Here is a 144,179-nt window from a genome sequence, read left to right on the forward strand (position 1 = left end):
GATTTTTATAAAATAAGTTAACTCCAAAAGATGTGTTCATTTTAGTTAAGTAAATTTATGTAACAAATGTAAAAGTTCATGTTGAAGGAGAATGATAAACCAAATGGCTTTAAATTTTTATTCAAAATATAATTTCCGGTAACATGAATGAACCTTCAGTGCAAATAGAATAAATTATTTTTAGACCATGGTCCGGGTGAATCCTCGATTCTGATTGGCTGCTGGGTGTGCAGTAACCCTAGTGCTATCTTAGGTACTTTAACATTGGGAGTTGGGTCATCTAGACCCACTAGACAGTGCTCTTAACCTTTTTTCTTCAATGATTTGTGATCTTCACTGGTGTCCATGGATTACATGAAATCTTTTCACCTTTATCCACCTTTGTCATTGTAGGAATAACACGTCAAAGTGAGGGTGGGGTCATCTAAGATAGCACAAAGTGATGACCGCACGGTGAAAAAAGAAGTTCCGGTCACCTAACTTAAATGTTTTTTATCTCTGCTTCTTTAAAACAGCCTTTTGCTTCATCATTTGGACAAAAACAAGCGGTTTGAGGTGAACTTTCTCTCTGAACTGATGCTTTATTCAACCCATCGAAAAAAGATCAGCATATATATATTATAAATTATTTTGCCGAGTCTTGACCACGTAACAAATAGTCCGCTTTTTGCGAGAAAAGCGGTCTACATTGGAAAAAAAACAAGAATAAAGGACCAAAAACGGGTTACTATTTATTTATTTTGTAAGTGACCATGGTATAAACGGGTTAATGGCCTTCGTAGTATGCATTATCACTTTTTAACGCACTTATACTAATTATACTAATAACCAAGGTTTAAAAAAAGAGTCTGTGTGAAAGTACAGGATATGACACATTTTTGTACAGAAAGTCTAAACTTTAGTAATAAATGACATCATATCCTTCTTTTTCCCAGCTGCCTGATTAGAATGATGTGTGTTGTAGGGTTGGGCCGGCCGGGCTGGACGCAGAAGACTCTGCTCCTCAACCACATCAGGACTGAACACTGTGAGGTTTTGTTTGTTCCCTGCCTTACTGGCTCTCCTTCTGTCTCCCCTACCTTTCTTCTCAGACGTGTCAGTCCATCAATGATTGATGTCTCCCTGTAGGACTTGACTCACTTTCACCTGCAGCCTGCGTCACAGCTGTTCGGTGAGCTCGGCATCAGGCCCAAATGTTCTTCACCCCATGATCTCAGTTTTTTGGAAAGTGTTATGCATCAAACAGCTCTGTCTCTACATGATTCATTCTGACTGCAATCCCCCCAGGATTTTTCTTCTATTCTTATGTCTTTTTTTTGTTTTATTTTACAGAATTATGAGAATGGTAGATCAGTCCAGATGCACTTTGTTTTTTTTTCTTTTAGCTATTTCGTGTGAGAATTTTTGCTTTTATTCACTCTGTTCCTTTCCCAAAAGCACAGGAATAATAAAACAAAACAAAACAAAACACTTTTTTAGCTGCAGAGGCTGTAATTTCATGTTGTCAGATCCCTTTGTATTCCAAAGGCTGCATCTGTTGTTTTTTGCATTGTCTTTAAAGACATGGGAGCGGCCTCAATGGGCACAATTATGCAGCCTCACAAACTGAAAAAAACTGCATCTCCCTGCCTCTGGATCAGTGGTTTTTCATGAAGCCAAAGGTGGGGGGAAAAAATCTGCACACATGTGTTTATCTTCCATGGCCACAGACATTTGAGATTTATGCTTACACGTTGTTCCTTAAAGCCTATAAAGCCACATATTCATGACAGGAACCACAGCTTTGACCTAGCAGCAGTATTTTGTGGCTTTTTTATTTGTTGGCAAATCATGAATTAAAAAAACTGAAATCCTTCCTTTGAACATTATGCTTGTTTGGCAGGGGGTGTTTTTAAGGTCTCCTGACAAAACTTCTCCAAATGAGTCTCTGGAGTAGCAAAAAGGAGTGTAGATTCTGAGATCTGACGGAAGATATACGTCTTCTGACAATCGTGACTGGTCGTTACTGCAATAGTGACTGGTCACTGGGCTGTGTGTATGCTAATGTTTACTGCACACTTCAGTTGTTGTGTGTCATCTGCACTGCGATGACCCAAACAGTTTCCAGTCAGTACCCTACATACAGGGTTTCTACAAAAATGATTGTAAAGCTACGTTTACACCGCCCTCAGCATACTCACATTTATGTGTTGCCATCTCAGTTTCTAAGACCTTTTTTGAACTTTAAGCGTTCAATGGCCGCAATAATACTCTTTCATATCTCAGAATAGAACTAAATGCGCGTTCAAGACCCTGTGTTTAATGTCATATGCCTGGTAAGCCAGAAGCGGCAAACCTGACAGGCAAACTGATCCATGACATCACAGACTCTAACACCAAATTATTTTACGTCTACAGTCACATCTACTGGAAACTCAAAATGTATAAGAAATGTAATTACAATTTAGTCTTATTTTGTGGTTGTGTGCTTAATTGAAACTTTTTTGTGCCGTCTCTCCAATGTCTTTCTCTTTCTGATCATGTGACTCAGCAGACACAATTACCCAGAATTCTTATAAATGTATTCCTATTTAGATGTTTGAAGTCCCATCATCCACCCAGGAATGTGGATTTAGTTCTCCTGACCCATACCCTGGTGGAGCAGTTAGCTGAAGTCTGAAGCTGAAGTTAGCTGAAGCTTTGATTTAACCCCCAATTCAACCCTTAATGCCTGTCAAACAGCCAATATTTTGAGTCTTTGAAATACCCAAACATTTTGATTTGAACCAACTATCTCTCAGTCTAAGGGCAGACACTCCACCACTGGAGTCCCACACAGAACTGGTGTTTATTTTAATTGAATATCAAAGCCAAATGAAATACTCTCCACCCTATAAACTGTGATTTATTACTTGAAAAGCTGCCCTGCTGTTGTTCACACATGAAAAGACATGAAGTGAAAATAAAGTCGCAGGCTGACAGTGACATTGTCTCATACAGTGTTTCATCACAGTCTTGTCACACGTGTCAGGTATCTCTGCAGCATCAAACGATTACGTCTTCTGTCTTCCACCAAACAGCACCTTTCTCCTCTATTGCCGCTGTGTGAAAACCTCTGATGGCGCCACAGTGACAAGACCAAATAATGAATGGGATTTTTTTTTTACCTAATAGCCAGTGAAACACAGTCACTCTGAAGAGGGAGCAAAGGCTGCATTGAAGTGATCGAAGCAAATGATATGGGTTGGACCTGTTCAGAGAGTTCTGCCCTCGTCTATCACTGTCATCATTAACTTGCATCCAAATTTGACCAGCTTTGGGGCTCGTTTTTGGCCTAGCATTTGTCTTGTTAGTCTTTGGCTTCACAGTGTCCCTTATATGTTTTAAACATTGACTGTATATGAAAACTGGACTGGGTTTATCTTCCCCCTTGTGTTTTTTAAACAGGAAGTACTCACTGGCTCCAGAAAGCCAAAATCACACAGACTACGGAGAAATAAACGATTATTTAGTCATTATATTTGTCAGAATAACCATTCTTGCTCTGCTACCTGCTTGCTAATTCTAATTTTTTTAGCTATGTAGTTATAGCTATTTATTTAAGTTATAAACTAACAATCAGGTGCCTCAATGAAAGTATGTGGTAGGTGATAGATTCTCCTGAGATGGCTTTCAAGTGGTAGGGGTTTGGACTTCCAACAAACTCACACCTGACTAATGAGAGTGGTTTCCATTGAAATTTGACTCAGACCAACTTGAACAAATCACTGCTTACTGACGTTGTCTGGCTACAACATGGCGACATCTTTATCGCTGGGTGACGACTGAAAATGGAGACAGAATTGAGTCAATGGTTTCATCTTCACACATGTTGGCAGTAAATTTATTGCAATTATGGACTCGAATTGTTAGCTCTTTTTGTAGCCTTTTCAAACCAATTCTCCTGCCATGTTTGTTTTTCAGAAACAGCGACTATCTTCCTGGGTCGATTTGACCCAGCACACATTTATTTAAATGTCAAAAACCAAAATATCCCAGAAAACATTGTTTATTTCTCATCATTAACTCCTTTGCTAACCATTTCACACAATTTGTAGTCTAATTATGTTCTTTACTGTTCCCAGATCATGATTCAATGAGGATAATTATGCATTTCTTCAGTTACAATAGCTTTACATGGAATTTTATTTTTTTTACAATTGTATGCTATTTTTAAATTTAATCTTTTTTGGAGGGGTCTTAATAAATAAGACACCCTCTCCACCTCTTTGTATAATTCTGGATAATTTAAATTACACAGAAAAACACTGTTTAACTTGCCTGATTGTTGCAAGAGATTGTTATTGTATGTTGTAGAAGTGACATGACAGTATGCTGCCAAATATAATAATTCACCACAACTAGGTATCAGCATTTCAGAAGGAAAAATTCAAGTGATTTGTGTGTCTGACACCTGATGCATACAGTTATTCATGATTTCTGCGCAGGCTGACATGAAACAGAACAGCAATAATCAGGCTGTTTATTTCAGCTCCCCAAGCAAAGCCCTCTAGTTCTGTTTGAACCAAATCAGAGCTTCAAAGACCTGAAAATGATCACAATTATGAAAGAATTTCCTTTGCAACATCTTGAAACTAGCAGTCTGATCAGACGTTCTTGACTGGAACCAGACAAACAAACATTCACAGAGCTGTGGAAGCTGCATTACTGCACTGAAGGGCTGATCATAAATGAATGGTTTCCCTGAAAAATGACACAATCCTCTGGGCCCAGCTGGGAGGAAATGTACTACGACGTCTGTGCCTGGCTCTAAGTGCCAAAAACAGAAAGAAAACAAATTATTTCATGACTCTTTCACAATTCGTGTAATTGAAATGGCTGTGAGATTTCTTGTATGACCTTTAACTTCATAGGGTGGATTTTTTAACACATGTGACTCAGAGGAAGGTCAGGGGTGTTTTGGCAGAAATCTCTTTTGTTCTCTTTTAGCCAGTTTGAATGTGTAATTTTAAATCCCTCTCACTTAAAAGTGAGTAAACCTCACAAGCAGCCATGAGAGAAGGAAAGAACTGTAGATGAACTGACAAACAAAACTCAAGGGCTAACCATTTAAGGCAATCAGGGTGATGAAAACTTGTTTTAAGAGCTGCATTTTGACCAGATTATGGAGTTATTATGGTGGCCTTCCAGCAGTCCTGCAGGTGAAAAAAAGTATTCTAGATGGGAATATCTCCTCCAACTCTAAAGCCATTGTCTTCAGTGGTGCACTGCCTCAAACAGAAGGGTTAGTTTAGGTAAAACATTGATTAATGCTGCCTGCACTGTTTTTTTTTCAAAGCTACTCACCATGGAGCTCCGGGTGGGTCCCAATAATGATCCAAAAATTATTTTCTTTGAAACTTGCTTTTTGCACCACCTAAAGGATAAGACGAAGTGGTCAGCTATGCAGGCTTTGAGCATCCCTTTGCATCAAACGAGGCAGTTGATGTGGTTTAGGCATCTGGTCACAGTGGAAGCTTTTCCCACTGGGAAGAGACCTGGGGGCAAATCCAGGACTGGCTGGAGTGATTATTTTTCTCAGCTGGCTGCTGATCTGACATGCCAGTCAAACAGTACAATGACAGATTTAAGTTTGTCAGAAATATAAGATTTGTTTCCATGATAACTGCATTGTTCTCTTGCTTAAAAACCCACTCCAATGAAAATTGTTGTTTTGGTGTCTTCAACATTTATATACTGATAAAGGATACAATGGGTATGATGGAGGAAATAAAGAAAAAACAGTTTTAAATTGCATTTCTTAGAATTTCTTTGTTCAAATCGTCGTGAATCAGGACCAGACAGTAAAACATTGTTTGGAAAAGCTTGTAAGTGTGACGTAGAACCTAGAACGACCGGTCCTTTCGGATGCATCTATTTGCAGACAAATAGATTCATGTACAGTATATTTTCTATTTCCTAATCCGAGATGCCGTATGCCTCAAAACTGTACGGCTGGGTTGCTCTGATATTGATCCCCATTTTTGTTGCACTGGTAATGTTAGGTTGGGATTGTGAGTGGCTGCAGGCTATCGAGAGAGCGTGTAAACAGATGGATGTCAGGATGATGGGATGTGGGTGCAGAGTAAGTCTGCACCACAACTCAAAGGCAAATTTCTTATAAACTACAGCTGTCCTGCAGAAACTATGTCTTAGAAAACGACACAGGTATTTTGATTTTTTTCAAAAAATGGTATGATTAAAATTAAAAGAGCACTTTTAAAAGATGATCGGAGTGGGTTTTTTAAGTCAAGACCTTTCTTTGTATTTGGAGGGGGAAAATAAATCCTAATTTTAATTTTAAAAAAATCAGTTAATCTGGGATTCACACATTTAAAAACTTTTTTTTATTACATAGAAACAGAGACTTTATGACATTGTCCTTAGTTGTGTATCTGGGATTGTTATAGAGACATCATTACAGCTTTTTACCAAACCAGCTGAATGTTTGTTACTCTTCAAACCACAAATTACATTTCGATAACTTCCAACCTCCTTGCAATTTTTTAAGATAATGTTGGTGATTATAAATTAGAAGAAAAACATCACTTGTGTGTAAATCTGATGCAAACAATCAGTATTTTTCTTTTATGAAGATGCAACTATATAAACTTTCAAGCCAGGTCAGGATTCTTCATTATTTTTCAACCCTTTTTTGCACTATAAACCCCCAATTCTTATTCCAAACTCAGATATGAAACTGTGTCACAGAGTCCTCTGTCGATCACATGAAGATTGTTTAAAAATGCACATCCAGTCAAAAGAAGAAAGTGCAGCCAAGATCTGTTCTAATTTAGCTGGAAGGCAGGTCAGATGGGCAACATCACAGGACCCCATCCATCGCATTAATAAGCCCCCTGCCACATCTGAAAGAGCACCCCCCTCCACTTCCATGCTGCTGTTTGAGGCTCCAGAGGCAGCATATGTGTGTTTCATTTCTGGACCAGCCTTTATTCAAAAGGCCATTGGGGAGCGTCAGGGACATCCGCCTCAAGCTCAACTTGATGTCACATTCCTAACAATAAGACGGTAATTGACGGGTCTTCCCCGACGCTGCTGTGAACGGCCATGTGCCGATGTTTGACAGCTTCGAAGAACTTCAATAGACTCTACTTTTAACCGTCATTTGCCATTTGCACATGAGTCTGACAGATTATACGCAGAGCTGGAACAATGTAGCTTTCATGGAACGTTTACAGATGAGCGGAAGATATACTGTGTATTTCCCCACTCATCCATGGTCTTAAGAGAAGAACAAGGAACAGGAAGTCTATTAAGGGGAATTTTAGGTTTTACAGAAAAATCAGAACCAATGAACTCTTTGATTGACTTCCTCAGTCCATCTCCCCCATGACCCGTGTTCAGTGCTTCACATCTACTATTTTATTTGTGAGCACCAAAGGAGGAGCTTTCATTGGCTTTCACCCCCAATTCCTTTATGTCCCTTCCACACCATCAGTCTTACGGATGACAAGCAGCTGAGTGGATTTATTGGTTAGCTAGCTAGTTTTTCCGCTGGCTGCTGGTCTGTGACAGCGTTTGTTTGATTGCCACTAATAAGTAATGGTAAAAAAAGAAAAATCTTTTGTTGACCTTTTACCAAGGTGACCAACTGGCTGCTGAGCTGGCTGAGTCCTTCCAGCTGCTTCGAGTGCTGACTTTACCAGCTGAGTCACTCAATTGGGCTTTGGGGATTTTATCTTCTGCATGTGTCATGAAAAGTACAATATAAGCACCTGCTTACTTAATGCAGACTTTATCAGCATTAAAGAGTTTTTACATCTGCCTGAATACACACACTTTTACATTTAGCCATGAAACTTTGCTGCACTAGGACAAAAGTTAAGTCCTGCTCGCATAAGAAGATTAAAATACCCAGAAAGGGACACATCGTCTTTTTCTAACAAAGCTTCCTTCTCAGTCCTGTTTGCATGTGTGACTGAATAATAGTTTTACTTCGTTAGTTGGTTGATTTGTGGCTTTACTTGCTGTTTGGAATCAGAGTAAAGGCTGCCTATCTGAAAACTCATCATTTGTCTCTTTTTTCCATTGCTGGTTCTTTGAACAGGTTTGAGTGGTGCTTCAGAGCAAAGAGACATTCTGTGTCTTACTTTTTTCCCTTTCTGTTGCACACCATCTCTCATTTTAAAATGGACTAGTTTGAAAGCAAAAACATGCTATTTATGAAGAATGTGTCTCCCTCTCAAGTCTAAATCCTCCAGTAACGTGCTACAATGACCCCTCCATTGATGAGGCTTGTGTATGTCTCGAAAGGCTGAGTGTGTGTGATCAACTTCAGGTTGCACCTGCCTTTCTTTGTTTCCACAAACTCTAAAGACTCTTGAGCAGAGTCCAGGGGGCTGAGAGATCTTGTTAGGAGCAGAACGGTTTGTTCGCACAAGGGAAGGTCGGACAGACTCGCAGAGCAAACGCTCCTTCAAGACAAAACCAGGCAATTAAAGCTGATGAGCCTCAGTGGAGGATACAAAGTGATAACCATTCTCCTGACACTTCATTAAATTCTGGGAACCTGAACATGAGAAAGGCTCTGTTCTCTTTTTGTGAAGCTGATGCTAAGGTGGGTTTGAACATGAAGCTGGAACCATCAGAAACTGGCCTCCATTTATCAACCTCACTTTTCTCATCTTGGAATTATTCCTGGAGAGGTGATTCACCAATCATAGACTTCACAAGCAACAGGCGCTGTTCTGTAGAGCACCGTGCCAATGTGGCATTATGGTTTCCCCGGTGAATGCCGCCAGCAGAAATCTAAAACCAAAAGCGCAGGACTCTCCGACACAGGAAACCGAGACTGTGCTTTTAAAGAAAAAGACAACCTTTATTTGAAATTGTTAAAATTCCTATTCTAAAAGATACCCAAAAGAGTCACAAAACCAGCCCACAAGTCAGCTGCACCCAGCTGTGCGCTCTGTTGCAGTGCACCCGGCTCAATGCCACACCCCTTGCATCCAGTGGCCGTAGCCGACGCCAGTCCTAGGTGGTGGGACACTGGGCCTGGTGGTGCCTGGGGCGATGGAAGGCCAGAAGGGGGGACTCGCTCCAATAGCTGTTAATCCTGCTGTGTCACACCGCTCGCCAGTGCGTGGATGGACAGCAGTCACTGACACTCTGTATGGAGCACACACGATCCCCAAAAATGCCGGCCGTGGCACCGCTCTTGGACCACAGTGCACCAGGTTGGGCAGAGCAGGGATGAAACAAACAATGGAAACCAAAACAGCGGCACCTACAAAATAAGTGTAAATTAACACAAATAACCAAGTATAACATAACACACACACACACATACCTGCTCCCGCAGCTCAAGAGGACTCTGCACAGGAGTTGCATGAGCGGCCAAACACTGCCTGCGATCTACACAGTGATAACAATAAGAATGGTGCGGCAGCAACTTGGAGGTGAACAAAGCACAAACCTACCCGGCTATGGTTAGGGCCCTACACACAGCCAAAGGCTGCTGCTGCACCTTCCACCTGGAAGCAGCAGGTCTCTGCCTGAAGCTCTACTGACAGGCTTTTATCAGCCCTCTGCTAATGAAGCAGCTGGTGTGCCAGATGATCTCAATCAAGTGGCCCTCTGCCTGCCACACCAAGAAATCAGCTGGTGGCTGTGGGTGGAAGCAAATTTACCTATAATGCTACGTTCACACCAGGCATGTGCATATGGTGTTTACACTGGACTGTTGCTATCTGACACCAGCGCATATCTGCCACCTACAGCTGGAAGAGGCTTAGTGCAAAATGTCAAAGCGGTGCAAATCTTGCTCCAGACTTTTTCTTTCACAGCTCCATTCCGATTTTTTAAAACGGTGAACACTTCCATAAATTGAAATCCCAATCCCGGAGTGGTTGAAGTTCAACCGGTTTTAACTTTTAACTCGCATTTAGTGGCTGCGCATTTTGTATGTAGAGCCCAAAAACGGTCTTAAAAATGGGCGTAGCCATGTGGGAACGTGAGAGTTTTGAGCATGGAAGCCCAAAATGTGCGCAAACTTGCGATTGCATTGGCTTTTCATTGATGGGCTTCTGTGCAGTTTTTTTATAATCCTATAAAAAGATTCACTGAAGCCTGAAGGATGTGAGAAACTGGTCTTTGTCAATAGTTTTCTTATTGGGATCAAATTTGGTCTTCATCAAAGAGCTGAATGTGAGAGGAGAGAGATAAAAAGGTAAAAGTTTATTCCTTAGCTAGAAGTTTCGAACAACAGTTTCTCCTCCTGATAAAATGTTTACCTGCTGTAACAATATAGTCAAAAGGGAACATGGGGATAGTGCTTTTTTTAAGTTTAAGCTCCATAAAAAAGTTTCCTAAAGCACAGTTGTATTATTTTATGACTTCATGGCTCAAAAACTGGCCTAAACCTTAGTGTGTACCTTCCCTTTACTGCAGTGCTGACACATTTTGTTGGCAAACTCAATTTGCAAATTGCATGTAAAGAAGCCCGATAATAATAAACTATGAGAAAAAGACTGTCATGATTCACTTTGTGGAGCATTGCCTTTTTTCCACACCTTTGGTGTCAGAATCCCTTTTTTCCAGTTTCTACTTCTTAATGTGAGGCTGACTAATCCTAATCCAAAAAAGGAACTTCAAAGCTTCATTAAAAAAAAACTTGGCTCTTACATGAACATTGATTAAAATCTGAGTTTGAGAATCTGCCGACCTGTCAGAGCCGACAATGATTTATATGATTACAGGGGATTTTTGCTTTATCTTGTTTCACAAGGTTTCTTTAAAAATTAAAACATTTTTGGACCTATGAGCACTTTCTGCAATATTCCTTCTTTGATAAAGAAATGTTGCAAAAGTAAAAGGAAAGTTGGATTTTCAGATGTCAGGTGTCAGCAACAGTTGAAAAGGGAACTGCTCTCTGTAGGCCCCTACACGGGAGAATCATTAGGAAGAGAATAAACAAGGACAGGCGTGTACCTTTTTCTGTGCACCACCTAAGTGAATCCCCTCAGCTGCTTGGGGGCAAGAACAGAAGTTGCTGTGTGTGCTAGAACAGACAGAAAGAGGGAAAATAGAAGAAGGCCTGACTGGCCATAAGGTTGCCAAGGCAACAGGGAACATTGGAGGCATGGTGAGGAAAAAAGAGGAGGTCCAGACTGGTAGAAATAGACGCCAGGGGACACCTCTGTGCGTTAAGATACTCTAGGCAATATCTTAAAGAGAAGAAGGAGACTTTTTAAACCAACAAATGTATACCATAAATTGGGTTTTTAAGTGGAGGCTAGACCTAAAGGGACAGGAGGAGGAAAGAGGAGTTTCTGCTAACCTGACAAGGATGAACGGTTACTTTGCTCTCCATGTCTGCCCTTTTTAGTGCAATGCAATGTAAATAAACACCATTTTATGTTGACAAACTGCTTTTTTCTGTGTAGCAGTCAATATGGCACTTCAACATGAACACATAAAAAATACATCAGATCATTAATTTTATCTGCAGATCCACTTTCTTGGAGAGATTATTTAAACAGTGATTGTTGAATAAACAGTATTTTTTCCTTGTTTTTTCATGCTTCAGTTACAACAATATATTTTTTAATTTGACTAAAAATACTAAGAATATGTTCCTGTTTAGAAACTTTGGCCTAGGAAAGAAGGGAATTACAATAAAGAAATCTTAAAAAATACACAAGAAGCTAACATCAGTGGAAATAAATGCTGTTTTAGTTTGTCTTCCAAAATGTTTCATCACTTTTTACATTAATTTATATGTGTTATTTAAGGTACATTAGGGAACAGTGTGTTTCACTTATTATAATCATTATTAGAATAACGTGTTACAAAAAAAAAGAAAAGGAGCAATAGTCAGTTCTGCCCCCCCACTGTCTGCAGCTACAAAAGACGGCCGCCTACGTTTCTTATGCCAAGAACTACTTCTGGGAAGAATAACTACAATACTTCATTTACCGGTACTTTTTAAATTTGATGGACGTTGTTTTTTTTTTTAATACATTACATAGTTAATAATCTGTCCACTATTACTAATCTCTCAGCATCTTTCTGTACCTTAAATACATCGGTGTAGTTTCTCTAAGAAGAAATACTATTTTTTAAGATATTTTTTTTTAATTTAGATACAAAAACATCAGGATGCCACGAAATCTATAATAATTAATCACCACACATGCTTTATTATAACTTGCATATTTACCTTTGTAGTAATAGCCCAGCCACTGTAGCTTTGCTTTCTCCCCTCATGTCATAATTGCTTCTTAATTTTCAGGGCCCAGCAACACTGCTAGCATGTTGACTTTGGACGAGGCCCCTTCTCATCGGGGTAGAGTTTTGTTTTCACAAGGCTAGGAAGATGCCGCTTCACTGGAACTCATAACAGGCCAGTCAGCACAGACGGGCAAAGAAAAAAAGAGGACCCTCTCCTGCAGAGTACTTCTTAAACTTTTACAAGCTCAGCCCAGTTAATTTAAAAAAAAAAGATTTTATAAGTCCTGAGTCAGCAAATAAAATGTTTATAAATGTTTATGATTACAAAAAATTGCCCAGTGGTGAATTCAAAGGCAGCAACCTGATAAAAGTTGTCTCCAAACTTCCACAGATCACCTTCAAGAGTCTTTGCATCATCTTTAGTCTCAACTACAAACCATAATTTGCATAATTCTCTGCTGTTAAAGAATTCTCTGTTGGCTCTACTATTGTACTTGTGGGTGTTGCATGCCTGTTACACTGCTTCACACTTAGTTCCTGCACAGAATTACAGTAAAGCCCAAAATTAATCATACCCATGAAAATATATAGCTTTTTATTCTTTTTGTAAATAAATTTTAAAACAAACAAACAAACAAACTTTCAGACTGATGTACATCATCTTATTACCTTCTGGAAGATGACTGTGTCATTTCGAGTCAAATTTTGCCAGGCATATGTAAATATCAGAGTTGGAGTGTAAATATAGTTTTTTTGTAAATCCTGAAAATAACGCTGATGTCTGACCAACTATATTTATGAAGCACAACTGTCTATTCCTGATCTGAGTTTGCTTCCTTGCAAAGTTTATTTACTTTTTGAACCTGTGGAAGCTCACCTAACCAAGGTTAACTTGCAAGGGAACAGATTAGAAATATTGTAAAAACAGTTGTATGTTTAACAGATGTGCTGTTGTCAGGTAAACGTTTCAATCAATTTCTCATTTGCATCAATGTAATCTTAGACTGCATGTCATGTTCACCTTGGAACATTTCTGTGTGAATGTATGAGCGCTGGAAAAGGCTGTGTGTGCACAGCATGGTGAACATATACAGGGGAAGATGTTGGTTTTCAGTGAAGTTAATAGGTGCTTTTAAAAGCAAATATTGAAGATGATCCATCAGTAGTTGTATTCTTTTTCTCTCCAAGTCATGCTGAAAAACGTTCAGTTGATTTGAAGGAAAAAGTGGGGCTGCAGACTGTTTACGGCTGTAAGTTGTTACTGATGTCAGCTGCTAAAGCTAATATTTTTGACATGCATATTTTATAACATCCTGCTTTGAAGAAGAGAGAAAAGGCAGATTTGATTTGCAATGAACCCACAAGAAAACTAGCATTCAGGGCTAAACACTGACACAACATTTGAAAATTAATGAAGATGGCTGCAAGAAAGGACTCCCTTATCTTTGTGTTCCTGCCACAAGTGCCTCCCCTATCTCGGTTTCTGCTTGTCTTGTACCAGATTGTTACAGACGGAGCTGAGGTGCTGGGCTGACCCTGAGCTGTCATTGTTTTCCTCCATGCCCTTCCTTTCCTTCTCTGTTCCACTTCAGGAACTGCACAAAGATAGATGATCGTGGAGATATAGTTAGGAAAAAAACTGTGCTTGTGTGTGTGTTCTGCTTTTCTCTTTGTCAAAAGTGTGTGGAGTCCCTCACCTTAAATGTCAACGACTTCCTATCTGGGGTGTCTGTGCTTTTTCAAACTGACAGGGTGGGCCCTCAGTCGCATCTGAGTGTGTCCTCTGCGGTAAAAATGGGTGGGATTACAAAAAAACCAGCGTGATTAAAAATAATTGAAAGAAAACCCTCATCTGGACTTGGGGGTGTAACAATTAATCAACTTAATCGATGAATCTATTTTATATCCCTAGGATCCAACCAGATCAATCTGTCTGCGGGAAGCTGTTAATCAAATCGACCTATACCATTGTAAAATCATTTTAAAATTAAATAAATTGGTTATGATATTGGAAAACAACATTTGGATGGAGGTGCGGTGGATTTGTTTTACTATAACGTGAAAATGACTAAGTGCTTCACAGCGGACAACACACACGTGATGGCAGCAAAAAATGATCAAAAGATCAGTAAAGTACAATACAGTGTGATAGAATGTTCTAATAAAGTTCTGTCTGTATTATTTTGAAAATCAACAGTGGTCTGAAATAAAATATGAATGGATTTTCCATGAATCCTTGTTCATTTGTTTGTTTGTACAAATGGGATATTAAGCTTACAGTCACACTAAACCCCGCATTGGTCCTAGTGGTTAAAGGTTGGTGCAAATGTTGGGCAGCGTGTGTGCATAAGTGCATGGGATTGTGACTGTAACGGAACTTCTAAGAAGGTAGTAAAGCGCTATTTAAGTATACGCCATTTACCATTTCGTTATCTTGCAAGAAATACAAGGAATCTGGAAAACTTTCCCTAAACTGTTCAGCACTCAAGTATTTATCTCCGAGTGGCACTGGTTGCAGTTTTGCCTAAAGATGTCCTGGATCTATTTTAGGTCAGTGAATTAGATCTACTAAAGATTATGAGCCAATATCGAACACTAATTATGATATGAATTGTATTATTGTGAAAATACTTTTTAAAACTGATATAGGGGCCCTCAGTTGCATCCCCTTGTGAACGCTGGTAAAAATGGTTGCAAAAAATGTGATTAAAAAAATGGAAAGAAAGCCCTCATCTGGAATACATCTATATGTGAATGCTTATTTATAGTTGCCAGGAGGTTTTCAGCGCACAACTGACAAAATGAGATGGACGTGTTTATCATTATAGTTCCTGAAAAAACTGCATTTTATATTCTGCTTATGTGTGCCCAACCACACACACACACACACACACACACACACACACAGCATGACGACACTCCAGCATGCAGCACGAACACATTCTCAGTCTTAAATCATCTGGTGGTCTGCTGCAGAGGTACACACAGTGTTGCAGACACAAACACAAACACACCTTCCCCCCACCAGCAGCCCACCCTCCGCAAACCTGCCGTTCCCTAAGTCCATGATGTAATGCAACTAGACCCCTCCTCTGCTGCTGCTCCCTCCCTCCATCTCTCACACACTCCTTTCGCTCCTTCTCCTTATTCTATTGGTGGCTCCTGTCTGCATCTGCTGGATCAGCTCCGGCTCCCCGCACTCATGCGCGCGCGCACGCACGCTCCCTCTCACAGACACTCTTACACATACACTACCGGGGGGGATTCCTCCGCCACTGCAGCCTCAGCTCTCATCACCTGGCCCCCGTTCTCCTGCCATGAGGAGGGAGCATGGTGAGTCTCCTCCTTTTTCTTTTTTCTTTTTTTTTTCTCGTGACAGCGGGCGGTTGTGGATCAGGGGAAAAAAAAGACAAAAGGATTAAAAAAAAGGACGTTGCTTCACTCTGCGGACTGTGCGGGACAAACGCCGGTGCAAATGCTGCCACTGCAGTCTTGATGAGAGGAGATGCTGCTGAGTTTGTGCGTGGAGCCATGCGGGGATGTGAGTGCGTTACTACAGATGCTGGTCATTTTCACGGACTGCACCCAGTCAGGGAGCAGGCTCATGCATTGTGTGTCATATCCTGGGCAGATGCTGAAAGTCATGGGGTGGTGCACGTGCGCGCGTGAGTGCGAAACTGGTTAGTATGCATCAGGATCATTTGAATTTGAGTCTAAAACATGCCCCAGGGTGTGGAATGATTACCTCTATGAGAATTTTGAGTCTCCTTGATTTGAGAGAAGATGCTGAATGACTTGAACATCCAATCAAAGCTTTAACTGCTTCTTTAAGTTTCTGCGGACTAGTTTGCTCTGACTTCTGCTTATCAGTTTGATTTAGTGCGTTTAATTTGGCTTTTTTCACATCAAATAAAGACGGGCGAGCGCACACGGTGTCAACTTAAGTGACATTTGGATATTTTTTCATTATTGCTTGGCTTTTGACTGTTTAATGACACATCGTCGTTAATAAAATTGAAAGAAATGAAATCACTGGAGCATTTTCCTTCCTCATATGGCCAATTGTGGCATTTCTAATTAACTTTATCTTTCCAATTAATCTATCCATGAGCACACTTTTTTTTCCCTGCAGCCCTGACTGTCCACAAGTTACCACGCACTTTTATGTCATAAAATCTTTGTAATACATTTAAAATCTTAATCCCTACAAATTTTCCAATTTATATAGCCAACTTTCAATAAAGCAATTATTTATGATGCCGCAGCCACACAGTAACAAGAAAATCCCTGTAAGATATTTGGAGAGTCAGCTCAGTTCAGATTCCCTTATGGAGGAGTCTAGTGAATTTTCTTAATCAGTGGTTAGCAGAAGAGGAGAAGCTTCTTCCTTGAGGCTGTTTAACGTTGACATTACCTCTGTAGCTAAAACAACAACTAATTAGGTTTTAGGAATGAATTAGTCAACAGGCAAAGAGGGAAGTGTTGTTCACACATAGTGGGTTTTAGAGCATTTAGTACAGGGTCATAGTTCATATTGATTATTTTTTAATGTCTGAATCCCATTACAGAAAACAATATGGGGTGTTGCCTCTGTGACTAAGACCTTTTCGGCCAATATTATGGTTGGATGCTGCACATTGTAATCATGTGGCTGAATCTGAACATAATTTTTCTCATTGAAAGCGTTCATTGGCTGGTTCCACATTTTACTGATATTGAAAACTTTATTGGTTTACATAAAATATACCTAACTATTGTTTTTAAGGCTTTCTGAAGTTTTTGTTGTGGTTGTCCTGACTGATAAATGCTGTGACAAAAGTTCTTCTTATGATAGAGTCAATGTTCAAACAATGTGTATCCATCCATCCATCCACCCACCCACCCATACATCCATCTATCCAGCTATGAGTCTCGATAAAATGAAATGTTTTCATAACATTGACCATCCTGAAATGTTCTTAGTACCTTAGGATGTCAGAATATCTATCTATCTATCTATCTATCTATCTATCTATCTATCTATCTATCTATCTATCTATCTATCTATCTATCTATCTATCTATCTATCTATCTATCTATCTATCTATCTATCTATCTATCTATCTATCTGTCTATCTATCTGTCTATCTATCTATCTGTCTATCTGTCTATCCATTTTCTTTACCTGCTGAATCCCTTTGGGATGCTATAGCCAACCCAGGGACTTTTGGGCAAAGGTGGTGTACACCCTGAACAAATTGCTAGTCTGTTACAGGGCCACACACATACTCACTTGCACACCTAGGGGCAATTTCAGAGATACCAATGAAGCATATTGGATTGTAGAGGAAACTCCACACAGAAATGTTCCAGCCAGGATTTGAACCAGGGCCTTATCTCACTGTGTACCAAGAGCACTAATCACTACCCCACCTTGCAGCCTGCTTAGACTATCCACATTTGATCAATTTTGCCTGATTACTAAACACTTGATTGAAAAAGAGATTTTAAAAAGCTATCACCGGTAGACAAAATGAATCATACCAACAGGTCTCAAAAAAAAAGCAGTTTTCAGGAAGGGCATTCAGCATAAAACCAAGTGCGGATCAGCGAAAGCTGATCTGCTGTGGCGACACCTGATTGGATGAGCTCAAAGGTGAACAACAACAACCTGTTGAGACTTTACAACCTTAGAGACAAAATGATTAATTATCAGACTTAAATGGTTCCAAATCCATTACTAAAGCTTGATGTTTTTGAGGCTTTATATTTTGACATCTGATGAAACTTGTACATTCTGTGCTACTTCAAAAGAATTTATGTCCCAACTTCTTAGATATAAAAACAAAATCAAGAAATGTATTAATGTTGGGAAGCAGTGGATGCGTTTTGCTTTTCTCAGCACTGTTGCTGTGTGGTTTTATTTTCTTTGATGTTACTTCATGATTGTGAAAAAAGATCAGTTTGAAGATCAGTATGAAGCCATAGAGCTGCTCATTGAATTAGGAATCATTTTAACTGATCAGAAGAATTTAAAGAAGACAGTGTGTCTTGTTCTTGTGTTACACAGTGTGTGGTTTTTATGTGTAATAAAAGTGCAGTATGAGGACAGGTTTGCTTCACTTCATTACCACTCTGCAATTATTTTTGTCAAAGCTTAAATCAATTTGTGCAAATGAAAACTCTGCACTTCTAGTTATTCATTACAAAAATCCAATTCACAAGTTTCTTCCATGAATTTTCCTGTGCATTGAGTCAAAAGTAGGCTCCACCCCTATATCATCCATATATTTTTCAATGTTGCTTTATTCCCATTTGGTATCTTAGGGATGCTGGAACCTTCTAGGCTTTTGTAGGGTGAAGGTGGGGTTCACTGAACAGTTTGCTGATCCATTGCAGGGCAACACACAATTTACCAAACACACACCTACAGGACAATTTAAAACCACCAGTTAACCTATGAGATATCTTATATGACTGTGGGAGGAAACTGGACTGCCCAAACCATTTAGACATTTGATACCCTGAAAGCTTAATAGAAAGCTTACAGGGATTTGAACCAAAGCCTTATTGCAGTAAGACAAGAGTAAACCATATGGCCCCTCCTTTGATTCAACTCTAGCAAATTCAAAGACTGCTGCGATCTGATACTGGGAGAGGTAAACCACACAAGCGCCACCTCAGAGGTGGGAACCTACATTTGAGACTTGAGTCACGCTAAAGTCTCACATGTGGAGACTAGAATTGGTTTGGGACATGTTTGTTTGCTGTTATTTTTTTAGATCTGGCACAGGTTAGGTCTAAAAACAAGAACTTTCTTTATCCCTTGTGCTATCCTAGGCACTGTAACACTGGTAGTGGGGTCATCTGGACCCCAAAAGAGAGTGTGCTAAACCTTTTTTCTTCAATGATTTGTGATGTTCACTGGTGTCCATGGTTTACAAGAAATCCCTCTTCACCTTTATCCACCTTTGTCATCCTGGGATAACACGTCAATGTAAGGATCGGGTCATCTGGACCCCATAGGATAGCACAAGGGTTAAAATGCTTTTGCATTAGGAATGCAGAAACAGCAACTACCTGTTATTGTGTTTCCATAGGTAGTTTAAAAGTAGTTTAATGACAACTTGTTACCATAGCATATCCATATTAAAGGAGGTTTTAACACTTGACTTGAAATTAGAGCTGACGACTTGAGACTTCACTTGGACTTGCAAAAAAGGTTATTTTACAATTTAGGTCATTTATCTAAAGAAAAATGATTGTTTGTGGAAAGAGATGTAGAATTTAAAGTGGAGGCTTAAGCACAGAACAGAATATTAAAAATAAAACAAAACATGGTTATTTAGTTATGTACGTTTCCGTGGTGTCAGCTAAAGCTTCCAGCTGGGCAGAATTCCAACTTTTAATTGAGCCTTCCATGTTATAGATTTATCTGAAAACCTCTGAAGATAAATCTCAGTAAAAAAAAAAAAAAAAATTTTTTCGTGTTATTCCAATTTAAAGCTGTAATATATTCACTACCATGATTAATAAAGTTTGTTCATTAAATTGACTAAACCTCATTAAGTCCTTCTCTGTGCCTGGAGGCTTTCCTCCGCATCCATCCCTCTTCCCGCTGTGCAGCTGTGCAGGACCTTCACCTATGCCCTCCTGCTGCGGAACCCACAGCCTCCCAGCTTCAAAACCATAAAGAAAGATCAAGACAAAGATAATGTATACACTGAGCAAACACAGGCACTGCTGTCTTCATTTAAACTGCACTGACACCATTCTCCTCCGGCTCTCTGGGGAACACCAAACCACATTTAGGTGCATTAATCTCATAACATCCCATAGAATTCAAATTATCACCACATGTCAACCCTTCCCCCAGAAGCCATTGAACAGCTGATGCTGTCTCTCTTTCATCAGGGGACATGAACAGACCTTGCATGGCTCTGGTGTGTTCTGCTGGTCACATGTGCCTGTCTTTTGCTTTACATCTTTGTGTCTGTGGATGAGTTTCCTGTAGCTTGGCTGATAAGCTTTCTTTTAGAGCAACAGTTCAATAAAACAGATGGACTGCCGCTGATATTCTTAGTCTTCCTTGCCTCCTCTCTCTGCTGCAACAGACTGGTGGCCTGTCCAGAGTCGGCATGAACTCTTGCAGAGTGACAGCTGGGTCAGACTCCAGCCTCTTTCTGAGTCCAGCGGAAAATTGATGGACATGATTAGAATCCCTTGTTTAATTATCTTCCCTGTCACTGTAAATGCAGGCCTTCTTCTGACGTGTGTGGAAAAAGCAGGCAGCTGAAGCAGCAGGGATGCGGTTACACATCCACCAAAAAAAAAAAAAAAAAAGCTGGAAGGGTTATTTTCTTTTTCTTTAATATCACAGGCTGCCTTCCAGGGAGGTGGAGAGATTTTCACATGTTCTCGGTAATTATTTAATCTTTTTGGCGGCTCACTTGGTCGTTTCATAAACATAAAAAAAAATCATATCTAGCTACATTATATTACCAAAAGTATTCGCTCGTCCATCCAAATGATCAGAATTAGGTGTCTTAATCACTTGGCCTGGCCACATGTGTATAAAATCAAGCACTCAGGCACACAGACTGTTTTTGCAAACATTTGTGAAAGAATGGGCCACTCTCAGGAGCTTAGAGAATTTCAGCATGGAATGGGATGCCACCCGAGCAGCAAAACTGTCAGGAAATTCCATCCCTTCTAAATATTCCACAGTTAACTGTCAGATCTATCATAAAAAAATGGAAGAGTTTGGGAGCAACAGCAACTTAGCCACAAAGGTAACTGACGGGGAGGGGTCAGTGGATGCTGAAGCGCACGGTGCAAAGAGGTCGCAGACTTTCTGCAGTCAGTTGCTGCAGAGCTCCAAACCTCATGTGACCTTCAGGTTAGAGTAGTACAGCACACAGAGAGCTTCATGGAATGGGTCTCCATTCCGAGCAGCTGCATCCAAGCCACACATCAGTGGATGCAGCGGTAAAAAGAACACCTCTACTGGACTCTAGAGCAGTGGAGATGTCTTCTCTGGAGTCAGGAATCACGCTTTTCCATCTGGTAATCTCATCGAAACGTCTGAGTTTAGAAGTTGCCAGGAAAACGGTACATTTCAGACTCCATTGTCCTGAATGCTAAATTTGGTGGGGGATGAATTATGGTCTGGGGTTTTTTTCAGGACTTGGGCTTGGCCCCTTAGTTCCAGTGAAAGGAACTCTGAATACTTCAGGATACTAAAACATTTTGGACAATTCCATGCTCCCAACCTTGTGTGGACAGTTCGGTTCCACATGACTGTGCGCCAGTGCGCAAAGCAAGGTCTATAAAGACATGGATGACAGAGTCTGGTGTGGATAAACTTGACTGACCTGCACAGAGACCTGACCTGAACCTGATAGAACACCTTTGAGATAAAGTAGAGCGGACACTGAGAGCCAGGCCTTCTTGACCAGTGACCATTGGTGAGGTCACAATGCCAATCACAATGACCAGGCCTTCTAGGCCTGGTCATTGTGATTGGCATTGTGACCTCACCAATGCGCTTTGGAAGAAAGGTCAAAAATTCCTATAAACTCACTCCTCAATCTTGTGGACAGCTTTCCCAGAAGAGTTGAAGCTGTAATAGCTGGAAAAGGTGAACCAACATCATCTTGAACTCTACGGATTAGGAATGGAATGGCATTTCAGCTCATGTGAGTCAAGGCAGGTGAGCGAATACCTCTGGTGATATTGTGTATAGTGACCATGTAAACAAACACACAAGCCAAAGGCCACATTTTTAGGTCATTGTGTCTTTTGTTTGTGTTGTGCTTTTGTTTTCTACACTTTGTGTTTATTTTCTATGCAGAATCAACATTTTTGACACTAAAAAGTCTAGAAATTTATGTTAACTTGAAAAATTGGCCTACACATTAGTGACAATATACAGCAAAAAAACAAACAAACAAACAAACAATAAAATAAAAATGAAAAAAGGATGTTTAAAGGCCATTAATGTTGCTTTGGGCCTTTTTTGGGTTGTAAACAAGAAGGCAGATACCCAAATGTGTGTCACACACTTAACCCCAATGAAAGCACCACGGGTGGCCATGGCCTTAATATGAATGGCTTCTGCATGCTCCCTTTGTTCAGGTTTACAGTGAGGGGAGATGTATATGATTCAAGTGCCTCATCCGATTTAGGACGATACGTTCAATGACGGAGCTTCAGAAGGGGTTTTGCCGCTGGTTAGACACAAACCGCCTTCATCTTCAGTGAGTATCCCTGCGTGAGGTCTCCTCACACTTTCCACTGTGAAGAAAAGACAAACTTGTCGTGATTATCTCTCAGTCACACTTTCAGCTTTTCTTTCCATGGATCAGAGTGCAGAGAACAGAAACGTAATTTAATAAGGAGCCATTCTTGGAGGAGTTCTTACTGCTGAGTGTGTGGATCCACCCTGTTGGTTTAGGACCGTCTCTGGCATAAATTGGATGAGTTTCATCTTCACAGAGGTAATCCTAATTTGAATTTGAAGGATTATTTTGGGTCTGAGTAGATATAAGGAAGAGGACCTTTAATTTGCAGTTCTTCCTGTCTGAGAACCAGACAGACTTAGAAAGAAAAAGAAAAGCTGATGGAAATAGTGAGAGAAGACGTCATTCCTGTCATAAACTTTACCCCCAACTGTCACTGGTTTTTCCAGTTTTGGGGACATGTGGAGGAGGAAACGTTGGCCTTTGCTTCGTTTGAGATGCAGTTGCACAAAACCAGCCATAAAGTGTCAACATTTTGATTATAGCTTGTCAAGTTTCTGTCAAACAGAGCCATCAGGATGCAGCCTCCAGCATTCTGTGGTTAGCTTTGTGTAAACAGTCAAAATATCGGGTGAATTTATTACACTGTTCTGGGTCACCAAACTCCAAGAACTGGGGACTAATTATGTATGCTGTCCTCTTCCCTGCAGGTGTAGAGTACTGCGAGTTAATCCTTGTTTGGATAAAATAATCTTTATTTTGACGGCAGAAAGGCCACTGCTTACTGTTGCTCTAACTCAAGGAGGAAACTGAGTTCACAGCTTGTATTTTCCCTTTTTCAACGAGAAAAAGAGATTACATGAATGGTCGATTCTGGTTCTGCTCAGGTCTCTGCTTTTGTACATAATCCCCTGTAATTCTCTTTGTGGTGGGGGCTCTCAGATGTCCCTCATTGTTTGATGGCTGCAGGGTAGCCCTGTGAAGAAAAAAGGAGAATTGAAACTCGAGACAAGACCAAAAGAGAAGTTCACTGTTACCGAGAGAGGGCATCTATTCGGGTACTTGATTTATTTTGTGCTCCATAACACATTTAATGAGCAGTGATGGAATATTTTCAAATCTAAATCAGTTCAAATTAACAAGTCAGTTCTTATTTAGGCTGAACAGAAACTGGCGGGAACTGTGTTTTTGTGCACAAATTAACTACTCATAAGCATAGACTGTAAATACTAGCACAGTGTTTTTACGGTCTATGCTTATGAGAAAAGAAAAGTTAAATGAAAACTGTTAAAACTACAAAATTTATATTAAAACACAACTTAAACAACAATTGCAAAGGAAACAAAATAAGTTTGTGCCTAAACTTTCAACATCTTTTTCTTAACTTTTAGACTTTTAAAATCAACGTGTATGTTTAAAGCATTTTTCATATGTAACATAACACAAAGTTCTGTTCACCAAAACTAATAATATAAAAACAAGCACATAATCTAAAAATAGAGCACCCTGCCCCTCCCACTTATTTAGTGTTACATTTTTATGTATACGTGTGTGCGTGTTCAGTTGTTTTTATATGGATTGTAAATGCATCTCTGTGCAATTCCAAAATTATTTTTTCTGTAGTTATATTCTTATCTTATCTTAGAAAAGTGGCAGAACTGTCAAACAGCAACAGTAAAGTTTGCTTACCACAAAAAAATCTTATTTTAGAATCAAACCAAAACTTATCCGTCATTTTAAATATAAGTTTGTTTCTATAAAATCCTAAAATCATCAAGGCAATCAAAACTGCTACCACACATCGATACATTTTTATTGATTATTTTCTGTCACATCTGTCCTCCTATTTTATTGTATCTATTTATTTTTCTTTTTTGCCTGCTTTTTTGTTAGTTGCTACTATGTTTATTTAATTTTACTGTTGTGCTTGTTCATGGATGACCCTGTCTGTGTTGTTCTGTATCTGCTGTTTTCTGCTCTCTGTTATAGTGATTTAATTTGTCTTTTTACTAAGGAACCGTCAACCTGTCCAAAAAAATCTTATATATTTGCATTTTTAAGTGTTATGTATGTCCTAAACAAGCCAAAACTTTGAATTTGGCAGAAGTTCACTATTTTCCTCAGAAGTTCAGTTTGTGAACTAAAAATTCTGTTTTTCTTTGTTAAAAAAAAAGCATGAATAGAGCCTTGCTCCGTGCGCGTGTGCGTGGCTGGCGTGAGTTTTTGAGTGTTTGCAGACAGGGCGCGTGTGCAGTGGGAGGGGCTTAAGTTTGGGGGCTTGAAGAGGAGCGGCGCCTTTCCTGTGCGCTTACATTAGACTCACATGGTTGGATGGTCTACCTCACGGACGCGCTCTCGGACTCTCGGCTCTTCATCTTTGCGCGCACGCTGTGGATTTAGGAGTTTTTCTCCTTCGTTCGTTTCCCGACAGTTTGACCATCTGCAGACCGGAGCGCTGCGCTCATGCCGGGTAAGGTCTCACACCTTTTTTTCAGCGAGCAGACGCCGGGCGCACGGCTCTTGGCTCTGGGAGAGGAAACACCTTATTTTTCTTTTCTAGATTTGGCATAATTTTACCAACCTGATGGTTTATTGTGGAAGGACACGTGTAAAAGGCAGAATAAGTTTTTAAAAGGAACCAGACGACTCCATTGGTGCTTGGAGAGCAGACGCACGCAGGCTTAAATTTAAAGCGCTCATCACAGATGCCCTTATCGGGACTCGCTCTTACTGTTTGCTCCATACATGAAGGGGGGGGGGGGGGGGGGGTGGATTTCATTACAATCCAATTTTATGTAATGTTCATTGAGCGAGATTTTTGTTGTTCAAGCCACGAGACAGTTTTGTCTTCTCGTTTGTTACAGCTGCTATAATCAACAAGTCCAAAGAAAAGCAGTGTTGTTGTGTTTTTCCAGTAAAAATAGCTGAAACTGATTCTTGTCCAGCTTTACTCCCTCTCCAAATGACTTCTCCCTTATCTGTCGCTCCTCTTGTCTCCTCCTTGCTGGTTTGTTTTAGTGTGCTGAGTCTGACATTACTCACATATCACATGTCTGCAAAACGAGCATGTCCTGACCCTGGATTTGACCCCAGTTTTCCTTCATTTCAAAGATTTATCTCTACAAAATCAGGGTTTTATCCGGATCTGCTGGAGCACACAAAGCATTTGTGATGCACAAAGAGCCAGCTCCTTATCTTTGTTTACAGTACACTGATATGTCTTCGTTGATTCAGACAGTAAGTGGTCAGTGGAGCCATCTCCTCTGTTTCTGTCTCCTTCTATCTTGCTGTAAAAAGGTTCTTTTTTTGTTTTTTTCCCAACCAGCATGTTTTAAAAGCATCTTAACTAAGCACAAGCCCTCCCTCTCGTTTTACTCACAATTAGGCACACACAGACCTCCACCCACACCCCGAAGCACTCAAAACAAACACGCAGTCTCCACCCAACAGCCCTCCTGTTGTAACAACTTCTGATGATTGGTCAGCATGTTTGGAGTAGCAGGGGTGAAGCCACAGGTCAGGGAGCTTTTAATCTGAAAAGGTTGGAGATATCTCTCTGACTGCAGTAACTAGAACTACTCTGTGCAAACTGATGGGCTGGTGCGTGTTTTGAGTCCCCGTGCAGCATCCCGTACTGCTCAGAGATGTTGGAACGTGGCCATGCACGCAGGGCTGGAGTCGGATCGCACCCAGAGACATGGCTGACATGAAGCCAGTCTCTCTGTTTTTCATTAAGTGAGCTGGTTTGCATGAAAGATCTCAAAAGAACAAGATTTCAGTGTATTCCACGCTGAAAGAACCGAGTGTAAAATCTGATTTCAGGATTTTTTACACACCGTTCTGCCAAATATCTGGCAGTGAAAGCACTTCAGGTTGAGGAAGTGTGGCGGTTCTTGAGAAAAATCACACTTGGTCTTCACACACTGAGGATAAGGTTTATTGGTTCCACATTCCCATTCACTAAATTACAATTTGCAGGTACTCTTTCTGCAGTGCTCAGGCATGGCTTTGTCCGCCAAATGCAAGGCCATTCACATTCAGCCCTCCCTGCAGGTCCCTGACTGCAGGGAGGGCTGAGTTTTGGGGTTAAAATTAGGATTTTAACATGTTTTTGTGGCGTTTTTTAATCTGACGGAGGACACATAAAGACAACTGAGTTTAAGATTGTGTTTCTGAGTATTTTTATATTTAAATTGTTGTCAATCAGGAGTTGATGTATTTCTTTGTTCTCCTTGGCTGAGCTGGCATGTGACTTTAGACTATAAGGCTGGGTAGTTGTGCTATTGCTTGCCTTTATTTTTTGTTTATTTTTTTTGCACCGGTAATGTTAGGTTGGGGTTGTAAGCTAGCCGGAAAGCGGGTAAACAGATGGATGGCGGTAAATGGGGGCAGGCTTACTCAGTGTTAACAGTCCCGCCCACAACTCGGAGACAAATTTCTAATGAACTGAGCTGCTCTGCAGGAACCATGTCATAGAAAACGACACTGTTTTTCTTTGTTGTTGTTTTTTTTTTTTTTTTTTGCCTAAAAACGGCTCAATTATAATTAGAAGACCACTTGGAACGTTTTTACAATAGATCAAAAGATGATCGGAGGGACATACTGCATTTTTGCTTGGTTTAGTTTTGGATTCAGATATTTTTATAAATAAGAACATGCTTTATTTATGTTTTGCAATGATCATTCCAGGCTTCATGCTGTGGAGAAAAAGTTTTAGCTTCATCTCACAGTAACAATAAAAATTGACTGAATAATGTTGGTTGGAGTTACAATTTTAAGATGCCAGTAACGGGGGCCGGATGTCTCCTGAGGTTTAAATTGTGGCTGCTTCTGCATTTAGGGGTCACAGGAGATGTCTTCTTCAGCTGTGACTTGGATTTACAGCGCACCAAATGGTGCCCATGGCAACACTCATAAACTCTCTTTACTGTCAGCATCCAGGCACAGCCAACATGTATGTCGATCTGCCGGGGCTTGTGTTTACAGCACCACTGTCCTGTTATTCAGTCCAGGGGCCGGTGCTGCAGCACACCTCTGCTAGACAGGCCGGTGGACTTCTCTAGGGAATCACAGGTACCAAAACAGCTGCAGTTCGGGGCCAGATGGACTCTGGAACAGTCCGATAGGTGTGTTTTGAGTCGGTCTTTAGGGGCCCCAGCTGACACTGTAAGTCAGCTCTTGAACGTATTTTGGATAGAAAAATGTATTGCGTAACACTTTTCTCCAGAGAGAACCCGATGTCTTCTGCTTTCCCTTCAGTTGTTTTTGAAAGCAAGTGGAGGCAAAAGATAAGCTGCGACTTTTGGACTTTTGTAATGAAAAACAGACATGTTCTGTGTTTTTGGAATGTTTTTTCCTAAGATCTTCACTGATATCTGAATCTTACATTTCATTTGGGTTTTTACACTCTGATATAGGCACCGTGTTCCTTTTGAAATGGTCTGCATGGGTAATCCTACTCTTATTTTAAATGTTGTCTTCAACATTCAAGAAAGCCTTTTGTTCTTTGACATCCATGTTGTTGAACACAGATATCAAAGGACAATGTTTATTTTTATGTAAACATTTTCACAAAAAATGCGACAAACATAGTTTGGCGATGCAGACATCCCCTTTTTTGTTTTTTAAGGAGGTGGTTTTTAATTTTTGGAGAATGTTTTTAGTCAGGCAACCTGTTCATAATAGCATGCCTTTTTTGTGTTAAATGGTTAATGCTCCACAGGAGCAGGAGGACAGTCTGAAAGGTTGGCTCCCACTCAATAAAAAAACAGGACATTTTGTCATAATCCACAGAAGGAGCAAGAGAATTTATGTTTCTGGCTGGAACATTTTGTGTCTTAAGAAGCTCATTCTTACAATTCCGCTGTTTTTGTGTGGATTGAGATTAAAGAAAAGAACATATTTGAAGCATATGAAAAATTGCAATGTTTTTTTTTGTAAAGATATTGCTAAATGAATCAAGACAGAAATGGAAGTTTCATCCATATTGGTTCATGTAGAAATAAAATTGAGCTTAAATTGCATTTCTGAGTATTTCTTTATTCAAATCATTGTGCAGCAGGAGCAGATGAAAAAATACAGTTTGGAAAAGCTTGTAAGTGTGACATAGAAGCTCCGATCAGCAAGCCACAAGCTCCCTGCTCCCACCATTCTGATGCATCCACTTGTAGACGCCTAAATCCATGTACGTCTATGTTTTCCTCGTCTGAGCTGCGTCTGTCTTTGAACTGTACAACTGGATAGCACCAATGTTGCTCGACCTTTTTGTTACACCGGTAATGAAAGGTTGGGGTTGTGAGGAGCTGTAAGCTAGCAGAAAAGAGTGTAAACAGTGATGGTAAATGGGGGCGGGGTTGATCCACACCATCTGTCCCGCCCACAACTCAGAGCCAAATTCGAATGAACTCCTGCTTTTCTGCAGAAACTGTCCTGAAAACGACACAGGTTTCTTTGATTTTTGCCTTAAAATGGCATATGATCAAAACTAAAGGAAAGGTGGGAAAGCTTTTACAACAGATCAAAAGATGATTGGAGTTGGATTTTAAGGACACCGATTTCAAATGTTTGACCAATCATGAAATGCTCATTTCTTATTTTTTCCTATTTATAGCACTAATGAGGGGTGAGTTAAACGGAGAAACGGCTGTTTTGATTTTTTTTTGTGCTCACATTTGTTCATTAGGGAAAGTCTTTTTTTTGATTGACAGCTGGGTGGACCAATAGCTGGACTTAACAAAACTATCACCTGTCTTTGTCCTGCCAAATTACCAGTTATCAGAACAGATGGGCAGATTGAGCTCCTGTCAACAGGACTATGGCACTTTAAACTTCATTTTCTTTTTCTGGTCCATGTCAAAGTTCAAATAAGTCTGATCATTGGCCTGGGGAACGATGAAATAGATTTATTACTTCCTCGAAACTCATGAGCTGCTCTCACAGACAGAGCCCAGATCTGACAATAAACAAAACAGATGTGCTTCAGCTGTTCCTTTTTGAAGTGGACAGGTTTACGGGGAGTAAACAGCCCTCTGCTTTAGACCCGTAAAACTGACAAATGACTCAAACGGCGTCATGTTTCCACCTGGAATGGATAGTGGAAATAAAGTTATGTTCTGGGCTTAAAGTAAAAAAAAAAAAAAAAAAAAAAAAGTCACATTTTACCCAAACATTGAGGTGTTTTTTTTACTTGGGGTTTAACAAGGGGAAACCAAGGCCAGAGGCCAAATTCAGTCATCTGATACGCTTTAGAAATCCTGTTGTCCTGCTTGTCAAATCATCTAAAGAAATAAGTCCTCACGTTGGTGGTTTAACCACAGGGATTATGGTGCCCCCCCTACTCACACACACCTCTTAACCTGATGTGTAACTCATGAGACTGCCACAGCCAGTGAAGCTTTCAGATTCAATGCTGTAATTGGCAAATGAACTGTTATGCCAGCACAGCATGATCCAGACATTACAGAAGTCTCCATTGTGTGATTACCTGACTGTGAATCTTCAACTCGCTTTAGTCACGCCACAAAGTTGGTCTACAATCTTTAGTTCCAGCCCTCTGACAGGTGATGTAGTTCTGTTTTGCAGACTGTTGGTAACTCCTGTTTTATGTCTGGGGTTGAAAATACTGAAACTTTAGAAACCAGAAAACCTGATTTTTAATTAAGTTGAGATTTCTAGCCCCCAGTGGAAATGAAAGCAATTAGAAACTTTTTTTTTTTTTTTTTTTGATGTTCGCACCCAAGGACTGAAACTCTAATGGACTGGATTTCCTCATTGGTTGGTGTCCTTCATTAGTCTAAATGGTTCATCAGCTTTAAGTGTGTAGAGCTCTTTAAGCCATGAGCACATAATAAAAAATACAAGAGGATTAGTGTAATCTGTTTTCTAGTGAATTTTCTGTCTGCTGGTAATTATGTTTGAGCATAAAAAGTTTTTTCTCTGCTTTATCGCATTTGCTTTGCAGAATTTTATGTTTGGTGTGTACCCGGTTCAGATTGATGCATTGGTCATTATTGACACTTTGCAAGTTTTTGCATGAGTGAATTCTAACAGTTTTCTGTCAATCTTGAATTGGTCTATAATATCAGAGGGATTGGGGTGACCCGAGTTCTCCTCTAAGCACTTATCTTCTGCTAGCTTCTGCTTCAGTCTCCCATTTGAAATGATAATTACAACTTCCTGCCTGGCCATGCTGAGCAGTATTTTCACTAATGTAAGGAGCAGTTTTATTATTCCTGGAAGCCGACAGAAGCTTAGATTATGCTGAGAGTGGTGTCACATCTCGCTCTTTGCTCTTCTCTCCACAGCATGGAAGGTAGCGTGTGGAATTGGATGTCACAGAGAGGCAAGTCTAGTCAAAAACCTCAAAAGAAAAAGCAGAGGTGGGATTGAAAATCTCTTTGCTTTTGCATTTCAATAGTCCTTTTTCACGCAGCTTTATCTTTGGGTGGAGAAAAAAAACTGTTGCTGATTCTTTTTGCACTGACGCAGGCCGAAGAGCACCCAGTTCATACAAAACAGCAGAACGCATAAAAGATGTATGTGAGAATATAAAATTATTGCCTTGACTTAGACTGAATCAACTAAGCGATGCATTCAAAAAATTTGTTAGGTTTTAGTCGCATGCACCTACCTGTATGGGGTCCATGTGACAAAAACCTGCAGCGTTGTCTGGGCTGTAGGACGGCCGTGGAATGACCAAACAAACTACGCTCTCATTGCCTAATATCCTAATTTCTAACAGTCAGGGTGCTCCTATGAACACACTTATCACTTGAACAGCACTAACAGGCCCTTTGGGCAGTGTGCAGTGTTTGGGGGTTGAAATCAGTACGACGTGCCTATGTCTCGCCGACTTCACATACTTATTAGCCTTGCGTGGTCTATAAGTGCTCTCTACAGCCTGTTGCTTGCAGCATGCCGGTAGGAAAAAAAAAGTCCACAATCGAACATTTTAGCTCTATTGGCTCATCGGGTTGTCTACAACCTTGATATTTCCTGCAGGTCTCCTGCATGCCTTACACAGGTTCACATATTTCATTGCCAGCAGCCTGTTTTTCAAGGTTTCTGATTGAATACAATTTTTGTCTTTGTTTTTTTTAAATCAAAGACCAATTTTGCTTGGTTATTGAAGCAAATTAATACCTAAACAGAAGTCTTTTGCCTTGAAAAATTGGATTAATTAGAAAATTGAATGGTTGATACGATAATGCACCTTTTAAGAAACGGATTCAACCTTTTTTTTCAACACCTAGCCCTGCTTAACTAGGAAGTTAATAAAAAACTTAGAGAAAAAGATGGCAATATGGTCTATGAACAGTTCTTTCACCATAAATGAAAATATGAATGCACTTCAAAGCCCTTAGAAAAAAATCCTGTCTAATATGATTTGCACATTCTGATTATTGCTATGAGCTATTTTTTCTGTAACTGTTTCTTTTAATTCACTTTCCCTTTGGTTGCTACATAGTCCACGGGGATTCATATTTGTTAAACTGCACCAGGTTTTGTCTACAGTAAAACCAAGAACCTTGTTTCCATTTTTTCACCTGTTTGTGGAATCAGAGTCCAGTTCTTAATATTTTTCTCAATCTCTTTTTTTTAAGGTGTCCTTGGCTGTTCTGAAATGTGTTATTTTTATTTTTTTATGAAATGCATTATGCTAAAAGGATGCATTTTTTAGGCTTGCTAAACAAAACGGACTGAATAACCAAAACTTGGGAACTAAAAGCCAATTCAAATGTGCCTTCAGAGTTGCATCCATGAAGTAGTACGCATTAAGACATCAGATTGGTATTTTGAACAAGTGCAATTTTTTTATTTCCTCCAATGCTTTTTTTTTTTTTTTTTTGGTTATTGTCACCACTTGGAAGCACTCATCTAACCATAAACCTTAAAAAATGTTGATGTTGTGTGATAAGTTGTAGGTGCTCATTATAACCTCCCATGACCACTTGTTACTGCTGTGCTACATCATTGTCAAAGTTGTCCTGCACGCATTTTCTGTGTGTGACGATGCAGAAGCAGATTAACATTCTGAACACTACGGTTTTTGAAAAAGCGGATTCTGGGGATTTAGCAGCCTTGGCAGCTCATTTTATCACCGAATAATGCTTTTGAGTGGAGTCAGTCCTCTTTGCATCAGTCATACTTAACCAGAGGCTTGTTCTGAATTTGCTGCTGCCTGGTGGGAGGTGGAACTGTGGGAGAAAGAAGTCGTTTATTTATTTATTTATTTTTTTGTCAACTATGTCCAACATTTTGCATTTCAGATTATGAAAAACCGGCATTATTGAATTTGTTTGAACATCATCCATCTTATGTACTGAAATGCACTGGAGAGATGCCACAGCAGGATGCTTTACAGCATCATCAACACTAAGATAATTGTGTGAATAATTAATAACACATGCTGTAGAAAGTCATCCCGCTCCTGAATCAATCTGGGATCAGACATATGAAATATTAATTGGACAATAAAGAGGTTTTCTGTTGCTCTCAAGTCGGTATTGCGTGACGCATCCTGTTGTGTGCAGGAAACAAAGCCCAATCATCGACATGGGACCATCCACTCACAAATTACTGCTTTTTAATTTTAACGAAACAGTGAAGTCCTTGATCAAGCTTTCCATTTTCTAATCTGCTTCTTTTTTAGGTACATGCAGCAACAACTTATCACTCATCATTAAGAGAAACACGTCAGAAAAACCAGGCGACAAGTGTAAAACGGCCACTGATTGGCTGTCACATCCATATTTGCTTCAATTTGATCACATTTGTTTCTTTCATAAAAAGTTTACTTGTAGACATTGATAGTCTTTAGTGTAAAACTGTACTACATTTTAGACAGAAGATGACATAATCATGATTTTTTTTTTTTTTTAATCCTTAGTTAAAATCCTGTCTGCTGCAATCTTGACAAGGAAGCCTTAGTATGATGGAAATAATTAAGAGTTGGTGTGGGAGCAGTTGTGGCTGTTTGACACCTGATTTTTTTTTTTTAATTTAATTTTATTTTATTTTGTATTGATAGTTTTGATTATGAAAATGTATTGTTAATTAATTTAGCAAATACTTTTTCTCTTCATAGCCTATCCTTGTGTTTTGTTTCATATGAAAAAAATGTAGAGAAATACTTTTAAAGCCACTTCTGAAGTTGAATTTAGGTTTTTGAAATTGCACAGAACCCTATGTCATTTCTAGATTCTTCAACTCTTTCTATAAAAACAAGTCGATCTTGTCTTGAGGTGACAAGTCTCTCCTTTGAATTTTTGTAACCACTTGTTGATGTTGTGATTGATCAAGAGCACCTTTACTTGTCTGTAACGCCATTCCAGTATGACAGTTTCCTTATCCAGATTGCTGATTTGTGCTTTGATGCTGTGCAAACCCAGTCTCTCTGTTGTGGAGTTTACAGCAGTCTCTGCCAGCTTAAAAAAAAGAAAAAAGAAAAAAACAACAATTACTGCAGAGTCAACGGCTGCTTGAAGTTTTCTTACAATTTGTTTTTTATTTTAGATGTGGTTTATTTAGCAGTCTGCCCTTCTTGGTGTTTGGAGCAGCCTTTTCAGCTGAAACCTACTTCTTCACTGCGTCTTGCCGCGTTCTCAGGAGGGCTCGCGAAAGGTTGTAATGTGGCGCTCCATCTTCTTTGAAAGTGCTGCACGTGGGGCTGTGCTGCAAAGACGTTTAGGAACAGCACTACTTTTTGACCCTGAGAAAAGAGGTTGTTCTGTCCTCTTTTGATTTAAGAACATGCAGGTCAGTAAGTACAAAAAAGTATTGCGCAGTTTCCTAAAAACTTGTCTTTGTATAGGTTGTTCTATTTCTATTGCTTGTTGTTGTTGTGCTGTAATACTCAACAATAATGAAGTTCAAGGAAACAGTTAAGCAAATAGTTGTGAGCTGAGCTCAAAATGAGGATGCAAACCAGTGAATGTAAATGGATGTACCAGTAGTCATGTGACTTGTTGGCTTGCATTGGGCTTTGATCCAGTGTTTTAACCTAAAGTTTGCCACTTTGTTGGCCTCATAAATCATAGGGCATTTGTGCTATTTTGAGGTCAAATATAAAATTAAATTGTGCTTTATGTTAATTAATTCAGTTTGCAATTGTCATTGAAATGTAGTCCACAAAAAAAACGTTTTTGAACCAGACTCTTTATTCCTGCTGTAATGCTTGAGCCCTGCTAAGTGCTTTCACACCGGCCTATGTGATCCGCACCGGAGTCCATTTCTTCAAATCGTCAGTTTTTTAAATATTGGATGTGAAACTCGATTTGAACATCTGTAGAGATGTGGTCTAAGGGCAGTTAACCTGCAAGTGGATCCTGGTGCAGTTCAGCCACAGTGTAACCACAAAAATTTTAAATTGATCAGGGTGGCAAATAAACATTGTATTGGTTTGGCAAACAAAAAAGTGTTGGGACTTACTGGTCTATTTGGGGAATCTTTGACCTGATTAGTACTTATTTTAGACAGTCCCACCCCCAAGCTCACAGTTGTCGGAACTGCATGGTGTTTTCTGGTGGTTTGTTCTGCTTCAGGCTTTGGTCCATGTTTGAGAGTACAGGGAGTGCAGGCAGACCAAACTAATGGTGCTGAAAGACTTTGTTTTTCCTGCCCAACTGTACCAAATGGATTCTTGCAGTTGAGTGAATGGGGACTGACCCGCTTGCAGTACAAATTCCTAGTGGATACTTTATCAGCTGATCTTGCTCCAGTGTTTTGTTTTTACCCAAGGTTCAATAAGGAAGTCCTCTAAAGCTAATCGTTACAAAGTAATTTAGTTTTTCAGATGATGAAATATGATAAGTGGGGATTGTGCTTTCTTCATAACATAATTGGAAGCTTTTCAATTACACTGCACAAGTGTGTCATCCACACACTTGTGCAGTAATATTCATTAGTGGATCTGGGCCTTTGCTGTTGTGTGCCACAAGTATTTCAGTGGTGATGTTTGTAGTTATGTAGTTTCCAATTAAAAAATGTTAATGTAAAAAAAAAAAAAAAAAAAAAACTTTTTTAAAACACATTTTAGAGATGCTACTTCTTTTATATACATTTTATATACATATTCTTTTATTATATAAAAGAATATGTATGTTTGGATTAAATTACAATCCAAACATCCAATCTAATATTCCTGAAACCTCCCCCTCTCCAGTAAACCCTACAGTAGAGCTCTGGATATCAAAGTCCATTTACACAATAATATTCAATCTTATGCAGCTAAATTATATTTTTGAGAAGATGATGCATCGCCGTGATGAAATGGGTTTGCCACAGTCAACCATTGATTGAGGGAAAATTGTATTCTTCCTCCCACTTTCCCTTGTTAGACATCTGAACCAATCAGGCTCTGCTTTCTTGGGGAAGCAGCCGTTAGATGTGTGGGTTATAATGATGGACCCAGCGGCAGTCTCCGCCTCAACAGCCCCCCCACTGAGGTCTGTTCTGGATAACATAATAGCTGGATAAATCATCCTAAATTGTGATATGTATTCTAGATGGTCAAATTCAGAAGAAATGCATTAACCAATTGGATCAGTTCATTCTTGAATGTATTTCATTAAACTCCTGCACCTGTGCATTTCCTTCTCAATTATTGGATGTACATACAAAGAAGCTAATGAATGGACTCATGGCCTAATCAAGCCTCATGTTTGAGTCTGCTTGGTCACTGATTATCCCCACAAGTGACTTGATCAGTGCCAAAGGCTAAACATGACACCGATCCCCTTTTCAAAGATGAGTTGCTCAAAGCACAGCCCCTTTATGTGAACCCAGCCAAATGGCCGACAGTCATTTGCTTTCTGTCCAGTGAACTCGCCATGACCCGGCTGAGAGCATCGTCCAGTCTGTCTGTCACATCCCGTCTCTCTCTCTCTCTCTAAACAGATGCAGGTAGTGATGGGGAGCCTTGTGAGGGATGCGAAAGGTTAACGACTCAATACCTTTAAGCATGGCACCAGATTCACCCTTCAGTGAAGCAGATTGCAGCAGATTGCGCTTGAATAAAGATGGAAACCGGCAACTCTTTGAAATGTTGTATGTAACAGTTAAAAATTGCCTGTGAGTGCTAATGAAAAAAACAGCAGACTAGTTTATGATTGTCAATTTGGTTTAATAAAACAAAACAGGCTCGGCCATTAATGACTTATTCTGTTCTTCACGCTTTTGCAGGGCCTTTCATGGTTGTGCTGATCATTTATCCAGTTCAATCAGGGCTCTCTGCAGATTGACAATTTGAGATTTTTACTTTGCAAGCATTTTCATTTGTTTTATCATGAAAGTCTTGACGTTGTCTTGCACGTTCAACAGAATATCTTTTCCACTGGAGGGGAAATTGTTCACAATCTTGTAATCTGGAGCCAATCTGTTACATTTGGAATTTTGCTTCACTGTAATGAAGGTACAGGAGGTACAAATGGTTCTGGTGTACAGATTTGAGGTTCTTTGCATGTGATCCAGTTGAGTATAAAAACATTTTTAAGTTGTTGCAGCTACACTTTATAGCGTTCAGTGTTTGATATAAAACAGTTTATCAACACTTGGGATGGGGGGGGTCCACCTCATTTAAGTTTCAATAAACATTTTCCCAGACTAACATAGAAAGCATTTGGAAAATTTCTAAAGTGTGAAGTGTCTCACCTCTTTCAGCACTTGTTTTTTAGTCTCCTAAAGGAAACAGGAAATTAGTTTGAAGTTGAATTCATCAAACACCTGTTAATGTGCATTTCTGTGGGTTCTGGCAATTTTTTTTTTTTATTATATAACATAAAAATGGTTTATTGCAGACAGCTTTACCAACAAGATAATCTTAGACATATTATACCCCTGCCAGGCTCATGTTTAGAGGTCAAATATCTGCCCCAGAACTTTTTTTAGCTCATTTCCTGGTGGTGGCTGAGGAAAGGCTCCATGGTTGTATGGCTGTATCAGCTTTTTCAGTTAGTCAAAGGTCAATGGAGGGGTGTTGAGTTGCTGTTTTACGTGTTATAGCTTTACAGTAGCGCCCAAACGGTTCTTGGATCTACCCGTGTAGAAGAGTAGAAAACCGCTATTTGAGATTTCTTTCCATTTTTAAACATCTGAAAAACATCAAGCTTTGCGTAAAGATACTTCCTGTTAACATGAAACCAGCTGACATAAGTGGGGCTGTCATGCTTGTTGTCATAACATGCATGAGAAGGACCATCAGAGGGAATGTTTCAGGGGTGATGTTTGAGCTTGCACTGGGGGCCTTTACATAACTTCGTTGAAACAGAGAGATCTGCTTATTTTGACATAGAGGGAACAAACAGAAATGTTCAGCCTGGGACATTTCATGCTTCTACAGAAAAATTTGGAGAATCCTTGTACATGCTCCTCGTATTTTACTTTTTCAACAGGGGTTATGAATCTTATAATACACCAGATGTATATTTAAATAAACCTCTTTTGTAATTTCAGCTAAACTTTATTCATGTTAATTATATTTGTAAGTGTTTTTTGTTGGACCGGTAGGAAAAGAAAAGGAGGAAAGAAGAAACCGGGATGACAGATGGGGGGGGGGGGTATAGGGGTGATTATAGTAGCAAGCGTAAGATCATGAAGCATCAGAAAGCAACAAGTTGCTGGAGCTTTATAATCACAACTGACAGGTTAAGGTGCATGAAAAATCTAAAATGGGCGGGGCCTGTCCACACACACAAACTCAAATGTTACAAACACCTGTTGGCTCCAAAAATGTTCACATACAAACAAGTCTACATGGACATACCACCACTAACATTCACACACGCATACTTATGCATTCAGACTAACACATGTGAAACACTTCATTCAGTCACGCAAACTGTTTGTGCAAAGGTGAGATGGCATCTGTGCTCGAGTGAGTGTTTATGTTCTTTTGGGGTGAATGATGGAATGTAAAAAGAGGGAGAGAACCCAGCCGACCCCCACCAAGGCCCCCACCGCAGCGGCAGCCGGGACCCCCCAACACCCGCATGGTACAGTAGATAAAGACCGCCTGCCAGGCAACCACATCCGCCACCCCAAGCAGGGCCAGTGGGACCGCCACATAGGCCCCCAATGCCAGAGAGCAGGGGGGCGCAGGGGGTAGAGAGTGCAAGGGGGCCCAAGCCCCAGACAGGCGGCCCACCCCCACCCAGGAGTCCTGAGCATCCCCCAGCCCAGGCACAAGTCAGGGCCCCCCAGGGAAGACCCGCCACCATGCTCCAGGCATCCCCCCCCCGGGCCATGGTTAGTCCAGGAGAGAGCAAGGCAGGGGGCCTTGAGGAGGGCGCCCAAGAGCTGCGAGTGTCCCAAAGGGGTGTTATAAATATGGCCCGACCAGGCTCGCCCGTAGTTGCCAGCGCCCAGGGGCCAGGACCAGAACCAACACCACCGGAACATCTCCCCGCTTGGAGAGAGGGCTTCCGGGCCCAGGAAGCCAGCACCCCAGGGACTGTGCCGCCATGACAGAGGGCCCTGGTTCCCTCCGCCAGGGATGGGGCGGGGGACAGAAGATCAGAAGTCCCTCTTCCTTGTGTGACGTATGTGTGTTAGTGAGCGTGTGTGTGTGCGTGTATGGGTGTGTGTGTTGGAATGTGTATTTGATGATGTGAAGGGGGTGTGTGTACTAAAGGGTGTGGTTAAATCCTGCGGGGAGGGCACTAAGGACATCTACTGCTTGCTGGCAGTGATGTCCAAGCACCCCCCCCTACCAAGGGTCCTAGATGTCTAAAGTGCAATTAAAACCGAGATGGGGGCACGTTCCATACGGCAACCAAGGGAGGGGGGCCACTGCAAAGTAGCTCCTCCCCCCAGGGTGCATCGCAGGCCGACCCCCTAATTCACCCTAAGAAATGGTTATATGAGGAAGAGGGTCGGGAACAGCTAGAGGACTGACCCCGGGGGTGAAGCCTGTAAAATTGCACTGAAAAAAAAATCCATGCAACAGCAAGACCGTGACAATTGAACCACAACATAGTAAAGGACCACAGTATAGTGCACTGTAGTGATAGGTTAGGACACAGCCTTGGACGACCCCAAACACCACTTTGATTACAACATCCCCCCAGTTGAACGGCAGCTGGAACAGCTTTATCGTTCCTGGCTGATTGTTCTGCATGAACTATTTGGTTAGCTTCTGACAGCACCATGCCTGAAAGCAAACCAGATCAAATGTGTGAAAATTATTCTCTGCCTCTTTGAGCAGAGTCTGCGGGACTAATCTGGGATGAAGGCAACCTATGTACACATCAGTGGTGTCATGCTAACATGCACCTGCATGTTGTCGTTTGTTGTTACCTGTGGAACCACCTGAAAAGTTTTAATTTGTGGTGTTCAGTACTGCTTTAGTCTGACCTTTTCATGAGTACTTCCTCCTTTGTTTTTCCAAGTTTTAAATGTCTGTTCCCATAAAACACCAGCTCAGGTTGGCATCAAACCAACAAATATTTGTTGAATATCTAAAATTCTTCTCTCCCCATGAGGTAAGGTGGTCATGACTATCTTCTGCCACTAAATGCGTCCTTTGCCAACGGCCCCTTCTTCAGACAAAGCCATGGCAACGGTCATAAAAGTTGTAAATGTGTGAGTATTAGATATTTATTGGGTATTCAGACTGATCAAAGGTTCAGTTGTTGAGTCACAGCAGAATCCTGTCCCTCCAGATGGCAGTGGGCTCCTCTCTGCTCCCCTCTTCTTTTGTTGCTGGATTTATTGGCCACCGTATACAAATTAGAACAGGGTCGTCTGGGAGTCATCGCAGTGATTCCAGAAACGCTCTTGATCTTTAGTGCTTTAGTTTCTAAACACCTATAGATAATGGTTCCTTTAGGGGTACTTAAGACATAAGGAATGGTGCAACATCACAGGAGCTGGAGTTGTTCTTCACTGAATGCAATCTTTTTTTCATCGGGTTGCTAATCGTAGAAAAAACTGATTTTACACTTCAGTCCAACTGATCTTTATCATTTAGGTTTTCCAAAATGAGGAAACACTGAACAAATGCTGCACACTTCAGATCAGCAGAGATGAAGTGGGTTTACTCGGCTCATGTCATGGAAAAATACTACTGGTTTTGACTGGTGCATGCTAGTGTTTTATGCGATGCTGCAATCCGTGAGAAAAGCCCTGAAGGTATCTTGTTCTGCGTTGTAAAAAGGGGAAAATAAACTCCCAGTGTAAAGATGTGTAATGCAATCTAAACAAAAAGAGAGACTGAGAAACAGAATAGTTATTGGTCCCACTCTTTATTTTGGGAATTAAGGGCAAAAGTTAACTAAACATCATACATAGTTTCTAAGAGGTTTGCTGACAGTGACCCACACCAATGAAAATTTTGTGTTTAACAAGTCCTTGTCCTTCTTCTCATGATAAAGGACATATATAAAGAAAATAAAGCTTAAAATTGCATTTGAGTAGTTCTTTATTTAAACTGTTGTGGATCAGTAGAGGACTGTAAGGCTGTGTAGTGTTGGTTGAAACAGACAGGAGCTTTGCCATTTTTCAACAAATTTCCAAGAAAACTGGAACCAGACTAAATAGAAAATAGAATTTTGAAGCAATTGATCTGCTTAAGAAGTCAATAAGGCAGATCTGCTTGTTGTTTCTATTTAAAAATGAATCATAAAGTTATTTGTTCCTGGAAGTTTTTCCCTCAAATGTCTTTACACAGCCGCAAAATTAAGCTCTCTTGTTAGTTGTCAATGCATATCTCACCAGTTGCCGATTGCAAAACTGTAAACGCTGTGATTAAAAAAAAAAAAAAAATTCAGAGTGTACTTTGCTTTGGGCTGCAGCACAAACATGAAATTGGACACTGAGACTTCAGAGTTTGTGAAATCACAGAAGAAACCACACAATGACTTCACGTTCATCTGAATCATTTGTTTAGTTGAGTTTTTCTCTGTGTTGAAAGTCGTAGGTGAATAAATGAAGTATTGTGTGCTGCAGCTCAGCAACAAAGACGTTGCTCTCAATCTCAAGGATACCTCAGTTGTCTCACACATCAGCTGTTTTTCCTCAAATCGTCTCACATTCCAGAGTGAACTTCATCCAAATGTGCATCTGTTTTTTTCTCTGTCTCCAAGAGGTTCTTGGTTAAACTTTTGGGAATTGGAGACTGATCTGTTGCTTGGTTTTATGTATAATGTTTTATTAAGCATGTTCTTGGATTAGACATAAAGCGCCCGATTCTCCCTTCTCTCTTCACAGATCCAAAATGACTTTTACTAAGTGGTCACTCGCCAAAGCTTAAGGGGGACCAATCAACGGGCCCTACAAGTGCATGCAAAGAAGCAGCCTTTGATACAGAAAGGATTCCTCCACTCCGTCTCACCACGTGGAAGGACCACTGGGAGTACAAGAATACAGTCAAGGACGAGTTCAACCTCTCCTCCGTCTGCAAGAGGATGGGAGGGGAAAACTAAGGCTTTGTGCAGCCAAGAGAAGCTTAATGAAATCCAAAGAATCTTAAAACAAAACGTTTGCGCTCGTGCTCTGTAATCAAGCAGCCATGTGTGGACTGCCTGTGACCATCCACTGTCTTCTGGCTGCTGCTCTGCTGCTGGACTGTTGCCTCCAATCAGTGAATGCCAGTGAGGACGACGCTACACCCCGACTCAGTTTCCCTTACAGTGAGTAAAAAAATCTTATATTTGACAGTCATTCACCCATTTAAAAAAAATTGGATCAATTAATGAAGTCCTATTATGATGGAAGCAATTTTAGTTGCATATGTTTTGTTTTTTTTTCTTTTTCTTTTTGGACGTGGCAATTTAAAAAGGAAAACAAAACACAAAAAAGCAGTATTCAATATATAAAGATTAATTTCAAGAAGCTCTTGGGCATCCTCACTACTTTACCTCTGCTCAGAAGACATGTTTAGACTTTTTCTTGACAACAAACAATAATGAGACTTTGGTAGGGCTGCTGCTTGGTCTTCGGGTTTATTTTAAAGCCTTTAGGATAAAGAAAACTGAAGAATGCTCCAGGTGACGCCTTTTCATCTCTGACCTGGGGGGAAATATGCATAAATGCTGTTTCTTCAGTGTTTGGTGGGTCCTCTGCCTGTCTGTGGCCCAGATTCTGCAGCTTTTGCAATCCAGTAGTTGGCACGGTTGGAACCACAGCCTCAAGCGTTCTATAAAAGTACTCAACAGCAGGAAATGTAAATACCATAAATCTGCGTACAGCAAGATTCTGCAGGACAAAGTGGCTCTAAAAAGTGGCTTTATTGACACCACACTGCTCACTACCAACTAAACCAAGAGCCTTGTTTTCACACAGACCGGGGTTTGCTTGTTTGGTCTGCAGCAGATTTCAGGCAAACTTTCTCATTTGTCCAACAAAGCATACTATCAGAGAAAAGATTTAGTCTAGATAAAAGTTCTATTTTTTCCCTCCCCAGATTATTTAAACCTAAAAAAGGATAACAAAGAAATGCACCTGAACTAAGAAGAATCCTCCCACACTAAAAAATGTTGAACTACAGAAACCTATATAACACAAGTTATTTTTCTTTCTTTTTTATATTTTTTGTATTGTTTAGGCTTTTACAGGACAATTTAGGATGAACGTTAAAAACCAAAAAGCTCCTAACCCTGATGTTTGCAGCTGGGATGTTGCTTTAGTGTCTCTGATGGGACTGTGACATCTTTCCAAAAACAAGAAAACCTGCATAAAGCAGGAAATTTGTTAGAAAAGACTTTTTGCCACAGATGCTTCTGTGAAGAAAATGCAGTAAGAAATGGGGGGTGGGGTTGGTGTGCATTAAAATGGTGACCAGGTCCTTAATTAGGCAGAAACAACAGAAATGTCTGAAGCTGCAGGGCATGAATTTTGTGCATGAATGTAATCACTTATGTTGCATTTTTCATGTATGAGGTAGTTTTGCAATATATTTCTTGTCTTTAAAGCTTCCACAACCATGATTTTACACAAAATAATTTAAAGACTATCTTTATTCCAAAAGCTGGTGGCTCCATCTGCGTGAGGAATAAATTTGTTTTCGAGTTGACCCTTTGTTCTGCAGCTTTATAAAACCAAACCTGTTGTTTTTGTTCCTTTCCAGCTTCAAGCTGACTTTTTTGTAAATACCTAGCTGAGTGAAAGCAATGTGTCTGACAAAGGAACTGGATGTCTCTCCTGGTCAATCCATGATTAAACGCTGGACTGTTTTTGCACTCTCCTGCATCATCCGATGTAATTACTGCACCGAGGCTGAAGCTCTCCTTATTATAATAATTGTGGGTAAAGCTTTTACAATCTATGAAATGCTGGCATTTTGTTTATTTGTTCAGCTGACAGCTTTTTGATAAGTGATTGATGCATTATTATGGGAGCCAAATGGGGAAGCTGTTTGGCTTTCACGGGACACTGACTGCTTTTCAAGAAAGCCTTGATTCACTGTGTTGTGGCAGTTATGAGCAGCTCTGTGTAGCCAGCAGGTTTCTTTTTAAAAGCCGCTCCAAGCTTCCTGCAGCGTTTATCTGTTTCAGTTCAGCTGTGTGGTGATGGGGCAGCGGGGAACGCACAGTAGCTGCTCCTAACCGTTCATGTTAAACACCTTGTGTAGTCGTGCACCAACTTTCTAATCAAGAAACCTCGGAAAGGTTACATTTTTGGTTAAGTACTGTGCAAAAGAAGAGGAAGAACCGGGGTTTGTTTCTCCAGGAAAGACCCCTGCCCTTTTCCCGTTGAAGCGCCCCATCCACCTTTTGTCCGCTTTCCCTCCTCTCTTTTTCCTTTCTTTTTTCCTAATGAGCAGACTAATCTCATGAGTAGCGAGTGAAGTCCTTTTTTTTTTTCAGTGGTTGCTGCAGTGGAAGACTTGTCTGTTTTTCATTATGGATGTTGTGCTCAGAGGCAGCACAAACGATCATGGGTCTTGAAGCATAAAGCAACGGTTAGGCACGCATATCGCTCAAGCTTATCAGAAAGGACCCACACATATGTCCTGCAGTCCTGCAGGAGGGACTTGACCCAAGGGGCTTTTGTTTGTCTTTCAGCCGTTTAACTGTATTTTTTTAATGTATTTTTTTTAATTTAATCGTATAAAATCACATGACTTGGATGCCTTGTAATCACTGACTTTACTGTGAACTTCCAGAAGCAAATGTGAGACTGCCTCTTGGACAGCTAAAGCTTGGCTGAAGTTGTGATATGTACCGGTAACACAAAAGCTCTCCAAAAACTCAGCCTCAGGATGGAAAAAAGACCCTGAGTGGTTTCTAATGCTGCAAGGAAATAGTTGTTTTGGCAATAAAGAACAAGTGTTAAACTCTTCGTCTCAATCCTAAAAGATGAGTCTTTAAATGATTTTTCTGACTCCTAAATCTTAGTAAACTTATCTTGGTCTTCAAAGAGACCCACAGAAACTTGTTCCTTTTTCCCATCCAAATATCTGTTTTAAGAGGTTATTTTAGGTGGGGTAAACTTGTATCAAAATGCCTGGAATTACTTAAGATGTCATTTTTTCCATTCAGAATCCTCTGAATGATGGCGGAGATTTTTGGTCCAGTTAAAGGCCCTCTCCTTCCCAGTGATATTTTAATTATAGTTATGCTGTTTTTAGTCAACAAAAATGTGAGCAAAATATTAAAGCTATCCAGGAAAACAAAGACATACATGGACCTGGTCGTCTACAAGCAGATGCAACAGAATGGTGCTGATCAGGGAGCTTGTGGCCCACCCATCGTATACATTCCTCTATTCCTTATACACAATGATTAGCTTAACTAAATACACTTAATTCTCTTGATACATGTCCATCGTCATCTGTAAAGCGCCACAAGAACATGTTAAAAACACCAACAAATAATTTTCATCGGTTAGTTTGTTTTTGTAAGGTATGGCTGAATTACTGGATTCTAGTGGTCATGATGTGCTAAAGTGGAAGAGCCGTTGAGCATGTTTGCAGAAACATGTGAGGAGGAAAAAATGTCTTGCTTCTTATACAGGACGACCAAGACGGTGGTAAAGCCTAGATTCTGTTGCCTCATCAAGGTTTTGATCTTTTCTTTTTTTTTAACTAAGTTACTTTATTAAATGTACATTTTTATATTTGTAATATTCAAACTGGTCACAAAATGCATGCTTTTCTCTGATTGGAAGGTGGGCACTGGGCTGAAAACGGTAATGGCTGAAGATAATGTCTGCTGGTTGATGGGAATAAAATTACAGATAACAGAGAGCAAATTTAAAACCCACATCAACATTCAGAGACCGCAGCTTTTATCTTTGTATACACTTGTACCAAATTCTGTCCAATCTAAACTTAACAGATTCGTCTTTTCTACCGGCTGCTTGTTGGAGGAGCATTTTGTCATGCCCCTTTGTAAACCGCTTTCGACGATCTACTCTCATGTTGTCCCTAGCACCCTTTACTATTTACGGTATATGTTTAGTGAATAGTGTGTGCTTTCACTCATGCATGTTAATCCACTGACCTTGGCGGGGTGCAAAGCAGTTCAGGACAGGAGCAGAGATGTGGGGGCAGTGAAGGAGAGGTTCACAGGGGTCGGACAAAATGCTTGCGGGGTTTTAGCCATGCTCCAATGCCCGCCTAAATCCCAGTAAGGACACGCCCACAGATCCGAAAGACAGGAGGAGCCCTGTGGCTTTCAGCAGAGGTGTCACTCACAAGTGCCTGCATTTAAAACTGCAGCAGAAACAGTGGAGCATGATTGCAGCATATCAACTCCATCTGTTACAGATCTTTGCAAACTCCATCACTCACACGTTCCAGAGAAAGAAAAGTTTAACCCGCACAGGTTTTGATTAGGAACATTTGGTCTGATTTAAGCACAAAAACAGAGGATTTCTTTTTTATCTGCTTTGATGTTAGAAATGTTTTATTTTTTTGGAGGGAAAAAAAATCACTTACCAGGTTTCAAGTCTCGCAGCAGTGTCAGTATGCACTATACGCTGCACAAAAAAGTGCACAGTTTAGTCTTGACATGGTTGTGAAGAAGGCATTGTTGGTTTCATCGTGCAATAAATTCTCCAGAGCACTAAGCTTTCAAATTAGACAAGACTCCATTCCAGACAGGCTCGGTGATTTATACCCATGCATGCAATTTGCAGCAAGTTTCATCGGTTCTGCATAAATCACTATTTTTGTGAAACTGCTGCATGAAGAGCAGAAAGCAGAAAGCTTTGGGTCATTTTGCCTTATCATTATGTGTTACAGGTTTATAATAAAGCAGGGTTTATTCCTTGGCAGCTCTCTGCCTGGTTGGTACACTGTTAAAATTGTAAGAATGCAATAAAAAGCTAGAATTTTCTATCTATTGAAGTTTAAGACTCAACTTGATCCAGAACCACAATGGTTACAGTTATGACAGATGTGCCTCTTTGCATTACAAATGTAAAGTTTTTAGGTTTTATTTTACCTTGATGATGCCTCTTTTTACTTTCTAGCATGTGAGCACACAAAAACTGTTGTGTCCTTGTTAAACCTGGCTGACGGTGAACACAGCTGATTAATGTCATCAAGATCTGTATGTGTCCTTCAAAGACTGTTATTAATCGACTTTTTTGTGTCTACAAGTGTCTGCATGTCGTTTCTGAGCAGCTTCAGAATGGAGTAATCCTTATGCACACATATATATCCCTGCAGCAGATTGCTCCTTCAACACGTAGTTTTTTCAGAGCAGCATTTCCATAAGAAAGAAGCATTATCACAAACCAAGACATAAACGGAGCGTAAATCATCGCTGCGGATAAAAGCTGGCGTGACTTCAGCTCACTCTTCATCAAATGCCTCTTCCAGAAGCTCACAGACACGGGAACATGAGGTGGAGGACTGCTTTCACAGGCTGTGGGAGTACTTGAAAGACCTTCAGCGCATGTCTGTCCAAAATGAGTGCACTTTATAAACTGCTAGCAGCCTCACTGATGCTCCACAATTCAACAAGTGTGCAATGGAAAATGAATGTGCAGACTTGTACTTTGATGGTTTTTTTGTATCTGAAGCAGAAACCATCTGTAATCTTCTGCAAGCCATCTGGTTTTTGATTCTGGCTAAACTGACACACATGGCTTTTTTTTTTCTCCTCTGATCCGCTTTGCTGGATCATGGATATCATGCAAGTCTTTAGCGGTTTCTAATGGAATTGCAGATTTTATCAAAATTCAATTTCTACTTTCTTAATTTAAAGTCCAACCCTGATCATCTTTTGACCTAGTCTAAAAGCCCTTTAATTCTGATAATGCTGTTTTTAGCTAAAAAAAAAAAAAAAAAACTGTCATTTTCTAGGACTTAGTTTCTGCAGAACAGCAGGAGTTCCTTCACTTCTGAGTTGTGGACGGGAACAATGACATGGAGTAAGGCTGTCCACAGTTCCCATCATCCCTTTGTGTACCGTAGTCTCTCTAAGCTAACATTATGCAACAAAAATGGCAAACGATATCAAAGCTATCCAGTCGTACAGTTTGGAGCCAGATGCCAGCTTGGATAAAGAAAACAAAGACGAACCAGATTGGAGCGGAGCTGGAAGCTTGTGGCTTGTTGTACCTACGACCTTTTTTCCGACAGCATTTTTTTCGTCTGCATTTTATTCAGAACAATCTTAACAAACAAATACTCAGAAATGCAATTTTAAATGTAATCTTCTTTATATATGTGTTCATGACAAAAATGCAACAAGAACATGTTAAAAACACCAAAAACACAGAATGGGTCTTTAAAGAATAGACGTCCTCTGTCGAAATGATGCAATCTGATAAAGTTTTTATTTTTTTAAATTTCACTTACTTATGTAGTAGAAGCAACAGGATCTTAGGACCACTTTGTGCAATATGACACTGCATTGATTAGGGTTGATCTCTTAAGCAAAGTAACATTTTATTACCAACCAAAGTTCCCTGACATTTTTATCAATTTTTCTTTTATTTTTGAAGGCTTATTTACCAGGAAAGACTCTGGAGGAGCTATGCCACCCATGACAAGCTCAGACATGTTTGTTTTGACTTGTGAGTAAAGAAATTATACCTGCCATCTGTCCCGCTCTCTGTGGGGTTTACAGTCTTGTTTGAAGACCTCACCGAGGCTCAACACAGCATCGCTCTGCATCTCACCGAACAAACACGCAGGACTTTAAAAGCTTTCAACTGCAGGCGATCGCCGTCCTCCTCTGCTCTGGATGCATGCCAGTTCAGCGTGTGTGAGGATGACGCCTGAAAGCCTTTAATTACAGAACAGCATCACATTTGACTCCAGCCTTGTTCTCCGCTTTTGGAGCCATGCAGCGCCGTGCTGCACTGACCTCATCCCTATTCCACGGGTGTTACAGGTTTTTCACTTGCTCCTATGAGAGCAAAGGAAGTCTTCTTCAAGATTTAAGGTCTCTTTATGGCTTTGTGTCACTCCCCTTTTGTGTTTTCAACCTGTAAACATGTGGCACCATGGACAGGTTTTTGATGAATAATCCCCTTTCATAGCAAACACGGGACTTGGACACTGTCAGCTTCTGTTTATTATCTGCAAGGGCCAGCTGTCTTTTGGCACGGCTTGCACAAGCTCACACACTTTAAGGTGTGAACACAATAGATGGCAGCTGCCTTCTCTAAAAACTATCATCACAGGAGCACATGAGCCTTTTGGCCTTACCTGAGAGGTGAAGAAGATTTTGCTCTCTCTCTGAATCTACCAGGTTTACAGACAGGCTAGATTTTAACTTTGAAAGTTTTCCTTCTGGCATTTGGTGTAAAAAAGGAAAGTTAAACCAATAAACATGAAGCAATGAGTTGCAGAAAAAGTTGTTTTTAAAAATTGTAAATAACCTAAACGACTGAATCGCAACTTAACCAAATGGACAGAAATAGAAACTTTTAGCCACTTGTCAGCTTCAAATGGCTAACATTTGTGTAATCATCAAAATACCTGCAAAACTGCTGCTGATTTGTAAAAGCTTTTATGAAGTTTGTTGTGGTCAAACCCGTCTTGACTTCTCGTTGAGGTGATTGGTAGTTATTTTTGTGTTTTTAAAGACTGACTCGATTATCTTTTGAGCTAATAAAAGGATGTTTTAACCAAAATGAAATTTTAGTTGTTTTGTTGAACATAGTTTTTGCAGAGTGTCAGAAGTTCATTAGAAATTTGTCTCCAAGTAGTGGGCAGGACCATTGGCGCAGAGCAACCTCGCCCCCCTCCCCGTTGTTGAGAGCTCTCCGTTTACCCTGCTTTGGTCCAGATGCCAGCTCAGACAAGGGACATGGATCAATTTGTCTGCAAATGGATGCATTGGAATGGAGCAGAGCAGGGAGCTTGTTGCCAGCCCAGTACATTTTCTACATAACAATTGTGCTCTTTTTTTTTTCTTCCAAACTGTACATTTTCATAATGATTTCAATAAAAAATATCGTACTCAGAAATGCAATTTTAAGGCTTAATTTTATTTTTACTCTTGTCCTCTATCCTGAGAAACACGCCACATGTTCTTAAAAACACAATTTACATCGGAGTGGGTCTTTTGTTTCTTCTACAAAATTACACAATTCCAGTTACACATCAGTCCCAAAGGAGGTACAGGAGCTTCTTCAGATTTTTTTTCAGCCCGGCTGCGAGTGAATCCCTTTGTCCTGGTTGATTTGTTGCCTTGTGGCTCATGCTGCCACAGTAAATCTGGGACGTGTTTATACTCGGCTTTTAGGAGCGTCCTGGCAGTTGTGTACCTACCAGGCAGTCAGTCCATCTCCCCACCCTTTTATAAGATTTTAACCTTTAGAAGAAAATGGAAAGTTGCGCCATCTGCCCTGGAAGATGATACCTGCACATGTGCTGGCAGGAATTCTTCATTTTGGGCAAAAATACATCCAAGTGCTACCAAAATCTGTTAAAAGGGTAATCCAATAATGAATGCACTGAACTGTGATTTCACTGAAAGGTTTTGGAAACTTAAAGCTTTTACTACATTTGATCTGTTTGGGAGTTTTTTTATGTTTTAGCTTTTAAAAGCATCACATTTATTGAAAAGGGCATGGAAATTACTCGAGGTACTTCCTGTATGGACGAAGCCAAGGAAGACACCTGGACATTAAATGGAATTTTTGAGAAAACTGAATTTTGAAAGTGAAAGACATGAGCTGTTGTCTGCTTTTAAACATTCTTGAAATTTTATTAAAAAAATTTTTTTTAGCTTGGAGCCAATTCTAGAAAAGACGTATGCAGAGAGAGATTTTGTGCAACTGCAGTATATTTGTGCATGACAATGTCAAAGGCAGTGTATGTTTTGTTCAGAGCTGTGCTGCTTTTAAGATGTTGAAAAAAAACTACAGTTGAAAAAAGTTTTTAAAAAAACTACAGTTGAAAAAAGTTCTCCATAAGGTAAGAATTAGGAAGCATAAACCAGTCTAACTTAGCAACACTTGTTCTAAATGTTTGACTAAGCACAGAAAATGTTTCCACACTACTTTTAAGAAAAAAGTTAAGAATTAAGTTGCATGAACACATTTCTGTCTGTATGTGCAAGAAAACATGTCACTATATATGAACCAGCCTCAATTTCTCACAAGTTAGGTGCCGTCTAAAATTTAACCTTTTTTCTCTTGCCCCACTTATTAGGACAGAAAATTCACAGTGAATGAAGGTAATTGTGTTGCGATTCTTGTAAATGACTGAAAAGGTAAAAGTTTCCCCTGAAGCAGACATTTTGTTCTGTTAAAGCATACTAACAGCACACCAGTTGGATCATGCTGTGCCGACGGCGCCACGGGGGGCTGATTGCTCGCCGACCCTCTATACATAAATTCTTTTTCTACCATTTGTGTCCACGTCTAACATGCACAGTGATCAGAAGGGGAGACCGTTTAGTCCTATTGATGATCTGTCGTGGCTTCCATTCACTGTACCATTTTCCATTCCTGAGTTCAGATGGCAGAAGGCGGTTCATCACCCAGTGTTTGGTGATGCCCAGAGCGATCATGGATACCAAAAGAATCAGACTTTTGAGCCAAATGAATCCTGTTAGAACCCAGCTGATGTGTTGCAAGTTGGTGCTTAGTAACTATGGATGCAGGCCTCCGTCGTCAAGCTGCAAAACGTCCTCATATGATTCATTGTTCCTCTACTACACCATGAGGACACTTTGACTTCCAGGCCTAAACACCTGCAGTGCAACCTAATTTACCACGTTAACACCAAAAATGAAGCAGCCCTAGCAGAGGTACCGACCCCAACTTAGTGACAGGCAGCTGATTAAATAGTGGGGTAATGAATACAAGTAGAGCCCGGCTGCAAAACGGTTCGCAGTTATCGCTGCTGTTTTTTGAAAAATCCACTGAGGATGAGCAAGGAAAAAAAATCCTTAAGCCTCCTGTATAGAATAAGTACAGTTTGATACACAGCACTGACATTTGCTCCTGCCCGACCTTCAGCTCTGATCAGAGATCCATCTCCGAGTACGCCGAATTTTTATTTTTCCCCTCCGTATGCACATTCTCTCTTTCATGTAGGTCAGCGTCTCAGCCCATTCCTCTTGAATATCATGACTCCCTCTTTGTTCCTGGACCTCACTCCTGCTAAGTGACCTTTCAGAGTTAAAGTTTCATGAGTTTTGTTCTCCACTGCTCATTATTCAACCGTCTAAGAAGCTGTCACTGTGATTTATGTCAGAGAGTTTTAATGTGCAGAGGAGAAGCTGCTTTTGGTTCCAGCCGACGTCCAAAACCCATGGGAGCCATGACAATGAAGCCACGATATGCCTTCCTGTTGAGAGCAGGGATGGCACTTCTTTGTCAGTTGCAGGGAGTCTGAAGATGCCTGTCTTTATGAGCAATTAGGACTTTTCCAAACACTTATTACACCTTTTAAATGGAACCCGTTTGTTGTACTCCTCCATAGGAACATTTTCTTGTTCTTGCAAACCCCTAGAAAACAACAAGTATTAGTATTTTTCAACTCCCCAACTCATTGAGTCCAGATGTCAAAGCAGTATAAAGAGATGAGGGTTGTTGAAGTGGAAAGGAACTAGGATTCGATTCTGGACGTGATAGCACAGCTGGCTCTGACTCGCAGCAGGAAAAGACGATCGTCTGCCAAATTGCCTTGTGTGTGTTTGTTTGCGAGCATAATGAAAAGTTTAAGTCACGGGTTGTAAACATTTATTGCACTTTTCTGGATCTCTCTGCATTATGCTTCACTATCTAAAGTGTTGCAGATAAACAAACCGCTGTGGGGTTTTTTTTCTCCTCATTGTCATCATCCTTCTTGTCGGAGTAATTGTAAAGTGGGTTTGCGTGTTTAGGAGGAGGATAGAGGGTCTTTAAAATGGCCCAACTGCGGGCAAATGTTGGTGTTTGTAAGGGTCAATTTGGAGCTGTAATCTTATTTGGATAAACAGATGGAGACTGTGACCCCCAGTGTTTTAGTGTGGGAGGGAGATGGAGTATGTTTAAATGTTTGGAGTGAGAGGCGGGAGATAAACATTTACAAAGATGGTCAAAAAAAAGGGAGAAATCTAAGTATGTAAACAAATGCCAGCCATCGTTCACATCCCATCTCCTCTTCTTATATTTTTCATTAAATTCTTTGTAAAATCCACACAGATACATCACTACATGGTACTGTTTTGACTGTAAGTAGACCTTTTGTTTTCATTTTTTTTATCACACTGAAAAACAACTTCCTTGGTACAAAAAGTAGTTCCAAATTCAACACAGGCCTTACAAGAGAACAACTGTTTTCTAAAGGTTTTAAACTTTTAGGACGTAGTTATTTTATGCTTTTTATCTTAAATTTAAAAAAAAAAGGTCTTTAAAGATGTGTGAGGATGTCAGAAGCTCCAAAAGTTTTTTTTGGGGGGGGGCAGAATCAGAATTAGGCTGGTTTTGACCAGAGGAGCCTTTGCTGCAAGACTTTGTGGTCAGAAGAGCACCAACCTGCTCAAAAAGTTCTGATTTGTTTCATAAAGTGCTTCGACTTCATGTGTTTTATTGAGGTTCATTGTTTGACTGTTGTGCTGCCTGGTTCTGCACCAAGTCTTTTACCAGTCCTCTGTTTTTGACAGCCAAAGAAGTTTGTTTCTTTGTGTTATGTCTCAAGCACGCCATGTCTGCATTATTATACTGAAATTATTCAGTATAATCATTTCAGAATCAATTCCACTTCTAAAATGGTTAGAAACACACCAGGTTGGATCTAATGATTTTGTTTTGAAGCAAGAACTTTAGTCTCAGTTTCGTTATATCTCAACCAGTCTGCTTTAGTTTTGGCACTTGAACCAAGAAATCATACTTTTATAATTCATTTAAAATGAATTTTTATATTTACTTTAATTCTACATCTAAATAATAGGTTTCTTTTGAAAACTCATTACAGAGAGAGTGTTGTTAATGTCTGTACTGTACAATTGTTTAAATAGGTATTGCTGCATTCCTTATTTATATCTTTCCTTCTGCCGTACCCAGATGCAAAGGAGAGATCAGCCAGGAGATTCTCTGTGGACGGCGTCTTCAATTACACCTCTCTGCTGCTTAGCCAGGAAGATGACATGCTCTACGTCGGCGCCAGGGAGGCCCTGTTTGCCCTCAGCCTCTCAGACATCAGCAAGACCAAGCTGCAGAAGAATGTTAGTGTGGCAAAACCCATCTTCCGATTCAGACTTGATCTGCTTTATGAGCGTTTAAAAATCGTTTTTTTCCCCCGTCCTCAGCTGACATGGGCCACTCCTACAGAGAAACGAGAAGAGTGCAGCTTTAAAGGCAAAAATCTCGAGGTGAGACGTTTTTTCTGCATTCATTATCTTGTATGCCAAACTAATGAAAGTCTCCAGCAGAGAGCTGTGTGCTGATAAAGCTCTCCACCAGTTGCAAATAAATGCATCAAGTGTGCAGGTTCTCTGGGGAACCGCTCTTTCTTCCTCTGGCTGTCAGTTACCTCGTTGTCATGCCAGCTGTTGTATCCCTGGGCGACAAGCTTCGGTAATCCATGAGCTGCAGTGTACAACTCCTGTCTGTGTATTACAAAAAGCTCTCCAGGCAGCTGCAGTGTGATGCTGGGAGGTTTTCCCACCCATGCTTGAAGAAAGGGAGATACTTTTCCAATCGCTTCTGTCAAACAACACAGATTTTTCACATTTTTTAAAGATGCTATCAAGAATGTATAACCTGTTCTATCCTTTTTCACGGACCTGGCGTTCTCCACTTGTTCCCTTTCAGACTGATTGCCTCAATTATATAAAAATTCTCCTGCGGCTGAACAGCACTCATCTCTATGTGTGTGGCACCTACGCCTTCAGTCCTGTCTGCGCCTACATAGTAAGTAATGACCTCTCAATTGTTCTCATGCTAGGGCTGATTTTCCTCCCGTTATTAAACAGAAGGTTTTTTTTTTCTTCCTCCCACAAAGAGACATTTGAGTCTTGATACTTTTTTGCAGTCAATCTCTTAATTCCCTCGAGTGTGTGTTGGATCTGTTGTTATCCAAGTGGAACTAAATCCTGCCGAGACTCTTTAGTCAGATGAGTCAACAGGGGGTCGGCGAGCTTTGTGCTTTCGAGAGAGAGAAATCTGTTGATCTAGGAGATGAGCATATTTACAAAGGTTGTAACTGTCTCAAAAGTTCACATTGATTTTCTCTCATGGGGAGAGAGTTGGGTTTGGAGACTGCTCAGTTTAGAGCAGGACGTTCCCTACTCCACTTTGACGTCAGAGTCATTCTAAACCGCAGGATTTCTCAGACTTAAAGTGACTTAAACAGAACCCTGAGCCGGGATTCCGGGCAAGTCTGAGTCCTGCCAGTCTGTGCGAGCCCTCGTCCTGTTGACAGAAAGCCCCGCCTCTGCGTGTGCGTCTGTGAGCGCTAGTGTTCCTAAAAACCGACCTGGGAGATGCATAAAATTAACAATGATAAACGTTTCATTTTTTTAAGCTTTTTTCAAAACAGTGTCCGATGGTTTGTGAATGTAACAGGACACTGTTGCACCAAACAATCGAAATGACAGACATGAGTTAAAACAAACTTCTGCAGTGCGGAAGCATTACAAGGATTTTTCAGAAATCAAAGGTCAGTCCATTCCTCCCCCTCCATGGCTACTGAAGCTGATTTATTGCAATAACTTCTGTTTGCATTTCTTTATCATTAAACATTTCTACAGTTCACACGTACTTATCAGCATGTGGTTACAAACTGTAACCACATGGGGGGGGGGGGGGGTATTTTTACATTTTTCGTTCTTATATAACTGCTATTCGTTATTTTGCTTTTTTCATTTTATTTCCCAAGTAATGGTTAATCCGCGATGATCCAGTATAAACTGAGGGAAGTGACTTTAACAGAAAAAGTAACAAGCAAGATAGAAAATTAGTGTAGTCGCTCCCGCACTTAATTAGTGAAGTGGACCGGCGGAGCGCGGACTTAAAGCTTTGTGTTTGATGGGAAGGGGGGGGGGGGGGGGGGGTACATGAGCGGTATGTGTGGGAGATTTAAGACTGCGATCCGTTCCGCAGCTCTAGGGGTACAAGCAACCGAACTCAGAACCGGGTCTAAACGTGTGTCTGAGCACAGCTCGGATCGTCAGCACACACAGCGGTTTGAGCATCAAAGCAGAAATGTCGCTCAGTCCTTAGAAAACATTCAAACAATCACGTGGATTTGTGTTTCCAGTCGTGTCCCGACTAAATAAAGGCTGATGTTATTCTTACATGTTTACGTGCAGCACCACCCAAAGCTGATGTTGTTAGCCCGTGTTAGCATACTGCTAATCCTGGCTCCGTTCAGAAAAAGCACTGACCACACGGATTAAAATTCAAATGATGAGCGAACAGGTGTTTGATAATAACCGTAACATTATTAAAAGCACGTTTAGAAGATCATCTCGTATTTTACCGAGCTGACATGTCAATATATATAGCCGCTCGGTGCTGTTATCGTTTTGTATTGAATTGTTACATTCAATAAAGTTTGGAAAAAAAGCCGCTCGGCGGAAGTTGTATCCCCTTCCGGTTTTCAAACTGCGCATGTGCGAATACTGCGCATGTGCGAATGATTTATTCCGACGGAAAGTGTGACCTTAGTGAACGTTTTTATATTCTGAAAACATTTTTCTGGGCCCATCTACACGGTTGGATTCTAATCCGACCATTGATCCCATCAAGATATTTTGTACATGTAACCGCGGCTTATGGTGTCGACGCGCAACGTGGCGGGGGCGTGGCATCACGATGGTGGTCTCTCCATCGGGATGTCAGTCACCCATCACGATGGACGATGATATCGTCCATCGGCACAACCCTACTTCCAGTGAGCTTTTAAAAGAGCATGGCTCATCACAGACGGGCATCAGTGACTCATTTGAAAGAAAATAGTCTGCCAGGAGCAGCACTAGACAGCTGTAGGTCATGAACAAGCTGAACAGTGAGAATAAGAATGCTGTAACTGACCTACAGTACTGATGCTGCTCATCTTCCAACACTAGTTCTTAACACCAGGACAGTTCCGTGACCTGGAATCACATTGGAGTGGAATGCAGGAAAAAGTCACACTTTATATGTTTTTTTTTTACAGATAAAAATTCTGACTACAGAAAAAATCACACAGAACAGCTCTGAGGAGAGAAAACAAATCATGGAGAAGAAAACCAGTTGTCGTACATTGCTTCTGAATTATACCGTGGTCCGGGTGAATACTCAATTCTGATTGGCTGCTGAGTGTGGATTAAAAAGCGTTTATCAAAAGTGATAAAGCACACCTAAAAAAGAAGTTCTGGTCACATAGCTTAGATGTTCTATATCACTGCGCTGGATTCTTTAAAACAAACTTTTGCTTCATCACTTGGACAAAAACGAGCAGTAAAAGGTGAACTTTCTCTGTGAACTGATGCTTTATTTAACCCATCGTGACGATCAGCATGTATATCGTTTTCCTTTGCTGCTGCGGTCGAGGTCGGTGCTGGCTCAGTCAACTAAGCGGTGGGTTGTTGTGTCACTGTGACAACGCACTGCAACATGTAGCACAATCTGCTTTTTGTAAAAAAGCGATCTAATGCACACTTCGTTGGCCATAAACCCCCTACATGATTGATCTAATTAAGGACTGTTTTCAAGTCCTCACTTATCTGCCTAAACATGCCCTTAGTCTGTAGCCACAACGTGTCTCAGTTCAACCTGTTTGTTTCTGAATTTGTCTGACTTTGTGTATTTAATGTTATTTTGAATGTTGTCTTGTGTCCTTGGGTGTCAGAAAGGCCTACATTTCTAAATTTTAATTATTACTTTCTGGCTGTATATTTATAGATGAAACATTTTCTATTCTTTTTATTTGTTTTAGATTTTTAAGTGTGAGTTTTTTTTTTTCCTCACTTGAAATTCACAGACCTGCTTGTTTTTACTTTGGTTTATGTGTGCTTCTGGACGGCTGGAGAGTCTGTGTGCATTTACACTGTAGCACATCACATCAGGATTGACTTACATGTGAGATAACCCAGAGTTTGTTTGTTTATCCACATCTAGGCATCATTTTAAAGACAGCTGACTCTCTGGGGAACAGCAGGAAAGTCCAGTTTGAAATACAAATCCAGTTTCTTGAAAAAATCTGACAAGTTACAAAAGCTAACACAAAAATAATTTTGTGAAGATTTTTTTTTTTTTTTTTTGCAACACAATTATCTAAACAATGTCACCAAAACGATCAGATTAGTTAATGAGTAAAACTACAGAACTATCTTTAAAGATGTTTTCTTTGTTTTAATTCCTGACTTTTGAAAAGATTACAGCATTAAACTATTTTCCTTTTTAAATTTCTGGCATTTGGACCATCCCAGTAAACTGAAGATTGTTCATATAAACTTTCATTTCCATTCTCCAAAATATCATATATCTGGCTACACCAATTCCTAATGTCTAGATTCAAAACATAAAATTATAATGGGGTTCATTTGAGAAACATCTTTTAAAACAGCTGCTTGATGGATTATCCTGTATTAGTAAATATAACATCCAGGGACTATTTAGAGAGGGAGATTAAGGCAAAAGAGTGAGCATTTGTACAAATGGGACTGTAAATGAGGGATCAAGTGATCTAATTCTGCAAAACTCCTAAAACATTTTAGTGTTCAGTGAAGCTCAGTGACTTGTGTGTTTAAACTGAGTGTTGGTCTAAAAAGCATCAAAGTCGAGCTAATAAGACAGTTGCATTTACTTTTGTCTTGGAAATAGTTGATACCATTAAGGCATTTAGGATTTTATCCTCCAAATCAAAAAATGGTAGCAGAATTGTTTAAAAAAAATGAAAGATTTGTATTTATTTTTAAAGACTAGTATATCATAAGAGATTGTTTAAAAGTGTCCAAAAGTGCATAAGATCAAAACCTTGAGTATTTAAATGTTGATAGGAAGGTCCGGTGGTGCTGCTTGACTTTGGCCTACTTGTTCACTGCAAGCAGAGTTTTAATTGGACTGTGCCTGAGGGACGCTTGCTGTTTGTCTCCAGAACACGTCAACTTTTACACTGGAGCGGGACGAGGCGGGGGAGGTGACGATGGACGACGGGCGCAGTCGTTGCCCTTTCAACCCAGAGTACAAATCCACTGCCATCATTGTGGGTACGTAGAAGTGCACGCACTTGGAATTAATGACTTGAGCTTACAGATACCTAAGCTCATCTTTAAGTCTTAAATAAGTCATCTTGTGCAATAGACTTCTGACAGATTTTTTTTTTAAATATTAAAATCCACTTTAACTTTAATCCTTTCTGTCTTTCCAGATGGGGAGCTGTACACCGGCACTGCCAGCAACTTCCAAGGGAACGAGCCAGTCATTTTCAAAAGTTTGGGTCAGGGAACTTCGCTGAAAACTGAAAACTCTTTAAAATGGTTGCAAGGTAAACCATCAGATTTCTGATCCTCTGAGAGCAGTAGATGACAGTAGCTCCACATAGTGGCGATCATGACTGAGGCGAAAGCAAAGACGGCCCCATATCGCTTGAAAAAAAACACCTTTATTTAAACTGGCAACTCTAACAGTTATGTTTGTTCCCATTTTATGTTTTCATAACAGCTTTTTCTACAATTCTGAACACTTTTTGTATTAGGGTCACAGCTAAGATTAGGTTGAGTTTTATAATTTCCACTTTCGGCTGATGATGTCAGGCGTCATCTTGTCTGCAGCCAGCTCCCTCCTTCACTTTTTCCAATCACTTCATAATCAAACAGATGGCAAATCACATTTTTGGTATGAAAATGCATGCATAGTTCACTTTTTTTGGTTTTCTCTTTTTTTCCAGATCCAATCTTTGTCGGGTCATCTTACATCGAGGAAAGTCAGCCCGTAGGTAACCCTGTGAGCGACGACGACAAGATTTACTTCTTCTTTAGCGAGGCAGGGAAGGAATTCGACTTCTTTGACAACACCATTGTGTCTAGGATCGCCCGCGTGTGCAAGGTAAGACATGTGAAATTAAAGGTTGGGTGTTTGCTTCAAGCAGCAGCGATTGAACTTCCTTTTCCTAATCCTTGTATGACTGCGTCTGAACAAGGCAGGACGCACCCACGTCAAAGTGCATTTGATAACGAACCTAGCTGAAGACAAGCCCAGGGATGCAATGGAAAAAAACGTTTCAGCTGTGCTAAAGCTTTCTCTGTTCGTCTGCACAAACTTATTTTAAACAGATTTTGTGTCCCCCCCCCCTGTCTGAATCATCACCTCCCCTCCCTGGCCTGCCTCCTGTTTCTCTGCAATGTCATACTCCCCCTCTCCTTCCATCTCGGCTCACAATGTCAGCTGCAGTCGTCCATCCCACCAGCTCTTTCCCTTTCTCCCCCAACCCTTTGAGCTTTGCAGCCGTTATTAGTATTCAAGGGTGCTTCACTGCGAAATGAAATGCTTTTTCCTCTGCCCTTTTTTTTATTTTTTATTTTGCAGTCAAAGCATGCAAACTCAGGCAGATACAGAGGTCGCCCCCCCCCCCCCCACCCCACCCCCACCCCCACCCCAGTCTGAGGTTTTAGTTTAGTTGATCAACCTGGACGATCTGTTGCCGACTCTGTCCTTTTTCACTGGTCATCAGATCAATTAAAAGACTTGAGAAACTGTGGTGCACTCGGCCTTTCTCCCCTGATGCCTCTTGTTCACAGAGGCAGTAATGTGAGTAATCGCAGTGACTGCATGTAATCTCTAGTGACAGCTTAATGACTTGGTCCTGAACGGCTCTGGCGCTGAGCGCTGCGGCACCTCTTGCAGTCAGCAGAGCACCTCCTGGGGTCTATATATGGAAATCATTGACAGAACGGCTCACAGATTATGCAGTTTAGGTGTGCATCAGAGGCAGACCAGCCCCGTTTCTTTTACTGGAATGCAACAGCTCACTTTTTCCTGTCTCCTGTCTTTTCAAGTCCTGTTCTGGTGATGCTGCATTTTCTTTGCCATCCAGCCGGTGGTAGTGGGGGAGGGGGGAGGATAACGACCAACCTTAAAAAACTACATTTATTTTTCAGTTACTACTACAAAAATTTCTTTATGTGAAAGCACAATAAAGTGTTAAAGACCCCCTTTGATGAAAATTGAGTTTTTGATGTTTTTATCGTGTTCTTGTAGCATTTTTCTGATGATGGGGGGCATATAAAAAGAAAAGTAAGCTAACATTTTGATTTTATCTTTTATTTTTCATATTCAATTTGATGTGAATAAGGAGCAGATGAAAAGAGCTTAGTTCTGATGATGAAAACATGTTGGCTGGACCACAAGCTCCCTGCTCTGAGTTCTAAGCAAAAGGGAAGGGAAGGGAAGGGTGGTGGGGTTGCTCTGTGCCGTTCAGTCCCGCCCACAACTCAGAGGCAAATTTTTAATGAACTCCTGCCACTCTGCAGAAACTGTTAGAAAATGACACTGGCTTTTGGATTTTTGCTAAAAATGACAATTATAATTAAAAGTCCACTGGGAACACTTTTAAAGTGGATCAAAAGATGGACTTAAAGCTCCTACTTGATATGTTCCTGCAGTTCTCCCTGTTCTCCACTTTCCATACAACTGCTGATAGTGAAAAAGTTCTGCTATATCACAATAATCATATATTTGACCATGGGATTCTGTTTCCATAGGGCAACTGGATGTTAAAAGTTTATCTACAAGAGGCTTTGCTGCTTCATCAGTTCTGTCATTAGCAAGCTGTTTTTATCAACTCTTTCCTGCTAGCAAGCCCCAGATTGAACACATTTTTGTGACAGAAAATGTGCACTCCCATTTTTGTATGTGTACTGGGTAGAGTCCGTGTCGGAGCGTGGTTTTATTTCACATCTGAACCCTCTGGGATGTTTAGCTTTGTCTTGGCAGATGCTCCGAGAGATAACACATTTAAGATGGATAAAAAACTCTTAGGTTCCTTTTTTAACTAAAATTTAAACTGTTTTTTTTTATTTTGTTTTTTTTTTCCATCTGCTAAACAAACCTGCTTCTGAGTTGTTTTTTTCCCTCCTTTGCTATCCGCCCCCTCCCTTCTTCCACTCCCTCTTTCTGGTGTTTATTCAGGTGTGCTCCCTGAAGGTCTGTGGAAAGCAGGCAGATTATGAACTCTGTGCAGCAGCCTTTTCCTTAACTCTCCACCACTCCTGACATTGACAAACATGAAGAATCTTGAGTGTGATTAGAAGTGTGAGAAGTACGGCTTGGATCCTGTTTTTAGAGTGCGGCCACCAGATTGAAGCGGCTGAAGCGACTAAAACTACAAGCCGGCGCTGTGAAGCACGGCAACAACAGCCGAGGACAGCTGAGGGAGCTGGAATGTGCTCTCCTGGCTACAAGCACAGCCCTCAGATCCTGCATCAGACCCAAAAAGGTTCAGCTCACTCAGCAGCATAATTGTTCACTGAAAGGGGAGTTTTTTTGGTTGGTCTCAAAGAAGGTCCGCTGCTTTGGCTGTCGTTCAGAGTTGTTCTTAGAGGTGTTGAGGAGATGGTTTGGATCTCAGACGGGGAAACGATCTTCAGACTGGGCAAAGCCACTTGTTTTTGTCCTGCTCCTCCTCCTCCTGCTTCCTCCTCCGGTGTTTTCCTGCTCGTTACATTCAAGAGCGATGTCTTTGGAGTGTGTTTACAGAGCCTTTGAAGATTGCTGGTCCTGGCAAGTCAGCTGATAACTGTTTATAGGAGATGAAAGAGGCGAGGGTACCTCACCTTTGGCATCAACTACTGACTTTACCGGTTATTAATGAATGCATAGCTGGTTTTCTTTCTTTCTTTCTTTCTTTCATTTTGTCTTTTAAGGATGCTACCTTTTCATAAATTATGTGTGATGTAAAGATATAATTTATGATCACCACATAAAGAGTTCTTGGGAATGGACATCAAAGTTTATGCTGTTAAGTTGTCTAGAGTTCTATTTTTTTATTATTTCCATTTTTCATGGGTTTTATCCACAAAGTTATCTTGTCTAAAGAGGTCATCAGTCACCAATGTCATCATAATATAGTGTTGACAGCGCCCTCTAAAGGGCAGAAGGAGAAATGCAACCTAATTAATGAATTCCTTCAGCTCTGTCTAAAGATAATTTATTTTGCAGCGTGTTTACAGTCTCTTTTTCCTCCCAAAAGTGCTCCCAAAAAATTGGGCAACATCTGCCATGTATTACATTAATCTATATTGATGACTAAAATGTAAAATATTCTACCGGCCCATTTTTCGATTTTAAGTTTTTACATTAAATGGTGAGTGGATATACAAGAAAATCTGCCATTTCTTATGACATAAAAATCACAACAACAAAAACCTCCTATCAGCATTGACTGGAATATTTCAAACAGATTTTTTTTGGTTTCCTTCTTTGGGGTTGTTACATTTTTTTTAATCTTCAATAGATTAAATGACTCTTTTGCACCATAAGTAAAAATGTTTGTGTCTTTTACAATCCAGACTTTTGTTGCACATTTTTCATATGTGCATATGTGTGAATGGGATGAAGAATAGCTTTTTTACCTGACTCATTTTGATTTCCTGTTGTTCCACCACATTCTCAATTTATCTTTTTGTTTGATAAGTACCTAGAATTATTGCTGCAAACAACTATTTATTTTCTTTTTAGTTTTTACATGGTTTAAATGTTTTCAATTGTCAACTTGTTGGATCAAAAAACATAATTTGTGTTAAAATGTCATCTTAAGCACACATTTATGAAAACCATTATTACAGCGTCTCACAAAACATGCAGATTGGATCATTTTTCATTTTTAGTGCTCAATGATCCCTTCAGACAGCAAACTGAAAACTTAGTTCATGAACTCCTGGAAGTTTTTTTTTTTTTTTTAACCTACCCTCTGTTGTTTTCTGGGAGTCCTGGCTGATAGAAGCTGAACTGAAGGCCACACTGTTCTCCTTTCTCTCTGCAGCTGCAGCCTCTTTAATCTTTATTCACAGCAGAGTGGAGTCTTCGGCATCTGCTGCCAGACTCCTGCCACAGCATCACCTGCGTGTGAAAAACACATCTCTGTATCTGCTTCCACTCCGTAAACTGAATCGTCTACTACTACCCCCCCCCCCCCCCCCGACAAAACGCAACGATTGTGAGCTCTCAGGCTCATTTAGATTTAGTTTTTTTTTTAAAAGGACATCATTTTAAAAATGCTGAATACCTTTTTAGGGTGATAAGGGCGGGGAGCGAGTTCTGCAGAAGAAGTGGACCACCTTCCTGAAGGCTCAGCTTCTGTGTTCCCTCCCTGATGACGGCTTCCCCTTCAACATCATCCAGGACATGTTTGTTCTTAAGCCGGTGGGAGACAGCTGGGAGAGCACCGTCTTCTACGGTGTCTTCACCTCTCAGTGGTGAGCCATTTCACATCTTGTCAGAAATGTAACTCGCACACATAATGGTAAAGAGAAACGCCATCAAGCGGTTAAATCACTGTAAACACAGCATCTTCTGTCTTTGTCTTGTTGCTGTGAATGTGTTCCTGCATTATAACCATGAAGCAGATTTCACATAAAGCTCCTTTGAAGTTTGATGATGAGGTCATAAAAGATTTTTAATGTTATTTCTGACCGATGTCGCCTACATGCGATTATAATCATGACTTGGTTGAAATGTGCTGCCTGCAAAAAAAAGTCACAAAACCATTTAGTTATATAAAAAATACACAAAAGAACCAATTATATGTTAAAAAAAAAAAAAAAAGAATTTCTTTAAAGAAAGATTGGAGGGGATCAGATTCCTTTTTCCTTTTATCAAATAAAAACTTGAAGTCATAACTTGGGAAAAACTTTGTCAGTTAGTTCAGAGCAGTTTCATTTACTAAAACAACGGTGTTTTTTTCACTGCGCTAAAAGAAGCCATTGTTAGTCGTGCCAAGAGGATCAAATGGAAGCAGATGATTCGCTCTGGTGACCCGTAAAGGGAGCAGCCAAGAGGCAAAGAAGAAGTTAGTCTTTCCAAGAGGCTCTTCCCTTGGCTCAGAGGGAAGTGGATGCAATGAAAATACGTTTGTTGTTCATAAAAAAAACGACCACATTTCTGCAGAGACACAAGTCCAAAGGCCCGGCTGCGTGACTGGAAGAAGCTACGCTTATGACCATGAAAAAAAGTATTTTACTTCTCTGCTGCAATGGAGACATTGAGAAGAAAAACGAAGCAAATCGAGAATAAATCGAGACATCCATGGGTGTCAGAAGTGGAAAGAAGAAAGTATGAAGACCTATGAAGAACTGCGTCTTACAAAATGACTACCGGTAGATTGCTAGAAAATGCTTAAAATCTTTAATGATATTTCCTAAAACGCCTGGGTGTCTCAAATGTTAAAATAATCAGACTGGAAAAATAAAATACAGTTGGAAACTTTGATGATTACTGAGTAGCCAAATTGTAAGTAACCTGATTAAGAAATCAGGGTTTTATGCTTAAAGTTGGATCAAATTTTATGACTATATCAACTTTATTTACGGAGAACTTAAACTGCCTCCAACAAAAAACAAAACATTACCACAACACATAGAACGACCAATATGTACATGGATTTGTTTTGAAGTTGCACTATTATGACACAGACGGTTCATAATCAATAAAATAGAATAAGTTTACAATCCAGTGGAATAAAAGAACAAAAAAGCACATAGAGGAAGACCGACTAACCTGAAGTGAATGATCGTTCCAAAGTCTTGGAAGTTATCTGGCCTTTATTGTTTTTTGTCGTCTTCATTGTTCTGCGCAAAACCTTTGCAGATGTTTTTCTTTTTACTAAATAATTATTTTTAGTGATTTGGATAAATAAATAGCAATGTTTGGTGATCATTCTTCTAAAGATCTTCTGGTCGTGTCTGTCCCTGTAATATTCGGAATTCTTCATTGTCCAAATTTAATCATTCTTTCATGAAGACATATTCTGGTTCTGCCAATACTTGGATTGAAATTTTTACTTCGATTTCTTTATCACACCTTCCACTTTTTTTTTTTTTATAAGCAGTTGAAGGTGTGAATGCGTTCTGCTGGGGCTCCAAACATTTTTTCTCTCTTTGGTTGCAGGTACAAAGGGGCTTCAGGGAGTTCTGCAGTGTGCGCTTTTAGCATGGCACAGGTTGAGAGAGCCTTCAGCGGCCGCTATCGGGAAGTCAACAGAGAGACCCAGCAGTGGTACACCTATAACCACCAAGTACCAGAGCCACGACCCGGAGCGGTGAGTCTTGAGGGAAACATCCTGTGACTAACAGCTCAGACTAATGTTCCATCCTCAATCAATACCAACTTTGTCCACAAACATAACATTGATTTGAGGTTTCTGCTTGATTATTTGCTTAAATTGTGCTTATTTACTTGATTTCTATGCACCAAATCAAATAAACTAAGACAAATTAGCATATGAATTTGAATAAACTACTTTAAATCTATGCTTTCAGGCTAATCACCCTTTCATTTTGTGATTTATTTTTATTATGCCTGACACAAGATTTAATGTTTCAAGGTCAAAGTCCTTCAAGCTGATTAAGGGTCGCCAGTCTCATTTCAATTCTAATACTCTGACAAGTTTTGTCAACAAGGACATGTATTTTGCATTTGACCTTATTTTTAAATATTTTCATTGTCATTTAAAGAATCGCTCCAATAAAAATGGTACCTTTGGTGTTTTTAATGTTCTTCTGGCATTTTTCTGATGGTGAAAGATTAAGTAAATTAAGCTCACCAGTGCATTTCTGAGTATTTATTTATTTTAATTGTTGTGAATCAGGATTAGAAGAAAAATTCTGTTTAAAAAAAAAAGGGCAAATTTGTGGCGTAGAAAATACGCTGGATGGACCAAGAGCTCCCTGCTCTCTGCTCCTAGCTCTCAGTGGCAGGAGGCAGGGATGCTTAACGCCAGCGGTCCCGCCCACATCACTGAGGAGAATTCCTAAAGAACTCCTGCCTCTCTGCAGAGACTGTGTCCGAGATGGCTTAAAACATCATAATTAAAGGATTTTTAGAACAGGTCAAAAGATGAACGGAGTGGGACTTTAAGAGAAATAAAGGAAACACAAAACAATGGAAAAACTGTGCAGTTAGTGGTCAAAACAAGCAGCGAGTCCACATTTGCGCAAAAGAAGACTAAAGTTGCCAAAAAAAGTTTTTTAGAAAGTTATGCGAGAAGAGACACTGAAAGCTGTTTTTTCTGAGCTCAATATGGAAATTGAAGCACCACAGGAAGTCATGACTGATTAGCACAGAAACTCACCCAACTTTGTTCTAAAAATGCAATTCAACGATAAACAAGTAAGCAAAAAAAAAAGAAGCTATTTCACTTTTCAGAATAAATTCATGCTTGAATGCACTTCCTGCATTAATCCAGGGAGTTTTTAGAGCGACTTCTCATCTCATTTATTCCTTCACAGTGCGTGACCAACCATGCCAGGCAGCTGGGTATTAGGTCGTCTTTGGACATGCCTGATAAAGTGCTCAACTTTGTCAAGGACCATTTCCTGATGGACAGCGTGATCCGAAGCTCTCCTCTCCTGCTCAAACGTAACGTGCACTACACCCAGATTGCTGTGCACAAGATCCAGGGCATGGAAAGAGCATACGATGTGCTCTTCATCGGAACAGGTGCGGGGGCCTTTTAAGGATTTAACAAATGAGGAACACAGAGTCACTGCAGAAAAAAGGCCTGATGAATTAATATTCTTACTCTTTAGATGATGGAAAGCTCCACAAGGCCATCAATGCTAATGATAAGATGCACATCATTGAGGAGATGATTCTGTTTGCGGAGCCTCAGCCTGTGCAGCACATCGAACTAGATCCTCAACGGGTAAAATATTCTCATTTCATACTTCAATTCATTAAAATAATTTAACAAAAAGGATGTTTCCATTAGTTACTTATTTTATGGGTTTATATTAAGCTTTGGGTTGGCTCTAATTCTCTACTAATAAGATGGAAACAATGTTTTCCTCTCCTGGGCTTATTGCTTTTTCCTGCAAGTTATAGCTCTCTCTGGGAGAGAGTTTATTATTTCATTTGGTGTTTTTATCCAGCACTAAACTTCCACTGCCTTTTCTTCCTTTATTACATAAAGATTTGTTTCTGGGCCAAAGCAGAGCTGCAACCTTATCTGCGATTACGTCATTCTGATAAAGTCTGAGATTACTGCCATCAGCATCATCCTGGCTCCAAATACAGACGTGAAGGACTGAGTCCACACGATGTCTCTAACATGCCAGCAGATAAGCTGTCCTGAAAACGTCTTTAAGATGGGAGGGGGTGTAAATGACCCCAACATGGCTGGGGGAAGTTCATGTGTTAAACGCATTATGGCATGAAAAGCTGCAAAAGGAAATGCAGAAAAGACAGCGCTTTGAAAGAAATGTGGTCTTTGAACACATGATGTTCAAATTACTTTGCTGGATTGAAGACAGAAAACAGCTGGCCGCTCTTTTGTGTAGATTAGACTCTTCAGTTGTCTCAAGCAATTGTTTCAGCATGGTTTCTGAAACTGGACCAGAATCCTCAGCCTGCAGGCTTTGTGGGTTGTGCTCACGCTCAGATGTTCCTCCCGATCTGCAGGGGCTGCTGTTCGTGTCCTCGTACTCTGGGCTGGTGGAGGTTCCTGTTGCTAACTGCTCTAACTACCTGAGCTGTGGAGAGTGTGTGCTGTCCAGAGATCCCTACTGCGCCTGGACTGGGCGGCTGTGCCGAGACGTCCGAATGGCGCCACCTGACAGGTGAGAGGTGCAGTGCAAGTATGCTGAAGTACCCTGAAGTGATCAACAGAATCCAAATGGTTGTTTGCATCCACACCTAAATATGAAAATAAAGCATATGAATGAGGTAATATTATCAAATACATTTTCACGTGTGCAGCAACAAGAATATTAACATTTACATGTCTTTAAGCAGATTGTCGACACAGATAATTCATGATACTTCTTTGACAACAGCTGTTGTTCAGCCAAAAATAAACGCAAGATCTCACAACGAACTTCAACAGCACTGCACTTTTATTTAAAGCCCAGTTTATCCTTCACAGCGATCAGCTATATCTACAAATGCGTGTAGTTCACACCAACGCCTGGTTTTGCTTTTGACTGTCCGCGATAACTGCAATGAACTTCTGAGTGGCATTTATACTTTTCAAGCGATGCAATTTTCTCAGGCGTTTATTTTTAAGGACATCTTGATCATACACTTGCTGTGTCTGCGAACATGCAGGTACATGATGGTACATGAGGAGGCAGAGGACGAAGTAGTATCATTGTCCACTAACCACAAGTGGGCAATACAGAGGCAAAATATATAAATAAATCAAAATAAAAAACCGGGGGCAAGATACATCTTCCCAGTAACTCGCTGTATTTTCTATCTAGTTCTCTATTGCTCTGTCTGTATGTGCACTTAGTTATTTCTTAACTTCTTCAAATAAGTTTTCCTCATCTGCAGTGTTGAGAAGATATTTTTCTGAACAGAATTTGCTCCATGATTGCATACTTTAATCGCTTGAAATAAATTCAGGTTAAATGATGTGATTATCAGGCAATTGCACGACGGATATAAAATTCCAGTCACGAATGATGTAATCAGCAGGTGTTACATTTTCCAGCGATCGGGGTGATTCCACTTCGATGGCTGTGCGACCAATCCGACTTGAGCAATTACAAATCACTTTGAAATATGAACCAGGCCTTAGTCACACCCACTCCATAGGACCAGTCAGAAAACAGTTTTTGCATAATCGCCAAGACAAGAGAAGCAACTCCAAGAACCCTACATTAGGAGATGCAGTGAAAACTGAAGCCATTTTTGTCCTCCAGAAAACAATAATCTCGTTTTTTTTTACCTGAATTTTTACACTTGTTTCCTAAGATGTTTGTTTTAAAAAAAAACTGTTTTCCTGTCAGTTCTCCCTCAGTGCTTCAGTTTACAGTCATGTGTTTGAAAGAGCCATTTTTAAAGCCAGATGAGTTGTCCTGATGGAGCTTTCTGAACCAAATCCATAGAATAACAGAGAATGTGAATCCAAATAAGGTGTCCTGCACATCCGCTGCTCTTGCTCACCCTGTTGTTTTTGTGTCTCAGCCATTGGCAGCAGGACGTGGAGGAGGCAGACACATCAGCCATTTGTAACAAGACTGTTCCCAGCCCCAGATCATTCAGGCCAGCAGCTTCCCGTGAGTGTCCTCCCATCTGCACATGCTCTCTAACTGTAGCACTGCAGCTCAATTCTGGCTCTCAAAACACATACTTAACCTCAAAGAAACATGACATCTTTGAAAAATGAACAAAGCCCTTTTTTAGTAAATAATTTATGTTTCTGTATTTAGGGGGAAATTGTGCTTGCTTCTTTATGAAGAGAAACCGTCTTTTTACATTCAATATCTTTAATGGAGCCAAAGTTTTCAAGAGCTTGTAGCTGACTTTTCAATAAACTGGGGTGTAGTTTGATTGAAAACCTCACCACAGTTTGGCACAGACAAAAGACAAACACACAAAGCTTGATTTCTGATTATTGTGAACAGCACAATACTTTTTTAAAGAGTTGAGAAGTTGTTTGGAACTAACAAAGCTTCTCTTCTGCGGAGCAAACTCCAATCCAAACTTCATTCCAGAATACTGCTGTACTTTGGAGGCTTTTCGCTAATTAAAAGTGAACTTTGATGAAAAAACATTTAAAAAAAAAGATGCCATCGGGTATGTAGAGTGAAATACAGCAATGAAGAACAGTAATTTCTTCTTTTAGATTTATTTATTTTTGTTTATTGATAGTATAATCTTTGTAGCTATTATTAGCACATCCCAGAAATCTGTTTTGGTTTTTTTATTCCATTTTTTTTTTTTGGTAAACTTTGTTTATCAGTTCTGCGCGAATACAAAACTTTTACCATTTGAATTATTTTCTTCTTTTTAAATTTGTTCTTCATAGACCTAAAAACCCGTTTTCTTGTTTTTACAGGAGGTTCTCGTTGCAAGCTGGTTACAGTTCCAGCAAATACCTTCAGAGTCCTGCCCTGTAAGCTGCGTTCCAATTTGGCGCAGCGGAGGTGGCGTTACGGCGACAGCGCCAGCCAGCTGTTTTATGCAACCCCTGAGGGAAACCTGGTAGTTGTTGCTCAGTCCGAGAAGATGGAGACCTATGAGTGCTGGTCAGAGGAAGAAGGTTTCCGTCAACTTTTGGCCAACTACTGCGTGATCGCAGAGCCTCGCCAAGAAAGCACAACGCCCTTGAGTCACTCGCGTACGCCCCACTTTGCCCGGGAGGAAACCATCATCCTGCCCGGCGAGTCTCGGTCTGAGCAGGTCCATGCAAAGACCTACTGGAATGAGCTGATCGTGGTGTGCGCTCTCTTGGCTTTCTTCCTGGTCTTGTTCTCCTTGTGCGTCGTCTACAGGAATCGGGATCATATGAAGTCCATGCTGAAGCAGGGCGAGTGCCCCAACATGCAGCAGAAGAAGCCGAGGATAGTGGGAAAGCCTACAGAGAGCTTACCCCTCAACGGGAACACCATCCCTGTTTCTACATCGGATCACAAGGGCTACCAGACTTTAAACGACAACTACATCTGCAGCACGCCCACGCACGAGTCCTCTCCAGACAACAGCAAGAGCTTCTCAGAGTCCTCAGACAGGCGGCCGCTAAACCTGAAAGAGAGCCACGTGGAATACTCCCCAACCTGCCCTCGGCCCAGAGTCAGGCTGGGCTCGGAGATCAAAGACTCAATTGTATGAGAGCAAGGCAATGACTAAACAGCACACCATGCACCTCCATGGAGGGAACAGACCACCAGGCTGAGGAGGGCACACCCTCGCATCCTGCATTTGCTTTTTTCTGGTCATCTCAGCTCTGTGATGGTCTGAAGGTCATTTCCTCAAATCATTTCCACTAGAAGCCAGAGTTCAGTCCTACTGAGGCAGGAACAGGAGGAATCACAAAACTTCAGTGTCAGCCTGGATTACAAACCATCACAACTTCCAGGAATAAATCCAACCATCTTCATCATGAAAGCAACTAACAACGTGTGTGTTTGTGTGATCAAGGGCTGGAAAGAATGAATAAATACAGGAAGCATCTCTCTTATAACATTTTCTCTTTACGTCAATAAATCATCCATTTTAGATTTTTTACAATTATAGCACAAGACAAGAAATAATCCAAGGTATTACTAGTTCCCCCACTCTGAGTAGGAGTATCTTGCACAATTCCTGCAGAAGGTGACTTCTGTTTTATGCACACTAGAGCCGAGTTGCAGGTATGTGTTGGGCAGGAGTTCAAGTGAACAAACACGTCTTCATCATGATTGAGAAAAAAATGGATGCAGGTCAAGTGCACATTTGTGCCTCGTAAATGTCAGAAAACAAAATACGATGAAGATTGAGGGAACATGCAAGAGCCTGCTGATGGAAGATGGATGAGAGCAGATCACTGGCTGTGACCAGTAATTATGCTCCAAGGCCTCAACACTGACGTTAGCCTCCTGAGTGTGAAACGATGAAGTGCAGGGAACGTTCTGGAGACGGCTGCATTTCAAGAAATGAGCGTTGACTGAATCGCTGTGTGTGTTGTCGACGATATTAACCTGCATGTGCCACGATGGGTTAATGAACTGTGACACAGATGGACCTTTTTCTTTTCCAAAATAAACACAAAAAAGAAACTGGGTAAAATTGCAGGGGGTGGAAAAAATGGAGACTTTCACATGTCTTATTCAGGGTAACATCTGTGTCATCTTGTGTACTGTGCCAAAAAAAGAAACGACTGAATTGTCTTAACTAAATGCAATAGTACCATCCTGTTGTGAGCATCTCCTGCTTTCGTTTCGCATTAATTACTGTCAGACAGCACATGGCGATAGACCCAGGTTTGGGTCTTGATGAGCATTATGTGGCACTAATAATAAATAAATGTGATGTTCAAAGTTGGAAACTTCTTTCAAGACTGTTAGCTCACAGCAAAGAATGTTTCAGGCAAAATAATGTCATGTTGATGTACAAATTCTGAACTGGGGCCAAAGGGCATGGCATGTTTACTGTACATGCCATGCGGTTTTCAACATTCTGATTGTCTTTCTGCCTTCTTCCTGTCATGTACAAGTGCAACTACTCAGAGACGGTTGAGCTCGACTGGCTCAAGCGACAGCTTATGAGACAAAAGTGCAAATAAGCTTTTTGGATATGTAAAAAACGACAGTCATGTTGATGCAAGATGGAGGTCAAAAGTTTGTCTCCAATTGCATAACCCTCATGAACCCCCAAAGGATCATATCGACATGGCATTCGCTATGTTTGGAGGGCCAAGGGGATGCTAATTTGAAAGCACAATGAATCAGGGTTACATGTTTGCTCATTTTAGTTCAAGTCCATCTTTAAAATGCAGATGGACCACGTTAACCTTTCCCGACACGTTTTAGTCATCAAGTTTTTCACCAGAAACGAGCAGATTTTATCAGAAGCGCAGGAAAATAATGGTGGGATTTCATTTAACCCTTGTGCTATCTTAGATGACCCCACCCTTACATTAACGTGTTCTCCCTACCATGACAAAGGTGGATAAAGGTGGAAAGATTTCATGTAATTCATGGACACCAGTGAAGATCAAAAATTATTGAAGAAAAAAGGTTCAGCGCACTGTCTAGTGGGTCTAGATGACCCAACTACCAATGTTAAAGTGCCTAGGATAGCACAAGGTTTAAACACATTCAGACGTCACTGCTTTGACCGAATTAACCTACAGTATATATCCAGTATCGCACAAAATCAATATTTTAGAGCTCTGGTGACAAGATGCTATGTGGCTAAGTTGACAAAGTATTTGCACAGCATATAGTGGTCAGTGTTTAACATTTTTCCAGAGTTTCTGCTGTGTACATACAAATCTGTAATTAATACTGTGTTTTAAGGGACCTTGTGCAAGATGTGTAGTAGAAGTAGTCATGAAAGTAAAGAGTGAACACTGCTGAGATAATATTTTTTTTCTGCTTTCCCGTCAACTTCAGCAAATCTTTGACCACACTTTGACTCAGCATCACGGCTGGTTTTTATCAAGCACGTCAAAACAGGAGAGGCACAGCATTCTGATATTTTGGGTTTCAGGCTTTTTGGAGCAAGTTGCATCAGCTTGTTCCAGAGAGCTGAATGAGAAGTTTCACTTTCTTTTTATAAGCACTAATTGCAATTTAAAGTGTTCTTGTTTTAGTTATTCAAACACCTTTTAGTTAGAAAAAAAGAAGTGAAGAAAAGCAAATTCCAAAGTGCCATTTCTTTTATAAAGTCCTAAAGATAAGAAAGAATCGTATTGTTCTGTATTTGAAATGAATGTTTAAAGGATATTCATCAGTAGGAAGCCACATTTCAGTGCATGAGGACAGGCAGTTTGTTAGTTTTTCCTCGAAAGTGTAAACCCTTTATTTTGCATTAATTATCCATTTCATTTTATTTGTCTTTGAGTACACATTTTTTTCCCCAAATTATTAATTTTGAGGCTTCTAACTCCTCTCTAAACAAATACATTTCTGAAAATGTTCATTAATATCACAGCAGATTAATCATTTTATTTTGTTCATGAAATCCTTTCACTTTTGCCAAGGCTGATATTTGACACCATAAACTGACTCTTTATCCTGTATTGAGGTGCTTGATTGATTACCTTTAATGCTTTTACAGTAAGTATTCATTCATTCTGCCTTTAGCCTTGTGGTGAATAAACTGCATTCAGTGGGCACTCTCAACTCCACAGCACAGGTTAGTAAATGATCAACAGAACGACCCAAACTAGGGTTAACCTGAACATGAGACTGGGAACTGCTCACAATCCTGCATCATCCCTCTTTAAAGCAAAGGCTTCGGGTGAATGATGCATCATTTTGAGGACCTCTCACTTACAGCAACATTGTGTACTGGATATGAATGTAGCCACACGTGCATCAACAAATCATTTTCTCCTTACAGTTTTCAGTTGACATTTCTGTCTTTTCAGGATTCAGCTGAAGTTTAATAGCAGCACAACAGATGTAACTCAATCATTTGTGCTGCGCGACACGACGCGTCCAGCTCCAGACAGGCTCGACCATGTGACGCGGTGACAGCACTGCTTTACAGTCCTGACCTCCAAAAGCGTAGTTGACTGAATAACTGATTAAACAAATGTGGTCTTGCCTGCATGATTTCTTTTTTATTTGTTGTGTGTACAAATAACATTGTGAAGTGTATTTTTCGTATCATTGAGATTGTGACTGTTGTTTTTATTATATTGTACATAAAAAGGCACTTTATTTTAATTTTTTAAGATAAATGAATAAAATACATGTTTTGACACAAGAAGGTGAGAGTCCTTTTTAACCAATAGATTAAAAAAGATTTCTATGGTCATTGGTGTCCTAAAAACAATTTGAATTTGTATTCTATTGCATTACAATTTGTATTATATTAATTAGAGTATAAACTACTCACACAGATATGTATTGCAAATATGTAAAATAAATTCAAATTTCATTTTCATATAAAAGTGAGTTTCCTGCAGTCACAAGTCAGACTGAATAAGAAGTTATAATCGGTGTATTGCCTCCATCTTTACCAGCTTTTTCTATTGTTATTAACTATTTGAAATTAAAATACTTAGACGGTTGTTGTCAGATATTGACAGGTTTGTTTTCCTTCAAAGCTGAAGCTTTGTTGGTGAGCAGCAGTCGCTCACAGATGCTTCTTCGGCTAATTACAGCTTGTAGTGAGACAGCTGATGTGAAAAGGCATTGTGCTCTGCAACATTCTTTCTCCCAGCAGTTCTTACTGTAATGAGCGGCTGCAGAAATGAGGTATTGTTGACTTATTTGCGCTGATTTTACCCTGTAGAGTAATAACGCAGGATGCTTTGTGATTATATTCATCACTATGATGAATGTGACAGTTGTTGTTAAAGGACAATCTTAATTTATGCACGTCATCATTTGTTGACATGTGTTAAAACAGCTGTAAGTAACTGGTGATCTGACAAGTCTGCCATTTTCCAATAATCCAGACAGAAGCTCCAAAACTTGACTTCACTGCAGAACGGGTTTATATAACTATACCCCTCATGTTTCTGAAGATTCATAACCCCCTATTGTAAAATTAAAATCTGTCCAACACAAGAGGCCTTTAGCTCTTTTATCTGTTTGCTAAGCTGCTGGACAGGACAGGTATAAAACAAAAAAAATGTAATGTATTAATGGCCACTATTTGCTTTAAAGAAAACTGTATGACAAGAAAGCATTGTATTCATCATGATTAAAGTTAATCAATTCAATTCAATTCAATTCAATTTTATTTGTATAGCCCAAAATCACAACAACAGTCGTCTCGATGGGCTTCGAAGTAAAACATGAAATCAAAAGGATCACGAATACAAAGAGTTCAATAGAAAAATACTAAAATGAACTAACAAACTGACTAAGCTATACTGGCATCCCTGCCATTAGACCCCCCTTCGCGGTAAGGAAAAACTCCCAAAAAACCGGATTCCGGAAAAAACGAAGAAACCTCAGGGGTGCCCACATGAAGGAGGGATCCTCCCCCAGGACGGACAGGCGATTTACCAGAAATCTTAGAGAAGAATTAACTTATCTAAATCTACAACTACATATATAAAAGTCCAGCAGACGAGCTTCATCCAGCCGTGGTTATCGGGACAGTCAAAGGCGCGAGTCGAGCCGGAGACAGGAACCACAGCCAGGTGTAGGAGCAGGAGCAGAGACGAGGTAAACGGTCAGGAACTGGAGCACGGATGAGCCAACTGGAGTCTGGAAGCACTCCCACTCCCCAGGAGGGGAGAGGAAAAGAGGGACAATACATGAATCGCACTGCACCAAACAGAGGCATGGAGAACTAAATGATAAATTATGATCAAGAATAGAGGAGAGGAAGGGTAGAAGTAAAAAAGGAAAGAGGACAGAACCCCAGTGTACCATAGTTACCCCAGCTTCAACTTCTAGCAGCCTTTTAAAAGAAATAGTTATTATTAAGTTTAATTTAAACAAACTAACATTAAGTTAAATAATCTCTGAATACTAACTAGTCTGACAATAAGCCTGTCCAAAGAGGAATGTTTTCAGTCTAGCTTTGAATGTAGAAACTGAGTCGGCCTCTCTTACATGAGCTGGGAGTTTATTCCATAAGACAGGGGCTTGGTGGCTAAACGCTCTACCTCCAACCGTACTTTTACTAATTCTAGGAACCACAAGCAGTCCTGCATTTTGCGAGCGAAGTGTTCTGATTGGTTGGTAAGGGACTATGAGGTCCTTAATATAGGACTGGGCCATTCCATGTAAGGCCTTATAGGTTAACAGGAGGATCTTGAACTTAATTCTAGAATCAACTGGGAGCCAATGGAGCGAAACCAACACAGGAGTGATGTGATCTCTTCTGCTGGTTCCAGCTAACAATCTAGCAGCTGCGTTCTGAACAAGCTGGAGACTTCTTAAGGAACTCTTAGGACACGCTGCTAACAAGGAGTTACAGTAATCCAGCCTCGACGTAACAAATGCATGGATGAGTTTTTCAGCATCACTCTTAGAAAGTATATTTCTGATCTTAGCAATATTCCGCAGGTGAAAAAAGGCAGTTCTACATGCCTGAGATATGTGAGCCTTAAATGATAAATCCTGGTCAAGTAAAACCCCAAGGTTTCTAACTGTGGAATTGGGGGCTATACTTATACCATCCAGGGAGACTATCTGAGCAGACAGAGCATCTCTGAGGTTTTTAGGACCAAGTATAATGACCTCAGTTTTTTCTGGGTTCAAGAGGAGGTAATTAATTGTCATCCAGGTCTTGATGTCACTGATGCAGGCGTTCAGTTTCTCTATCTGGTCATTCTGGTCAGGCTTCATGGATAAATACAACTGCGTATCGTCGGCATAACAATGAAAATTAATGCTGTGTTTCCTGATTATGTTTCCTAGGGGTAACATATGAAGCGTAAACAGGATCGGTCCCAAGACTGAGCCCTGTGGGACTCCATAGTTGACTCGAGTGCACTGAGAGGAATGGCCATTTACATTAACGAACTGATACCTATCAGACAGATAGGATTTAAACCAGTTAAATGACGGTTCATTCAAGATATTGACTTTCAGGAAAAAGACTTTAGGTCCTCAAATTCAAAGCACACCTTCTGTGAGTTAGAAGTTTGTGATATGCTGACTAAAATCATTTTTATTATGTTTTGCATGCAATATGATGTCTAGTATTAATTGTATTGCTGATTAAAAACACGCATATTACACATAAACCTTTTCAAATCATAAATATTTAATTAAAAATAGAGAAAGAACATATTAGTGATGTATAAAGGTGGGCTGACTGACTCTTTGGGCCTGAAACATTACATTTTTGTTGCTGCCTGCTGCAGAAAAGCACCAAAGATTTGGGACATAAATCTTTCACAGAGATCTTTCTGTCACTCTAAGGATGAACACAGAGTTGCAACTGACTGTGCTTTCCTGAGATTACATTTGCAGAAAATACCACTTGAGTCCCTGCGTGCAGCCACAAGTTTGCCGGCTGTTGACATTCTAATTTCACACATAACACAGTGTCAAGCCTGTATATAGAGTCAGTTCTACTGGTTTCCTGCTGCTGATCTTTTCTTACAAAGGTGCAAAAGCACACAAAGGTCACTGAAGACAGATTTATTTTTTCAAATGACCTTGAATTTTTAATTGGTTGAATTCTACACTTTATTTACCACATTAAGTCAATTAGATGCAGCACATTACTGCCAGTTTTCCCTGTTTAGTGAACTGTAACATGAACTTTCCTGAGTATTGGGAATAAAGCACAATCCTTTTTTGTAAGCATGTGCATATCTTAACACTTTCAGCAAGTATTCCAAGTGAGAAGGACTCCCTTGAATATAATTAGACAGTCTGTCAGCAGCTTTTCTTTGCACTCAGCATCTAACCGAGCCCCATTTCAAAAAAACATGCCGCCCAAACTAGCATGATTTTTGACCTTCATCCTGAAAAAAGAAAAATGATCTAATAAGTGCATTGGATGGTAATAGACAATCTCAAGAATTTCACAATAAAATATTGGGGGATTTTGTTTACATTTTCTACCAATAAATATATAAACTCTTCAAATAAATGACTGTAAAAAATATTTCCGTAAGATTGAATGTGCTAAATCAATATGATTGACTTAAAAAAGTGTCAATAAATTGTGAAAAATAGGTGATATTCAGTCATGTTTAGCCCTGGTCCTCCACATCAACAATCTTGATTTTTTTTCCAGCTAACTGTGCTTACCTTATTTACCTGGATTTGATAAATCAATCTTTATTTAACTGGTACTTTTCATACTTGGAAGTCCAAAGTCCTGTAAAGTACACTAGAAATGAAAATCCTTTTTAAAAGATTGTACAGTTTTAATGAACACAGCCATAATCAAATCAAGGTAATTGACAGCAGGTAAAATGTGGCTATTTGGAAACATGCATGATCTCGACATCTAGGGTTAGAAACCTAAAAAAAATGAGAAAAAAACCCACACAAATTGCACTTCCTGCGGAAATATGTTTGAAGGTGTTAACTTGAATTGAACTATAGGCAGAAATGACGGTTGGATAAATTGCTGAAGTTGTTTGCAAAAGTTATTGTAGCTTGAGATGTAAAGCTGTACAAGAGTCTTCCCATAGTATTGCACCAAATTTGTAAAACTGCAGAAAAAAAAACACGTTTCCACATTGTAAAAAACAAAGTTCTGAAAGAAAAACGAGAATTGCACAACACAAACTATTTTAGGGGGCTGTCTCCATCTAGTGGTGGTTGGAATAATTACATAGACAAAATGAAAAAATGTAACTTATAAAACAAAATTGTATAAAAATGAACATTTTAATTATTTGGTCAATATCAGCTACCTGTTTAAAAAAATAATGTACTTCAACGCATGTAACCCATTTTCCTTTTTTAGCAGTTTAGACTAAAGAAAAAAAATAAACACCTCCATTTCAATGTGGCATTGTAAAAGGGACTTAAGTATGGTGTTGGATTATATTCACATCTGTAGCGGAAAATACTATAGATGTGATTTTATGCAAAATAACTCACAAAAACATCAACTAAAAACACATACTTTATTGGAGACCATCAGGGGACACTTTTGTACAAAAATACACAACTGTCAAGTGGATGTTTCGAGTCAAGAATTGTTCAGCTTTGTCTTTCTTTAAACCTCTTCTGCCCATTTGCATGCAGCACCAATGTAGGATAAGCACCAACTCTCTGAGACTTACTTTTAATTATATAAAATAACAAATCCAACAAGCAAATGTCATTTGCCATTGGGAAGAATGTAGGATCCAGGATTCTTGAGTCTGGATGAAAATGACGGGTCCATTCTCTTAACTATCAGGAAGAACGCTGAACTTTTGAAGTTCCCAAAACAGCAAGAGGAATATTTCTCTTCATATTTCACTTGGACTTGGGACCTTCCTTCCCCCCTTCATTGGCCTTTTTTTGCTTCTGTTGCATTATTTCTGCATCCCTGAAGAAGAAGAGATGAAATCAAGACAAAACATTTTTCAGACAAAAGAAACATTTCACTTTTTGCAGCCTTGATTGGATTCATAATGATACCCCCTGTGCCAAAATAACAACTTATGCAAGAATGCAATGAAATAAAGAGTTTACCTCTGTTTCCGAGCAGCAGCAGACAGTCCATCATCGTTCCTCTTCCCTTTCGTCATTTCTCCTTGTTTTTTTGCGTGCTTCTGGCGTGCAAGCTCACGTTGGTTACCTCCTGCACCACAGGGACACCAGACAAGCAGAACAAAGGTAAACAATAACACATTAATAGAGACACACCCCTCACACGCCTAAAAAAACAAACAAAAAATCTTCTCCAGACTAAAAATAAGAGTAGCCAAAGGGGTGTGTGTTTTCTGGTGTTTTAACGCGTTTTACACGGAGCCAACGCTAAAGGCAGCAATAGAGACAAGATGAAACGCCAGTAGTAGTAGGAGTCGACGTGGCAAATCATCTTCCACTACAACCATCGAGCTAAACCATATATATAAAAAATAATACAACATACTAAAATGTATTGTTAAGCTTTTGTTGTTGTTGTTTTTAAAATAAAAATGACGAGCGATTACTGACGTTTTTAAAATCCGAAGTATGCGTTAGCTATAGGCCACGGCTTCGTCTAACACCCGGAAAACTAATATCGACATGAAACCCGATTACGTAACACATCAAGTCGACACGTACCGGAATCTGAGACAATAAACTGGGAACCAAAAGGTGGTAGATATCGTTATTGTGCTACTGTTATTTCACAAACATTGTCGAAAACGTTAGATGGTTCCGTCTATTTACTGACACAGAAGCTAGACTGGCTTTGTTTAGGAGCTACAAATAAAGACCACACGCAGTCGGGAATATATACAGCATGTTAAAGCAGATATACATATCGCTACCTACTGGTCATTTTTTTTCCACTAACGACACCTCTTTTGCCTTAAATCCAGATACGCTCAGCCAAAGGGCCGCTGGCTCCCTTCTCGACGCCCCAGTCGCTGTGTCTGCTGTGGTCTTCTGCTGTGGTTGAGAGTTGCGACCCCTTGTGGCCGCTAAAGACGGTACTTCCGCTTACGAACCAGAACATTCTGTTATGATCAAGTGATCATGCGCATGCGTCAACGTCAAGAGGTTTTTCTTTTTACTTGCAGTCACAAGTGTAGAGTCCAGAAATGATAATTCAGCATAAAGATGGTCAAATAAATGTATTAAATACGATGCAATGATTCTGAAACAGGAATTCTGGAAGTCTAGCACTTATGCTTAACCAAAGTAACATAATTTTAGATAGGAGGGGTTGACAGTAAAATGTTAGAAAATAAGGTCAATTTAATTATTAAACTAAATAAACAAGTTTGTTCAAGACTTTTTACTTTTTAGGGTAAGTGTCTATTTTATAATATGATAAAATATAAAAAAAATATTTTATAGCATTCCATTGTAATCAAGTGAAAGTGTGCCAATTAATTTAGGTGAAGAAGTGTGTATCATAAGATATTTGGACACTGAGGTGCAGAAAACTAGCTGTGGTAATAGGAACATATACATCAGTAACATATAATTAGACACCAAAAAGGAAAATAGGTCTTAAGATAGATAATCCATGTCTGTCTATTTGTGATGCCAGCCCTAGAAAATGTGAATCAACCACAAGTAATGCAATAAAGTACAACTTTATTGCATTACTTGGGTTTTTATGCATGAAACATTTTTTTAACAATAGTATTTTGCAGAATTGACAATTGAAAAATATCCACCCCTCAAAAGATTTGGTAAGCAGGTTAAACTAAACAAGAGCACTTAAAAAAATAAATGTTGCCATTTTTTTGTAAACATTTGTTTACTTTACCTATGTTATTGCTATTTGATTGCTTTGGGGGGAAAAGTATTTTCGGACAGCAGATGGTGCTGGATGACTGAGAACATAGTGATGAGGGCTTGAGGGAGGGCTCCAACTTCTCCTTTGAAACCACATAAGTAAACTCACATACTATATAAACTAAGCATGGATATGAGTCGAAGTGGTTCTGTTATATAATAACTAATAAGAAAAATAGATTCTTAACTTACATCTATGAATGAAAAGAAGAAAAATACAAAGTAAAGTTTTAGGGGTTTCCAGGATTTTAATGTTTTTTGAAGAAGATAATAGTGTGAAGGTGATAACTCACATCAAGATGGCCTTTCACTTTAAGCTTTGGTAACCCTGTTTGGATTTTTTTCCTCAAAAGGAAATCTTGTATTTTTCAGTGGACTGACCGCCTGCATCTCACCCAGAGAGAGCTTGGATGGACTCCAGAACCCCTGTGACCCTAAAGTGGATTAAGTGGAGAAAGAGGATGGACAGATGGATCGATGCGTAAATGACTTGCACTGTAAAAGGCTTATTTTAAAAGAAGCAGCAGGTAGCAGGCTGCTAATAAATGAAACAAAGCCATGGGTGATTGGACAGCATAGTAAAGGTGCTGGTTTCCATTATTGCCTCACACAAGCCAGGCTTGAATTGAATCCAACTCTGGGCTGTCTCTGGGGGCTCTGTTTTTCCTCAATGCCAATGGTTTTTCTGCAGGAACTCCACACACTGACTTAAAACTATGGTTTACTGGTTGTGATGTTTGAGAAAAGGACTTAATGTTTGTCTGTTGGAGCCAATAATGAGACGGAGACCTTAAGAAGAAGCTTCATTATTACAGACTCAAGGTCCATTTGCCACAATAAACACAAAACAAATAAAAGACCTAAGATTAAAACCATTCATACAAGTATAAGAACAATGACATAAAAATATAAAACAATAACATAAAATAATCAAGTATTATAAACTTAAAAAAGACTAAAACTACTGCTGACTAAAAAACATAAAAGTTTAAAAAAGGCAACCATACCAAAACCCCCAAATAGGGGACTGCTATCTAAAACTGCTGTACCTTACATTGGTGAGAGTTAAAATGATTTGTTATTTCAAGCGTTAAGAAAATAAATAAAACCATAAATAAAATGTCTTAACAAAGCTTGGAGAGTATTAACTCTTGCACCAACAAACAAACTGCTGACGCTCCACCACCGTGGCTGTTTTAATAAAAACTTTAGGGCATCATAGTAGGCAACCTCTGGCTTCCTCATGCTGAATGCCCTATGATTGGTCCACAGGTGAGCAGGATACCATGGTGTGCAGCAAGTATTGGATAAAAGGATTTTAAGATGGTTAAAAAGCTCTTACTTTTTACCTGACTCCAGCTGGCTATTCTAAACAGAAATATCAACAGTAGGTGGTTGGACAAAGAGGATATAACTAGGATTTTATAGTTATGAATGCAGAATCCAAATGTTTGAGCTGATGATAGAAATCCAAACTTTTAAAGCAGTCAAAAATGTAGCAATACGAATAAACTTTTTCAATTTTATTTAAAAACCCTTATAAACTGTTCTGAATTAAAACAAATATGGATTATTTCTGTCCAGTCCTGACATGCTCTTTACTCACTTCCTGGTGGCTAAATAAAGTGAATGTCTGATTCACGTCTGCAGGATACTGGATGTGTTTCTCAGACACCGGACCTATAAATAGATCCAGACATAACTAAATATGTGGAATGGAGCTTGTGTTTGCCTTGAGCTCTGTTTTTTTCAATATTTCAAAGTTAATGTTTGCTTTTGAAGAAGAAGATGCTGAAACCTTAGTCCGAATGTCGGTTTTTACTGCACTGACGATAAAGCTAAAATACAAAATCTTCAGATATTTCCTCAGAGATGGAAGTAAGCTGTAGGAGCAGAGTGAATGCAGGGTTGGGTTTCTTGATGAAAGGTGGAAACTGCATTTTAAGGCCATAATTACTGCATGAATACAATGAGTAATCAAAATGCTACTGCAGTTGTCTAGCCAGTGGTATATTTGAGGGAAGAGTAAGGTCCTCTTGGATCTTAATTACATGCTGCAAGTTTGCTCTGGTTTGCAGCCTTTTGCATATCTTCACATGGTAGTTGGATTAAAAATAAAATAAATGTAGTTGAGGGGTATGTCTTATCTTTTGTGATGGATTTTTACTCTAAACCAAGGGTTTTGAAAGCTAAATGTTGTTGACACTTCTGTTAATGTCAAAAGGATAAGTTGCAGACCAAATGTTTATTGTTTTCTCTACAGGAAAAGTTCCCTTATAACCCTGAACATGTTCTTAAAAGAAATTTGAGGAACTCTTGATTATTTTTATGTGCTGCCAAAAAGGAAATGTCTGCATTATATACAAGCATTATGAGGAAAATAATATGTTTTTTTTATAAATGTTAATAAAAATAAAACAACTGTTTCGATGCAACCTTTGCCTGCTTTTTATTAAGCTTGAGGAAACAAATGACATCCTCATCTCAGTAATTTTGTTTGCTTACTGTAGTTTTGTTTGTTTGCCACATTTTTGACAGAAGTTTGAGAGCATTCAAACATGTTCACAATTGAAAACACTGTTTACGTTCTGTGTTTACCACATTACCATCCAAGCGCATTAAAGGCAATTTTGTCACAAAAACACTGAATCAGAGCACCCAGCATTGGTAAGAATGGAAGCTCTTAATATGTGCTTGTTACAGACCAGTCCAGTGCATATATAAAGGGATGACACAAGGCTTAAGGTCAAGTCTGTAGTTGCTGAAGTCATGATTTCATGCAGGAACCACACGCAAAAATAAACCCACGATTTGAAGTTGTTAAAGTGTTGATCAACCTGGAAATTACATGAAAGACGAATTAATACATCCTGTTAATATATGTGAAATGTTTTTAGTGCTCCACCCCCTTAAAATAATAGATTTTAATAATTTGCATACATTTCATGCAGTTGATACTTTCCTAGCACCAAGGTTTGTTCCCCTAAACAGGGGAATTAAGACCAAAAGTTCAGTTAAAAATCCTGAAGATCTGCAGGAGGTGATCAACTGGTAGAAACCCAGAGTCAGAACCAAATAGAGTGAAGCTACTTTGACCAACTGTCTCAATTTCTTAGTTAAAATGTCACTTTTCTGCTGCCTCTTACAAAAATGTTGGACTTTCACTGTTTGATTTTTTTCTACATTAATTTTTGAACGTAATTTACCTGAATCCTGCAAGTTTTTGTGTCTCTGTGAAGCACTTTGATCTGTGTATGAAAAGTGTTCAATCCTCAAGCTTTATTTATAAAAAAAAGTGTTTTTTATGTATTGAAGCTCAAAGCCCTTGACATTTAAAAACAGACAACAAAATACAAAAAAGTGAAAAAATATAAACCAACCCACTACGTTGCCCTGCCTTCCCCTCCCCTCCATTCACACATACACCCCATGACCCCACACACAATGCATAGGGGCACACACACACACACACACGCACACACACCATAAGTATGAAAGAGACGTATGGCTTGGCTCTGCTGTGAGGAAACAATATATCAGGAATCTCTTATACCCGGAACCAGCTCAGCCACAGACCATCGCCATAGTGCCCGCCAGCATAAGACAACAACAGGGTCCACTCCACAGCCATGAGTCTGCGATGCTGGAACCCCGCCGCCCCAGCAACGGCGGCAAAGACAACTAGGACGCCCTGGAACAGAAGATCCCCACAGGAAACACTGATGCTAAAATCATAACAAAAAGAAAGTTAAAATTAGATAAATAAAATTTATTTAAATAAATAAAAGTGAAAGTTAATAAATCAATGAAAATAAACAAATTAAAATTGTTGTGGTAACACTTTAACCAGATAAGATCCTCTAAAGGCTGTTTTAAAAAGGTGAGTCTTGAGCGTCTCTTTTAAAAAAGCTCTACAGTCTCTGTGGCCTTGAGGCTCTCCGGCAGACTGTTCCACAGGTGAGGACCGTAATGGCAGAACCAAGAACAAATAAAGGAGAAAAAAGAAAAAGAAAAAAAAAGAAAAGAAAAAAAGAACCAAGAACAACCGTATTGATGTACAACACAGTTTAGCCTTGTCATGCCATTGCTTCTAAAATATATATTATTTAAAATCAAACTTCCCTTTTTAAAATTTGACAATGACACTTGGGAAGAATCTATAAAGAAAGAAATGCAGAATTACTATAGTTTATGGGATTCTGTTGATAATCCTGTAGCCATTTTGACATAGTCTCAAGAACCTGTGCTATAACTATGTGTGTTCAATTAAGTCCAGATGATACATTTCTGTTCACTCAATCGGTATTAGCTCCCAGAGTCTTAATGCTTTATTTAAAAAGAGATTTTGATTGGAACATTTGCAAAAAAAAGCTGGAAACACTGATGTGAGGCAGTACAAACTGAGCATGACAAGCTGGACGTATGGTGCATTTCTCTTTGTCTCATTTCACCGCCATCATCCATCACACTGCCAGAGTCCTGCCTTCTGTCTGGAATGAGTGATGGGACATGCTGATCCCATCCTCTGTATCCCTCGTGCTCTGATTGTTGGGAACAGATTTTGACATGAGTCTATGAAATGATTCTGCATGAACCATGTTGCATACATACAACAACAATTTTAAACTGCCTTTTTTAATGCGCTTGAAAGTTTCCACGTACAGTCCTCATTTTTCAAAATTTTTGTCTCATCAGTCAATTTTTTGTGCTTCAAGGGGAGTAATTACGAAAGAATCCCCTTGGTGTTTTGGTACCTATTTGGTTTTGCATCTTGGATTCTCATCTAGTGTTCATCTACTGAATTTTGCTCTATATCTGAGGATTAACTCTTAGATGATGACATGTTCAGTTGCTCAATCTGAACTTCCATAGTATGTTTGTACTTTTAACAATACTATAAATACAGAATTATTTGGAAATTCCAAACAGATACCAGAAAACTTTGCTTCTTGACCAAACACTGCTAAAGAGCTGAGACGCTCTGCTAAAAGACACCTGTCCACAAGCTCCTCCCCCACCCTGGCCCCAGGGTGAAGCTCCGGTGACCCAAGTCCAGGTGAGAAACACTAAGTGTATGGACTTAAAAAACATTTGTTTACCTGCCCATTGTGACCAATTTGCTATTTGAGAACATACCCTAAGCCAGGGTTTTTTTAATCAATGTGCTGCAGTACACTAGTGTGCCACGAGACATGGCCAGGTGTGCCGTGGGAAATTATTCACTTTTACCCATGAAAAAAAGCATTTACCATTGCCAGGATATCAGCTTTGTGTTTACCCAAACAGGTCCAGGTTTCACATCAAGTTATGAAAGATCATAAAAGACTCATTTCTTTGTGTTTGTTTGATTCTTATTCATGACATTTTGATGAGAATGACCGTATATTGTTAATACACACTACAGAGTTTCTCTTTTTTACATTTAAAGTTGTCTGTGTGCCTTGTGAATTTTTTTGCCCAAAAAAGTGTCCATTGGCTGAAAAACACTGCCATAACCATGGCAGGAGAGCTGCTGGTATCACTCAGGCATTTGTACTCTTAAAAGACACCTGAAAAGCTTCCTGCTGCAGCTTCATTTGCAGCTCCAACCCAGAGGAGATCCTGTGAAATATCCCTGACACACTGAGCAGAACGTATCTTCCAATGTGACCTAAATGGATGGATAGATACATGGAAGGTCAGATTTTGTTTTCAGGTTTTTTGGTTTAGGATGATTACTGACAGACGTCTTATAACCTTTTGTGCATCCAGTTTATGTGGAGAAATAAAATATTTTTAAGATCAGCTTCATTTAGGATTGTACTCTTGCTTTATTAGTATAGCTAGTTTTGATCAACTTTAGTTTCTGCTCTTTCATTAGGTTTACCGAATCCCATTCTCTTTAAGGAAGCTAAAAGGTGATTTCTCTCTATGTGAGCACTTTTTTAGTGACCCAGTTTTTGTCCTGTTCTGTTTTCATGTTTTTCCTGTCATGTTTAGCCAGAAATGGTCCACAGCTGTCTTAATTTCTGTCAATTATCTTTGGTTTACATAAGTGTCTGGTTTTCGGTTCTTTGTTGTTTGGTCTTCTACTTTATCACCTTTTTGTTTCTTCATGGGTTTTGTCATGTTCAGGTTTATTTATTACACCAAGCCTGGTCTCCTGCATAAAGGGTCCTATGCCTCTGGTTTCTGACACTTTAGTATTTATACTAACCAAAAATGTGGTTGCACCTTTAAGAAATATGCTTTCAGAGGAAAGGAAGCAAAATAGGAACCCTTTTGCAGGGATGACTTGCTTTAAGATTACTGATAACTTTAAAAAAAATGTTTTTCATTAAAAATGAATGCATTCAATTAATTTGAATTAATTAGAAATTTTGTTTTTCAAGCAGATGTTTTTACAAGGGCTGCATGGTGGCGCAGTGGTTAGCGCTCTTGCCTCACAGCAAGAAGGCCCCTGGTTCAAGTCCTGGCTGCGGGACCTGAAACAGAACATCAATGGGGGACCTTTCTGTGTGGAGTTTGCATGTTCTCCACGTGCATGCGTGGGTTCTCTCTGGGGTCACCGTCCAAAAAACATGCTTCACAGGTTAATTGGTTAATCTAAATTGTCCCCAGGTGTGAGTGTGAGAGTGAATGGGTGTGTGACTGTGGACATTCTACCCTGTGACAGACTGGTGAACTGTCCAGGGCGTCCCCTGCCTTCGCCCACAAGTGGCCAGGATAGGCTCCAGCAGCCCCGTGACCCCGAAAGGGAAAAACGGAATAGAAAATTAATGTTTTTACAAAAGTTCTCATAAAAATGTGAAACCAGAAAAATATTGCAGCTACTCGCAGCTCTCATGGATATCACACTCATCTTAAGTGATTCATTTCACCGGAGCCTTTGTGTTCTTCGCTCAACATAAAGCTAATATAGAACAATTAGTAACGTGAACAGAGAGGATGAAATAGGATCAAGCATTACATCATCTAGGCTATCTTTGATTGTGTGTCAGGAGGAGGAGGGACATTTTTGACAAAACAGAGACAGGTCGGTGTATAGATGGGGACCGGGAGTGAAGGAGTTATTGATTAGGTGGATGAATGTCATTCTTTCCTCATCATTTTGCCTATTTCTCCTGCTGCAGAAACACCTCATTGATGTGTGGAATTTTTCTGAATCTTTGAGCTGACAAGCTGTAAAAACGGACTCTGATTTAAGTAGATTTTTGCTGTTTTGAACATGTGGCTCTTTTTCATGATGGACAAAAATGAAGAAGATTAGGATTAAAATCGCATTTCTGTGTGTTTCTTTGTTGAAAGTGTTGTAAATCAGAAGCAGACAAAAAAGGCCATCTGAAACTGGGCATATTTGTGACGAAAAATACCCTGAGCTGCTCCCCACCATTCTGATGCATCCAGTTGTCGACGACAAGATCCATGAACGCCTTCTTTTTCCTCTTCTGAGCTGGTATCTGGCTCAAAACACTACAATTGGTTAGCCCTAACGTTGCTTGCCATTTTTGTTGCACCGTTAATGTTAGGTTGGAGTTCTGATGAGCTGTAAGCTATGCCGGGAAAGCATATAAACAGATAGCTCAGTTATGGGGGATGGGAAGGGTGGGGGGGGTTGCTCTTTTCCAAAGTCCTGCCTACAATTTCTAAAGAACTCCTTCCGCTCTGCAGAAACGATGTAATTGAAAACAACACAAGGTTTGTGATTTAGACTTAAACGGCATAATCGCTTTTACAACAGATCAAAAGATGATCTAAGTGGGCCTTTAAGGTCCACTCTTATACTGCATAGAGCAGTAAGACTTTTTATCACATTTGATGCACGTAATCATAGAAAAAATCTTCAGAAGTTTTTGTCTTGCAGTCACACCGTAGTTATCTCTGTTGAGAAGAAAAATTCTGTAAAGACAGTTTTTTCGGGTAAATATAAAAAACTTTTATGGACTGGATCCAACTTGTAAAGTTTCGGTTTTGCACAATGACGTGAAAAGACAAACTGTTCTCTCACAAGCTTCACCGAATGTTATTTTGCACAGAACAACTGGATTCACCCAAGGACACAATGAAAGATTTATTTGGGTGTTCTTTCTGTCCTCTTCTGTTTACCTCTTTTTTTTGTGTCTCTTCTTTGTTCTGCTCCTGCGATGACGTGCAGAATTAATAAACAGCTGTCTTTCGCTTTGAAAAAAAGCACAAAAGGTAATTCTGAAGGTTTGGCTGACTGATGATAATTGTACACATAATTGATTTGTTGGGAAAATGGAAAACATAAAGATTGGTCTTGACCACAGTGGATGGAAAAATGTGTTATCTTGTTGAGATAATGTATTTTTTGTGCTCATGCATAGCATGGAGAATAGTCCATAACTTCATGAAAGCGTAACAGTGCTCTGAATCCAAGCGGTTCTGCCAAGGCGAGTCGTTTTATTTTTTACAAGCTCGTCTGCTTCATGTGTCCCTGTAGTTATTTAGCTGTATCCTCCTCATCCTCCTGCAGTGGATGAGCTCACCGCTGTTTCCTGACTGACTCATCCAAATAAGTTACAGCAAAAAAGGTTTTGACTGACACCTTCCCACTCCAAATGTCAAGTACAGAGAATTGTTCTATCTCTGTTGCCAGCAGTGCTGAAAACAGTGTATGCAAAACACAAGCGTTAGAAATGAACCACCCAGTTTATGGATCATGTCTCTCCAAGAATTAAAAACTTTTATTATCTCCCACTGGAAATGTTCTTTAGTGGATTTAGTCATAATAATTTATCTAAAGAGAAACAAATGACTCACTGATGAGGAAATTAAAGGCGAGCAAATTGTTTTTTAAATTCCTAACTGACAAATTATAATCTACCTACCTTGTAAGTGCACTATGATTAAGACTTAGACTCAGTTTGCACAGACTCCTATCATCTTTTGATTTATTTTCAAAGTGTTCCCAGTGATTTTCTTTAGTATGATTATATCATTTTTTGCTAAAATAAAAAAAAAAGTGTTATTTTCTCTGACAGTTTCTGGATAGTTGCATTAGAAATTCCCCTTTGAGTTGTGGGCAGGATTGTTGGTGCGGAGCAACCCCGCCCCCTTACCCCTCCCCATTGCAGAGAGCTTTTTACTCGCTCTCCCGCCAGCTTACAGCCCCTCACACACCAAACCAGACCTAATGTTGCTGATGTAATAAAACTGGTGAGCTATCTAGCTGAGTTCTGAGCCAGACGCCAGTTTGAATGAGGAAAAACGAAAACGACGATCTAGTCATCTCCCCCATCGTATTGTCTGCATCACAAACAAGTTTTTCTTTAAAAGTCATTTTTCGTCTGCTGTTGATTCTCCATGACTTAAAAAAAAGAAATACTTAAAAATGCAATTAGTAGTCTAATTTTCTTTATATTTGTCCTCTATAACAAGAACATATTGAAAACACCAAAAACAGGATTTTAATCGACGTGGGTCTTTAATGCTTTGAGAAATAAAATAAGAGGGAAATGGTAAACAACAAATGAGAAATTACTTTGAATCTATCATTACAGGGTATGTAAAAAGGGGAGAGATTGTATTTTCTAAAATAAAATCATAAATTTAAAGCTTTTTTTTTTGTTTTTTTGTCTTGAAAGCTAACATATATGTTCATCACACAGCTGGAGTTCCCAGTAGAGAAACTCTAAAAGTAGCCTCACAGTTGTGAGTCTCCACCATGGCAACTGGCCTTAACCAGGCCTCAATTAGCTGAGCGAGACGGCGCACGGGAACCTGTTAGGCATCTTGAGAGGTGGCCCTTGGGACCGGAGCAGGGCAGAGAGAAAGTTCAGGAGATGGGCTCAGTACGACGAAAACCATTATTATTTGTGTGAGGTGTAACAAATACCCGCAGAACATTTTCCCACCGAGGACACTCAGAGACAAATATTATGAAGGCTACAGTTTGGTGCAGTAAGCAACTTCCGTCATGTTGCTGCTCCCATGACTCCTCCACAAAAGCCTTTGTAATGCAGATAATAATCAGTACAATCAGCTTTTTTTTAACAGAGTTTTGTGTAAAATACTTTGGTTCTAAGTATTCTTCCTTAGTTGGTGTGAGCCTAAATACAATGAAAAAGCTGCAAGGGATGAAAACTGTAAGATGCAAACTAAAAGAACATACTTGTTTCCTCCTTCTTTTATTATCATCAGTGTTCATTTAAACCAATTTTTTTTATTATTTTTCAGTGTTATATAACATTTATTTGCATTTATTAGGGGGGTTTCAATAAAAAAAATGTTTTATTTTACTCTATTACCTAACCTGGAACTGACCTACAAACCTGAACCAAACCAAAAACGTTCTAAATTTCTAAATTTGTCCCACCTGCCCGTCTTGCCACCATGGGGGGCAGAGCTTTCAGTCGCTCCGCCCCCCAGCTATGGAATTCTCTTCCTCCAGATCTACGCAATACCAACTCGCTGCCGCTGTTCAAATCCAAACTCAAGACTTATCTCTTCAAACAATCATACAGTTGATCCATTCAGTTAACACAGCCTGATTTGTCTGTTTTTCTATCCTGTTTTTATGTCTTTATGTTTACTCATGTTTTACTCTGATAATTTCTTATTGATGTTTTATTCTGTTTTTCTTATTTTTAACCTTGTACAGCGACCTTGGGTGACCTGAAAGGCGCTTGAAATAAAATGTATTATTATTATTATTAATGTGAAAGCCCCCTGGAGACTCAAAACTAGACAAAATAAAAATTATTGAAGCAATTTCTAAAAAAACTCTCTACTGCTATTGCATGAATTTCAACAAAGAAACTGAAAGAAATTAAGGATTGCTGTTGTCCTCGTAAGTATGTACAACCAACATTTTCTGAAATGAAGATGGCCTAAAAAGATTTTCAGAGCATTTCAGTGATTTAAAAAAAAGAAAATCTTACATAAAACAACTGAAATCAGGTTTCCACATGTCAAAAAGTCTCTTTTATTCAGTGTTAAAACAATTCTGCTAAATGTTACTTGACACAGGGTCAATTTCCAGAGCAATGCCTATTGTTGGTAATATAGACTTTCCGCCTTCAACATGGGACCTCGGTTTTAGGACATGGGCCACTAAAGGCCTGATTACTCTTAACCAGCTGTTTGATGGAGCAGAATTAAAGTCTTTTTCACAGCTCCAAGGACAGTTTGGTCTTCTGCCTAATGATTTTTATAAATATGTACAAATCAGGCATTACATCATGAACCACAAAGAGCATGACAGAATTAAAAAAAAAAATAGCATGTAACAATATTTTACTCCAATCACAGAAAAAAACTTCCCAACGCAGAAACACGTTTCCAACTTTTACAAGAGACTCTCAACTGCTGCCAGACAGAATACATATAATATTTTTTAAAAATGGGAATTAGAATCCGACTGTATGATAGAAGATAAGCAATGGGACAAGTTGTGTGAGGACAGCCATAAAGGAATTAAAAGCCAACAATGGAAAGAATTTGACTGGAAAATCAAAATATGTTTCTTTCACACCCCTTTGTCGATCTCTAATTTTACTAGGTTCAACTACAGCCATATGCTGGAGGCAATGTGGAAAAATTGGAGAACATACATATATTTTCTCTGACTGACCGGTTATTAGTGAATTTTGGAAAAATATTAAGAGGGAGATTGAAACAATGGTAAAACAGGACATTCCTCTGAGTGCCCAAACACATATAATGCGCATTTTACTATTGGTAGCAAAAAAAACATAATAGGAAATTGGAAAAAGGTAACATCACCATCGGTGACAGAATAGAAACAAAGATTCAAATACGTTCATTCGTTGGAAAAAAATGACAGCGTCTCTACAACTAAATGCAGATGTCTTTGAATGTAAATGTCACACAGTTAAACTTTATTTGGGGTTGTAACTGTAATATGTATCTTTATTCATGGTTGTACAAATATTTGTTTAACTGAACTACATGTCTCATCTTGCCTCAATACAATTTCTTTATTGTTTTAACTAGAAAAAAAAATATTGTACAATTTATTGGATGTGGTCTTTTGGTCAAACTGGTCTCTGGAAATTGGTTGTTTGTTTTTTGTTTTGATGAAAAAGCGACAGAAAAAGTAAAAAGAAAAAAAACAATTCTGCTATTCAAATATTCATTTAAAATCATGAAACTTTTGAAAAATCCGAGAAACACACACATGTTACTGTCATTTTATTTTTTTATTATTCCTGTGGCTTTCTGTATTTCCTGCTCTATAAGTTGGCTATAAGTAAAAAAAATACACACAAAAAATCTTTTGTAAATTGCACTGAATCCACACTTTAACAACTCTGCCAAGGTTGGTGTCATGTTACGTTCACACTAGGCTCTGCAACGCATGTTCAAGTAACCACTTCCAAAGAAAAGTCCATGTAAACATGCAGAAATGAATGGCAATATACATTGAAAGTTAAACTAGTTGAACTTTCTTGGACCAGTCAAGGACTCTGATTTTGTGGTGATGTATGGGAAACGTAGAAGCGCGTTTTTTTATATCCAGAATTGTCAACCTTGAAAAGTAATCATAAAGGAGAAATTAATAACTGTGGTTTGTTTCCAGCTGGAGATCTACAACACCAGAGCAGTGAAAGAAAAAGCCTGCAGCACGATTAGTGAGGTAAGCACGGCCAGCACATGCGCAAGCATAGGGAAGTGACAGCCAGGTGTGAACACCGAATGCCAGGACCTGCCTTCAGCATTTTCTTGAACTGAGAGGGTCTTTTTTAATGCTAGTGGGTGGCCGTGGTGCAGAGGTAGAGCGGTCGACCTCTGATCAGATTATCACAGGCTCTGTTCCCCACATTGCTCCTGGTGGCCATAGGTTAGCGCCGGCGGTGCCGCCACTAGTTTGAGAATGTGTGTGTCCATGCATGAATGAGAGTCTTTCTGGGCCTTCAAACATTTACCGTTTCAGCACTGTTGTCAGTATCAAATACCAATACACACACCTACATTACCCCTTACTGTTTGTTAGGGAGAAAATAACAAACACGCCCATTTTTTTTTCCAATCTCATAAATCGCATGTGATTATAAGTTACACCCCCAGACAAATTATGGAAAAAAATATAATAATGCAACGTATACTCCAAAAAATACGGTTAATCTTTTTTATTTTACAAATAAATAAATAAAGACTTTAAAAATAACCTGTCTTTTAAAACAAAGTGGGATTTTTGATTATTTTTTCTCATGACCTTTTAACTCAGCTGTTGTTTCTGGCTAAATCTTGAATCCAGCCAAATGGAAAAGTATTGTAATATTTTATTTAGATTCGACTTGACTAAATCAGACTTTGATTGCCTTTGCCATCATTAGTTTCTTTTGTCTTTTTTGTCTTTGAGTAGATCTAAGCACAGACATGGACAGTCAGACTTCTACAATCTCCATATTTCAAACCCTTGTTGATATGTCAGAATTTTCATGTCACCCTTAGTAGAGCAATTCAGTTCACATCCAAAATGAGCTCAACAAGTTATGTTAAAATAAGTGAATTTCTTCTGTGTTTCCCCCCTCCGTCTTTTTGCATTATTCATTTGATCCCAATTAATTTATGCTCTTTTATTCTCTCTTTCTCACTGCTTTTTGGACGTGTCTTGCAGCTGTGGTAACACCCTGAATGAGATGACGTCTGTGGTCTGAGTGAGTCACTGAGACCTTTTAAGAGCTGCCAGGGAAACTAGAGCTAGCAGATTGACTCTACACCCCCCCACCCCCACCCCACACTGCTCCCAACCTCCACCCGCCCCCAACAAAGCGCATGATGTGGCGTCTTCAAACATCTGAAAACTGGTTACAAAACGAGCAGCACTGAACTCAGATACTACGGACTGCAAATGTGTAGGTTTCTGCTCCTCAGAGAGAATTCTATTACAGTGATGCACATGGAGATCTCCACAAGTTGACGATTCCAATGAAACTTCAAAGGCATTATGTTTTTGTGAGACTCTGCTGATTCACCAGTCACCGAATCGTCACTAATAAGAGAAAAACCGAAATGCCTGATGACTGAAAAGGGAATTTACGTGCAAGTTCGGTCAGAGTGACCCTTTAACATTGGTCTACGCAATGAAAACTTTAAATCCTACAAACAGAAAAATATTCAACTTCCAAATGTATTTATAGTGCCAAATGTATGCATCCATCCATCTTCCATCGGCTTCACGCTTCAAGGTCCAGGGACGTTGAGTTCTCTCCCAGCTGTCACAGGGCAGCGTTGCACATTTTGGACAGATCACCAGTTCATCCCAAGGCCAAACAGCCTCAGACCTACTGCCATAGATGATTCAAAAATATAGATAGCATGCATAAATACCTGGTACCTGCAGAAAAATGCAAAATCAACACTGATTTTAACCGAGGCTTTTCATTGGTGGAGGGCCATCACAGCTTGTACCTAAAACATAAAACAGCACCATGCTGCTTGTGACACCAGCAATGGTGTCATAAGCAGTGTTTTTCTTTTTAGAAAGATTTTTAATTTTCTTTTTTACTATAAACTATAATGTCTTATGAAAAAAATTATAGAAAAATGAAAAGTGACAGGCATTTTTTCAGTAATTTTCAAAAGCTCCAGCACTTATTAATACTTGTGTTTTGTAGTTCATAGAAATTTGCCTCTGAGTTGTGGGAGGGAACAGTAAGCCTGCCCCCATTTCCCATTATTCTTTTGTTTACCCTTTTTTCTTGCCAGCTTACATCCAGTTAAAACCCCAAAGTAACATTACTAGTGCAACAAAAATGAGAAGAAATATTAGAGCTATCCAGTTGTACAGTTTGGAGCCAGATGGCAGCTTGGACGAGGAAAAGGAAGGATCAATTTGTCTACAAGCGGATGTATCTGAATGGAGCGTCACACAAGTTTTTCAAACAGCACTTTTTTAGTCTACTCCTAATTCACAACAATATGAACAAAGACACATTCTACAATCCAATTTTAAACTTAACTTTCTATCTTTGTATATAAATATATCCCTGAAATGAGAAAATTGCTACAAAAACACCAAAAATACAAATTTTCTCTGAGTTGAGACGTTCCTCCATAGGGTTAAATGGTTTCATACCTTGCCAGCAAATTACCTCCTGCAGATACTCTCACCAGGGGGTGGTTTTGTTGTCACTATTCTTCCATAGGACTAACTTCAGGGAATGTTCTCATTTAGTATTTTGTGATCAAGTCCTCCAAAATCCTTGATGGAACCAATTCATCGGTCATTTTAGACAGTAAGATCCCAGAGGAAATTAAAGCTTGCATTCCTAAAGTTGCTGCTGCAATGAAATTTCAGCCCCTTTGTGGTCCCCTGATAAAACTGCTTCTGGTTTTTTGTTTTTTTTCAAAGCTGTGACTTTGTCCTAAAAGTCATGGAAAATAGTTTATTTCCCCAGATAAATGATGACTGATGTTTCTGTCACATGTGATCTAATTATGCTAAATAAGACAGTTTTGTATTAAGCAGAAGGTGGTGGAGTTTTAAAAAACTTGCAAAAAAATGTGATCTAAAGTACATATAAGGTTTAAAGAGTGTGCACAACTGGACCAAAAGGACTGCAATGAAGTTATGAGGGTTTTTATAAAGATGAAGCAGTCACATTGCTGTTTTACTGCTCTGTCTCTTTTCGTGCAGGCGAGGCTCAGTCCCCACCTGTGAACAGAACAGCTGTAAACACAGCACCAACACCTGGGTCTGCTTAGCAACAAGTGCATGCCTCCATGCATGCATGCATGCATGCATGCATGCATGCATGCATGCAGGCGTGTGATGCCACAATCAATTGCACTTTCATAAAGAAAAAAAGCTAATCCCTGTGTCTCTCTTTGTCACGCTTCATGGGAAAGGTTGTTCCCAAACTTACTTTGAAGTCAAAATAAAAACGACTCTCATATGTGAACATAATCTACAGAATTTGCTGCATCAGTCAATTTTTCAGCTGCAGATGTTGTCGATTGTCAAAGTAGGATTCCTCAGAGGCAGGTGAGTGGTTAGAGGTTTACTTCAGAGCTGTACACTCACACAGTTCCCAGGTATGAATGTTTTGATTAAATCTTATCTGACTTTCGTGGGTTTATATTTTGACCCAAGATTTCATGGAAGACTAGATTTATTTGAGCCTCTTTTGCACTGACTGAGCTCTTTGTCCTGATGCCAGTGGGGGCAACCTTTTTTTTCCAACTCAACAGCAGAACATTTCATCAAGTTACACAGAGTAGAAAGTGATTCTGGTTATGACAGCGCTAAAGATTGCAGCTCTTGGGGAGAGATTATGAGGCTGTGGTCCGGCTGTCAGCCAACATACCACAAGTAACACACAGCCTTGAAATTCTTGCCCGCTTGAAGCAAAAAAGCCTTGAGTTTGCACCATTGTGAGGATTGTTTTCCTCCAACTTTTCCAACATTTGACTTTTAGTACTATACACGTATATGTTGTTAAATGTTTTCACTCCTTTAATCCAATCAGAAAACCCCTTTTTGGCCCTTTCTCCTGTTACCAAAGTGAATTTGTAATTACATTTCAAACAGTGCCAGGGATTAATTTTGTCTCTTGCACTAAAATGCTGCATAAATTAAGTTGTTGATCGCGCACACAGAGGTGTGCAGAGTATCTTGACACTTATAGTAACAAATCTCAGCTTACTTGGTAAGACAACACTTTATCTCATCATGCTGACAGTCACGAAAGACAAATATGCAAAACAAGTCAAATAGTCAGCAGGACCAGGTTATCTGCCTTCTTAAATTTTGCAGAGCAGAGATATTATCAGGGCTTCAGAGACATCAAGCTCATCTTGCAAACATCACACAGGCTTCAGGGAACCATCAGCGGTTGGAGCCCCAGACAAGGTCAAACATTTTTTAAAATAATGGAGTTCCTTCTTTTTCAGAGAATAAACTTTACAGAGTTTCACACAAACAAAAGAGAAATACATTATTTAGAGACTACTTGAAAAGAGTGATGTCCTTTTTGAGAAAGTTGAAGCACAAAACAAAAAAGCCAGAACAATTTAAAACAAAAAAAACCCACAACGGTACCACAATGAAACGGAGATTAAGGGTCAATTGGTGTAAGAGGTACCGGTACATAAAAATATATTAACTTACTTAATTTGTATATGAAATCAAACAGAGACCCAAATCTTGCAGGGTCAAACTTTCAGCGAATACAAAAAAATAACAAATGTATTGCTCGCTGAAGGTGGAGCACCTTTCATCCTGCTATCTAATCCAACTGTACACAAAAAATAAGCATAAAACAAACAGTTCTTTCTGATCAGAATAAAAAGAAGTTTAACAGTGCTTTCCTCTTAAAACATATTAATGATAATTGTACCTTGCATATTTTTAAGAGGCTGTTAATGAAACTGGTATTTAACATTGTGAAAGTGGTGTAACTGGGCTTAACATTTGTATTATGTTAAGATTGTTGTATAAGATTCTGTGGGAGACATTCAGGTGTGGAACCTCAGCTCCATCAAGGTCCCACTGCTTTAGTTTGTTAATGATCAAAGGACAACTCCTAGACAAAAAGAGACAGGTAGGTAGGCAGGTAAAGGCAAAGAAGGGGCTGGAATTAGCTACATTCCTCTTGGTTGGCGAGGAGAGTTACTTGTAGTCCACCAATACTTGCACGGGTGGATTAATTAAACTCTTGCATCAGTTAGTCATCAAATAAGTATGTAGATAAACAGAACACAGATGTAAAATTTCAAAAAAGATGTTTGAAAGAGATTTCAGTGTTGTTCCTAAATTGTATCAATAAAACGCATCATTTTTGCTCTGCTGATGGTCTTCAGTAACCTCCACCCTTCTCCTTCTCCATGTATACTTTCATTTAAATAGTAGATTAGCAATCAACAAAATAGGCTTACTTCCACTCATCTGCTTTGCCACTTTCTCACAGTTATACAAACATATTCGTCATTTTAAAATGCTTCACCTTTAGATTTTGTCAGGCAACAGAGTCTTATACATATATGATTTCTCATATGTGAGCAAAGGCAGTAGAATGTGCTTTGTAAGTGACACTAAGCCAATCTTGTGTAACTTCTATTTGACCTGGACCCTTTCAAAAAGGGAAAGTTGGCCAGATTGTCATGACTGACGATAACTAAGCAACTAAGCCCATTAAGTCACTGGTCTAAGCATGTTTCCTGTGAGGATTAGAGGTAAACTGACCCACTTGAGTTTGTCACCATCTTGCTTTCTACTTTCTTTAAACTTTAACTCATGGATCATAAAACAGAAACGAGGCAGATTGAAATAGATTTATCACAACTGTCAAACTTTAAAGTGATTGTCTGTCTGGTGAAGACATTTTAAAATGCACAATGAAAAAACTTATTCAATTCTTAGGCTTTTTAGTAATCCAGGGCTGTAGATTGGAACATGAAGTTCACTGTGATGGTTTAAGATATTTGATCTTAAGAAACTTTAGAACTTTAGATTAATGATGGACACAACCCCTTCCACAAAGGAAGCTGTAGTATATTTAGTTCAGACATCACAATTCTTGCATTTGTTGAGAGGATTGCAGTGCCACACGGACAATGAAGATGGTTTGAAGGTCAAACTCCAGGATCATCTCATTTATGAGCTTGTCAGCACTTTTCCTCTCTTCACCTCCCCTGAAAGACTCTGTTTTCAATTTAGCACATTATTTTCTGTAGGATGAGGTCTCAGGTTTTGGAACTGTAATAAGTCATTCAGACCACAGTTGGTGGAAATGTGAGATGTAGGGGTGCAGCTGTGGAGTTTACAGAGTTGGTTATCATTCAGTTAAAACCTGGGTTGAGAAGGTTTAATACCACAACTTTTTGAATTTAAAAAAGTATGTTTGTTTAGTGTAAAAAACATATTTTTTAATTTCCATGTTTCTACCAAGCAATTCAGTGCTAGGTAGAAAACTGCAGTTCACAGCAGTAGCAGCTGATAGAATACATTTTTTCATTTTTTTGTTGTGTTATTTTGAGAAATCTAAAGATTTGATAGAAAGCAATTTTAGAAATCAGAAACTATTTTAACTAACCATGATACAGCTGAAGAAACAGCATTAAGGATCACATTTTAGGTTGTAAGTGTACACATTTTCAATGAAAGTATTTTGGTGTGCTTTTTTGATTTAGGCTCCTTCAACTAATTTTTAAGTGCAACAAAACCACAAAAAAACAGGCTGCAAATCAAACCAATACAAACCAGTGGGGAACACAAAGGCGTGCTTTGCCCTTATTTGTAGTCATTTGGCAACACTTTAAGCTCAATTATGCATCAATTTTTACTTTCATTCTTTTCTCCTGGTTTGTACAATTTCTTTTTTCCACCAATCTCTTTCTGCTAAAGGTGTAATGATTCAGTTTATATCATAATTTGTGGTTGATGATACTATTCATAGTTGATATTTTAAACAAAACAATTCACTGACAATTCACATTACAATTCACTTACATTTTTGTTTCATAAAGTTCAGCCCACTGCTGATTTTACAATTCACTGACTCAAAATCGATTCAAGACATCTTTATGCAAATGTTCCCCCAGTGTGACTCAGAGAGAAATACCTGGGTACTAAACAGTTCAGGTGAAGTTTTCCAGGTTCCTTGTATTTCTTGCAAGATAATCAAGTGTAAATTACCGTAAATATGTGTACAAACAAAAGGAAAACAAGAGTTAATGGCAAATCCATTTAAATTTTTGTTTCACAAAGTTCAGCCCATTGCTTATTTTCCATATCAAAACAATACAATCAGAACATTGATAGAACATTCCACCACACTGTATGGTCACGTCTTTACAAAATTCAAAGTGTTTCACACATTGGACTGTAAGGATGGCTAGATCATTACCACGTGTGTTGTCCACATTGATGACACTTAGTTATTTTTACATTATAGTATAAACCTACAATTCCTCAATCCAAATGGTATTTCAATAAAATAAATGTACTTCATTTTGAAACAATGTTATAATGGCATGATTTACAGCTTACCTCAGACATATTGATCTGGTTGGATGTAGAAATTTAAATTGATTCATCAATTAGTTCGATTAATCGTTACACCCCTAGTTTCTGCAAGTGTGTGCCGAAAGTGTCATAATCCAAATGTGGACATTAAAATAAACAGGATTAGACATGACTCCGCTTTGGTTTCATCAGTGTTTATGAAGTTTGGAATATTTTTGTTACTTTAAAAGTTATATTTGAAAACTGTAGATTTAGTTAGTAGATTAGGCTATTCTTATTTCAGAACTCTGACCTTTGTTCCCACTTTTGTTGGCACAAAGTGATTTGTTTTTGAGAATTAAAAAAAAAACGTTTTATTACAGTTTTTCAATAATATTAAATATTATTGAATCTGGTTTAAAGAGCAAACGTGCTCAAATCCACACTAAAAACTAATAATATCTCATGTGGACAGCCTCGCGAAGGCCCCGCCCACCGCGTGACGTCACGGGAGAGCTCTGAGCTGCCAGGGAAAAGCGGCTTTAGTTGTGGCAGAGTGAGGAGAGCCAGCGATGGCTTCACTCAGGGAGCTGCGCCGCTACGGGCTCTCCTGTGGAGAAAACAACAGAACCAGATCCAATAGCACTCTATACCACGTCAAGCTGACGGACACGGCCATCAGGGCGCTGGAGGCTTTTCAAAACCTCAAGGTAGCTTCTCCTCCTTTCAATTTTCTTTGCACCTATTTAAAGTTTGTGTTTTGCTTTTCTCTGTGCAGAATTGTTTTCTGTCTGCTTTTTGCCTCGCCACCTTTACTGTGTAATCTTGTTTTATAAGACTCTATCAGCTGAAATGCACAGAATCCTGCAGCTCCAAAAGCTTTGGAGTTAAGTAATCAAATAAATGACAAGCAGGAGAGTTTTTGCTTTCTTAAAGCTCCAGTTAAGACCATTGAGAGAGCACGGGGGCATTATTGATTGTGTAACTTCAACTTACATTTAAACAGATTACAACACAATTGTATTTGCCTGCCTAATTTAGGTCAATTAGTAACAAATGCCTTTTTCTTTCCTCTCCTCTTTAGGGAGCTTTACAAAGTCAACCAATTATCTGTTTCAAAGGAAACCAAGGGGTGAGTTTAATTTTTTACGTCCTTTTTTTGGAGTGTATGTGTGTGTCCTAAAATCAAAAAGCAGCTGAATAAATGACCTGTCAAATTCCTAACACAGTAGGTTGTCATCTCCATACCACGTAGCTTTTGGTTTGCGTAAATGAATTGAGCTGGAGGAGTTAAACATGTAATTATTCACCTGAGATCTGTTTCTGAAGAAAAGCATTTCCCGTCTGGAGAATGCTTTGCTGCTGACTGACACCCTGACAGCACTGGGAAAAGGAGCCTGTGGCAGGTTTTCTCCAGCAGGCGGGAGGCATGCAGGTTACTGGGTCAGGCTGGTGACTGTGCGGAGGCTTTGTCAGATCAGCAGGCGGTGCTGGGATGAGGCAAGGAAGGAGGGTGGGAGGAAGGGGAAGACGACTGCACAGACGCTGTCAGAGTCAGTCAACAGGAGATGAGCAGTTATCAAATTGAATGCATTCCTGGTATCATCATGACCTTGTATGAGCTGCTTTAAATTGTGGAAATATTTTCGTCTGTGTGATATGACAGTCTGAACTATGTGTGTTTTGACTTTAATCAGGGGGGAGTTGTGTCTCTGGGGGATACTTACTTTTCAGTCTATGCTAATTGCACAGGCTGGTTGGAAGGAGTTTCCAACCCCCTTCCTGTCATGACAAGATGAGATGAGTGTGACTTTACAAAGAGAGCCTGTGTGACGATCAGACTGTTTGTGGTCTCTGAACTCACTGGTGTGTTTGCCAACCACATTTCGGACATTTCCCATTAGCATAGTTTTCATTCAAAGTTTAACACGGAGGTTTCAGAAAGATTTGAAATTTTTGGTTTAAAGCAAATATAACAGTAATGACACATAAATGTGTTACCCCTTAGAGCGGGTATGTCCAAAGTCCGGCTCGTGGGCCAAATGCAGCCCCCGTTTAAATGTAGGCTGCAGGTTCTTGTGAAAAAATCAATATTATACAGCTCGCGCTTTCTAAAAGCTGTGTGTACGATTTCTTTATTGTGATTGGCTAAATTCCGTTATAAGCTGTGACACTTTCTAGCTCATTTCTAAAAATGTTGACTATAAACGAATTGAACATCTGTGGTTGTTGTAATCAAACTACAGTGTTTTGTACTTCTGAATAATATTAGTAATAAATAATATATAGCAATAATTTTTAGATATTTTTCACATTGTTTTGACCTTGTCTTCGCTTTTTGTATGGATTTATGCTTTTATATTTGGTTTCTACATGTTTGATCTCTGTTATAAAACATAAAAAATGGCTACATTTACTACTCAGAATTTAGTTTTTGGACAGTTTCAGGTTAATTGTGGAATTTTTGTGTATCATTATAAAACTTATAAAATCTAAGTGATGAGGTTGTACTAAAAAGATGGCTCTCAAAAAATGTTTTTTGAATAAAAAAAGTAGAAAAAACGACTTAAAGGCTCTGGACTACTAAGGGTTATATCAAATTGTGTATTGCTGCTATTTCTTTATCATTGTTTCTTTTCTTGAAAACTTTTCAAAGCAACCCCGAAGTTTTGCAAATCATCTTAAGCTTCTTGACTCTAGTTTGTAACTTCAGTTCCGATTACGAGTTAATCTGGTGGTCACATTTTAAATGACTCTTAAATATTTAAAACTTTCCTATGATAACTAGCTGCAGTTAATCATAAATTTAGATTTCATAATCAGATATATTGAAAAGTGTGCTATTTAAATAACTGAAGTTGCTTTATTAAAGCTCCATGAGTGTTCATGTGAGAAACTGTAAAACAAAACAAAAAAAACTAAACTTAGAATGTTTTATCTATTTTTTTTTTTAGCCTCTTGGCAGTTTCTTTGACAGCATCTGATGTCTTCTGGTTGTTCACGCTTCCCGGAATATGGCACAGAAAGCTAAAGCTATTAGCCAAATTAATGTTTAGAGGTAATTACAGGAGCTGTGATGTCCTTGATTGCAGAGTGAAGCATCATGACGACAGTTTGCAATAGCTTTCGCTGTCTGTCTGACTCAGACATCCCATAAAGCTCTTCTCAGAACTAAAATACCTAACTTTATGGCATCATCCGTCTCTTAAAATGCCGGCGCTGCAGTTATTTATCCCATAAAAAGTCACTTCTGTTTGTCAAAACATAACACTTTAAAGCTTTTTGCTTCCATGAAAAACATCATGCCAATAATGTGCTAAATGAACCTTCCCAACGTCACAGTGGCTCAGTAGCCAGCCCCATCTTATCTAACTCTTCCACAGCATGCACCTGCTAGTTTTAATACTGGGTCTTCTTTTACATTTGAAAGTAAAATTATACAGTCTTGCAGGGAAGAGGGGGTAGAAGAGGAGTAAGGCTCGCGCTTCCCAAAATTTTCTTTGGTATAAAAGACAACGGAGACGGGTTATATAACTCTCTTGATAACATCATCAGCCGATGTCTGTCCCAGTGCTGGTAAATCAAAAATTTGATGCTTCATGGAACAAGAGAGGTCCCTTGTCCTTGAAAGATAAGTAGAATAAAACCTGCAGTTTCCCTGTCATCTTCTCTACCTATTCCAGTTTGTGAAAACGTTTGCTTTTAGTGGCTTTCTTCCTCACCCTTTTAGTCCATAGTCATGTTTCTCTTGGTTACATTTGGACGCATGTAAAAGTAACATTAAAGATGGATCAGTTGACAGTGGTGGGTAAAAGTGGAAAGTGGGTAAAAGTGGTTTCCCCTAAAATTCAAGAATATTTTATTCATGAAAGCAACTTAAGAGGAAAAGACCCACTCCAATGAAAATTCTGTTTTTAACATGTTCTTGTAGCATTTTCTCATGATGAAGGAAATCACAGGATTAAAAATGCATTTCTGAGTATTTCTTTATTCAACTTGTGGTGAATCAGAATCAGGCAAAAAAAATACTATTTGAAAAAGCTTCTAGTTGCTACATACGAACGACAGGGCACAAGCTCCCTGCTCCGCTTGATTCTGATGCATCCACGTTTTTGTTTTCCTTGTCTGATCTGGCATCTAGCTTAGCTGAGCTGGATAGCTCAGATATTGCTCGCCATTTTTTTTGCATCATTAATGTTACCCTGGGGTGCGGGAGGCTGTAAGTTAGAGTGTAAATAAAGGGACGATGGGAAATGAGCGCAGGGCTTACTCCGCATCAGCAGTCCCGTCAATAACTCTGAGGCAAATTCCTGATGAACTACTGCCGCTTTGCAGAAACTGTGTCCTAGAAAACAACACAGGATTTTGATTTTGGCCAATCATAATTAAAAGACTGGAAACAATAGATCAAAAAATGAATGGAGCAGGACTTTAAAAGGCGTAAATGCACAGATGTGTCAGAAAAATGAAAGAAGATCGTGTCAAAATGTCCTAAACATGTTTACTTGTTTTTTTAAGCAGAGAACTGAAGAAAATGTCTGATAGTAGTTTAGCTGCCCAATGACACAAGACTCTATATGAAATATAGCTAAAAGTGGTGTTATCCAAAATAAAAGCATGCTCACCCTGTCAACACCTCTGATTTATTAGACTAAGACCTATTGTATCAGGGTGTCACTTGTATGAAAACCTCATTGTCAAAAAGCTGAAACAAATGGAGAACTGTTAAGTTGACTTAAGCCGCCTTATCAAAAACAAAAGTCAACTTGTATGCTCAGTTGTTAGCCACAGCTTTTGGTTTGCGTTGATCTGGGTGTGGAAAATGCTTTAAATGTAAATGTTTTTCTTTTGCTGTTTTTTTTGTTGTTGCTTTGTCCTGTGTGGACTATAGGCATGATTTATTTTGGTTCCACCTTGTTTTGTCCCACTATGCTTGTTGTACTGCAGTTGTTGGTTGACCATCCTGGATATGGTCCCCCGAGAGCCATGTGTTTGTATGTTTGTGGTTTGACTGTTGGGTTGAGAAAGAATTTTGGTCTGTTGGACTACCATTACTTTCTATTTCACTGCCGCTCTTTAGTGGATTTCTTTCCGCCCCTTCAGAGAGGTCAGAGGGTTCTCCCCAACTTGCTTTCCGTCCTGTTATTCAAATAACAATGAAACACGCTGTGTGCCAACTCTCACATGACAAAGTATCACCAGTCCAAATGTCTTAAGGTAGAAAAAAAACTCAGATGCGTTCTTTCTAAAGCAGGTTGCAAGTAAGTTCACCAGGTAACCACTAGCTTGTTGCACAAGAAGGTCAAATTGCTTTGACTCCAAATACTGGAGAATAATCCAAACTTGAAAAGTTTAAACTTGAAAGTAGGAATAAATTCACTTTGGTTTTACAACCATTTTCCCCTTGAGGTTAGATTTAATATTCTTGATGTGTATACTAGGGTTTAGTTCTTATTCAACCCTTCAACATTAGCTCCAGTGTTGACATTCTTTTGACTACCATTGCTCTTCAACCGTTTACGAAAATCCAGCGGATTCTGTCGTGGAGAAAAGCAGATTTGTGTCGTCATGCAACACGTTGTGTTAGTTTGCATTGTGCAAAGCCGATATAAAAAAAAACGCCCTTCTCTGTGTCAGAGTCAGCTGATTTACGTTGATTGCATAAACAGTCAAAAATTTACAATATGTCAAGGAGCGTGTGTTATTAAGGTGTTGCTGGCGATAACTCTGCTGTTAAAGGACTAGACCGATTGTATTCTTGGTAAGATTAAAATTAGGCACAAACTGAGACATGGTATTTTCATTGCTAGGTAGTACATGGTACATGGTCAGCCCCAGAGCTCTCAGATGGAACATACAAGGAAACAGCAAACGAGACAGACTGTTGTTAAACTTTTACATACTTTCTCTGCAATATTTTCCAAAAACGTAACATACAATTCCACTGTTATACAGATGACACCCAGCTCTACCTCAACCTCCAACATCCCCCTGTCTTTCCTCTTTGACTGGTTAGGAACAAGCAAATCCTGATTCTCCTCTAACTTTCTTAAACCTACCAGTGAGAGAATGGAGGTTTACCTATTGGCTCCCACTCTGTTTTCCCTCCCCTCAGGTTAAGATTCTAATTGTCATCCTTGTCAGTAAACTATCCTTTCAGCCTGACATCAGTTACATTACCTGACCTACTTCAATCTACCCAACATTCGCTCATTTTTGTTCATAGTTTTGTCTATGAACAAGTTATTCTAGTAACTCCCTTCTCTTTGGCCTCATTCATAAATGTCTTCATGAGCTTCAAATGGTCGAGATTTCAGTTGCTCGAATCATTACCAGAACCTCCTTCTTTCATCATATCACTCAGTTTCTCCAGAGCTACACTGGCTCCCAGTTCAGTTCCAAATCAAATTCAAAATACTTTCGTTTGCTTTAAAAGTCATCACGACCCTGGTCTTACATTATCTCTTGGATCTTCCACACATATCCACTCGTTTTTGATCATCTTCCTCCATTCATTTGTGTCACATGTGCTCACCACACCCGCCATGAGGAGCATGGTGGTCTGCTCCATGGCTCTGGACCTCACTTCTCTCAACACTTCATGCATCCTCACTCAAAACTCATAAACTTGCTTACAATTTACAAACACTGTCTCATATTAATCTTTGTCAGATTTTTGCTCTTGCTTTGTATGATATTGTTATTTATTTGTTGTTGTTTTTTGTGTGTGTGACATCCCTTAGTGCAAGAATGTTATTGTTATTAAAGCCACAACTGGATTGTATCCAATCTAGAAAAAGTGGATCCAGAACAAAAACAAGTATCCCAGCAGATCTGGAAAAGTGGGTTTTCTGCTTGGAGAAATGGAGCTGGTCTAGACTTGCCTGTCTATTTGTGCCCAATAGAAACTATAGAACATTAGCTGGGAGCGTGGTTCTCTGCAATGGCATCTGCTTAGCATTTGTCATTCACAGTGAACCATAGTTTGTTGAAGTTGACATTTTGGCCCTTGGGTATTTTCTGGAGAACATCATTCCCAGCAGAGGAGAGATAAACCTCAGGGGAAGCTTGTACCAGTGTACACCCATCATACATCCTCCTATATTGGAGCTTTGAGCTCTGCTCCTGTGTGAATCTGCAAAAGTAAAAACCGAAAGGTAATTACAGGCGGTAGCTTGATTACATACGCTGTCTCCCACTTCATGCAGCTACATATACTGTATCAGCCAGTGTTGGCTTGTGAAACTCGGCAAATGAGAAATCCCTGCAGAAAAGAACTGTTGGATCATAAATAGAAACTTGCATTAAGAACACGCTCATATCCTGGTTCATTTCTTTCCTTTCCTTCTCAGCTACTGTCATCTTTCTCTGTCTCCCATGCAGACACACAAACACACTGTGTTTTGTGTGTCTGTGCCCTCCATTGAAGGGGCAACTTGTCTTCAATGGCATGTGTCAACTTGTGGTCCTGGGAACAATTTGCGTCTTTTGTTTGCAGCGACATGATGAGAAGTAGTGTTTACTGAAGTGTGGTGAGGATGAGACTACTGCCTGGCTCTCTGAGCCTTTCTTTGTGTGTGTGGGTGTGTCTGTGTGTACATGTTTGTTAAGCCCGTGGCAGAGATGTTTGGTTGATCAGTAAACTTTTTCCCCAATCCTTTCACTCGTACAAGTGGTAATGTGAAGAAACTAGAGCCTTTCCTCGCTGCCACCCTGTTTTCATAAGCAGACAGAGCAGAGTGACTTACCTTCTACTAATGTTTTGGTTCCTCCTCCTCCTCCTCCTTCTTCTCCTCTAGCTGCGTGTCCTTCCTCCCATCTTACCAGAAAGGGGAGGCAGTGCCATGGCATCTAGCTGTGGTGCCGTGCAGGCCGGGACAAAAGAAGGCCTGTTTTTTAGAGGACTATTACTCAGGCTGCAGAGGATGTGGAAACAATGGTCTGCATGGGATCTACACCCAGACCCCACATTCTACTCAAAGCTTGCAGGAAACATAAACCCTGTCCACCAACGGCATTCTCTATGTTTTTGTTCAAAAGTTGTAATGACTTTGATAAACTTTGAAATGGCCGGAGAAAGATGCATTAAAATTTTCTGCAGTTCTACTAAGTGGAGACATTAGTGTCATGATGATTGATGACAATATTTTAAAATTCAACTTTAAGGTATCAAAAGAGGATTTTTTTTTTTTGTTTTGTTTTTGAAAAATAGATTTCTTTTTGGGGATGCCTATTATTTATGATTTAATCTCGGCCCAGATGGTGTCATGCTTTAATGAAAAAATGTAATGGAAAAGGAATTCATAAGCTTGTTGGATTGGTTTTAGATGTTCTACCAAACACTTTATTTGCATTAAAGTTCACTTGAAAGACTCAAGGAAAACGTCAAATTTTTATAAATTGTGACATTGAACACCCAAATATAATCTATTTCAGAAATGTTTTTGTATTGCTCATATGGGATTACTCAAACCTGATTTAGTTTAGGAGTTTGTTTGGTTTTTTGTTTATATTTTCCATGCTGATGCACATATATAAAGAAAATTAAGCTTAAGATTGCATTTATGAGTACTTCTTTAATTAAAGCATGAATAAGTAACAGATGAAAAAATGCTTGTAACTGCCACTTAAAATCTGCAACAGCAGGCCACAAGCTCTCTGCTCCATTCTCATCTTTCACTTGGAGATGACTAGATCTGTGTACTTCTTTGTTTTCCCCGTCTAAGCAGAGTCTTGCCCACACGTCAGTGGTGAATTTCTAAGTAGAAACTATGTCCTAGAAAACTACAGGTTTACAGATTTTGGCTAAAAACGACATGATCATAATTAAAAGACCACTGGGAACACTTTTGCAATAGATCAAGAGATGATCCGAGTGGAACTTTAAATTGTTAACAAGCTTTGCTGCTATTTTTTCTTTATCCATGAAAGCTTAACTCGTTCACGGGTTGTGCAACCAGGCCAGAGGAGCTTAGCCGAGAGAAAAAATGAGATGGCAACAAAACAAAAAAAAGACTCACATATTCACCTCTGGCGCTCCAACAGTGTTTGTTGCTTTATGAATAACGTTCATCAACCTTACTAAGCCAGGTTGGATGGATACTGTCTTCAAAATGTATAAATAAAACATGAGCTACACAACCTGAGGGTCACAATTGCAAAAAAAAGAAAAGTACAGCAAACTAGTTGCCTTAGAGCGCGCTTAAGTCTAGAGAGGCAACCTGATGACCCCACCATCAAAGCACAACTGAAAGTCTCAGAAGAATCTAACCCTACTTTTTTTTTCTTTTTTCTAATTTTTTGTTTTGCTTGCTTCTCCGTCACCTCAGTGTCTCCGTTTCTTTCCGTTGCTCCAACTTTACATTAAAAATATATTGGTGCTCCCTGCGTTCTCTGATAGAAGCTCAGCCTGCTATTATTTTAACCAACACTGACTTCTGATCAGTAGACAGAAATAAAGCGCCTTGTTGCAAAGGAGTGTTTATAAGCTCAGTATCCACACAATAGACTCGATTAGTCATAAGCCCTGTGATCTTTCACTTGTATGTGAGAGCTCGATACGACTGGTGTGGAGAAATAATGCCATTTTATTTTTGGCTGTTTTGGGCTTTTACACAACAACTGACTACTGTGGTAAACCTCTGCCAATATTCAAAGAACAGTTAAATAACCGTTGTCATTTTACACAGGATTCTAACAGTTATGTATTTAGCTTCTATTCATAAAGATCATTTGGATTTCTTTTTTTGTCATTGCTCAGTTAAAACCTTTTTGCACTTTATGTAAGCATTCTTTCTCCAGTTTTCTAATTATGTAATACATTCCTATGAAGCTATATGTTTATCTTCAGTCTAAAGCAAATTTAGAACAGTAAAGAAAAGGAGACTTGCCCTTCATACCATACTTTTGTTATACAAGAAACCTTGCACACCTTGTTTGCCACAAACATAGGTGTGACACATACAGACTCTGTTTGTCAGAACACTATCTGATTTAAGCATAAACTGCACAGCAAGTCTAGCTTCAACTTGAGTTTTGTTCTGTAACGAGGGGCAAACAAATCTCCACTCCTGCATTTACGTCTAAGGGGAAAAATAAACTGCATCCACTGCTGTTTAGAGTAAAAAGTCTTTGGGAACAGTAGTTGACTACTCTGTCCTTTCTACTCTGATCATCTTTTGATCTATTGTAAAAGTGTTCCTAGTGGTCTTTTAATTATGATTATTCCATTTTTAGCCATAATTAAAAAAGCTGTGTCGTTTTCTAGAACATAGTTTCTGAAGAGCGGCAGGAGTTCAGTAGAAATTCATGTCTTAGTTGTGCGCATGACCGTTGGTGCACGGCAAGCCCGTCCGCACTTCCCATTACCCATCTGTTTACACCCCCCCACTAGCTTACAGCCCCTCACACCCCCAACGTAACCTTACCATTTCTCAGACGAGGAAAACAAATAAATTGATTGATCTAGTCATCTATAAGTAGATGCATCAAAACGGAGCAAAGCAGTGACCTTGTGGCCTGCTGATTGTATCTCCGACATAACTGCAACTGTCTTCTTCAATTGGCTTTTTTTTTTGTCTGCTCCTAATTCACAACAATTAAAAAAAGAAATACTCAGAAATGCAGTTTTCAGACTAATTTTCTTATACAGTATATGTCATCCATAAGGAAATGTCCACAATAACCTGTTAGAAACACCAAAAACACAATTTTATTTGAGTGGGTCTTAAAGGAAAACTCAAGAATATAAACTTTGTGGGTAATAAGATTTCTCTTGAGTTTCTGTTAGCATGAAATATTTTCATGACTCGCGTGTTTTGAAGACATTTTCTGCTGCGTGTGTCCTTGTGGGTCACGGTAAATGGCACTACAGTCCGTATACTTTTCTGGTTACAGTCTTACTGCCTTTCACACAAAGGTATCATTTCAGCTGAAAGGTCCCAGGAGTCCAGGAAAATGCAACGTGTGACTCGCTGAATGTTAAACTGCGGCAGTGTTTCCTCACATGAGCTGGCAGTGTGAAAGGTAGAAATGTGTTCACAGGCATGCTGCAACATTTTTTAGGAGATAAAAATAGACTCCCAGACAAACTAATTGCATATGTAAATGTGTGACAAATAGAAGAAATGTTGTTTTTAAAGTCCCATTCTGATCATCTTTTGATGTATTTTAAAAGTGTTCACAGTGGTCTCTTAATTATGATTTTGTTATTTTGGCCAAAGTCCCCAAAAACTTAGGACAAAGTTTCTGCAGATCTCTGAATTGTGGGTGGGACCATTGCTTCCCGTCATCCATGCGTTTCGGGCGGCAGTGGCTCAGGAGCTTGATCAGGCCGTCCAATGATCAAAGGGTCGGCGGTTCAATCCCCGCTCCCCCTAGTCAACTCTCGTTGTGTCCTTGGGCAAGACACTTCACCCTCCCTGCCTCCAGTGTGGCTCCACTGGTGTGTGTGAATGCGCATGAATATCCCGGTGATGGTCAGAGAGAGAGACCAGAACAGCCTCTGTCAGTCTGCCCCAGGGCAGCTGTGGCTACAACCGTAGCTACCATCACCAAGTAGACATGAGGAGTGAATGAATAATGGACACACTGTAAGCACTTTGAGCATCTGGAAAAGTGCAGATAAATCGAATCCATTATTATTATTTACATGTTGTCTGGCTAGTTTACAGCCCCTCATACCCAAACCTAACGGTGCAACAGAATTAGCGGTGCAACAAAAATGGTGAGCAATTTTGGAGCTATCCAGCCATACAGTTTTGAGCCAGATGCCAGCTCAGACAAAGAAAACAAAGACAGACATGACTCAATTTTTCTACAAGTGATCAGAATGGAGCAGAGCAGGGAGCTTATGGCCTGCAGATTTGTAGTTTGTGTGTAAGAACTACAAGCTTTTTCAACGCCATTTTTTTCATCTAGCCCTGATTCCCTACCATTTAAAGAAATACTCAAAAATGCTATTTTAATCTTTAATTTTCTTTAAATACGCCCTCTTTTGTAAGTGCTAGAAGAACACGTTTAAAGCACAATTTTCAACATTCTAAAAAAATTAGGTACCGTATGTATGATCACTTTTGACCAAAAAATACAGTTCGTGTGATTTAGCCGTTTTTTTATATTTCATGGATGGGGACATAAAGCGATAAGATTATCCTTTTTGTTCTGCATGCATACACTTGAGTCTCTGCCACCTCTGAAACGTTGACATAACACAACCTTATCACTTTGTGTGGGGCAGCAAAAAGTCTAGCCAAATATCATGTATTCAGTGAGCACTTCAGGTTCCAGGTTACTGTGACATGATCTGTTAAGACTACTAATATTCAGCATGTCTTTTCTCTAAAAACTAACTCTAAATCTTGTCCCGGTTTCAGAAATGTCATAATGCACTCCTGTTAAACGTGTGAACAAAGACTACGATTGTCAGAAATGATGAAATGGCTCTTTTGCCTTCATGTGACTCCTTTTTTTAAAAATAATTATGTGACATGGATCCCTGCTTATGACTCTAAACAAAGATTTCAGTTATCACATCTGTGTGACCTTTTTTGTGCTTTTCCAGTTGATCCATGCAGGTTTGCTTTACTCCATAGGCTTACATTGAGAAACAAAAGAGCGACAGAGAATATGAAAAGGCTAAAGCTCAAACAAATGAAGAAACCGATGGACAAAGGGCTTTTGCCAAGAATAACATCTCTAAGGTTGATAATGATGTATGTTGGAGGCACTCTATAGGACATTTCACCATGGACAAGAATTGGGAAAGCTTTAAGCTTTGACAGATGAAGAGTTGATGAAAAGGGAGAGCAGTCAGACAAACCTAAGGGAGGATTGTAATCGTAAAATATGTTGAAACACTTGTTATTTTCAGGCTTTTCTTGCTGAGACTCTTTGCCTTTTGACCTCAGGGAAAGGTCACTAATCATAACAGGGGTCATAAGTCACTCCCAGACAACTTTTCCAAGAAAAACACTCTTGCTAAGACTTATTGTTGCACTTTGACATTGACACAAACCGAACCATGTAGGCAACAGGAGTGAAGTGCCTGCTGTGAAATTTCCTGCAGGATTTTAGAAATCTGTCAGCGGAGGTTGTTCGAATCAGCACAAGACCTCCTGTGAACTTCACACGAGTAGAGCTCCAGCGGCTGGACACTTTTATGAATCTCAATGAAATCAAGAGTAGAGAGTCTTGGTTGTAAATGACTGCGATGAGAGGCGTTTAATGACCTCATTAGCTGTAGTTTTATTGTAGAAGTGGATGTGATTCATTTTTATCCCTGCTCAACACTGCAGGGAGTAACGTCATGCAGTCCTCATTTGCAGAGATTTAAAAAGCCAAATACATCTGTTATTTCTGTTTACCCGATCCTCTTAATGCGTTTTTAAATGATAAAAGAACACTTGTTGGCGCATTTGCTCCCAACTTTTCAACTTTAATCTTCCAAACCATGATCCACCAAAACAGCAGCTAGACAGCTTCTAAAACTGGATCCTTCCTGGATAATAAGTGAAAAGGGGTGTTATTTGAAGCGGATGCATTTAAAATCAATACATTGTTTTGATTGACATTCTTTAATAGATGAATTTCTTTCTTTTTTTATAATTGCCTTTTTTTCCCCTGGTCGCTAATTTTTAAGCAGCAAACCACCTTAATTTCAAGATCTAAAGCTTTTTGGGATTCATAGCTAATTTGAACCTAGTTGAGGGTTAGTCGAGTTCTATTTTCAAAGTCCCACTCTGATGAAAATCATTTGTGTTTTTAACATGTACTTGTAGAAATGTTTCTGATGATAGAGGACATTTATAAAGAACATTCAGCTCAAAATTGCATTTCTGAATATTTTTTTATTCAGATCACTGTGACTCAGGAGCAGACAAAAAAATTATGGAAAAAAAAAAAGGGCTGATTTGTGATGTAGAAAATACGCTGGGTGGGCCACAAGCTCCCTGCTCCTCTTCCTTCCACAAAAGGAAGGGGAAGAGGGTGCAGGATTCTTCCACGGCAACTGTTCCTCCCGCAACTGGGAGGCAAATTTCAAATGAACTCCTGCAGATAATATGTCCTAGAAAACAACACGGTTTTTTTGATTTTGGCTAAAAACATGCATTATAATTAAAAGACCACTGGGAACGCTTTTAAAATGGATCAAAAGAGGATCAGATCAGAGTGGATCTTTAAGAACCTGACTGAACCGGGTGATCCCCTGACATCAAAACCTCTAACACCTTTTTGGATAAAGTTGAGCAGAGATTGTGCATATGAGGCCTCTCTCATGAAGCGGTGCATAGATTTTAGCATAAAACATGGCCTACACTCTGATCTGACAACACCATGTGACGCATGCCTTTACGTAGTCTTCTTTTTATAAATGCCAACCTGCTGTCAGCTGTGCAAGAACAAACATTTGTTGTTCTCTTCCCACACTCCACCCTCATTAAGTCATAAGTCATCCAGAAGGTCCATGTTATTGTCAAATGAAAATCAAAATAATAAATGTATAAGCAGCTTTGATTAACAAAAGAAGCTCATTTTAAGGGTCTCCCAAAACATTCCAGGTTTGAAGCCATCAACAAAAAATACCAGGACCTGCCTATCCTCTCCACACATGCGAGCCACCACAAAAAACCTAACGAGTGCACTAAATCCCCCCTTGACCCTGCGACATACAGACAACAATGGTGGCTACAAACAAACAAACACGTTAAATATGAAGCAGAAACAGAGCAGGAGATGCTCACACCGTGCTCCTCGTTTACAGATCGCTGCTTCTCCGTGTCTTCTTGCTGTCCTTCAGCAGATTTCTAGACCAATTGATTACCAATTCACCATAACGATTATAACCCTATTAATGGATTATCTTTCCGTTGACTTTCTATTTGGTGATGAAAATGAACACATCAGTACACAAATGTCACAGTATTTGTTTATGCAGCAAAGTGCTGTAATTCTTTTCATTTTTTTCCAATTAAATGTAACCTTGTGGTGCTTCTTCATGCATGGTTCCAGATGTGGTTAAAATTTGCGCTGAAGGCTGCCTGTTTTTTCCTCACCCTCTCTTAGAAAAATACAGATGTTTGCGTTACAATTTGCATATAGACATTTTTCAAGTGGTTTCTTTATAAACAAGGGCCGTGTTCTTCCTATCCAGCACGAGTACCTGAACAAGTATGAACACGCTGAGAGCATTCGAAGAGGAAGCTACTATATCTAAAAAAGGGGGTGGCAATATATTAATTTGGGTCATTGGAATAGAGGTGGGAAGAACTAATTATAGCACGTGCAATTTCATTAGTGAGATTAATGGGTGGTGAAATATAATAGCCTAGATACATAACTTGTAAAGTGTTCATAAAAAGGTCTGGTGTGTGAAATTATCCATTTACTGGTCTGTGCCGAACATTTGACATGTTGGCCTATGACTGTTACTGATAAAACACTCCAACTCCCGTCCAAGGATTTGGGCTTTAAGAGTTCACATCGGGTAGATTTCCACAGGCAAACATTGCTCAACACAGCGCAGAACGCATGAAAACACAAGTTGTATAAACAGCCAGGAGCTACCTGAGCGCCTGTGAGCAAGCTCCTCTTAGTGTTGAGAGTTAAGACCCAGAAAGTTTATACTCTTGTGGTGAAAATCTGCCGAAAGACTAATCCACGCCAGGCTAATAAGAAAATAAAAGCCAACGTCTGTTACTCACACGATAGGCAAAAACACAGTGGTAGAAAATAATTTTTTGTCTGGTTTTAAACTTTTATCAATTTAGTACTTACTTTATGAAATGGGTTTGATACATCTGTGTCTTGTATGTATCCATAATTGATGCCTAAAATAAACAAATAAATCAAATCAAACTATCATGAGCAAAGATCTGCTGCCTACTTTTCATCTGCAATAAAGAAAATGTAGTAACAGTAAAAACTATGATTAAAATTTCAGCTACTAAAAATGATATATCCTGTCCAAAATTAAAAAAGAGAATTTTACACAGTTTCAACCCTGCCCTGTTTGTAGGACTTTTTAATCGTTCTCCTTCATTGTCACGTTTGCAGATCCCATCAGTTTGAACATAAATGCACTTTTTTACAACACAGGATGTGTCTTCTTCATGTTTGAGTACTCAGTAACCAATCGCTTTGTCTGTGGCTGTTGAATAATGCCTTACTTGCTGAAACAAGCAGTGCTTTTTAACAGGCATACCTCTATCTCCTGATCCATTTATTATGTATGTGAGAAAATCAGTGATCATTCCAGAATTCTGCTCTCACAGGCCCATAAGTTAAAACTTTTACTGACCGAAACTTAGCTATGGTTCCTGCTGTAGCGTCTGTTATTAAATGAGTGCGTGCGTGTGTGCTGGCCCGCCCTGGAGGTTACAGCCTTGGCTCTATGTGCTCCTCTGAGTCTGCCAGGATCTCAAAGACGCCTCGGTGGAGCAGACTCTTAGAAACATTGTCTACCAAAAGAGATTTATTTACAGTTTCTGAGTGCTCCGAGGTCTGAGTCCTGGTCCTCTGCGTGTTCTTCATTATAATTCAGGAAACATGCAAGGCAAAGCCAACATACTAGAAAGAAAGAAATAAGGATTAAACATCATAAAAAGTATTTTTCAATTGATTTTGTTTGAGACTGGTGACATTTTCTGAGAATATTTAATAAAAATTATTACAAAAGTACGATTTTATAAGGGCTATAATGATTTTATGACCAATGTTGACTTATTTTAATCAAGTATGTTAACGCAGTAAAATGATTTAGCAAGATTATTAAGGCCATTATTAAGATGAAAAAACAATCTATTTTTCTATTTAAAAAAAACACTTTATAATGTAACTGAATAGAATTTTTTTAATCATTTTTATTGCCATTTTCTGAAGTTTGATGAAAGGTTCATCCTTGTGAATATTATTCTTGGACAACTGAAGGTTTGGATGGTCACTTGGTTCAGTAGAAACATGAAACACCAACATGGTTTAAACAGCAAGATGTCTCTAACGCTTTATTTATAATCTTACTGAATTATCCATGTAAATGGATAATTGTGTATTTGCAGAACCTTTGAATGTATAATGCTATCAAATTCAAGACGTGAGAAGCCGATGCTGCACATTTACACTTGAACTTACAGCGGTTAATAATTCTAAACATTTACAAAATAAAATCTTTTTCAAAAATGACTGCATGATTTATGTTCAGATTACGAATTTGTTATAACAAAATGTTAGAAAAGCATTTTATCTGTTATCCTGATTGTACAGCATTTGCTTTGAGTGACCACTGCCTCTTTCTTTTTTTTACATTTACTCACTTGTGTTGACATTTTGTAACATGTGTTTTTTTTCTTGGGTTTTTTGTTTTTTACTTTTTAAAAACGATCCGTACAGAGACATGATTCTCCAGAGCTTGGATCTTGGCCAGATCCTGTTTCTGGCTCCATCGGATCCTGGCTATGTCTCATTTTTGGATATTCGGTTAGCAGCAGCAGCAGTTTATACTTCTACATTCAAGTCTAATTTTTTCTACTTAAATGAGTGAAATCCCTTTCAAAGGGTGAGAGTGACCCCTTTAACAGACTTTGGTCATATCAACAAATTATATAAGGTTAATTGCTGCAAAATTTGAAATTCACAGCAGGATATTGCTTTCTAAATAATGTTGTTCTTTTTTCACCATTTTCTATTTTCTTTTTCTTGGGTCATTTTTTGAAACAGAACTAAGTAAAATGACTGAATTTTTGCAGAGCTCTGTTTATCAGGATGTTGGATTTGGTGATGTTTTTGTGACGTTTAATACCAGTAAAAATGTATAGAATCATTTAAACATTTAAGATAAATTATTTGAAAAATCAGATTTACTGTTTGGTTTGTGCAAAATTATTTGATCGCAGTTTGCATTAAACTTAAATTTTAACACGCTATGAAAGCCATTTCGTTTTTTAATCAGATTTATGTTTGAGTTTAGCCTGACGTGATGGGAATTTTAGGACAAACCTTGTGACTATTTACCATCTGATATTTTTTGTTCTTGGTTGATCCTGTTCAGCCTGTAAATTGTTGTAACTTGTCCCAGCCCTCAGTCCATAATGTGAACATGCACGCCTGCTTTAATGATGAAACCTGCTGCTTCTTGCTTTGTGCCTAGAGAAATAAAATGCACACACTCCTCAAAGTATTGATGAGGCTGTGCTTAGATCTCAATGCAGCACTAGAAAGAAATTCATTACTACTGGTCCCATTTAATGTGTTGTAATAATGTCTAAAGGAAAACTCTTAGAAGTAATTTAGCTTAAGTTATTCTTTTTAAGGTGAATCATTTCTAAAGGCTGTTAAGTTTTGAAAATATTCTTGGATTTATGTTGAGTTTGACAGTCCTTTTTTTTGCTTGTGTTCACTTTATATTTAGTTTTAAATTGTCCTGGTTTTGCAGGTTTTCTTCATTAATTATCCCTTGTGCTATCTTAGATGACCCCACCCTTACATTGACGGGTTATTCCTACCATGACAAAGGTGGATAAAGGTGGAAAGATTTCATGTAATCCATGGACACCAGTGAAGATCACAAATCATTGAAGAAAAAAGGTTCAGCCCACTGTCTAGTGGGTCTAGATGACCCAACTCCCAATGTTAAAGTGCCTAGGATAGCACAAGGGTTACAAAGATAGAAGATCCATAAATTCCAAAATGAAAGTTGACAATTGGCGGGCTGAGCCTCCAAACCCAATTCCACAATTTTGTAAAACATTAGCAAATGTTAAAGAATCTTTTGTGCGTTTTATGGGGTAAGAAAATCAAGTTTTAAAAAGCATCATTAAATTCATTGCAGCTACTATGAAGCTAAAGCAATCAAATGTTCCCCATTTCTTTTTGGTTTTGTTAGTAAAACTCCTGCAGGAACACCTTGAAAACATTATACAAAACAGTGAGGCGTTTACTGACTTTCCACTGTGTCTTCTGTCAGTCTTTCTCAGAACTACTTTTCTGTTGTTGATACAGAATGAAGCATTGCAGTGGTGTTTGTAAAAATTCACAGTTCAAAGGAGGCCGCGTAATAACGCACAGATTGTAATGTATCCTGGCTTTTAACTGTTTTTATGTAGTTTGTCCTCAACTTCCCTTGGCTTCTTTTACCTTAGACAATTTTATTTTTCTGTCTTGGCTTAATTTATGCTGTTTGAACCAATTTAAGGTTATTTTATTTTAGCATTTGATCCTTGTAAAACTTATTTTTATCTCAGTTTATTTTGTTTTAACTTGGATGCAATTTAACGTAATTTATTATAATTTCACATTATAATTTTGTTTACTTATTTTTGTTGATTTTCCTGCATTAGGGTGAACTGCTGCAAACACATTTCCACGCTTGGGATATTTTTTTTTCCCCTTTTTATCATTTAACTACCTTTTGAGTTTTAAGTGTACATGCCTTTAATTTCCCTTTTTTTAAATTTGATTTTAGGCTGTAGCTTCATGGGTTTGGTAGCTGTCTGCTAGTCAGTCAGATAATTACAATTCCCAAGCTAAAGAGTTGTTATGTCTTCAGGCAAAACTCCCAACACTAATTTTCCATCAGTTGTAAAAAAAAAAAAAATACCCATAATTCTCTCTGAACAAAACATCTGCTAAATAAAATGGATAAGCTTTGCATACCTGCTCCTTTTTGATAAGTATTTTCTGTATTTTCCCTTTTGTTTATACAAATTCTTGTTATGGAAAATGAAACCATTTTTTAAAAAAAGATAAACGACTTCTGAACTTTTTTTTTAACTTGAATTCCCAATTGAAAACATTGTCTGCATATTTCTGTATAGGTTTCTTTGTCATTGTTGCCCAACAAATGACCCTTATAGTGAGAATTGATACTAACCCAGATCAAAAAAGAGGTCAAACATTGAAAATCTGAGCTCAACCTTTTACAGACTGGAGATGATCCAGATGCTTGTTTTGCAATTTTGAATGCAAATTAATAATAAAAAAAAATGGTTTGATTCTCTGTCTTTTAGAAAATGTATTTTACTTATAGTATTTCTGTTCCATAATTACTGTTCAATTTCATTTTTTCAGAATTTACACTAATCTGTAATACATTCTCTTTTTTTCTGTTTCCATCCCAGTACATCAAGATCCCAGCTCCCACATCAGAGTCGTCCTCTGCTCTTCGTGTCTTTGCCTTCTACTTGTCCAGCGATGGCAAAGACCAGCCACAAGCCAGCTTTGACTGCATCCATCAGTATGTCTTAAGGTACAGAGGTTTTTTTCTATTTTTACGAAAGTCGTATTGATCTTCTCTCCTCCATGTTCCTTTTTTCCATCTGACGTGTTCTGTTCTGAAGCCCATTTGTCTCATAAATCACCAAAGGCATTCACTTTTTTTTACATGTTTTCGTATTTTCTGCCTGCTTCAACGACCATGGCACATCCCAGATGGAAGCTTTTTCTCTTCTTTATGGTCCACCACATTTTTCAAAAGTGATTACTCAGCGCTTGTATGCTCATGAATAAGAGGGGCATAAAGCTTGCAGCTTGCTGTACACAGCATGAGATGGCTGTAATTTCCTTTATATTTCGGGAATAAGCCTTTCATTACTGAGAGCCATTATGCTGTATTTATGGAGGGAATATGTTTGGAAGTTGAGCAATGTTTATACCCCCAAAGCCAGATAACTAGTTGTGGACAAACTTTGTTGGTTTTGGTTCTGTAGCTTCAGCCAGAACAAACATGGCAACTGCTTGAGGGCGAGATCGTGTCCTCTCCGCCCCCACGTTTATTTGCTTATTTAGAGGATGAAGAGAAGACGTGGTTGGAGGTCACACATGTAATTGTGTTGTGAAGAGTCTCATCTTTGAGGACAAAAATCTGAGAGCACAGTAAATCCCTCTTACAGCTTTCATGCACGGCTCATGTACTAAACTATTTACTTTTGTCCATGATGATCCCTGTTTTGCAAGGATGCAGGAAGGAGCCACGGTAATCCTGGCGTTTTTGCAAAGACTCTGTCCTGTGACATAACATGAAGTCAGCATAGATCAGTCTTAGCCAGCTTTTACCGCAAAGCCATATTTGGCTGCACGGACAATAGACGGCTCGAGCAAAACATACAGAAATCTACTTTGCAAAACTCTGCTACAGGGCTGGCAAAAAGCGGCTTCTTTTTTTCTGCAGTGACGGCCGTGAACAGCTGGAGGGTCAAGGCAGCATCCAGGATAAGATCACCGTTTGCGCCACTGATGACTCCTACCAGATGACCCGTGAGAGGATGTCGCAGGTGGAAAAGGATAGCTGGAGCCGCTCTGCCATTGAGATAAAACCTGGAGCCACACATCCAAGTAAGATTAAGCTAGAGGCCTGCGTGTTTGAAGAAAACATGTAACAGACAATGATGCATGCGTAGCTGTATCTACGGAAAAGGTCATGGGCTCTTATGCTTCAGGGAGAACAGCAGACGTAAACACAGTGATGCCACAAATAAATGACGATTATAGCGTCTTAATTATAATAGGAATATTGGCTTTAATTTTCAAACTTTTTTTATACTTTGCTTTAAGCTAAAAAAGGCTGAAATTTTCTTATTTCATTGTCTAATGAAATATCAACTTCTGTTTTTTTCTCTGCATTCTGGATGCTTTCGATTTTCCTTTTTCACCCTGGTTTATTTTTTTATTTAATCAAAAAGTTACCAAAGCAGGAGTATAACCCAGGGCTTTAAGCTGTGATGATGGCTGCTTTCATCCACTTCCTAAACGAACTCCTCTCCTTCGGTTTGGCTTTTGGGGCCATAAGAAGGGCAGGGGCGTAGCCAGGGGAGGGCATGGCCACCCCTAGAAATGTATTGGTCACCCCTACAGAAAGGTTAGCTATGATTTAGTGTTGGTCAAGTCCATCAACTTGTACCACTTTACAGGATTTGAATACTGATGCGGGGTCAGATTGCCTTTTCCAACATTTGCAGTAGTTTGGTGATGGAAGTTTTCACCAGTTAAAGAAACATCAATGGAAATGTGCATTATTGATATCAACTGATTAAGAGGTTTTCATTTCTTCAGAAATGTGAACTCTTTAGTATTATGCAGTAGAACAGGACTCATACTGATAGGGAGGACAGCATGTTAGTTATTCTTTTTTGTCGAAATTACACTTCAGCAGGAGAGATGGTAGGAATGAGAGTAAATATTTGGTTGCAATGCAGAAAAATGTGTATGAAACTTCTTAATTTTTGGTGGTTAGGTCTCTGGGTTGATGGCTTTTTATTGGTCTTGGGATAAACTCAAATAAAATAATGAATGAACTCCAACGCCTAGACGGTGATGGTGGTTTTTTTCTCCAATGTACTGTATATGTATTAGTTTTTTTTTACATTTTAACAAATAAACAAAAAACAAAAACCATGAATACAAAGACAAATTACAAGTAGTGCAAGTAGTCATGGTAAACCCATACAGATAATATAAAAACATGAGGTAGAAAAGAAAAAAATACACAATTGCCATTGCATTTAGTGGTGAACAAATGCTCTTTTGACAGAAAAGGTTTCTTGATGGATACACAATCTTTGTGCAGTAGCAGTTTTTGGTATGGGCAGTAAGGGCGGTTGCCCTGGGCAATTCAATTTAAAGGGGAACGGCCTGAAACCGGCAAATTGACGCCCCCTGCAGCTGCACGCGCTCCTGTCTAGCACAGTCAACAGGAGCATGTGCAACTACGCGCGACGTGTTCCTGTCAGCTGAGAGGGCACCGGAAAGGCGTGTTAAAAAAAAAAAAAAGGCTAGGGGTGGAAGGTATCAGTGTATTAGTTCAACTCTCCCAGGTAAGGGGGGACAGAATCTACATTATAAAATATTTAATTTATAACCTACGTTTTAAAACAGGTTTATAAAATTCTGCAGGGTTTTTTTGTTACATTTTGTGAGAAATGGCCAAAAACAGATGTGGAACACAAAACGATGAGGTCACCAAGGTGAAAAGTGGTTTAGTTGACAACTGTGGTGGGGAAATTTATAGTCAAGCTCCAAAATGCCAAAGAGATGGACACAAAAAGGTCAAAGTGATCTTGTGCCCCATTTAGGAAAAAAAAAAGAGAGAAGCGAGATAAAGAAAAAGTTTTGTTCTCATAGCGAGGGATGCAAGTTTTCTAGTGCTACCTGCCACAATGACGTCAATGACTAAAACTTTTTTTTTTGTGGTCAATGACTGAGTCTGAAGTAGGTCTAAATGTTGCAACTGAAATTAAAGTTTGTATTTTACAATTTTATTTTCTTCTAAGTCTTTTGCTCTTCTTGTAACATTAGTGGTAACCTTCCCTTACCACATCATGACTCATGTGTCTGCTGTAACACTAAGGTTTTATTTTATAATTGGTTCTTAAATGTTAAATGAGCTGTGATGGCTATACAACATGCTGCTGCTGCCATAGGATGCTAATGGAGCAAATAACTTCAGATTAGTCATAATAAATAATTAAATAATTTGATAATCATTTGTGGCAGCCTAAACGTTTTCAAACTTTTCTTTACTGGGAATTTTAAGTTAAAGTCGGTTGATTTTTGAGCCTGCATGCATGAAGTGTATTTTCTTTTATTTCTTTCCATCACATTGGGCTCTATATTTAGTCATTGGAATTTTCATTCATTTGTAGCGTTAAAGATTAATATTTACCATTTACTACAACTTTGTGGTGATAAAATCTTATTTGACCAGTCATAACTAGAAATGTGCCAATCATAGGATTGAAAACAGCAACCATGAGCGGATTTTTCTTCTCTGAAGTAGTGATCTATATATCATATATCTTATTCTGTTAGATGTCTTTTGTTTCAGGTTAACATGAAAAAACAAAAGTTAGATAAACTTTGGCCTCTGCTCATTAGCTATATGCCCCATCTTGGTCATCCCAGGTAAAATTGTTCTACACTCGACACCTCCTGAAGAGAAAGTCATGTTTATGACTTAAAAAATGTCAATTTTTCTATTAATATAAAAAATAGCTTTCAGTGAACAACCTTTATTCTTGATTAAACGAATAAAGGTTTTCATTATTTAAATATTTAATTAATGATGTCAGATGTGGCTTCTTATTGGTATAAAGACATTGTTTTAGCCACCTTTCACGTGTAAGAAAGTGTGCCACTTAAACCTAAATGGTTAAAAATATATGTTATGTAGCTGTCCCAGTTGTGGCTGGCTTCAATTGGGGCAGCAAGCTTTAAAAAGTAGGGATCAGCTGGTTGTTGCACTGCAATTTGATTTGGCTTTGCTATTCCATGTGCAGTAATAAGAACTTTTTTTGGGGGGGGGGTTATGCCAAACGTTTGTCACATGTGCAAAGAAAGATAAAATGGCACAAGCCATAGATAGATAGATAGATAGATAGATAGATAGATTTATTTGCTTCCTTTCAGGGTTTTGATCTGTTGTGAAAGTGTTCCCAGAGCTCTTTTAAATATGATTATTCTGTTTTTCCCAAATCAAAAAAGCGTCATTTTCTAGGACATAGTTTCTGCAGAGCTCTAGTAGTTCATCAGAAATTATGGGTGGGATTTTTTGCACAAAGTAGGTCTGCCCTCATTTCCTATCATCTGTCTGTTAACACTCTCCCGCTAACTAACAGTCCCTCACAACCCCAACATTATCGGTGCAACTTAATGACAAAAAATATTGGCGATGTCCAGCCTTACAGTTTTAAGCCAGATGCTAGCTCAGATGAAAGAAAGAAAAAAAAAAAAAAGACGTACGTGAATCTATTGGTCTGCAGGTGGATGCATCAGAATGGAGCGGAGGGTTTGCCGATTTGTAGTTTGTGCATAGCAACTGCAAGCTTTTTCAAGCTTCAGCATTGTTTGTCTGCTCCTGATTCACCACAATTTGAATAAAGAAATATACAGAAGCACAGTTTTAATCTTAATTTTCTTTGTACATGTCTTCCTTCATAAGAAAAACAAATTGTCCTTTCAGAAAGTATGCATCCTGCATGCACAATTTTCATCCTTGGTTCACATTTCTGTTCCTGTTCAAACCTTGGAAGTTATTTCAGGTCAACTGTTGCACAACTTTTGGTTAAAAAAAAAAACTTTGTTTAGCCTTCATTAAGTCCCAGGAATGCTATTTCTTTTCTTCAATTCCACACAGACTTTACAAGTCAAGATCATCATCTATAACATTATATTCTCACAGTAATGTATAGCTGTTTATATTTACAGCGACCATTACTCTGTAATGGTAAATTACAGCTGTTTATTGACTGCCAGTCATGCTTTATTTTTGTTTTGTTTGTTGTTTTTTTTTGTATGAAGAGAGGAAAATAGACTAACAGAAATCTTTCAAACTGCTATTGTGTGCTTTATTAGTGTTTTATGTCTGAGTAGGACACACTTTACAGTGTTGAACAGATTCCCCCCACTCTGACCTTCAAAGCTTAGATTAACCGGTAATGGGATTATGTACAAAGAGATGGCTTTCACTGTTCTAACATGCCCCATCTGGCTGCAGCACAAGATATGATCACTCGCTCATTTTCATATTTCAGGACAAATAGGCTAACATCCTTCTGCTTCATGCAATTTGAGTTAAGGTTTTTAACCTGCTTTGAATTTAGGGAATTTTACAAAAAGTTTATTCATTTTAATGCTTTTTTGTTCAAATGTTCTTGCAATTGAGTGTCTCATTGGCTGAATAAATCCCAAATGTACGTTCAGGTAAATGCATCAAGTACCAAAAGAGGCCAACTCCTCTGCCCGTCTCTGACGGTAACCTCCACAAGCAGCCAGCCAACAACCGGAGGAATGGCGGTGCAAACCCTCTGTCCCAGAAGCCCCTGAAGGACCGCATCATCCACTTGCTGGCCCTCAAGCCATACAGGAAACCTGAGCTGCTCCTTTGGCTGGAACGAGAGCGAAGTGCACCCAAGGACAAGGCCGAGCTGGGAGCCGTCCTGGAGGAGGTAATGAAAAAGGCCTCGTGCGTACACACATGCCCACCTGTTGCATTAGTGGTTTGCAGGAAGAGGTTTTCTCCATTTATCCTGTAAACACTCGAATGTCAACAAAACAAACATGGTTGGCGCTGCCCTTGTGTTTTGTTTAAACATTCAACTTGTGTCCGTGCAGGTCCCACACGACTCGCTCACCTCTTTACTCTGACAGCTTCCCGTTGGAGCTTTTCCGGTTACTCATCTGGAGATTCTTGTTTTCATTTTGATGGATTTGAGAACCAAATGTTTCTTCAAGCAAAATGATGTGAATTTTATAAACATTTTGATCATTTTTAGAAAAGTTAATTTAGTCTTTTCTGCACACGCTTCTAACAAATTTTATCATAAGAAAGCAGCAGCAACAGCAGGAGTATTTCCCTGTTCCCCATCTTCCACTTCATGTCTGCATGTTTGCGCTTTTTGTGTCGGTGCGTGCGAGTAATTGGGTCACCGCTGCCGTAATTGTCTGCTGAGAGATCGTGTTTGCTGCTGGGTGGACCGCTCTGTCAGGAGGCCCCCTCAGTGATAGATTTCCTCTAAGAAAGACAGTCAGATGAGAGGCTGAGATTTCAGCAACAAAGAAAGTCTGAGGTGATCACATAATCATTGAAAAGATGTGTTCAAAGGCGCTACTTTGAACACATTTCACTCATCAGGTTAGGAATATTGTCATCTTTATCAGCGCAAAAGGGCACAAAAAAATGATTATATTCAAAAATACACCAATGGGATAAATTTATCAAAATTAATTAAAAATGCAACATTTGAAATCTATAAAAAGCAAAAAACCTTTACGTTTTTTTTCTATAATATTCATTTTTATAAGTTTATCAGGGTTATTTTATTTTCTTACTAAAAAAGTAGCTGTTTTTTAAACCAGGGAAAACTGTGTAACCGTGCAAATGAAAAAACGTGGAATTGAACAAAATAAATGTGTGTATTTAGATAAGAAAGGGAAAATATGCCACAACAAATTGTACTTCCTTGAGTTTTTAGAAGTGATTCACTGAAAAGAATAGTTGACAGTGTGCATGTTCATGATTTAAAATGCTTTCTGCATTCAATATAAGAAGAGAGTAAAGCATCTGCATACATTTCAATGTTTCTTGCATCTTTCTAAAGTCAAAAAGATTAAACAGTTGTCTTGCTTGATATTTTAGGGATTTTAGTTGTTGGTTTTTTTACTACATTTAAAATCCTTTAATTTTTCTTAATAATTTTTTTTAGAACTTAACTATTTAACATTCAAAAAATATATATTTTTAAGTAAATTAAAAAAATGATCCTTTCCTTCTGAGAGATATTTTGTTGCTTGTCTAACCAACAAATGGACCTGGGAAGTTTTTTAAAACGCGTTTGCTGCTGTGTTCAGGTGGCTAAGGTGAGTCTCAAAGACAGCAGCTACCTGCTGAGGGATGACTTCTACAAATATGTTCAGAGGGATTGGCCTTGCTACAGTGAGGAGGAGAAGCAGCTGATCAGCAGGTTGCTGGCCAGGTAAGGATGAGCATTTCAAATTGTTCAACTGGTTCTAATCTGCATTTTCCATTCAGAAAATCTGTACCCCTTTTCTATTGTGGTTCTTTTATATGAAAACAACTTAAAATTATTTTCAGTTAGATGTTTTTAATTGTTTTGCATGTTACTCTCATTTTTTGTTAAACAGAAAGGTACAGCCACATGTCCATAACCAAACCAGAAACCTCCAAACAAACTCTTTAACACCGAAGACCTCAGAGGACCAAAATGTGGCTCAAAATTCTGCTGTGGTAAAAGTTTTTGTCTGGTTTTACTTTTAAATAAATGAACAGGAAAGCTGATTTATTCTGTTTAGCTAATACATTTAATGCACATTTCAGTGAAAGTGTAAAAGTTTTCTCTGAACACAGCTGCCTTCTAGTGGCGGATTTGTCTGAAGTAGGTTTTAATAGTATTTAGTTTAAAATATTGGCCTGAAAAATGTTTTTAGAGTGTATCTCTGATCCTTCTGTTTGCAGAAACGCCTCATGGCTTCTGACTCACTGGAAAAAATGGAAGTTAAGAGGCAAAAACTCACAGATCCAAAACACCAGTCCCCATTAAATGGAGCTCTAAACAGGAAAGGAGTGCACAATAATGCAAGTCTGACCCCCAACCCCAGTTGCCACTCAAGGACTGAGACTCAAAGGACAAGTAACCATAGAGATAACCAAAATGGCCCACTGCAGAGCTATGACGGCTTTCCTTTGGAGCACAAACTGTTCAGTCCTTGTAACGAACCTGTTTCAGAAAGCAGAGGCCAGGAGCCCAAAATGAACCGGCTCCAGGTACCCCAGCTGGACTTGGACTTCGTTCAGCAGCAGCTCAGCAGCAGCAGCAGCCAGCACAAAAAGAAGAAATCTAAAAAGCACAAAGACAAGCAGCGGGAGAAGTTCAAGGAAGATAAAGGAACAGAAAAACTAAAGATGAGCCCTACTTTGAAGCCGAATCCAGACAAACTTCAGAGTAAGGGAACGTTTTTATTCAGTTTTTTCATCTGACTGATGCATGTCTCATATTTTCCTACTAAGTTAAGGAATTTATTTATATCTCCTCCTTTTTCCCCTTTCTGTGGTCTTTATTACTGTCTTATAAGTTATTCACTGCTGTGGCCAAATGTCCCACAGTCTGTTTTGTCATATTGTGTCAAAGCCAGGGGTCTGCAACCTGAGGCTCCAGAGCCAAATGTGACTCCTACATTTACCCCTACATTCTACAAATAGTAAAGGAATCTAACTCGAGCTTTATTCAACTTATTCACTAATAGTTGAAGGACAGTACAGATCACAATTGGAACTAAAACATATAAACAGATTTTTGAGCTCCATGTACCACAGAGAATCAGTTAGAGGTCAGTAAACACAACCAGAATTAAGACACACCAGATTTACTTTTTTATTTATTAATTTTTTACAAATTTAAGGATATTAAGTTCATCTTGCGGTTAAAAAAATATGGTAACGATCACTTCATTACCTCTGATTTAAATTTTGTCAGATTTATGAATTTTTGGCTGAGATGCACCACAAACAGTCATTTTGTTTTTAAATCACTGCTGACATTAAACTACCTACTACTGGCTCATTTTCAGCATTGAAATGATCGTTTGTGACCAGGATGTCTTTTATTTTGAAAGAACATCATGGGAACCTCTGTCAAAAATTATGGACCATTTCATATTTTGAAAAAGGCTTTTCTCTCTTTATGTTTTATTTACGTCAAAAAGCAACATATCATTTATATTTATCATAATAGTAACAATAGCATTAATACAAATCAGTGTCTTGAGTTTTTTAAAGGGTGAAGTTAGACTTTCTGGCTCCTACTGGGTTGTAGCCAGAAGGAAATTGACCCAAGCGGCTCTTTAGTTGTTGAAGGTTGCAGCCCCGGTTGCAGTTGTTCTCCTCCTGCCGCTGCATGTAAAAGTCGCAGTTTAAGCACACACGCTTTAAATGGATGAGTGGTGAGGTGGCTTTCAGTGACTGAGCTCAGGGCATCTGAAGGCCCACTGGTGCATTTGTATAACTTTATCTCATAAGCATGGCTGTGTTTGTCTCCTTTAAGCTTAACCTGTTGAGTCCACTCGGTCTCATGTGGCCGACTTTCTCAACAACAGCTCAAGCGGTGCAGTGAGTCCTTAAGCTGAGAGGTCCCCTGACGCCCACAAGCTTTTAGCCAACCTGCACACAGGATCCCTCACACACACAAACACTCACACTGTGGTTTTTATCAAAACAAATTACACAGAGATTAATCTATCACGTTATACCCACTCTATCACCGTCAGATGGTATCTACCATTGTCAAAGCAATTCACTCTTGGTTCTAAAGTTTTTATTGTTGTTTTTAATTTTATTTTTATTTTTTATTTTTTTTTGCTCCAGATCCTGACGGTACAAACGCTGTGGACTCTGAAGAAAAGCCAGATTATGTGCTGTGAGTGGAATCATGATTTAGAGAAGCCAATTCATGTTTGTCATTCAGGAAAGCTCTTGGAATCTTACTTAATTGTTGATTTAAGGCAAAGAAAACAAAAAATAGTGACAATTTTGTGACTAGAACTAAATCATCATGGCATAAAGTTTTTTGGCTCTGTGCTGCCACCTAGTGTCAAAAAGGGGAAAAATTAAATCATTACAAAAGGAGTGGTGTACATCTTCATAGATAAATAACAAACAGTTTTTTGTTGGTGTCTTGTAGAAAATACGCTCCCATAGCAAGTTTGGAGCAGCGTCAGAAGTACGAGGAGGATTTCTGTGCAGAGTACGACGAGTACAAAGATCTTCATTCCCGTATCGCCACCATAACTCGCATGTTTGTTCATCTCAGTTCCAAGATCAAAAGTTTGTCGCCTGGGACGCAAGAATATAAGGTGCTTTTCTACAACTTAACCCACATAATAATGGACAGATGCGTTGTGTTTGTGCGTTCATATTTAATTTTACAGCACGTGCGTTTACTCTTTTTTTTTTTAGATAATGGAAGACCAAATACTAGAAAAATACAACAAGTACAGAAAGGTAACATTTGAAGATCAAGTGTGTTACATGTTAATGATTACTGCCTCTTTTAGCTGTAATTATTTTAGACAAAGTTTGCCAAAATTTGCACAAGAGAAATGTATTTATTAAGAACATTTTGCCTTTAGAGACCCACTCTGATGAAAATGGTGTTTGTGTTGTTTTCAACATGTTCTTGTGGCATTTTTCTGATGGTGGACATCTATAAAGAAAAATAAAATTACATTTCTGATTATTTCTTTATTCAAATCGTTGATGAAAAAACTTCTAGGTGTGATGTACAAACTACTATCTGCAAGCCACTAGCTTCCTGCTTCTCTCCATTCTGATGCATCCATTTGCAGACAAATAGATCCATGTGCATCTTTGTTTTCTTCGTCTGAGCTGGCCTCTGGCTCAAAACTTCACGGCTGTATAGCTCCAATACTGCTCACCATTTTTGTTGCACCAGTAATGTTTTAGGTTGGGTTTGTGAGCTTACAGCTAGCGGGAGAGAGTATAAACAGATGGATGATGGGAAGTGTGGTAGGGCTTACTCTATGCCCTCCAGTAACTTGTAGGTGAATTTCTAATGTACTACCGCTGCTCTGAAGAAACTATGTCCTAGAAAACAAACCAGGTTTTTGATTTGGGATAAAAACTGCATCATCCTAATTAGGTCTGCTGGGAACGCTGTGAAAATAGCTCGAAATAGAATCAGAGTGGGACTTTACACAGCTTAATGTTGAGACAAGTCAATACTGTGCGATTTTTTGATGATCTTTCTTTAACTTGTATTTTTTTTTAATCTTAGTACTTTTACCAGACATTCCAAATTGACACAGTACAGCTACAAACGGTCCTTCAATGACACACCGTCTCCTCTTTTTACAGAAGTTTCCAGGCTACAGGGAAGAAAAGAAGCGCTGCGAGTACCTTCACGAAAAACTGTCCTACATCAAACAGCTCATCATAGATTATGACCTTTCTAAAGCTTCTTTGTAGCATTCGGTTGAGTGTTGATGCATCTCGAGCAAGAATCACAGGCTGAGAGGACAGTAACTGCTGTGAGCACAAATTTTTTAATATTTTTTTTTCTTTTTTTTTATCAGAGACTCAAAAGGCTCTGGTTATATTTGTGAACAGGAAAAAAAAGGGCTGAAAAAGTGAGCACTCAGAAAAAGCTGTTTTGTTGGGGTTCACAGATTAGCTCATCCACATTTTTGACACCTGGTAGATCTTTGCTCGCTTTAACTGCTTTCATACTTAAAGATTTCAGTGAGTGACGTGGTTTTCGTTTGAAATACTTCAAACTCAAGAAGTTTAAACATCCCTTTGTTGCATATCTTCTTAGAGGTTTATCATATTACACAGAACAAGCTTGTCTCCTGAAGGTTTCTGAAGTAATTTGAGTTTAAAACGGATTGATATTTTTAAATGACATTTTTATTTTGAAATGGAAATTAGAGACACTCATTGACAGATTTGACCGATTTTAGCGACAAGGAAATAATAGGACATTTTATTTGGGAATATTTGCAGTGGAGTCTAAACTGTTAAATCAAATGGGAACTGTAATGACCCTTCCACTATCTTAGAGGTTTGTTTAATAAAAAAATGCATGCATGAAAGTACATGTAAGTATTTTTCTAAACATGTTTCCTGTCTATTTGTAAAACAACCAAAATTGTGCAAAATGTAACTTTTAAATACAGATGTACTTATTTTTGATGCTCTTTTCTCTCCTGTGACATTTCCACTTGTGTTTGTATTCTTTGCAGCAAAGCAAAGAGAACCAGAGTTAGTTAGGTTTCAAACTGTTCCTCTTGTACGTCCTGCAGAGGGATTTATTACAGTATCAGGCACTACTCTGGTATTTTAGGTGGTGCATTGTTTTGTTGCTCTATTTGTGTGGTTGACTTCCAAATCAACCTGATTTATTTAACCTTGGTTTTCCAAATTATTAGTGCCCATTCCAATTGTATTTTTTTCTTTGTTTTTATTGAATGTTGTCAGAAAGAAGCCTTAAAACCCGCTTTTAAAGGTGACAGTCATCAGACTGCAGACATCTGCACATTATCCTGCCTTATTTCACTGCTAACAGTTTCTTTTTAAACTCTTTCAGTGGACACCACAGGTGGCTTTCAAAGTTTTAAAATGCAGTTCTATCATAGTTTTTTTTCTTTTTTCACCACCTGGAGGCAACAGACTCATCAGTCGTACTTAGGAAACCACTGGTACTTTTTGAGTAGGGGTGCAACGGATCACAGATCACCCATGATCCGTACGGATCGGGCTCACAGATCACCCATGATCCGTACGGATCAGGATCACAGATTACCTGTGATCCCGTACGGATCACACATGTACCGCAGACCCCCCCCCTCCTCATGCGCACCTTGTATGCGTATCATTAAAATCAATTGTCCGTACACACCGAACGCATTTCCTGCGGCAAATTCATGTACGCTGTCTTTGTACTAGCATGTGTCAAAGTTGCTGCTTGATGTTTGTCCAGAAGTGTGTTAACTTGCAGCTTCCTGTGTGTGTGTACGGAAGCTCCTCCCCCCTTCCTCCCCCCTGATTCTCTTACTTTGTTTTTTTGTTAATTTATTTTTTTAAGATGCAATGTCTCAAAGCGCGTTTGGGCATCTTTTTATATGAATAAATATCTTGAGTTCAAAGATCTAATTAATATTTTGTTTTTGTAAATAGGCCTCATTGAGCTAATATTTTGAATTTATAATGCATTTGTGTCTCTGTGTATATGTCTAGAAGTACTTTATATATATATATGCTCTATTAAATCAATGCTTTGAAGCTTTACAAAAACAATATTAATAGATGATTTGCATGCTGTTTTTTTTTTTTTAACTTATCCCCAAAATGACACGATCAGAACCGTGAGTTTTGTGATCCGTTACACCCCTTTTTAAGGGATCAAGGGGGATAAAAAAAAAAAAGGTTTTCGGTATTTCTCATACCGCTGATGTTTTTGCTGCTGCTATTGTTCCTGTTGGCCTCCTATGAATGTGACACTTTTTTCTGGGTGCTTTCTGCATCTTTTCATGTTTTCTGTATTCTCTGATTTACTGAATAGGAGGGTAAAGATTAAAAAAAAAAACAACAAGTCAAATTGTAAGGACCTAAGTTGTTTTTGGTTGAATTAAATGTAGACCACTTTTATGTCTCTCAAAAGTATTACATTCCCTGAAGACGGATGATTTTTTTTTATTTATCTCTTCAAGTTCTTTAACTAGCTTTTAAAGGTGTTTGGGTTTTATTTAATATTTATTTTCCTCTCTATTTGGCTAGTGTTAAACATTTACAAGGCACCACTTCACACTATGCTAAACGCAATGAAGGAGACAGTGCATACGGAAATAAGCTGCAATTTAAAAATGTGCATTTTTCTCTTGTGATGTTGTGAAAAGCATATTAAAATGACATTAAAAACAAATTTGCTCTGAGTTGTTTTAACTGTCTTTTTATGATTATAGCTTCCTGTGTGTAAGGACTATTTATGTTAACAGTTTTTCCGCATACATCAGTGAAAAAAACAGATTTTTTTTATTGTTTCCATTACTAAGGCTGAAATAACGTAGCGCCGGCGGGGTGGCGTCACCACGTTTCCTCTGCGTGCCAACGCTGTTGTCATGACGATTGCTACGACTCTTCGGTTCGTCTTTCGTCTCGCAGACAATGGAAGAATACATCAACCCTTTGATACTTAGTAATGATAACAAGGTGTCACGGTGAACACGATGTTCTAAAAAGTTTTTTTTTTATTTAAATTAATTTGCTTATCCTTAACTTTTAATGGTCAACGAAACTTTTCAGTGAAGGGAAACTGTGTGAGTGAGTTCACAGTTGAGATATTTAATAAAACACTTCAACTCAAGGATTGCACCTTTTGGTAAGTTTTTTTGATTTTAGGTAAGTATATTTTTTGTTGTCGTGTTTTGTGGGTTCCTCCTGTCACAGTTAAGAAATGATCCACAGGGGGGTATTCCAGGAAGCGGGTTATGCCAGTTACCATGGTAAGTTTGAGGCTACCTCAGGTTTCGGTTTCAACAATGGAGGTTTGTTTCAGGGTATGTCAAGTTGCCATAGCAACTCGTGCTCTGAACATAACCTGGTCTGGAGCAGGGGGGTATTCCAGAAAGCAGGTTATGCTAGCTCCCACGATAAGTTTGAGGCTAAGGAAGTTGATAACCTCAGCTTTTGGTTCCAGAAATGGAGGTATGTCTCAGGGTAGGTCAAGTTACCATGGCAACTCATGCTCTGAACATAACCTGGTTCGGAGCAGGTTTAGTTGAAGATTAGTTTGTTTACGGAGAGGTGAAGCAGCATGGCGTGTCCATTTGAAGATGATTTAGTGGATGAAAAAGCTCAGATAATACTTTTTCCACCATGAGAGGATGATGAGACCACGTATGGATGTTGTATAGATAAACTTTTTTACTTTGATCTAACTTAATTATTTGCTTCAGTTAAGATAAATCATTTTTTTGTTAGGTCACCTTAAAAATAACACGTGGTTTTCAGACAATTATTTTCTTTTCGTTCAAATTAATTCAATTAAGTAGGCGTAACTTTGATGCTGCCGTTAGATTGGCACCGCAAGGGATTCTGGGATATCATTCCCTTTGCCTGTCTGGACGGATTTGGGTTTAAGTGTGGGTTTTTTACAAAATGTGTTTAGTTGTATAGCTGTTTTACTGTGTTTCACCGTGTTTTGCCGAGCTATTTTGTCCTGCTATGCTTACGTCTCTGCACCATGAGTGAGAGTAAAGTAGAGGATGATGAGTTTATATAGCACCTCTACCACCCAAACCTGATATGACAGTGATGGAACATTCTGTAATGAACTTTTGCACTCCGTGCATTTTTTCCGTTCTTTTTATTGTTATAAAAATGAGCATATCTGCCGGCTCAAACTTAGACATATGAAAGTTCAAGAAATATAAGTAATTAAGATGGAAAAAATATTAATGAAGTAATGTGACATTTAGTTAGATAAATATGTAAATTTCAGTTGTATAAACAATTATTGAGTTTGAATAAATTTAACTAAATTATCTTTCAGCCGTGTTACTTTTTTGATGGACTTATAATTTCTATCCGCCGTCATTAAAATATCGGACTCCATCTCACTTCCGTCTCAAGTGTCGCCTTTTTTTTTTTTTTTCTCCACGCGTTTCCATGGTGACTCGAGAAATCGGCGATCTATTGACAATGTCTTTATGTACCGTGCGTTAACCCAGGGTTACCAAGTCGAGCGTAATTACGCCAACTCATATCCGGTCTTTTGGAACCGACATACCCAGAGTAAGCAAGTTCAGGCGGATTTCAGCCAGAGTCCAGGCTTAAAGTCAGGCTAGTTTAAACATGCTTCCTGGAATACCCCCCAGGTTTAGTTGAAGGTTAGTTTGTTTTCAGGGGGGTGAAGCAGCATGGCGTGTCCATTTGAAGATGATTTAGTGGATGAAGAAGCTCAGATAATACTTTTTCCACCATGAGAAGGTGATAAGACCACGAATGGATGTTGGAAAGATAAACTATTTATATTGATCTAACTTAATTATTTGCTTCAGTTAAGATAAAAAATTTTTTTTTAGTTAAGTGAGCCTAAAAATAACACGTAGTTATCAGACAGTTATTTGACTTTCATTCAAATTAATTCAATTAAGTAGGTGTAACTTTAGTGCTGCTGTTAGATTGGCACCGCAAGGAATTGTGGGATATAATTCCCTTTGCCTGTCTGGGCGGATTTGGGCTAAGTTTGGGTTTTTGACCAAATGTGTTTAGTTGTTTAGCTGTTTTACAGTGTATTGTCTAGTTATTTTGTCCCACTATGTTTAATTCTTTCTGCACCATGAGAGAGAGGCAGGGAGAGGATGATGAGTTTATTTAGCACCCTTACTTACATAATTAGCACCCTTACTTACATACATTGAAATGTTATAGACAAAAATTTAGTTACCGAGTTCATGTTGTTGATCTACTTTCTGTCATTCATTTTATTGTTATAAAACTGAGTATATCTGCAGCCACAAACTTAGACATACGACAGTTCAAGAAGTACCATAAGTTGAGGTGGAAAAACATTTAATTGAATTGGAGTAATATGACATTTAGTTAGATAAATATATAAATCTGAGTTGTAAAAAGAAATATTGAATTGGATAGAGACGTAAGAAATTAGGTTGAATAAATTTAACTAAAGTACTTATTGATTGATTTGAGTTAAGTTGAGTTGGATAAGTTGTATAAATATGTGTCACAATGAAAATGAGATGGAAACTGGTGTGTTTACTTTGTACGTTATTTTTCTCAAAGCAGAAACTCTGTTTTTTTTCTTTTTTTTGCTGATGCAGCCGTATTACTTTTTTGATGGGCGTATAATTTTCATAAGACGTCATTAAAATTACAGACTCCGTCTCACGTGTAGCGCTCTCTCTTTTGTTCTCCACGCGTTTTCCATGGTGACTCCGGGAATCGGCGATCCATTGAGAATGTCTTTATGTACTTGCCGTGCACACGCATTTACCCAGGGTTACCAAGTCGAGCGTAACCACGCTAACTCATATCCGGTCTTTTGGAACCGACATACCCAGAGTAAGCAAGTTCAGGCAGATTTCAGCCAGAGTTCAGGGTTAAAGTCAGGGTAGTTTAAACGTGCCTTCTGGAATACCCCCCCCCCCCCCCCCCCCCCCCCAATGTTTTACTTCCCAATTTAAACTGTTTCACCCTGTAAGGCTGCTTTGAATTCTAAAAGAACATCTTACTCTGACAGACATGCAATTAAAAAGATTTTCAACTGAAAGGAAATGCACACACAAGAAGCAGGTTGGAAGTTGAGTTCCAGTGTGTACGCAATCAGCTGGCCCCTGACTGACCCCAATCCCCTGTACACAAAACTGTACAGCCGTGTGGTTCCCTGCCTGACATGGCTTCTATTAACCGTTTTCTAAAAACATATTCAAATGTCCTGAAATGCAGTTTTACAGGTCAGCTGGACAAAAAAGCGGAGAAATGGCAGCAGCTTGCAACCCAGAAGAATGCACAGTACCTACTGTGGAACTGGAAAGTGTCACGCAGGTAGAATGTATGAGGGATTTAGAATTTTTTGTCTTCTTAAGTGAGGATTGTTTTGACAAATACATTCTCAGAGAGCAAATCGTTTTTTTTAATTAGAAATATAATAACTGATATAACTATTTTTTGGACAGTCTCCAGAGAGCACCAACTGCATAGCCTGCACAGAGGACGGCAGGTACCTCTCTCTGGGTCACTGCAGGGGTTTGTCTGTGTGGTGTGCATCATCTTTTGTCCGAGTTGCCGAATGGCTGCAAGATCAGCTTGAAATAACCTTCCTGCAGATGACCAGAATGGCTAAGATGACCTATCTGCTTGGTTCTGTTGATGATATGGGTTGGTGAAGTCTGTGCATTTAAAAATGTTCAATTTTGTGCCAACTAAAACCTCTAATTAAAATGACCCTACAGTAAAACCTGGCTCCTTTCATTTACATCCTGTCGTTCTACTGTCATTCACGTTGTAGGTGTTGCTAGACTCTTCATATTTCACTGTGATGACATTCATCTTCTAAGTGTCATAAATGCCATGGTGTGTATTGTATTGTCACTTTTTTGTTCAAAAGCTGCCTTTTGGTGACTATTTTTTACTAATAGATATCATTGTCAGGAGGATATTAACCATAGAAGTATTTGTTCAACATTTGCTCTATATGGAAGTGGCCATTTTGGAGCAGCATCAATCAGCTGTAAGTGAAATTTGCCTTCATGTATTTGAGTTAAATAAATTACATTTGGCGCATTGAATTATAATTTTTTTAAGGTAATGGTGCCTCTTGGCTCGAGGTCTATCAGTTACCTGTAGCAGTGTGGCTGGCAGAATTAGAGACTGTGTCGGCACGAGAACAGGTGAGAAGCTTTGATTCAGTCTGTCCTCAGCCCTTCAATTCTTTTAATAATGTTTCTGAGTTTTGCTTTAGTTTCAAGACTTTTCTTGGAGACGTCCTTACATTTTCTTTACGGACATATTTACTGAAACACATTCAAATAAATATGTTCAAAACTGACTTGGAATTTTTGTCAACCTCCAGGATCCAAATGTAACTGAAAGTGTTGATGTGAAATGGTCTTCAGTTGAGGTGCTGATTAAAATCACTCCACCCCATCTTCCAGCCGGTACTAGACACATATTTATTGCTCTTTGGTGTCATTTGGATATTAAGCATCTACAAAACTTTAAAACACAAACAATTTCCTTCAAGTTATTACTTACAAGCTGAATGAAAAATTCAAGACATCTACAAGTTTATATAAGGAATCTCATTTTTAAAAGCTGAAAATGCTCCTTGCTGTTCTTGCTGTTTTGCAGGAAATTCACAAGGTGGCGCTCTTGGAGCAGATCTTTTAAAACACTGTTTGGTTGTGGATGAAATACGAAGCAGCAGCTGTCTTGATGCAGATGCAGGAACAACAGACACTTCTAGAAGTCCAAGGTGCAAATACTGTCAGCAATTACTAATTTCAGTTTCAGACTTTTAATTTGCGTTTGAGGTTAAATTTTACAGCAAAACAAACCAAAGTGAAAATGCTTTTCATCCTTTGTCCTTCAGGTTGAATGATATCTCTTTCAGGTGGTGTACTCATCACTTCCTCCTCAGTTGTGATCCATTTTCTGGCCAACCTTTGCAGTCAGGTGGGTACTAAATTGCTATTTTGTTCCAGATGGCTCTTGGGTTATACACTTTTCATCAGATTTGACAATGCAACAAAAACTTACCAATGTCCGCATCAGTGCACATGTTTGGATTTAAAAGGACAAGTCTCATTCACTCTTTTCTGTAGAGCTGCCTGTTGCTGTTGCTGTGTGGTGGAGTGGCAGCCATAATCTCCTTCAGTATTCACTTCAAAAGGTTTCAATTAAAAAAGCAGGCAGGAGACATTTTATTTAACATTTAAAATATTCTTAACACACAATCTTAAAAGGTTTTTGGTTTGAGTCCTTCCTAATGTTTGAAGCAGAGGCAGCTCCCACGCCGGATTCTTTGTGGCCAAACGCAAACAGAATCATCTGCTCGGCTGTGAGCAGACGCACAAGATACATCGCTCTGGGGCTGGATGATGCTTTGGTGTGTGTCTGGGACAGGAGGACCGGTGAGCCAACACTACAGCATACAGGTTCCCATATATATAAAGTATATGTATATAAACATATATCTATAAAATCAACTTCACGTCAACTTCACTGGCTATTGTACATCTTTAAATGTATTAACCTCAGTTACCCAGAAGATCTCAAACAATATCTAATTCCTTTTCAGTCTTCTTATAATTTGCGCTATGCAGATAAATTTTTTGTAGTTGTTCCAAGAATTAAAAAAGAAATCGGAAAATATTTATTTTATTACAAAGCACCCTCTGACTGGAACAATCTTCCTCCATTCATTCGCTCTTGAACCTCAATCTTAGCATTTAAGGTATTTGAGATGGCACATATATATACACATTATAATTGCAAAATAATTACGTTATATATATATTACATAACATTATATATATATATATATATATATATATATATATATATATATATATATATATATATATATATATATATATATATATATATATATATAGTTTATTTATTTATTTATTTATTTTTACATTCAAGTCCCTTTAGGGGCTCTATAGCAAAGTCCAGGTCTGTGCAACCCTAATATACTAAAAACATGACTAAGCCAAAGCCTGGAAAACAAGACATAGTGCATTATTTGGTCACTAAAAAAGGAAAAATAAAACTAATTTGCTGCCAATAAGTTAATTTGTCATTAAAAAACAGGTTACACAATTATTAAGTTGTTAAAATAGTTAAAACTAGAAAAAATAATAATCAATATGAAGAAAACACTTCATGACTACACTATTGTGAATTTACAATAAATATTCACCGCTGCATAATTCCAAAAATCTAGTAGAAGAATTGTTTTAATATTCTGACATCAATATTACGAAAAGAGACTCAAGCCAGTCACTCAGACTGATAGTTTCAGGGATTTGGTTAAGAGGTAAACAGGTTTTTCTTCTCAGATATACAGTTTTCTTTTCCTGTCCTCAGGTGCACCACTCTCCATCATCTCTCTGCCAAAATACAGCTCCCTCCTCAGGATGGAGTATTTAGATTGTTGGCCTGAGCTGCTTCATCCCTCTCAGACTCCAGCTGCAGAAGTGGTCCATCTTTTGGTGATGAGTAAAGGTGGAGAACTCTACATGATCAGAGCAGAACGAGGAACCCATACCTGCACCACACAACTGAGTGAAAGGTTACTACACAAGTTTAATGTTTCTATTTATATATTTTTCCTGTTTTTAAATCCAGGCAAAGAGATTTGCCACTGTTCAGTCCATCTGAGTTACATGACTTTAAATTTCTTTTGTTGGTTTTAGACCAAATGATAGCAGAGATCTACCATCAGTTACCATCTCAATGCCGTTCCTGCCAGGCATAGTAGGACTCTGATTGATGCGTTAAAACATTATTTGCTTTTATAAACTCTATAATCTAAGATATAAAACTTTATAATGAAGGATAAAAAGCAATTTTTTTATCGTCCTTTCTGAACAGTTGCTCATAATACAAAGAAATGGAAAAATGTTCCTTCAAGATGTCATCAACAAAACCGCGGTGTGCTTCTTGACTCCTCCCACTCCTTATCAGTTTTCTTCTGCCTGCAATCCTGTGTTTGTTCTGGATCCCCAACTCCAAGCTTTGTTCATACGAGGTAAACCCAGACACCACTGGACTGTTTCATCTGTTTTGTGAGAAAACTTCACAGGGTAAGGTTAATTGGTCTTGTCAGGGAAAAAGCGTTTTGTTTAGTAAATGCCACTATTTGTGAGTTACTCAGGTGACCTGGAAAACAACGGCAGCCATTCTTTGAAAGAGGCTATCCAGAGCCGCCTCTTTGTTTTCCGTTTTGGACAGTGCTGCATCATTGAGCAGCGAATAGTTTCACATCCAGCCTCTTCACAAAGACAGAACGCAGAGAGCCATGGAACTCCAGAGGAAGCATGCAGTCTCTACCTGCAGCAAAGGTTTCTATGACCTGATGTGTTAAATTTAAGAGCTTGTGGATTTTTCACTTAAAACTGATCAAATTTAAATGTTAAAGCTGTGTTTTTTCTGTTTTTTTATGACTGCTGTCTCTGGATGAAAGGAATAAGGCTTTGGAACAGACATTTGAGAGGCTGCACAAAACCGCACAGATGATTGAACAAAGACAGCAGAACTACAACAAGCTGAGGAAGAAAAAATGACAGTTCTCCCGTGTTTTGCAGCACTTATTTGCCCATTTTCATCATCAAAAGCTTAATTTGTTGCTGAGGTTTCTTACCGTATATCTTGAATTTCTTTAAAATCCTTTCCTCTTATTTTTTAAGGCACAACCCTGTTTTTCCATTGTGGTTGACCAGCTGTTTGAGCAAAAAGAGCAGAATACACAGAGCTCTTCACACTTTGCATGGTTT

The 144,179-nt window shown here is 39.0% G+C and overlaps 4 protein-coding genes and 1 long non-coding RNA gene across 15 annotated transcripts in view; 3 read left to right on the forward strand and 2 right to left on the reverse strand.

Moving 5' to 3' along the window:
• Window positions 1-8,755: 8,755 nt before the first annotated feature.
• Window positions 8,756-9,609, reverse strand: LOC105357635. Its single transcript, XR_911512.3, has 3 exons — window positions 9,459-9,609; window positions 9,329-9,393; window positions 8,756-9,265 (listed from the first exon to the last, which is right to left on the reverse strand). It is a non-coding gene; the product is annotated as an uncharacterized LOC105357635 (long non-coding RNA).
• Window positions 9,610-15,374: 5,765 nt separating this feature from the next.
• On the forward strand, window positions 15,375-75,107 carry LOC101166949 (semaphorin-4B). 3 transcript variants are annotated; one of them, XM_020699981.2, is made up of 15 exons: window positions 15,375-15,543; window positions 41,634-42,055; window positions 53,829-53,989; window positions 54,074-54,136; window positions 54,579-54,677; window positions 58,849-58,960; window positions 59,122-59,238; window positions 59,641-59,798; window positions 63,984-64,165; window positions 65,856-66,006; window positions 67,196-67,406; window positions 67,496-67,611; window positions 68,367-68,524; window positions 69,876-69,967; window positions 70,750-75,107. In XM_020699981.2, exons 2-15 carry the CDS (start codon window positions 41,935-41,937, stop codon window positions 71,520-71,522), a joined length of 2,514 nt encoding a protein of 837 aa, XP_020555640.1. In that variant the 5' UTR covers window positions 15,375-15,543; window positions 41,634-41,934; the 3' UTR covers window positions 71,523-75,107. The 3 variants fall into 3 exon arrangements, with proteins under 3 accessions (XP_020555640.1, XP_020555641.1, XP_011491188.1); XM_020699982.2 differs by lacking the exon at window positions 15,375-15,543 and adding an exon at window positions 15,653-15,751; XM_011492886.3 differs by lacking the exon at window positions 15,375-15,543 and adding an exon at window positions 24,712-24,900.
• A 4,776-nt stretch (window positions 75,108-79,883) lies between these two features.
• serf2 (small EDRK-rich factor 2) lies at window positions 79,884-81,389 on the reverse strand. The gene is made up of 3 exons (XM_004067287.2): window positions 81,251-81,389; window positions 80,459-80,567; window positions 79,884-80,312 (listed from the first exon to the last, which is right to left on the reverse strand). The coding sequence occupies exons 1-3, from the start codon at window positions 81,255-81,257 to the stop codon at window positions 80,240-80,242; spliced, it is 189 nt and encodes a 62-aa protein (XP_004067335.1). The 5' UTR covers window positions 81,258-81,389; the 3' UTR covers window positions 79,884-80,239.
• Window positions 81,390-102,679: 21,290 nt separating this feature from the next.
• LOC101155504 (RNA polymerase II elongation factor ELL2) lies at window positions 102,680-136,088 on the forward strand. Its single transcript, XM_011492900.3, has 12 exons — window positions 102,680-102,850; window positions 103,225-103,272; window positions 122,252-122,379; window positions 123,301-123,464; window positions 127,827-128,071; window positions 129,474-129,598; window positions 129,768-129,870; window positions 130,099-130,585; window positions 132,004-132,055; window positions 132,320-132,491; window positions 132,595-132,639; window positions 133,513-136,088. Exons 1-12 carry the CDS (start codon window positions 102,713-102,715, stop codon window positions 133,621-133,623), a joined length of 1,818 nt encoding a protein of 605 aa, XP_011491202.1. The 5' UTR covers window positions 102,680-102,712; the 3' UTR covers window positions 133,624-136,088.
• A 179-nt stretch (window positions 136,089-136,267) lies between these two features.
• wdr93 (WD repeat domain 93) overlaps window positions 136,268-144,179 on the forward strand; it is an 8,370-nt gene continuing 458 nt past the window's right edge. The window contains exons 1-16 of one of the 9 annotated variants that reach the window (XM_023953594.1): window positions 136,268-136,554; window positions 139,624-139,722; window positions 139,854-140,055; window positions 140,186-140,250; window positions 140,329-140,407; window positions 140,482-140,567; window positions 140,750-140,834; window positions 141,028-141,151; window positions 141,269-141,351; window positions 141,501-141,587; window positions 141,675-141,809; window positions 142,771-142,975; window positions 143,100-143,160; window positions 143,278-143,434; window positions 143,561-143,747; window positions 143,849-144,179. The exon at window positions 143,849-144,179 is cut by the window's right edge and continues 458 nt beyond it. In XM_023953594.1, coding sequence (XP_023809362.1) covers window positions 139,657-139,722; window positions 139,854-140,055; window positions 140,186-140,250; window positions 140,329-140,407; window positions 140,482-140,567; window positions 140,750-140,834; window positions 141,028-141,151; window positions 141,269-141,351; window positions 141,501-141,587; window positions 141,675-141,809; window positions 142,771-142,975; window positions 143,100-143,160; window positions 143,278-143,434; window positions 143,561-143,747; window positions 143,849-143,969 — 1,743 coding nt within the window. In that variant the 5' untranslated portion in view covers window positions 136,268-136,554; window positions 139,624-139,656 and the 3' untranslated portion in view covers window positions 143,970-144,179. Of the gene's footprint in view, window positions 136,555-139,346; window positions 139,723-139,853; window positions 140,056-140,185; window positions 140,251-140,328; window positions 140,408-140,481; window positions 140,568-140,749; window positions 140,835-141,027; window positions 141,152-141,268; window positions 141,352-141,500; window positions 141,588-141,674; window positions 141,810-142,770; window positions 142,976-143,099; window positions 143,161-143,277; window positions 143,435-143,552; window positions 143,748-143,848 lie in introns of those variants that run through there. The other 8 variants (XM_023953592.1, XM_023953593.1, XM_023953589.1 and 5 more) reach the window with 8 other exon arrangements.

This window comes from Oryzias latipes, chromosome 3 (genome assembly GCF_002234675.1).
Source record: "Oryzias latipes chromosome 3, ASM223467v1".
Classification (NCBI taxonomy): Eukaryota; Metazoa; Chordata; class Actinopteri; order Beloniformes; family Adrianichthyidae; genus Oryzias; species Oryzias latipes.

Excerpts from the sequence above, each read along its gene's own strand:
- LOC101166949 (XM_020699981.2), top strand. The coding sequence starts at position 41,935 with ATGTGTGGACTGCCTGTGACCATCCACTGTCTTCTGGCTGCTGCTCTG. Across the intron at positions 64,166-65,855 it reads GGTGTCTTCACCTCTCAGTG|GTACAAAGGGGCTTCAGGGA; the intron begins GTGAGCCATTTC and ends CTTTGGTTGCAG. Across the intron at positions 66,007-67,195 it reads CAGAGCCACGACCCGGAGCG|TGCGTGACCAACCATGCCAG; the intron begins GTGAGTCTTGAG and ends ATTCCTTCACAG.
- serf2 (XM_004067287.2), bottom strand. Across the intron at positions 80,313-80,458 it reads GCTGCTGCTCGGAAACAGAG|GGATGCAGAAATAATGCAAC; the intron begins GTAAACTCTTTA and ends CTTCTTCTTCAG.
- LOC101155504 (XM_011492900.3), top strand. The coding sequence starts at position 102,713 with ATGGCTTCACTCAGGGAGCTGCGCCGCTACGGGCTCTCCTGTGGAGAA. Across the intron at positions 122,380-123,300 it reads ATCCATCAGTATGTCTTAAG|TGACGGCCGTGAACAGCTGG; the intron begins GTACAGAGGTTT and ends TTTTTTCTGCAG. Across the intron at positions 129,871-130,098 it reads TGGCTCAAAATTCTGCTGTG|AAACGCCTCATGGCTTCTGA; the intron begins GTAAAAGTTTTT and ends TTCTGTTTGCAG.